Consider the following 144,179-nt stretch of genomic DNA (forward strand, 5'->3'; position numbering starts at 1 on the left):
ATGTAAAGACCCAAGGAAAAGCGCTAGCCACATCTGCGCTATACCTCAAAAGGACTAGTCACAATTGAAACTCCTTGTAGTTGTTAATAAAGCCCAGTTCAACCCAGTAAATACCCGATGTGGGACTCATCACACACTCACACACATCACACAATCAATCAAATTGAGGCATCACAATCTCCCCCACTTAAATCCCTAATGTCCTCGTTAGGACCCACTTTGTGGGATAGTGTCTTTGAGCCCACATAGGATTACTGGGCCGGCTCTGATACCATATGTAACGACTCAAGGAAAAGCGCTAGCCACATCTGCGCTACACCTCAAAAGGATTGGTCACAATTGAGGCTCCTTGTAGTTGTTAATAAAGCCCAGTTCAACCCAGTAAATACCCGATGTGGGACTCATCACACACCCACACATATCATACAATCAATCAAATCTGGGCATCACAGGAATCCTCCAGCCAGGGGAGAAAAATCCTCCACCCAAAGACCTGTCCATCTCTATGTTGCCCCAAGTCTTTATGGCTACAAAAACTTCAACTTTTTCAATAAAGCAACCCAAAGTCTAGTTTGGAATCCTCCAGCCAAGGGAGAAAAATCCTCCACCCAAAGACCTGTCCATCTCGATGTTGCCCCAAGTCTTTATGGCTACAGAAACTTCAACTTTTTCAATAAAGCAACCCAAATTAAAAGTATTTTTATCAATTTGGTATCAAACGGGATAAGTTACCACTTCAAATCATTTTATCACATGTTAAGAAGGAAGAAAGAAGGCTAAAGATAATGGTGTTGTTTTCCTTTTCAGCAAATACAAAGGGGTCAGTTGTATTACAAGATTTCTTCTATTCTGAACATGCATATTAAGCTTCTTATCAATCAGATTATTTACCACTCAATCAAATAAATTCATTTTTTTTCTCTATAATTTTAAAGTTCAAAAAATATTGAAATTTAAACAGATCAGAGAGTTATTATTTGTTTTAATATTTTGGAAGCATAATAAAATATAAAAAGATAATACAATCCCATGCGGTCAGGGAAAATAATTGAATAAAATTTTTTTTTTTAATAAATAAAAGGACTAAGTTTGGCTACAAATTTAGTGGTGGCTTAAGGCTATAAGTCCATTCAATATTTTTTTGTTAGATATAAATTTTGACGAATCTATCATTGGACTACATTTTCTTTTCATATCCTTCATACTTGCAAAATTTTTAGAAGATTAAAGATTAATAACTATGTCATCAATCATTTGTTTGAATTGCAAGTTTTTATAGTCTAAATTATACATAAAAAATAATCTTTACATACAATTCAACAATTTAATTTTCAAAATATATAGTTATATTCATTTTTTTAATAGAAGTTCTAGCCTTCGGAATGGTTTTGAATTTTAGCCAAATAAAAATAAAAATAAGTATTAAGTTCTACAATATTAAGAGTTAAGTGTAACTTAATCCCGTCATTTTTTTTAATGGTTGTATGTTTTCTATGCCAAAATTCCGCACACGTGATTGACTACTGCAAGCCAACTACTCTTGACTTCTTTGTCATCCTAACACTGGTTCAAGCCATTTTTAGTCTTTCTCGATGGCTAAGCAAAGAAAAATGACGGGACCACGAAGACCTGTCCATCTCAATGGTGCACCAAGTCTTTGTCTGTTTCTAACTATAATGGATTGGTCACGTTGCATTTGATATTGGTGGATTCACTGTGATATCGGAAAAATTGAAAGAAGTAGCTGGGCATGTGGCCAATAGGAGTAATTGTGGTACTATAGGCAGCACAATGGCCCTGTCTCAAGCCTATTTAAGCTTAGGACTTAATTAAATGAACTAAGCTATTCATAAACAGCTCAAACTTGGCTTGATAAAAAGTTCATTTATGAATGAGCCAAGTTTGAGCCTTAATTTTAGTAAATATTAACCAAGTAGCAAATATCAGCCATGCATTCACAACCAATGCGTATTTAAATAATCTTCATATTTATTATGTTAAATAGGCTAAAATAGATGTGAAAGCGGAAGCATAAAATGGTAATACAATAACATGCAAGGATTATATGGTTTAGCATGATGGGTTATGCCTACGGAGAAAACTCGCAAGGCTCTTGACCACTATTTTTTTTTTTTTTTGAGAAGTAAGATAACTCACACACACGGGGAGAGGGAGAGTAAGACTCACAAGAGCTCAATACTTATCCCATCAAAATGGCCTAACCTTTGAAGGAATTAGCAAGGCTTACAAGTCTTATTACGCACACACGGACCGATGTGGGACTTTACCCACTATTTACCTATCTCCAAAAACATGGCATCTACAAATATTAGTGGAGATTTTTAGGGGGCGCCAAGTTAAATAAAACATAATTCTTAAATAAAAAAATGTTTGACCCAAAAAAAAAGAAAGAAACTCATCTCATAAATTAACTTTTAACTAGTTGACTCAAAAAAAAAAAACTTTTAACTCAATAAAGTTGTATCCTACTTTCATTGCATAATTGATTTTGCACTAATCAATCTCTTTCTCTATGTATACAGTTAAACAATCACTTAAAAACTCATTTGATATGTCATAATCATGAGTTGTATATTGCTATAACCCAGTTTTGAGACATGCTTGACAAATTTTGTTGAATTTAATAGGCTACTATTCAATCGGTGGTTGTAAACCAACATTACATTCTAAGGAAACTATATCTATTTGCTTAGGTTCAAATCTTTGAGTCATTCTAGTGGTTCAACATCTATGACAAAGGATTGAGGCTTCCAAATTTTGAAGAGTTTTTATCTTAAAATATACATATGGTTTCCCTAGATATTAAATTTTATAAAATATCAAAGTCAAATCATTAAATAATTACTAGTAAGTTACCCATGAGATGCACTAATAATGCTGTAAAGTTTTATGTAAAATGGTTTTGGAAAATGTTATATATGTATTATAGCATAATTGTTATAGAACTTTTATTATTGGTAAAGAGTTCATCATAAAAAGTAACAATTATAAATTGCACACGTATATTCATTATAATTATTCAATAGAAGTAATGAGAAATAATAATAATAATAACTTTGGAGAAATATTATAGAATAAAATTTTATATAAAATGTATCTTTCTCTTCCTACTTAATTATAAAACAAAGTACACATCTCACAGTCAATGACATAATTTACAAAACTCACAAATCCATAAAGTCTGACTTTAATATCAAAATCGTAATTGTTGTTGTTACTCAATATAAAATGCAAGCTCTCCTACTTTGGTTGTAGCCAACTTATACGGGTTAGGATTAGATGAAACAACAATGTTAGAGCTAGACTGGTGTCGTTGAAAGATTGAAGGTAAATGATATCATCGGTGCAAAAAGAAAAATATCTATTAATGACAAGGAAGGAAAAATAAGTAACATTTTGGATTTTTCCCAAAAAGCAATGGACCTCCAATCTTTTAACTTTCATCAATAAATTTGAAACAGCGGTTGAAATACTGTTTATTATTTAATATAAAAAAAATTCTCTATCGATGACTACCTCAAACTACAAAATGACCAATTAGAGCAAAAAATTTCTATAAACACAGTGATAGATTTTAGATCAAGGTGTGATCTACTTAAAATTCTCCTTACAAACACAAAAAGAACAATTAGAAGATAAACTGAGAACAATTTTAAAGACTGAGAATTTTCAAAATTTTCTAACATATATATTTAACAGACTTTTTCTGTGCATTTCTAAAATCAACATCAAAATAAAGTAATGAATTAATATGTGTTCATGAGTATACTCTCCCTTTCATAAAGGGTAGGTCCTACTGATCCACCCCCACATGAGAGGGAAGACCAGAATACACAATAATTGTCCTAAACCTAAATACTGCACTGCATCATTGCTTAGATTAATCATCTTTACTGTCCTAGTAATCGTATGGAGATAAGGATGAATCAAAAAGGCGGATTCATGCCTTCAAAAGCCATGTGTAATGGAAGAGATATAGAGGGTCCACCAATTATGACCCTCTTTTGTCAAAGACAAACAAGTTGAATAAAAAATATTACACTTCATCAACCACAAATACTTTGTGAACTGTAGAAACCCTCACATGAAGGACAATAATCTCAAGAGGAGGTTTCAAGGAAGTATTGAGTAGGTATTGAGATTTACAGAAGGTGGCCTAGAAGGGCTCTATAGATCAAGAAGATATCAAGAAAGTATCGAGCCAGCTCTCGAGATACATGTTGAAAATACACTTTTCTGCTTTTCTTGAGCAGACTTTATGTCTTCAACTTAATCTTCAATTACAACTTTAAGACATATAATTTGGCATGATTTGACAATACAAAACACGCGAACCTTACAATTTGCAATTATATACTTCATGGATTTATTCATTAATTCAATGGGCAGATCTTGAGATAAATTATCATGTGCTTTTTTATATTGGTTTCATTCAAAAAAGTTTTGGGCTTTTGTTGCCCTTCTGGATATTTTTTCGAAATTCCGTTCCATTATATTCATCTAGTGATTTACACAGTTTCTTGTGCTCTTATAGTAAAGAGGTACAAAAAATATGTAAGTCAATTAGATGGCTGAATAAGGAAAAGATTGTTTCTATTTATAATGTCAGAAGTGCAAGAGGTTGAGATGCACCTCTACTTTAATTTAAAACAAACCTACAAAATCACTAGATCACCATATGCAGAAATGTTTTCATAAACCTATTCTAAATACATTGTTAATCAACATACTCAACCAAAACCGTTTACAAGTTTCTCAGCCAAAAAAAGAAAAAAACCGTTTACAAGTTCCTTACTCAAATTATTTCTCAAAGTTATTGTCAAACGAGCAGAAATAGTATAGTGAAACTCATAAATAATAGTAAAAAGTGCAATAGGACCAATGAATATGAGCAAAAATAAGCTAAATAGTAAAAAAAGCTGGCTTTTTAAGCCAATGCCAAACGCAACCAAAGTGTCCACTTGGCAACATCTTATTTAGCTAAAACTGAAAACTTTTTGCTAAAATTTTTGTAGATAAAGCTAAAAAATAACTGAAATAGTATAGTGAAATGCATGAATAGTATAAAAAACTACAATGAAACTCATGAATAATAGCAAAAATAAGTTATATAGTAAAAAAAACTGGTTTTTTAAGCCAATGCCTCACGCACTTGAAATAACTTAAATTTATGAAGTACAAAACTGTTGACAAACCTTGAATATTCTAAAATTTATTTACTTACTTTGTGTTTAGTTTATTTGAGAAATCCTTTACACCACAACATGGGGTTTCAATCTAACCGATTATACCATTTAAATATATATATATTTATACATATATGTCTTCCACCTAAGCCATCTCAAATGGAGAATGTAACTGTTTAGAACGCCAGTGTTTGCTCGAATGTGAAATGTAATTAAAGATAACCTTCTAATCTCTTTCTTGTGTTGACTTGAGACAAGGAATAAGCTTTTTTCTTTTCTTTTCTTTTTTTTTTTCCTTTTTTTTTAATGAACAAATTGGTCTTGCATTGCAACGGGGTGAACTATTTGGTTAGAACAAAGAAGATTAATGAAGGCATATTTGGGCTAAAGATCTCAAGACACACTAGATATATTTTTAAAAAAAATTCAACAAAAAAACATAATAATTATTAGGCAAAAATGCACTTTTAATCCCTATATTTTGAGTTGATTCCGATTTTGGTATCTATATTTTAAACACACCTACCTTAGACCCTAAAAATCGAAAATCATTTCTATTTTGATCTCTGCCGTGATCTTAGTAACAAAAATATCTTACATTGTAAATGGAGTGCTTTGTTGGAATTTTATATGCAAATGTAGACATTAAAATAATATTTAAAAAAATTTGTTGGCATTTAAAGAATGCCGAGTTAGTATTTAAATTAGTAAAAAAAGCTAGATTAGAAAATTAAAAAATAAACCTTAAATCTAATTAAATTAAAAAATTGTTGCTTTTCATTATCTTTTTCGTAAGAATCTTTCCCCAAGTCATTCTTTTCCCCCATAACATAAACTTCATGTTCTTCCCCAGCAAACAAACCAAATTCCCACAACCCATAAACCTAGAAACTTTCCTGGGAAAAAAAAACACAAAAATCTCAGAAAATTCAGCTAAAATAAAAATCATAAATCTCAAAACCTCCGCAAATTCATCAAATCCTAACAAAATCATCAAATCCGAAAGGGACAAAACACCAAATCAATCCAAACATACGACCAACCCAAACAAAAAATCTCAAAGAGAAGATGAATAGGATAAAGTATAGTTTGGAGTAAATGATAAAGTGATCGTTCAAGTATTACGGATGAGATGAACCTAGTAAAGTAAAGGCTTGGAAGAGCTTACCAACACAGAAAGGGAAACAAAAGCAAGGCAAAGTCAAAGAGATGGGTGAGCAATGGAAAAAAACTCCACATGTTTTATTATATAAATTTTCATGCTTGCTGTTGTGGGCCAATGGCAGTAAGAAAGCTGGTGTTGCAGTTATACGTTGTGATTGAAAGGAAAAACTTATTAAAGCTTGTGTCAAGCGAATCACTCCACGCTCCCCCTGCTACTACAGAAGCTTTTGCTATAAGCTTAGAAGTACTGCAACAGCAACTAGCTCAAGAAATGCAAACAAAGAAGATAGCAGTAAGGGAAGGAGACTACAGAGAATGTGTCAATGGCCTAGTGAAAGAAGCTGAAAATCAGCCTTTGGAGATCATCATAATGCTAGAAGATATCAAGTCCTTAAGTAGTGCTTTTGATAGTTGTAGTTTTAAATGGATTAGGAAAAATGCTAATGATATGGCTTGCACTTGATGTAAATGGGATATGATAAACAACTTTTCAAGTTGTATAATGGAGATTACATAATAATACAACCAAATTAGATATTGAAAAATCCCTCAAAATAGATTTGATTATAATTGTAACGACTTTGGAACGATTATTAATGGAAGCAAGATTTGCTAGACTCTTATTGCTTTGTATGGGGAGCATGTTTTGTCTTTAGGCAATCAAATTTTTGGCCCTAAATGTGGTGGGCTGTGTTTTGTTCTTCCGGATGCTCTGGACCCTAGACCTTTTGCAATCTCATTTACTCAGGAAAAAAAAAAAGAGGCAGAAGAAGAAGATTAGTAGTGTTAGCATATGGCTTGACTATATCTATTTGAATAAACATTATTAATTTTGAAAGTGTTTATGTAACAAAAATGTGCAAAATATTTATTAAAGACAGGGAAGGAAAAATAAGTAAATAACATTCTGAATCTTTCCAAAAAGCAATGGACCACCAAATTTAACTTTCATCAATAAATTTGAAACAGTTGTCGAAATACTATTTATTATATAATATAAAAATATTTGACAAATTTTTGAGTGCAAAATATCTGATTATGGAAATATAAAAATGTTAATGAGAATATAATTAAGAAGTTAAGACGTCATCTCATTTTCTTTATTTTATATCCTTTAAGAAATAAATAAAAATTTTTACAGTTTATAAGATATTTTGTGAGAAGCCAAACGATTTGATTGCCTCATTAAAACGAATGTTCTAACTGTGTGATGCTTGCTTTAGGCCATACATAGATCTCATCAACTTGCACACTTTTGATTCTTGACCATGAGATATGAAACCTTCTGGTTGGTCCATAAAAATTTCTTCTCAAATGTGTCCATTCAAGAAAGCTATTTTAACATCCATTTGTCATATCTCATAATCATAATGTGCAGTAATTGACAAAAGAATCCTTTATTAAAACTAAAAGCGAAAAAAAAAAAAAAAAAAAAAAAAAAAAACTTTGCTCTCTTAACTAAAGCATTTGCTATAGTATTGCCTTGCCTATATGAATATATATATATATATATATATATAACTCTAACAAAAGTTAACAAAAAACAAAGTGCCTTTGATTAAATGGTCAAAAGCATAATGAAGCTAATTACCCCGATTAAGAACTTTGATAACAACTTCATAATAACCTTCGAAGATAGAGCTACCAATACCCACTTTTTGGACAAACATGGCTGGTTTTCTTGGTGCCAATAGCTTAAGGGTAGCTATAGAGGGAGAGTTAGGAATTCGCTTTGACAAAGAAGCCAAAACATCACCTTGAGAATTCCAAATAACATCCCCAATTCCTGCTTCCCCCAAATCCTCAAAGACAGCACCATGAAAATGATATCTTTTAAGTCACAGATTGACAAAGCGAAGATAACCCTAATCAAAGATAGGTAACATGTAATTACGACCCTAATCAAGGCATTAATTATGATTGAGTTTTTTATTATAATCGATCAACTTTTTTTATAGAGCTGCCTAACATTTAGATTTTTTTTTTTTTTAAGTATTTATTTATTTGCTTTTATAACTCCAAAATTGAAACCCATTAGATTCCTCCTTAGTTGATGAAATAAACTTGTAACAAAAGCATTTTTTTTTATAAATAATTATGAACTTCATGAAAATGAGCAGAAGGAATTCGAGCAAGATGTTGAAGCAGCCATTGGTGAATTCATTGAAGAGCTAAAGTCTGTAGTCAACTATATGAATAGGGATAGTATTTTAGAAGATTTGGTATATTTCGAAAAGACTTTAGAGGAACTCTGTTATCTAATGAGAAAGGAGTATTCCGAAATGTAGTCAAGGACTACATGGTCTCTCGAAACTTTGCTGTTGTTGCAGAGATTTTATTTGACAAATATAGGGATATCAGTGCTAGCTCTACTTTAAATCCAGGGACAAAGACACGTTTCCTTAACATATTTTGTGGAGTCGCACACAACATGTGCAACACAAAGGTTAAGGGACCCAAAATGGGCATTTGCCCCTTTTGCCAAAATTTTCCAGCAAAATGCTCCATCTCTGAAACTATTTAGGGAAATGCCCATGTTTTGAAACTCGATTTTCTAAAAATCAAGTTTCAATTTAAAGCTCGATTTTTGGACAATCGAGTTATAGCGAATTGAAACTTAAAAATAAAAAAATAAAAAATTTTTTTTTTTTGGAACTTGAGTTCCATGAACTCGAGTTCCAGAATATATATATATATATATATATATATATTTTAGTCTCATTTCCCTTTAACTCGATTGTCCAAAAATTGAGTTTTACATTTGAAACTCGATTTTCTAAAAATCGAGTTTCAAAACGGGGACATATTCCTAAATAGTTTCAGACAGAGGGCATTTTGCTGGAAAGTTTGAGAGAAATGGGTATTTTGCCATTTTGGCCAAGGTTAAGGACATCACTTGGAATTTACTATTCAATTGGTGGAAGAACTTGAAGCTTGTGCAGCATGCCGAGTTCAATATTCAATTTGCCAAATAATCATTTGCATGAACTTGCACAACAACACTTTCGTCTTGAGTACATGAATTGCGAAGTGACAAGACCCTTTTCAACTCTCAGAAGGAGATCAAGGATCAAACGACAAAATTGGACGAACTCAAAGATAAACAAAAGCAATATATAAAAATTAAAAGAAGAAAATCAATATTGGATGGGTTTTCTGTGATATCAAAGGATTTTGCGTAGCGTTTGCAGGTTCTAAGAGACAAACTTAGTATTGTCAATTGTGATACTTTTCTCAAGGTAAATTTGTTGGATTAACTACCATTTACTAGACAAATAATCATATGGTTCTTGATATTTGCTTCTTTTATTAAAAACTAAGCCTAAAGGTTTGTTGGAGAATAAAAATTGAGAGAATGAATGAATTATTGTGTATTGATTTTGATTAATTAAATTGTACAAAGCCACTCTGTTTTGTAACTAACAGGCTAACAGCCAATAGTCGTTGATGGTTACTGTGCTAACAGATGTTTAACTGATAACTAACTTTACTTACCTTCCTAACCAATCAAGTAATAACACGTGGCCATTAACATAACAAACGGAGCACAAGAAATTTCAACTGTGACTATACACGACTTGTAGCTTTATAATCAATTGTTACGAACAACAACCAACACAGAATAGTTGACATGTCGTAGTCAATGAAACACAGTTATACGACCTGTCGTTTTTCTTCTGATCTTCTTGCTTTCATTTTGCTGTGATGTTGTGTGGTAGGCTAAGGCAATGTTTGGATAGCATTGCGTTTTGGCTGAGGTGCGTTTCTGCGTTTTTTTTTTTTTTTTTCACGCGTTTTTCCCACAAGCGGCTACTGTTCATGCAACAGTAGCCGCAACTTTTGACTGGTCTTTCATGAACAGCACATCTGTGCACTGTTCATGGACCCACAAATTTCATTTTTTATCAATTTTTTCATTAAAAATGGGTCTCACGGTACTATTCACACATTTAAAAATTATTTTGCTACAATGTTTTCAGTTTTAGTTTTCAGTTTCAGCAAAATAAGTTCTATCCAAACAGACCCTAAAGTTTGTGTCAAGCGAATTACTCCACGCTCCCCCTGCTACTACAGAAGCTTTTGCTATAAGCTTGCAAGTACTGCAACAGCAACTAGCTCAAGAAATACAAACAAAGAAGATAGTAGTGGAAGGAGACTCCAAAGTATGTATCAATGGCTTTGTGAAAGAAGCTGAAAATCAGCCTTTGGAGATCATCATAATGCTAGAAGATATCAAGTCCTTAAGTAGTGCTTTTTATAGTTGTAGTTTTAAATGTATTAGGAAAAATGCTAATGATATGGCTTGCACTTGATGTAAATGGGACATGATAAACAATTTTTCAAGTTGTATAATGGAGATTACAGGGTAATACAACCAAATTAGATATAGAAAAACCCCTCAAAATAGATTTGATTATAATTGTAACGACTTTGGAACGATTAGTAATGGAAGCAAGATTTGCAAGACTCTTATTGCTTTGTATGGGGAGCATGTTTTGTCCTTAGGCAATCGAATTTTTGGCCCAAAATATGGTGGGTTGTGTTTTGTTCTTCCGGATGGTCTGGACCCCTAGACCTTTTGATTTCTCATTTACTCAGGAAAAAAAAAAAAAAAAAAAACAAAAACAAAAGAGCAAAAGAAGAAGATTAGTAGTGTTAGAATATGGCTTGACTATATCTATTTGAATAAACATTATTAATTTTGAAAGTGTTTATGTAACAAACATGTGCAAAATATCTATTAAAGACAGGGGAGGGAAAATAAGTAAATAACATTCTAGATCTTTTCAAAAGCAATGGACCACCAATCTTTTAACTTTGATCAATAAATTTGAAACAGTTGTTGGAATATTGTTTATTATATATATATATATATATATAATATAAAAATATGTGACAAAATTTTATGTGCAAAAAAATTAATAAAAATATGTGACAAGTTTTTAAGAAATCATCTCATTTTCTTTATTTTATATCCTTTAAAAAATTAATTAAAAAATTTACGGTTTACAAGATATTGTTTATATACACAGACAAAAATAAAAGTAAAAATTGTGCAAAGTGACTTTTTTCCCTTCTTTGTCTTGGTTGGTTCCTTCCCAGTGCCCAAGCACCTATATAATACTCACTCGTTTTAGCTATTAAGAAGATGGATTTTATTATTAGATGCCTTAGAGATATTTGTTAGTAAATCATTTTAGAAAATTTTTTATGATGACAAAAAAACAATTAATTTTTAGTTAATTTTTTCAATTTCCCATAAAAGTGGTATCAAAATTTTTCTAAAATAAATCATTAACAAATGTCCTAAGAATACTTGTTAACTAAACCCAAATTTTTTTTAAAAAAATGAACCAAAATTTGTTTCAGTTTTCTAAATTTACTTTTGTTCAATTAAATCTTCTAAGTTTCAAGTTCATTCAATTAAGGTTTTTTGTACTAAATTTTGAGTGTCCAATTTTTTTTCCAAATTTTTAAAATTAAAAAATAATTAATTAATTATTAGAAATTATTTTCAAAATATATTTTAAAAAAAAAAATTCAAGAAAATTGATAGAATAAACTTAAACCTTGGAGTCCTTAATAATTGAAGAAAAGTGAAGTTAAAGAGTACTTTTTATTGCTGAATAAAGTTAAAGGGTACTTTAAATAGGTTGTGGTAAACCTTCAATTTTTTTCATTTTAAAATGTGGTGGTTTATTGACTTCATTCCAGTCCCTTCATTTCTTATCTTTCTTTTAAATCCTAACCTTTAGCAAGATTCCTTCAATCCTGTCTTTAAAAGCCGTGTGTAATGGGTAATGGGGGAAAGTGAACGGTAGAACCTCACTTCAGCCATAAGCATCGAAAAAGAGAAAAAACTAAAAACAGAAAGAGAGATGGAGGATGAGATCCAACACTTTAGCCATAAGCATCATTTACGACTAAAGAATAAGAAGCCCTATGGATTTAATGCACATTGCGCTGCATGTTCGGGTTATCTCTCTGGCGTCGTCTATTCTTGCAAAGATTGTCGGTATTATCTTCATACAGAATGTGCCAAGTTGGAGGGTGAGATCGAACACTCGCACCATCCATTTCAATCTCTAAAGCTGCACGTTATTGTAGATGATGGGCATTTCTATTGCAATGTGTGTCATAAGTATCGTGAGGGCTTCAGCTACCGTTGCACCGACTGTAATTTCAAAATGGATCTTTTATGTTCACTCGAATCAGAGATTCGGTTACCAATTCACGACCACAAGCTAAAGCTACAGGTTGGTGATACTGACACTGAACCATCCTTTTTTTGCGATTTCTGTCATACTGGATGTTACAGTCATCGAGGACGGAGCTTACATTGTGAAGAGGATTGTAATTTCAAGATCGATCTTGACTGTGCTCGAATGCTTATGAACTCTAAGTCCGAGCCCATTCAACATGTCAGCCACGAGCATTGGTTGATATATGATGACTGTATAAAAGCTAGGGATAGAAAGTACTGTGCAGCGTGCCGAAAAGTGTGCGACGGTGCTACCTATTGTTGCAAGCCATGTTATTTCTTCCTTCACGAATCATGTGCCGAGTATCCGACAGAAATCAAACTTTCCTTGCATTCAGATCATCCTCTTATGCTAAGCAGTACTAGGAAAGAGAGGGAACGCTGCGATTTCTGCAACCTTATATGCCAAGCCTTAACCTTCCGCTGTGATTCGTGCAATTTCAAGATTGATTATTTATGCGCCCGTATGCTCGTTGATCATTTCAGCCACCCCTGTTCCAACCTTATATGCCGACACAACAGCATTCTAACCGGTGGTACTGGTAACGCTAACTGCTATGCGTGCCGGGAACAACTCTCATCCTCTAGTCAATCCTACGAATGCTCTGATTGTGCTTTCTATCTCCATGAATCATGCAGTCGAGATCTCATCGAACATTATAGACACTACAAGCATAAAAAAAATCACTTTCACAACCATCCATTGGAAATCGTTTACTATGATAGAAATGTCACTGGCGTTGTTTGTTGTAGTTTATGCCGTAAATGTTGCTTTGGGCCTACCTACATTTGCTTCCTGTGCAACTTCTTCCTGCATGAGTCCTGTCTAGAGCTCCTGGGAACAAATACAATCAGTCAAAATTCCTTCCATAAGCATCCACTGATAATCGTTGACAATAAGGTTAATGATTCTACTAGCTCTTTCTTTATGAATAATGATTTTCCTAGTTGCTCTGCTTGCGGTGAACCTTGCTTTGAAAAATCCTTTGCTTGTTTGAAATGCAAGTTCTTAATCCACGAATTATGTCTTCAACTGCCCCATGAGATTCAGCATTTCTTCCATCCATGCCCTCTATCTCTACAACAGGAGACTACTAACTTTACATGCAGAGCCTGTGAAAAAAGTCGCTCCCAGTTTGCATACTGTTGTAATAGATGCCACTTTTTCCTTGATGTTGAATGTGCCCTAATGTTCACTAGAAATTTTGAAGGCAAAAACTACATTCTAAGTTACTACCACCATCACCCCTTGATCCTCTGTAAGAAGGAAAGTAATGATCATGTAGTTTCCTGCGATGGATGCAATCAAGTCATCTCTAGTGAAATATACGGTTGCATCCAATGTAATTTCTATCTCCACAGATCATGTGCTGCAGTCCAACAACAGATTGAACATCCTTTTCATCCAAAGCACACTCTCAATTTGTTTTTTGATGAAAAGTTGTTGTGCACAGCCTCAATTTTAAAATCCTTGGATAAGGGGAAAGTGAAATATTTGAGGCACAAGCATTTCTCAATCCACGATGACAAGGAGAATGAAGTATGTGAGAAACACGTTTGCAGTCCATCATATGAATGCATTAGATGCAAATTCTTCATCCATCAAGATTGTATTGAACCTGTAGAAGAAGGGCAACATCCTTTTCAACCGCATGATAATGATAGTCTAATTGGCGTATCAAGAAAAACTCTTCCTAGAAAAAAATTTAGATGTGATGCTTGTTCTTGCAAGAGTTGCTTTGGCTTTTCCTATCGTTGTGAAGAATGCAACTTTAAGTTGGATGCTAATTGCGCTTCATTAAAGCCTACAACGAAGTATGAAGGTCACAAGCATCTTCTTTCTTTCTTCGAGAAAGTGTATGATGACCCTCAGTGTGAAGTTTGCAAAACTAGCCATTCCGATGTCTCGTATTTGCGATGTGTAGAGTGTGACTTCAATGTCCATCTCTTGTGTGTTCCACTGCCGAGTACCATTAAGCATAAATGTCATATCGATCCCCTTTACCTTAGAGATTATTTTGTGGAAGATTATTCAGGTGAGTACTATTGTGATGCTTGTGAAAACAGTAGAGACCCACGGGAAAGTGTTTATCACTGTGCAGAATGCAGCAACTATGTGGCACATATGAATTGTGTGATTGATGAGGTATGACAAATTCACTATCTTATATGAATTCATTTTTCCTTCAATAAGTTTCATTTTTTTTATTAATATTTTTTTATTAACTTGGATATAAAATGCAAATAACGTACAGATTCATACCATTCATTGGTTAGTGTATAAATTACCTTTGGGTGCGACTTCTGATGTTTTGATAATGAATGATGAAAGTATAATATTGTTTACCAATCTAATAATTTTTAGAAAATTCATTTGAGAAGATTGATTTTGAAAGAGTGTGTGTTTTGAAATTAAGGTCTACCTTTGAGGTATGCAAAATAAGTCCATTAAAGATTTGGGCAAGGCCAAGGATGAATAAAGCAAAATAAAAAAAATAAAAAAAAAATCAATTTTTTAAATAGTAGATATGAACATAAGACCTACTTTAACATACCCTTCTTGTTTCATCCCTCACCAATTAACTCAAAATTATTAAGTATTTATGGAAACAATTAATGATTTCGTTAAAGAATAATAAATAATTGCTAGTGATGTTTTAGTGTAGTGGGCATAGTTTTGAGTATAGTATGATCCACAATACATATCGTGCGATAAGTATTGTATTGAATGAAAAAAGTACCATATCATAGGTACATATTGATCATCTTCATGAATCGTATGACACGTAAATGTGTATTATATGAATTATATCATATTGTATTAATCATACATATCGGATGATACATAGACATGTGAGTTTAAACTAGGTTTTTGTTAAAATTTGTGCTTTGACTTAAGTCCATCAAGGACTGAGGTTTCAATTTTGAACTTTGACAGACCTTACATTCCTTGATATACATCTTGAGCTTGATTTTCATCCTTTTACAATAGAAATCCTGCTTGGTTTTGTGCAAGGACTTAAGGTAACTAATATGACAAGCAAAATTAGTTTTGAATGATGAATTAGGACAAAGGTACACTCTGCCTTGTAGAGTAGGAGAACATTTTGCAACGTAATCCCTTTCAAGTTATTGCCAAGTTGCTACTAAACATGGAAGAAGGGAAAATGGGCTTGCCAAGAGCCTTATAGCTTAATTGGCACATCTTAGTATTTCCAATGAAGACGTCCAGTGTTCAAATCACACCACTCCCACTGTACCTATTGAATTTATCAAATAAAATGGGCTTTGAGCCTCTGGCTGGCTCAAATGGACCCTGCATCAAGCAATTCCATATCTATCTTTTCTATTTCAGTTTATTGATAGTAATTGTACCTATAAGGCTTTTCACAGATGGGTTGAGTGCCATTCTTCAAGGTGATTTACTGCTTATGTCCCCTAGACAGTGGCAGCCCCAAAGGAGTGTCAAAGACTTGGCAATTTCATCCAACAGCCTGTTAATATCTTCTAACTGTTGTTTCTGACCTACTTGCACCCATCACAATAATCTGCAACACAATTGCCTTCCTTGTTCAAAACTTAAAGAACTTATCTCCATCATGTTGAGGGGAATTGCGGAGATTTCAGACCTTGTAATAGAACCTGGTTTCCTATATGTAGGAACTTCATGGTCAATTGCTCAAAGTCCCATTGGATAATGCCAAGAGTGCTAAGTCATTGTTTGCCTCACACTACCGCACATCCTTCTAATGGAGGCAAATTCAATTCAACCATGAATAAATGGCCTTGCATTATGACTTAAACATCAGCACAAGATCCCTTTATCATGATCACAACCATGTTAGCCAACTTAACTTCAAGCCCTTTCTTGGATGTTACCGACAGCCTCAATGCTTCCAAGATTGATGACTCTAGGAAGTTATGAGTGCTACCAATGTCAATGAGGATAATAGCCCACTGGCCTTTAATCTTTTCCAACATTCTCTTGGTACTTGAAGATGGGTTTCCAATTAATGCATATAATTTGATTTCAATTGCATTCACTGTTACCTCTTGCTCTGCAGTAGTAACTGCAGTCTCTAAAAGTTATGCATCAATAATTTCCTCAAGGTGAAACCCTTGCAAATGTTTTGAGTGAGTTTGTAGCCCTTCCATTACTCATTTCTAGGCTGCCACTTCTCATCACAATGATAACAGAGCCCTTTCTTCCTTCTTTCATCCATTTGAGCTGGAGTGATCGTGCGGACGAAAAGTTTAGGCTTAAGTTGGTCCAACCTTGTACAGCCTTAAATTATCCCGAGATGGAAGGCCTACTTGAATCTTGAGAATTTTTGAAAGTTTTCCTACCAGTTAAGACGTAAGAGGTACTCCTCTTGAATTTTTGCTAATCCAAAGCAGCATTAAGATTCAGTGGGTTTAGCATTCTCACAAGAAGTCTAATCTCATCCTTTAATCCAATGAGAAAACAACTTGTGCAATTCTGACAGCCCCTTAATCCTATTTGATAGTGCTTCAAATTGCCCTTAAAAGATGCAGTAGAGCTAGTTTGCCTCAGCCTTGTAAGGGCTTCCATTAGATCATCAAAGGCTGTACTTACAAATCTTATTTGCAATGCCCTAACAAAAGCCTCCCAAGTCCCAACCGGTGAATAGGCCTTCTTATTTAGCATCTTGAAACCACGCAAGAGCCTCCCTATCCATATGGTAAGACTGTTGTGACTGTTTCCTTATAGTGGATTTCTAACATGATTGGATCCCCAAAATGGTTTTTAAAATTGAAAAGGTTCTTCATTGGTTGTCAATTTCTTTACTAAAATCTTTGTGCTGATAGTTTACTACTTTAGATTCGGTATTTGATATTTGTGATGAATATAAATTGTATAAAATATTTACTTATGAGTGGAAAATCTAGTTAAATTCTGCAATAATTTCATTGCATTAATTGCTTGGGGCCTAAATCAGAATTTTTCAAGGGGTACTAAAGCTTTTAGAACATATAGATCCCAAAATAAGATTTTTCACAACAGATACTTAGGCAACTGTGCCCTAGGCTTGTCCATGTTTGACACAGGCACCATGGGCTTTTTGGTGCGTTCTTGCGTAGTATGTAGATAACTCAATAGCCATAAGAAGAAATTGGAAAGAATGGTTAAAACAACTAAAACATAGATGATTAGTATGACAAGATAACCGATCACTTGAGTCTAGTCCCCAACGAGCATAGTTCTATTACTTATTTCATCGTCTTGCTTTACCTTAATATGTTGCAGTCTCTGTACACCAATTCACTGACTTGGCTTAATTTTACCAGGTGTTACTTTCACTAAGAGGGAAGCGTGGAGATGTGGAGTTGAGAATAGTGGATAGACACAAAATTGATGAGAAGATATCAAAAAGAGGCTTGACCTTAAAAGAAATATTTAACTCTTCTAATGAAGATGAGAAAAGGGAATTCGAAGATGCAGAAGCTGCTATTGTAGATTTGGTTGGAGCGATAATGTCTAAAGCTGACTCTGGGAATAGGGATAGTCTTCTTGAAGATTCGGTAAATTCAGATGAGAAATTCATACTGATTTTAAAGAATCTTAAGTGTCCTATGACAGCGGAGGGTATTTTAAGTTTGGAATTTTTGGAATTTGAGTTGGAACTTGCAAAGTTCAGGAACTACATGGTCTCTCAGAACTGTGCCCATATTCTAGAGTCGTTATTTGTCAAATACAGGGATTTCTGTGCAAGCTCCACTTCAGATGAGACATTCATACCCACTTTAGAGAATCATGGTCATCGTAGTCGAGAGGAGAAATTTTCGAGAAGGAGATTTTTGAAATTGGAGTCAGAACTTGTAAAAGTCAGGGACTACATGGTCTCTCAGAACTGTGCCCATATTCTAGAGCCACTATTTGTCAAATACAGGGATATCTGTGCAATCGCCACTTCAGATGGGAGATTCATACCCATTTTAAAGAATATTAATCATCCTATGAGAGAGGATATTTTGAATATGACATTTTTGGAATTGGAGTCAGAAGTTGTAGAAGTCAGGGACTACAAGGTCTCTCGGAACTGTGCCCGTATTCTGGAGTCCTTATTTGACAAATACGGGGATATTAGTGCAAGCTCCACTTCAAATCCAAGGACAAAGATGCGTGTCCTTAACATTGTTGGTGGGGTTACACAAAACATGTGCAACACCATGGTTAAGGACATCACTCCTTATTTACATTTCAATTGGTGGAAGAACTTTCAACTTGCGCAGCATGTTGGGTTCAATGTTCAGTTTGCCTTTGACCATTTGTATAGACTTGCGCAAGCACAGTTTCGTATGGATTGTGAATTTGAAGCTAACCAGGACCTTCGTTTTTCTCAAAAGGAGATTGAGGACCTACCAACTAAATTGGAGATCCTCAAAAATAAACAAAAACAGCTTATACGATCTATAAAAAGAAAATCAATATTAGAGAAGGAACGCTTGACTCAAGACATGGAATCAAGGTTGATGCCTGCAGGGATGGGTTTGCTGTGATAGAAAAGTTGGATGAGGAAAAAGCAAATCAGTTTTCGTAAGAACACGTACAGCGCGTTCAGGAACACGCGCCTAGAGGAGCAGCTGCGCGAGATGGGTGTGGAGGAGGTGATCGTCACGGGTGTCATGACTAACCTCTGCTGCGAGACGACGGCGCGTGAGGCTTTCATCAGGGGGTTTAGGGTCTTCTCCTCCACCGACGCGCTTGCCACGTCGGATTTGGAGCTGCACGAGGCCACGCTCAAGAACTTGGCATATGGCTTCGCTTACTTTGTTGATTGCAAAAGGCTTCGAGAGGGGCTCTTTGGGAATCAATGAAAGAAGATTGAGGTACATCAACGAGTGCATATGTAGTGTTTGTGAAAATGTCTGAATAAGTTTTTATTTTCTAATTTATGTATTTTTGTTCTTTGTTAGATAGCCCTTGTATAGTTGCGAAAAGATGAAAGAAAATAATTGAAGGCTTCGATCTTGATTAGTTCAATAGTGGCTGGGATTAATTATGTTTTCCTAGAAAGGTATGAATTAGATCCATGATATCAAGCAAGAGTGAGGGACTAAAAAACAAAAGTTTTCTCCTTGTTTTGGAAAACTTGAGGGTCCATTTGATAAGAGAGTTTGATTTCCAATAACGTTTGATAAGAGATTTCCATAATGTTATTGTTTTGTGGAAATAAGCCTAGGTAAAAAAGTGTGAAAATATAATTAATATTGTTTAAATACTGAAACATATTGTTTAAACAATAATAACAAACACCCTAGTACTTTAAAATTTTATAACATAAAAATGGCACGCAACTTGTGCTACAATAGAGCCAGAGCAATCACCTTCATAAACACAAAATTGATAGTTGGAACTTTCTGATGTACAATCTTACCTTTTTCTGTTTAAGGAATCATTAAGGCCCCTAATATTCAATATAATGGAATTCATATGGAATCTGTACCAACATTCTCTCCCTCTTCTAGAGTTTTACCTCTCCTTGTACTAGAAGTGTCTCCTTGTGTTCGCTTTTCTTATTTTCCTTTTGATTATAACCCCTTGCTCCATTGCAGCTTCAATGGACTGTTGTGTTACTTGTGTAGTACATTGTCCATCAGTGTGTTCATGATCCTCTAACTTAGGAATGATCGATGAAGGCTCACCAAGTTCCCAAATGCCCACTGCAATATCACAGTCACCATCTACGTATATCATCTAGTTATGCTCAATAAACTGCAATAGTTTAATCAAAGAATATGAACATGATTCCACCCCTTCAATAGGAAAAGGTATAATATAAATTGGATACATACATCCACCCTCTCATAACACGTACCTTTTATAAAAAAAAAAAAAAAAGGTTAAAACAAATAAACATTGAAGGTTTTTTTTATTTTTTTGGATAATCAATAAACATTGAACGTTAGTATGACAACATAATTGATCTTTCAGTGTAGTCACCAAAAATTAAGCCAGAAAAATTAAAAATAGCAAATCTTATCACCAAAGAACATAATTATAATTTTTATTTATCCTCTTCCTTTAGCTGTTGTCTTGACTTTGCAGTTTGCAGGCCTATATTGTTCATTACCTTGGTTTTAATTTCCGGTTGTTTAGCAGGTGTTACTTTCACTTAGCGGAAGGCGTGGAAAGGTGGAATTGAGAAGAGTGAATAGAAAGGAGGTTGAAAAGCGATTAAAAAAAATACGCTTCACTTCAGAATACATATTAGCTTTTTTAATGAAGATGAGAAAAAGGAATTTGTGAGGTTTGAAGCAGTAGTAGGTGATTTGATTGGAAAGATAATGTCTAGAGCTGAGTTTAGGAATATGGAAGATATTCTAGAAAATTCATATTCAGACGAGATATTCATATTGCTCTTGAAGTATGTTAAGGTTTGTGAGAAAGATTTGCAAATGACGGTTAAGCAATATACAAATACTGCATCTGTCAAGGACTACATTTACGAGTTGCAGAATGCCAAGCTTGATGTAAGAGATTCAGGAATGACTTTTTGGGATTTGGAGTCTGAAGATGTAAAGGTGGGGGACTACATGGTCTCTCGAAACTTTGAACTAATTCTAAAGAGCTTATTTCAAAAATTCGGGGATTTTAGCGCTGACTCCACTTTAAATCCAAGGACAAAGACGCGTTTCATCAACATCTTTGGTGGAGTTGCAGAGAGGTCACTACGGAATTACTTTTCAATTGGTGGAAGAACTTTAAGCTTGTGCAGCACACTGGATTCAATATTCAGTTTGCCTTGGATAAGTTGTATAAACTTGCACAATCGTGGTTTTGTCTTCATCGTGAATTTCTAACTAATGAGACCCTTCTCAGTTATCATGTCCAGATTCGTGATCTAACAACTAAGTTTGAGGAACTCAAAGTCAAACAGAAGCAATGTGTAGCATCTACAAAAAGAGAATCACTACCGGAGGCGGAGATGGAGCGCTGGATTGCTGACATTGAGCTGATTTCGAAAACACCAAGGACATGTTTTCTGTGATATCAAAGCTGGATGAGTGGAGTGTGATAGTGTTACTGAGTTCATTTATGTAGTCTCCGGGCTTCTTCCTGGGAATTTATTTAGGCCTTTGCTCATGGTCCTTTCTTTTGATCTTGTGACGTTGTTCTTGCTTTTCTTTCCCCGAGCTAAATTGTTATGAGAACTATTTGCAGTTAAATACTTCATGTATTTATTCATCAATGGGTAGAATTTGAGACAAATTATCATATGGTTCTTGTTAATTTTTTCCTTCAAAAAATTTATGGGCTTTCGCTGTCCTTTGGGATCTTTTTCTCAAAATTCCTTTCTTCTATTTGATCTAGTGAAGTACACGGCTTCTATTTTATTAGAAGCTTCCCTTATCACAGCAACATACATGTTATATTTATATAGTGCCACTGCCAAGGACAATGACACGTTTCCATAACATATTCTGTGGAGTTGCACACAACATGTGCAATGCAGAGGTCATTCCAAATTTACTTTTCAATTGGTGGAAGAACTTTAAGATTTTGCAGCATGGCGGGTTCGATCTTCAGTTTGCTTTTGATCATTTGTATGGACTCGCACCATCGTGCATTCGTCTTTAGCATGAATTTAGAAAAGATAAAACCCTTTACAATTATCAGCTCAAGATTCATAATCTAATGACTGACTCGGAGGAACACGTACAAAATTAAACCCAAGCATGTGGCATCTACATAAAAATAAAAATAATAATAAAATAAACCTCAGAGGGAATGCTTTTTTTTTTCTTTTTTTTCTTTTTGTATAGGACCAGAAGGAATGCTTGTTTGTTGACATTGAGCTGATTTCAAACACACCAAGGACATTTTTTCTGTGCTATCGAAGTTGGATGCGTTGAGTGTGATAGTGTTAGCGAGTTTGTTTATGTAGTCTCCAGCTTTCTTCTTGAGAGTCTGACTTTGTTTGTGCCTTCGTGGTCCTTTTGATCTGATGTTGTTGATCTTGCTTCTCTTACTTTGTTATGAGAACTATATGCGGTTAACTAAAAAGACCTATTATTTCAAGCAAATATATGAATGTCAAGGAAATCTATTTTGCAAATCTATGACCCACATGACACCAAAACTATCACTGATCATCGATCTAGGATAATATAAGAGAGACATAGTCAGTGAGAGTGAGCAATTTTCAGAGGAATGAAAAATGAGGAAAAAAGAAACAGAGGGGAAGAGAGAGGTTATGAAAGGTTGAATACAGAGGGAGAGAAAAAAGAGAGAATAAAATAGTCATTTGCATTGTTGCAAAATTGTTATGCACAATTATGCACCCACTATGTGGGTGGTTTTTGGGCAAAAATATGTAAATTTGACATCTTTTTTTATTATGTACTCACTGATGTGAATACTCCTATGATTCTGTACTTTTTTTTTTTAAAAAAGAACTTTATAAATAATGATAATAATAAATTTTTTTTTTTTTTTTTTTTTTATCTTCCTTTTAGTACAAATAAAAGAATCAAGAAATGAAAAATACCAAAATATACAAGCTAAATAATAAATAATTTTTATCTTAAAAAAAAAAAAAAATCTATCTAGCTTTAGTGCTAACAAAATAAAAACCAGTATTTAAAATTTTGTTAAGAAAGTCATAATCATGATATGTGTGGTGTGGGACGATATTTGTTCAGCTCAAATAATTAAAATTAAAAAAAATAAAAGAGTTCTATAAAGACAATTATATCTTATTATGGAACATTATTTTCACTAAAAACATATTATACATATTTTATTTAAAAATAAACTTTGTTAAATTTAATATGTATTTTTATAGATAGAGAATATTTACTTAATTTTTTTTAATGAAGTTTATGCAATATAGATTAAAGAAGACATCAATAAAACTTGAAAAATTATGTTACCGTTATATATGTGTGTGTATTTATTTATTTTATGGATTGTGTTTGTTGTCTAAAATTTTAGTGGGATATATGACTCTTTTATTGAGAAGTACAGTGTTCTTGAATCTTGAGTTTAAGCATAAACAAACTACACAATTTTAAAAATTTCCTTTTCATATTTTGATTTTTTTTTAAATTTGTTAATGATAGTATTAAGGCACGTAAGAGCATCCACACCAGCTCGTGTAAATTTATCATCTATTTTACACGAAAAAAGCTACATTTTCTATTTTACACATCTATTTTTACAAAATACTCACATCAATTCATCTATTATACACTATTTTATATAAATAATATTTTTATATTCTTTTTTTAATATTATTTTACCTACCCGTTTCTTTTTCCAATACCTCCTTTTCTTTCTTCTTTCTTTCTTTTTCCTTATCTCTGCCGTTTTCTCTTTCTTTTCTTCCTCTTCTTTCTTGTTCTTTCTCTCACAGTCAAAACCCAGAAGTACCAGAGCAAGAACTCCATCAACACCACAGCCATCACAAGCACCATAACGCCTCTCCAATCCACCGATCTCTATCTCTATTCCCATTTCTGAATCAACTCTCCTTCTCGGTCTAATCCACACCATCTCGGTCACAAGCACCGATCCACAGCTCCGATCAGGTAAGCATCGATCTCCACAGCTCCGATCCACAAGCACCGATCTCCTTAGCTCCGATCCACAAGCACCGATCAGTTAGTGTATCTCCCTAGCTTCGATCAGGCTCTGATCAGGCAAGACCCATACCCACGAGCTCCGATCAAGCGAGACCCACGAGCTCTGATCAAGCAAGACCTACGAGCTCTGATCGTTCCAGTCAAGCACCGATCGTTCCGATAAGCACCAATCTCTCTTTGTTGTTTGTCCGTTTGGGTTTGTTTGTGTGTGGGTGTGTTTGGGTATCTCTATGTTTTTTTTTTTTTTTTTTAGTAAGTGTATCTCTGTATTGATTTTTCTATGTAGATGTGTTTGGGTTAATTTTCAGTTGATTTTGGGTTAATTTTCTGTTGATTTTGGGTTAATTTTGGTTAATTTTCAGTAGATGTGTTTGGGTTAATTTTCAATTGATTCTGACGCGCTGGGTTGTTATAATGGTTGGGGAAGAGAAGTAGTTTGATAGAGGAAAGAGAAAATAAAATAAAAAAATCGTTTACACGTGAACAGTAACCGTGTATATATGCACGGTTACTGTTCATTTTGCAAGATATCATGTATATTTAGACATTTTTACAAGAACTGATGTGGAAGGATTTTGGGATAAAATGTGTAAAGTGGAGCACTTTTTGTATTTTAGATGAGTATCCACGAGCTAGTGTGGATGCTCTAACGGTTCTATAATGAAATTAACTTCTTTTCTTTCTTTTAGAAACAGTATTTGCATTGGATTAATCAACTTGCTGGTAAATCAGTAATTACAAGATTATCAATGTCAAAAGGAACAAACTCCATCCAAACTAAAAGTGAAAATGAAAACTTTGCTCTTTTAACTAAGGCATGTGCTATAGCATTGCCTTGCCTATATGAATGAAAACATATATATATATATATATATATTGTAAAGTTGTGGTTTGCAACTAGCCTTTGTTGGCTTTAATTCTGTACCAAATTTGATTCTAATTTCTTCAATCATTTCCCTGTATTTATGTGAGTTTATTTATAAGGGATGAGTGTGAGAGATTGGTGAAGAATCAAGCTTCAAAGATGGATCAGTGCAATTCGCGACTAGCTCGCGAGAAGGGTAACCCACGAAAGGCCACGTGTGAAGCACATGACTGGAAGCTGAAGAGTCACGCAAGGCTGTCAAGTTTGCGAGTACTTCGCGAGAAAGGCCATCTCATGAGGTACTTGTGAAACATTCTGTTTGGCAAAAATATAAAGTGCTTTATCAAATTCTTTACCCACACTATAAATACCCTCATTACCCACGAAATGTAAGGAGTGTTTTTCAGAGAGAAAACCCTAGTAAAAACACTTGAGAGTTAAAGATTGTTATACCCACAATCATCTACACATTTTCTCTTGGTTTTCTTTTACTCCTGCCTCTCCATCTCTGCATCCTTGAGAGGTTCTTAGTCCAAATATTTACCATACCCAATCTGAGTGTTGAGTCAAGTTTTGGTGCTGTTGAGAAGCATTGGAAAGAGCCATTAAATGGTGGATGCAATCGGGCGATATTACAGGATCCGGAAAGCTAGTGAAGACAAGACTCCGAGAAGTCCGTTGGTAGCAAGAGTTTGGAAGGCTCAAGTACATTGAGTAGACTAGGCTTGGAAGGTCTTTTGTTATTCATGAATTCCAACTTATTCACTAGTAGATTGATTTCAACTTGAAGGGTCGCAAAGAGATTTTTCACCGAGTTCTTTGGTTTCCTCTTCGATAACACGTCTTGGTTTTATCTTGTATTTGCATCTCTCTTCCCTTACTCTTTCATGCTAAATGTATTGTATCGAATGAAAAAAGTACCATATTGTAGGTACATATTGATCATGTTCATGAATCATATGACACATAAATGTGTATCATATGAATTATATGTTATCGTATTAATCATACATATCGGATGATACATAGACATGTGAGTTTAAACTAGATTTTTGTTAAAATTTGTGCTTTGACTTAAGTCAATCAAGGGTTGAGGTTTCAATTTTGAACTTTGACAAACCTTACATTCCTTGATATACATCTTGAGCTTGATTTTCATCCTTTTACAATAGAAATCTTGCTTGGCTTTGTGCAAGGACTTAAGGTAACTAAAATGACGAGCCAAAATTGGTTTTGAAAGATGAATTAGGACCAAGGTACACAGTAAGAGAACATTTTGTAGCGTATTCCCTTTCAAGTTATTGCCAAGTTATTGCTGAACGTAGAAGAAGGGAAAATGGGCTTGCCAAGGGCCTCATAGCTCAATTGGCACATCTTAGTATTTTCAATGAAGACGCCCAGGGTTCAAATCACACCGCTCCCATTGTACTTATCGAATTTATCAAAGAAAATGGGCTTTGAGCCTTTGACTGGCCCTAATGGACCCTGCATCTAGCAATTCCTTATCTATCTTTTCTATTTCAGTTTGTTGATAGTAACTGTACCTATAAGGCTTTTCACAAATGGGTTGAGTGCCATTCTTCAAGGTGATTTAATGCTTATGTCCCCTCGATAGTGGCAACCCCAAAGGAGTGTCAAAGACTTGGCAATATCATCCAACAGCCTGTTAATCTCTTCCAACTATTGTTTCTAACCCACTTGTACCCATCACAGTAATCTGCAACACAATTGCCTTCCTTGTTAAAGACTTAAGGAACTTATCTCCATCATGCTGAGGGGAATTGGGGAATTTCAGACCTTGTGATAGAACTTGGTTTCCTAGCACTACCGCACATCCTTTTAATGGAGGCAAATTCAATTCAACCATGTGTTGTGAAATTTTAAAATACTCGCAAGTGTACGAACCGTACCGAAGTATAGTTGGACAAGAACGAGGTCGAACCCACAGGGACTTGTATAAATGTAGGAAAATTAATTAAACCTTAACCAAATTAATCCTAATCTAGTTTACATAAAAATTGGTTGGTTGCAATAAAATAAACTAAGCAAATAATAAAATTAAGCAAATAGTTAAAATAAGCAAAAGATATAAAGCAATAAAAAGATGTAAACAATTAAGAGAAAGGAATTAAGGTTTTGGAATCCGCCTTGTAAATCATATCAGCATATATTTATGATCATTAATTTTTCCCAACTCACTATATAATAATCTAGAAATCAATCTTGCTATCATGGAAAATATCATCACTAAAACTTATGTTTAAAAATCTAAAGCATGTTCTTCTTCGCTTCTTAAGTATAAAACAAAATCATCAATTGTATCCGTAGCCAAACAAATCACAAGATATATCCAATTCTAAAAATCAAATCATAAATTGTATCCATTGACAGACAAATCACAAGAGATATCTAATTTTATAATCAAGAATTAATAAACCAAGCATTCAATTAATTAAGACAAATCCTAAATCATGAGAAAAACATGATTGAACTCATATCTAGAATCTCATCTTAGTCAATTGATATAAATCAAGAACAATTTAAATCATTAAAGAATAATTATTGTGGGAAAAATCAAATCACATAAATATTACTGATAATCGTTAACAAGGTTTCATCCTCAACCTTAATTATAAATTTAGCTACTCATAGTAATTGAAAGAAAACATAAAAATAAAATACTAACCATTAAACTAAACAAATAAAATAGAGAAAGAAATAGTCACAGTGCTAGAGAAAAGCCATAGACAAAAAGAACACGTTCTGCTCCTACGCACCAATCCTAGCCGCAGCCTCTATATGTTCAGTCCCCTCAGCCCTAGCACTAGCTTCCCTGAATTTTGCCCTAAAGAGTCTTTAAGTAGGTTAAGGAATCCTATTACAAGTTGAATTCCCGTTTGGAGAAAATTCCAGATTTTTAGACTTCACTTAACCGACTATTTTGGCCCATTTAACGTCAGAATTTGGACTTTTGGTAAACTACAAAGTTGTAGCCCTTTAAGTTATCGTTCCAGCCCAACTTGAATCATCTCGATTGGACATCTGAGCCGAAAGTTATGCCAAAAATACTAACTGATGTGCAGTCTGGAATCCTAATCCGAATTGGACTTGGATTTGGCGCAAATTTTCTTTGATTCCTTACTCCAATTGAACTTAAATTTAATTGGGTTGGTCTTTTCTTGAATTCATGCTTGGCTGGATGTAAGTTGGCTTGATTCAATTGGCCTAACCCCACTTTGCATGTAAAGCCCTTGTTACCTACAACACAAACATATTATATAATCAGTCACAAAATAACATAAAAGTAAGGCTAAATATGTAGATATGTGAGTACTTTATTGTATATATTTCATGCACATCACCATGTATAAATGGCCTTGCATTATGACTTAAACATCAGCACAAGCTCCCTTTGTCATGATCACAACCATATTAGCCAACTTAACTTCAGACCCTTTCTTGGATGTTACTGACAGCCTCAATGCTTCCAAGATTGATAGGCCTCATCAAGGGGCCGGGCCGGGCCAGGCTTGTCCGACCCGTTTTTACTTGGCTCATGGGTCTAATGGGCTGGGCTTAACAGACTGTTGACTAGTCAATGGGCTGGATCGGGCCGGGCTGGATGGAAAAACCCTAACCCATGGCCCTACCCATGGGTAATGCCCATTGGCTTTAGTGGGCAGGGCTAGTGAGGTAGGTTTAATGAGCTACCCATGGACATTTTTAACAGGTCTTCAATGGGGTTATAAAAATTTAACCAAAAAAATTATAATTATATATTATTACAAACTATCAAATTGAACAATTAAATCTACTAAAAAGATTCTGTTAAAAAAAAATACTAAGACATACCTCTTAAAAAGGTACTAAAATAAGATTAATTAACTTTTATTGATAAGAATAAATAAGTATATTGAATTAAATATCAACTCTTAAAGGAAATATTTGAAGAATAAAATATCAATTCTTAAAGGAAATATATGAAGAATCAAATATCAACTCATTGAGGAAAGAATTTCTTCCAACCAACGGTAAGGTTTTTTTTTTTTTTTTTTTTTTTTTAAAAGGAATTTCTTCTATAATTGTAACTTGTAAGGAAAGAATTGGAATTTATCAAAAGAAAGAATGACTTTCTTTCCAGAGGCATAGAGATATGGCAATAGTCATCTTAGTAACTTTGTTTTAAAAATCGAAGCTACTAGACTAATACCAATATATATATTTATTATGCATATTGTATCACAATCATTCCAAGTATTTAGTGGTTAGGTGTGTGGTTTTAAAGTTTTTATAATGTCTAAAGTTCAATCCCTCACCCACTCAACCCCCAAATTATTTTGTTATAAATTTTGGGCAATGAGTCAGGCTAACGGGTCGAGCTACTGGGCTGGGCTAACGGGCCGGCCCACCGGGCGCCCATGGGTAAAGAAACCAACCCATAGCCTGTCCCATTGGGCTATTGGGCTGCCCACAAGCTTCAATATTACCAGGCTGGGTTGCCCATTAGCCTGGTGGGCTAGCGGGCTACTAGGCCAGCCCATGGGTCATGGGCTATTTGATGACCCTTAAAGATTGATAACTCTAGGAAGTTATGAGTGCTACCAATGTCAATGAGGATAATAGCCCACTCGCCTTTAATCTTTTCTAACATTCTCTTGGTAATTGAAGATGGGTTTCCAATTAATGCGTATAATTTGATTTCAATTGCATCCACTGTTACCTCTTGCTCTGCAGTAGTAACTGCGATCTCTATTAGTTATGCATCAATAATTTCCTCAAGGTGAAACCCTTGCAAATGTTTTGAGTGAGTTTGTAGCCCTTCCATTACTTATGTCCAGGCTGCCACTTCTCATCACAATGATAACAGAGCCCTTTCTTCCTTCTTTCATCCATTTGAGCTGGAGGGATCATGCGAACAAGAAGTTTAGGCTTAAGTTGGTCCAATCTTGTACAACCTTAAATGATCCCAAGATGGAAGGCCTACTTGAATCTTGAGAATTTTTGAAAGTTTTCCAACCAGTTAAGACTTAAGAGGTACTCTTGAATTTTTGCTAATCCAAAGCAGCATTAAGATTCAGTGGGTTTAGCATTCTCACAAGAAGTCTAATCTCATCCTTTAATCCAACGGGAAAACAACTTGTGCTTTTCTGACAGCCCCTTAATCCTATTTGATAGTGCTTCAAATTGCCCATTAAAAGCTGGTCTGCCTAAGCCTTGTAAGGGCTTCCATTGGATCATCATAGGCTGTACTTCCAAAGCTTATTTGCAATGCCCTAACAAAGGCCTCCTAAGTCCCAACTGGTGAATAGGCCTTATTCTTTAGCATCCTGAAACCATGCAAGAGCCTCCCTATCCATATGGTAAGACTGTTGTGACTGTTTCCTTATAGTGGATTTCTAAAATGATTGGATACCCAAAATAGTTTTTAAAATTGAAGAGGTTCTTCATTGGTTTTCCATTTCTTTACTAAAATCTTTGTGCTGATTGTATACTACTTTAGATTCAGTATTTGACATTTGTGATGAATATAATAATATTTACTTATGAGTGGAAAATCTAGTTAAATTGTGCAATAAATTCATTAATTTCATTGCATTAATTGCTTGGGGCCTAAATCAGAGTTTTTCAAGGGGAATTAGAGCTTTTAGAACATATAGATCTCAAAATAAGATTTTTCACAACAGACACTCAGGCAACCATGCCCTAGGCCTGTCCAGTTTGACACAGGCACCATGGCCTTTTTGGTGTGTTCTTGCTTAGGATGTAGATAACTCAATAGCCATAAGAAGAAATTGGAAAGAATGGTTAAAACAAATAAAACATAGATGATTAGTATAACAAGATAACCGGTCACTTGAGTCTAGTCCCCAACAAGCACAGTTCTATTACTTATTTCATCGTCTTGCTTTACCTTAATATGTTGGCTTTGTACACCAATTCATTGACATGGCTTAATTTTACCAGGTGTTACTTTTGCCAAGCGGGAAGCGTGGAGATGTGGAGTTGAGAATTGTGGATAGGGACAATGTTGTTGAGAAGATATCAGAAAAAGGCTTGACCTTGAAAGAAAAAATTAACTCTTTTAATGAAGATGAGAAAAGGGAATTCGAAGATGCAGAAGCTGCTATTGAAAATTTGATTGGAGAGATAATGTCTAAAGCTGACTCTAGGAATAGGGATAGTATTCTTGAAGATTTGGTAAATTCAGATGAGGCATTCATACTGATGTCTAAAGCTGACTCTGGGAATAGGGATAGTATTCTTCAAGATTTGTTAAATTCAGATGAGACATTCATACTAATTTTAAAGAATCATGAAGATTTAGTACATTCAGATGAGGATATTTTGAATATGACATTTTTGGAATTAGAATCAAAAGTTGAAGAAGTCAGGGACTGCATGGTCTCTCGGAACTGTGCCCCTATTCTAGAGTCCTTATTTGACAAATACAGGGATATTAGTGCATGCTCCACTTCAAATCCAAGGACAAAGTTGTGTGTCCTTAACATTGTTGGTGGGGTTGCACAAAGCATGTGCAACACCAAAGTAAAGGACATCACTGCTAATTTACTTTTCATTTGGTGGAAAAACTTTAAACTTGCGCAGCATGTTGGGTTCAACGTTTAGTTTGCCTTGACCATTTGTATAGACTTGCGCAAGCACATTTTCGTATGAAGCGTGAATTTGAAGCTGACCCGGACCTTTTAAATTCTCAAATCAAGATTGTGGACCTACCAACTGAATTGGAGGTACTCAAAGATAAACAAAAGCAGCTTATACGATCTAAAAATGGAAGATCAATAATAGAGAAGGATCGCTTGACTCAGGACATGGAATCAAGGTTGAAGACTGCAGGGATGGGTTTGCTATGATATCAAAGTTGGATGAGGATTTTGTAAAAGCATTAGCAGGTTTTTTTCTGGAATCTTCAGTTTTCTTTTTGAGATTTTATTTGCAGTTTTGTGGTCCTTCTTGTTGGTCTTGCTGGTCCTTGTTGATCTTGCTTTTCTTTCTTCAAGGTAAATTTGCATTGAGAAATATTTGCAATTATTAAATGTCTGATGTGTTTGTTCATGAATAGCTAGATCTTGAGACTATAGTATCATATAGTTCTTAAAAATTGCTTCCTGCCAAATGATTATGGGATTTTGTTGTCCTTTTGGATCCCTATTCGAAATTCCTTCTCCATTATTTTCATATACTGTAGTACATAATTTCTTGTGCTCTTAGGACGAGTTGTACAAAAAATTTAAAATCTATCAGAGCACTTAAATCAAAAGAAATATCTATTAGTATATGAGGTTGTGAGACACAACCACAATGGTTAGAAGTTGCTTGCTCTGATTCATTAAATTCTCCTAGTTATCATTCATAAAAAAAAAAAAAAAAAATGAAATAACATAATTATATGGAGTATATTACTGTCCACAAGCTTTGAAATTTGAAAATTTATTCACTCACTTTGTCTATATTCTATATGCCAAATCCTTTACACGACATTACTCTACCTACCAGTGTTATCTACTCATAACTCATAAGAGCAATCCTATTATTGGTTGTAACCAATCTGCCTAATTGCTTTAAGAATATTCACTGATCATCAATGAATAAAAAACTTCTAAATTTTGTTGCTATGAGTCTTGTAGCTCGAGCTAAACGGCTATTTCTTGTTGTTTCTAATGGAAACCTCTAAGGTTCAAATACCTACTCCCCTAGCTAGTGTAACTTTCCCGACCCCGAACCCCCACCTCCCTCTTTTTGTACTTTTTTCCTGGGGAAAATGGGCTTTTGCCCTTATTTTTAAAAAAAAATTCTAGCACAATGTCCCTGTTTTGAAACTATTAAGCACTGTGTCCCTGTTTTCAATGCTCAATCACCAAGAGAATTTGGGATAACATCGTGGGCCTTTGCTTAGTGTCAGATGCCAAGACTTACAGGAAGGAATTAGTAAACTGGGATACTACTCAACTAAAAGGAAGGGTGTTTAGAACCATGCAATGTAAGTTAGCTTGGTGGGCGTCTACCAGTTGTGGGAACAGAGAAATGTTTTTTACATGAGGGGAAGATCTATATTGAAGAACAACTCATAGGAATTATTAAGAAAAATGTTAAAGGAAGAATGAAGAGCAATAAGTTCAATGTTTGGAATATGGTACCAGCGTGTCTTATGTAGTTAACTTGGAAAGAATGCAATGTCCGAACATTTGAGGACACTAAAAGAACTGTGGACCTGTTGAAGTCTTTACTAAGTATGACTTTGTTTGAGTGGTCTCATATTTGGGGTTTTATGCATTGTACTTCTTTGCTTGATTTCATTAATTCTATTAGTTTTTCCCTTTTGATCTATTTGTATCCATTTTTTTACAGTGATTTTACTATTGTAAACTCATTGTACTTTTCTTATCAATAAAGGTTTTATTACCTATCCAAAAAAAAAGTTCAACTGTAATTCAGTGTTAAACAGAGTGCCTTTCTGCAGATGGGAGATCAATTATGCCCTGCCCCCCATTCCTTGCCTTGAAGTTATTTTGGTTGAGTTAGAATTAACTAATTCTACATCTTTATATTAGTTGCGGTCTTGTTTGCCTAATATGGCTTATGTTAGGTGAGTATAGCCTACTGTGGTTTTGTGCTTAGAAAAACATTGTTCTGTTGCTGTGTCACAGCTTTGGCTCTGCAGTATAGGTTATCTGCTGAATCTATAATATGCTGCTCTTGTATCATTTGTTTACTTCACTCTTAATGCTTGAAAAAAAAAAAAAAATTCTATAGAATTATTTTCCTTGGTATACCTGCTTCTTGCTAAAACTAGTTTTTCAACTCCCTTGCATTAGTCACCAACTCCCTCCCTTCCAAGGATTTCATATTCTATCTCCCATGACCCTTAACAAATTGAATATCGACTGAGTTGTACATGCTAGGCAACAATTAATTCTATAGCCCTGTGGCAGATACTTCAGAAAGAACCCTACCAACTGACAACAGATTTTATCTCCCATATGAATTAGTAGGTAAGTACCATGGTCAAACAAGGAAAACTAAAAGAAGTTGAAGGCACTGACTATATATAAGCAACTAGTACTAGATAGCATCCATCAAAATAATCAAAAACGCCTTCAAAGCCAAATAATGTTTTATGATCAACATAAAATATAAGTTCCCAAGAAGATTATACGGAAATTTCATGTCCAAATTATCATACACAAAATGATTTTTTTAAGCCAATCAATAGAAAGAATATGATCAGTGAAAAGGAATAGAAACAACTTATGCCAATGATAACGCATGCTTGATTAATTGAGAACTCAGTTTTACTTATCAAGTTATCAGGGCCCATGAGGATGAGGGAGGGTTCCTCACCTGAAAACCCAGATCCCAATTAAGAAATAGGAAGTAACAAAAGTAAATTCAAGTGTCACCCCATCTAGACAGTTTAACATTGTTGCACACAATGAAGTCATTCCTATTTCCTATATCTTGAACATAATCTTCCCAAGGCCAAAGCCAACGAATAACAAGCAATTACTTTATTTTTCTTAGTTCTATTTAATTCAAAGTCATGTCATCAATTATATTACGAATGATTGAGTCTATAGTGTTTAAACCAATTTTTTAAATAAAAAAATAAAATTCCACCAATTTGATTTCTGCCTAATAACCTTTACATTACATATGAATGAATGCCATCTAATATCATAATTTTTGATTGATCCACATCAAACCAGCTAATGTCAACAAAATGGCTCTTAAATAAAATTTAACACAATAATTTATTGATAACAGTCAAAACCAATGTTTAGGACCACAATTTTATAAAAGATGGCAGCACAATTGAACCATACCTCATTGATTCACCTCCTCTTGGACCTCACAACCGTCTTCCTCGCTTGTTTCCTCGTTTGTTTCCCAAAACTCAGTTTAGAGAGCAACTTGTAACGATCCCTTAAGCCCATCAAATGGAAAATTCTTGCCTGTGTTTGTAGAAGGATCATACAAGACCAGCTGCCCTTCTTTGCTCTCCATTAACATCTTTCCATACCCCTAAAATCCCAATGGCCTTTCCAAATCCAAAAAGGGTCCAATTCTAATAAGCTTAGTCCACGACTCCCTAACACCAAATTCAAACAAAACCCATATATCAAAACACAACATCTCCACCTCCTTCCCACAAGGATAAACCAGCATAGCAATAGACCCGTTCAACGCTGTGAGAGTCGTCTTCCAACTGGAGTAATCCCCAATAACAGTAGCGTCCGGAAATGAAGTAGACTTGAATACCTCACTGGCAAAGTCGAAGCGAACAATCTTCTCATCCTCATTATTATCTAATGGAAGCGGCGTCGCGCACCAGAAAAAGTTTCCATCCAAGTACATTGTGGCCCTCGACTGTGTATGAATCCCATAAGGCACGCGCGCAACCTGAGGATCCAGCTGCCTCCACGAACCACTGCTCACGCTATACACTTCCGCTTCTTGACTTATATGAAGCAAATTACTCGCGGACCTTGAAGTCATTGGATACGGAGTCGAATCCGAACCCAACACTGTAGAAATGGACATTGACCATTTCGCGAGGGGTTATAGGAGCGAGAGGCTCGAGCACTGATGACGTGGTGGGGTCCCAGAGGTAGATGGTGCTTGCGAAACAGAGACAGAGGAGACCATCGGAGGAGGAACCGACGATGTCGAGGTTGAGACCGTGGTTTGGTTGTAGGAGGTTAAGGATGACTTCGGATGAGTATTCTGGATTGAGGTTGTCGTAGGATAGGAACGAGAATGTGTGCTTCGAGGTGTCGATTTTGTCTGTGGCTTTGACGAGGAAGAAGAGAGGGTTATTGGGGTCTTCGGATTTAGAGATGAGAGTGGAGTGGTTGATGAGGTTTCGAGAGATCAAATCTGGGGTTCCGATGAGAGAGCGCCAGGTTTTGGAGACGCACTTGAATCGAATTAGGGATTTTGGAGGAAGGCGTGAGAGTACGTTTATCACCACTTCCTCAGGGAGATAGGCTGTCATTGTTTTGTGACTCTCTTATTGCTCGTAAGCTGTTTGTGGAGGTACTGTGCATAACATCATCCATCAGCCATTCAAAATAGTAAGTTAGGAACGTTTTTAAAGAATTAAGAAAACTAACGTCTCGAGTTTTAGAAACTCGAGATCCATATTATAACTTCAGTCCAAAAGACTTATAATGCCACATAGATCTCGAGTCTTTAAAACTCGATTTCCATGCAAAAAAATTTCACTTATAGTGGCGTTTTTAAGCCTTACAGTGACGTTTTAAATCCCTATAGCGGCGTTTTTCTGCAAAAAAAATTTTATAAGTACAGGTTTAGGGGGTCCTATAGTGGCGTTTTTAAGACATATATTGACGTTTTAAAAACCTATAGTGGCGTTTTTTCTCAATTAATGGAAATCGAGTTTTTAAAACTCGATTTTCAACCTGATTTTTTTCCCAATTTAACTTAATCCACTTACAAATCGAGACTTAAAAACTCGAGTTTTATCTTGGAACTCGAGTTTTAGATACTCGAGATGCTAGTTTTCAAAATTGTTTTGAAATGTGGCAATTAACTAAATTTTTTAATATTTATTGTTATTTAGAAAAAAAAAATCATGTTTGTGGAATGGCAAAGGATAAATAAGTTTGCAGATGGAGAGCAAATCAAGTGATTCTGAGCTTATCTGACCGACTTAAATTTCCAAAAATAAAAAAGATTAATAAGAAAAGCTGTAAGTTTGAAACAGCTTATTTACGGTCCGTTTTTATTTTATTAAAATTGAAATTTTTTTATTGAAAGTACTTTAATTTGTAGATAAAGGTAAAAATTAGCTGAAATAGTATAGTAAGACCCTTGAATAGTATCAAAAAGTGCAGTGAGGTTTATAAATAGTAACAAAAATAAGCTGAATAGTAAAATAAGTTGACTCTTTAATTTTTGCCAAGCACACACTATGTAAAAGGTAAAAGGACCTATGAATAGTATCAAAAACTTTTTAAAAGTGAAAACTTTTTGCTGAAAGTATTGTAAATAAAGCAAAAAGGTAAATGAAATAGTACAATAAAACTCATGAATAGTATCAAAAAATGCAGTAGAACCATGAATATTAGCAAAAATAAGCTAAATAGAAGAAAAAAAAATTGGCATTTTAAGCCAATGCCAAATGCACACTTAGTTTATTTACTTTTACTATAATTGTCTAATTGGTCTTTATTAAGAGCCACTATCGATTGATCCGAGTTAGGCATGTGCCTAACTAGTAATGGAATATCATCAGATCTAGTGAGATCTTACTGAATTTTGCTTGGGTCATTGATTGGATCGAGTTGCTCAAGTTTTGGAGGAGAGAACATACACTCAACCCTATAAAATCAGGTTTTGAAAGTGGAGACCTGCAGCTGACTGCAACAACTATTGGATCATATCAAGTATAGTTCAAGTTCAATTAGATCCTTCAGGTGGGTTGGGTTAGCCAATCTCTTGGACACTCCCTCACTTGCTAAAATGAGCCAATTTTTACCTCATCCAAATTTATAAGCAAATGACATTATTTAAACATTTTTTAAGAAAATGATTTTCTAATTTTTTTTTTTTTTTAAAAAGACTCATTTTATAGATCTTGTTGTGTAATGAGTACTATTTTGGATTATTATTGTGGCGGGCCAAAATTGGACAAGTAAGATTTCAACCTCGCTCAATTAATTTATAGAGATGGGATCCCAATCAACCTTGTTTCCCCTTTTTAACAACTCTATGAAGTGATATTGGAATGTATGTTTAACATATATAAGTCAGGCAAAGTAAAACAACTTATGTCTGGGATTAATACAACAATGCTCCTCGATTTAGGCCAAGGTGTAGGTTAACACTTGTTCTTGAACTACAATGTTTTCACTCTCTCTCTTTTTTGCTTTTTTTCTTGATCCCCTTTCTTGTAGGGATCCCATTCCTTTATATAGTCATCCAGATTGCATCCTTGCCTTCCACTTGGATGACCAAGGTTTTTTCTTCAGATACTTGTCCCATCAAGGCCTCACTAGAAAGTTTCTCTATTAGGTTGTGAACTGTAATGACACTATTCAGGGGTCATTCCACCATTAATGTGGCCAGCTAAGTGAGTGTAGAGTATTGAATGCGGAGACGATGGATACTTTATCTCTACCCTTCCTTCACCTACTCAATGATAAACCTTCCTTCCTTTCCTCAGTCATGTGTCAAGTGGTCTTCATGGCTAGACCTCAGCCCTTCTAGGAATGTACCCATATCCTCGAGTTCCTCGGGCATGTCAATCTTCTTGGGTTTTGTGATTCCGTTATCATGTTTGACCTCTTCCCATTTATTCTTGTCCTCGGTTTGCATGCTCTTGTACTTGGTTTCCCGTCCTCCCACAGTTATATATATAAACATATTAATAAAAACCTATTTAAATGACTTCATTTAGATTTGGGCAAATAGACCAAATTGACTTAATTTGATAAAATGAGGGACTCAATTATTAAAAACTAAATTTTAAGGACAAATTTAATCAATAGACTAGATTGAATTTTAATCAATAACATATGTGAATTTTATTTCTTCATATTTAATTATTTGAAGAGAACTTAAAAAAGAAAGAATCTTGATTGATCTAAGGAGGCAAAAGAAAACAATAAATAATAAATTTATTGATGTATCAAAATTCTCTCTTTTAGAACAGATTATATTTAATAAGAATATTTTGTAAAAAAATAACTTTATCAAAAAAATAATTTTATTTTTCTAACTTTTCACATAACCAAAAATAATATTTTTTATTTATTACCTTTTCTTAATTAGTTTTTTATTATTTTAATTAGAAATTAAAATAATTTTTTGTTTTTCATTTTTACTTACTTTATTCAACTTTTATTTTAGAACATAGATGAAAATATGCTATTTGTTTTGGGGGGGGGGGTGGTCCGAGGACAACCACCCCTACTGGTCCATGCTTGAGGAACCTATGAGCCAAGCAGGCAGATCTCGAAAAGAAAAACCTAGTACAACTTGAAAGAAGGGTTCGAATGAGGGTCTTTAAACAATTCTAGGAAGGCAACCGCCTCAAATGTGACCGTCCATAAATTAGCAAGAGGAGCCCCACCATTGGCTTGGAGGCATGAGCCGAGGGATGCAACCGTGGCCAATATGGAAGAAGAGAGAGTGAGAAAACTTGTTAAGAAAGCAACCATTACCTCCGCATTGAATGCATTGCACCAACCATGTTAGCTACATTAATGGTTGAATGACACCTTAATAGTGCCATAACAACTTGTAGCTCACTTAGCACTTTCTCCAAAGGTAGGATGAGACAAGTATCTGAGGCTAATCAACCACTCTCTAGGTGAAGGGTCAAGATTAAAGGGTAGCTACTATAAGAGGGGGAGAGATTTCAGTGAACAAGGATCAGAATTTAAAGAATTGAAAGAGAAATAACTGGAACTTGTAACCTTGAAGTGTAACAAGCTCCTTCGATTGAATGAGGAGAAATTAATACAATCTTTTTACTTCCATCTTTCTTGTTAGTTTTATTTTCTTTCTATCTGAATCTTTTTCTCTGACTTAAACCCTTTGGATTAGGAGCCTATATGGTGGTCTGCTATATCCATCTCTTCAAATTAATTGTAGTGGGCTTGTCCCCAAAGCCCAATTTTTTCCATTTGGGCATTTGCTTTTGTTTTTGCCCCACACACTATTAATTCTAAAGTAATTTTATTGAGGTTCTATTTCGAAAAGGCAAAAATCATATTTTCGTCCCTACATTTTCAGGCGATTCCCACTTTGGTCCCTAGATTTTATTTTTACCGCTTTTAGTCCCTATCTTGAAAAATGCTTCCCGTTTTAGTCACTGCCGTTACATTAGAGATGGAAAATACACACGTGGCAAACGGCAAAATTAAAAAATATTAAAAATATTTTATTTTATGTTATTTTAAAATAAAATAAAATTTTAATTATCATTTAATTATTTAAATAATAATTGTTCTTCATGTTCTTCCCCCAAGAACATGGTTGCCTAGAAAAAGAAATTCAAGATTTTATTCTCTTTTCTTGCATTTTCTTAACATCCAAACAAGCAAAAACATATACAAAACCATGATCAAACTTAGATACTTTAACACAATCAACTAACAAAACCCAAAACACTTAATCAAAAAAATAATAATAATAATAATAAAACAAACAAAACCTAAAACACGGTCAGATCAAAAACAAAATACCAAAACTCAAAGCCAATCCTCAGCAATAAAATACACCAAAACACAATCATGAGCTAGTCAGATCAAACCACAGTGACCATCTGGGTTTAGAGAGAGAAAAGATCAGATCTCAGTCAAGGTGGGTTTTGGTCGTGGATCTTCAACCATGGGGTTTCGGCTATGGGTCTTCAGCCATGGATTTAGAGAAGATGAACATAAAATTTAAAACCCAGAAAATTTGAATTCAAACCCAAATTGGCCGAAACATAAAACTCAAAACCATATTTCAAACCCCCACACCACCAAAGCATCAAACACAAAAATCAAATCCATATTTTCGGCCCCCAAATACTAAATCCAACCCCAGATTTTCAGCCCCCAAACACAAAACTCAAAACCCAAATTTTCTTATTTTCAGAGAAACCAAATACAAACCTCAAATCCAAATCTTATAGCCAAAACCAAACCACTTGCAACCTCATATTTGAAGCTATCAAATCCAAACGGAATTGTACGGCACCGAGATCCCAGGCCCATACAGGCCCATACCGGCCTTGGGCACAGGCCCAGCAAAAAGGTCCAGTTACCCCGCGCCCTTCTTGAAACTTCTGTAATGTACAAACAAGTTTTAGGTATTGAATTCCAAGAGATGATCGGTTAAACATTCCCGAGCAAGTATATGAGCCGTGCCCGGGAAAATCGTGATATGCACGTGCAACTGAGTTGCCGAATATAATCGGTCAAGATGGAACCAAGTTCCAAGACCATAAATACTGCACCGCCCTCTCACCTAAACATCCACTTTAACCAGATAATATTGGACCTTCAGTAGCACTAACGGTGACTGTAATCATAATCTCCCCACTAACCTTGGCTATAAATAGAAGAAAGTTGAGAGAAGAAGGGGTTCAGAAAAATTGAGAGAAAACAGTCAAGCGAGAGAGTATCAACTGAGTGTTGTTTTGAGTCTTTCTGCCGAGAATGACCCATAGTAGGAAATCCTTAAGCCCACTACAAATAAATTGTGAGCCCAAGTGATTTAAGGCCCAGAAGTCTTATACCTGGTTCTTACAATTGGCGCCCACCGTGGGGCTCTCCTACGAAGCTGTGGTTCGACTGAGACTCAAACGAGGGGAATGTCTGAGGAGCGTTCAGGAGAGCGTGCACCGAGCGGCTCCATAGGATCTTCTCGGGGGTCAACGTGGAGGGAGAAAAGGCAGAAACGGCGGGAAGATAGGGAGCACCCAAGAGGGGAGGAAAGGTCCTGATTGGGAGAAGGGTCGGCCCAGACACACCGGACGGTTTCAGGCGTCTCGGCGCATCGGCAGTATGATGATAGAGACCGAGAGCTGGAGCGGTTGCGCAGACTGGTAATGGATTTAGAGCTGGAAGCAAGGGGTCGGTGACATGAAAGAAATTGCAACCCCCAGCAAAGGAGAAATCAGGGCGAGGGCTCCAGCCGATCTGGTACGCAACGATCCTGAGATCGATCACGTTCCCAAGAGTCATACCGGCAACCACGGGAACCACGTCATTGGCGGAACCGCTCACGGTAGCATGGTTACGATGACCAAGGATCAGAATCGTCGGAGGAACGACTGCACCACAATGCCGCCATGGACGCCATGAGCCGAGCCTCGCGGATGGCGGCCCGGTCTCCATTCTCCGATGAAATTGAACGGGCCCCAATGCCGAGCAGATTCACGCGACCGCCATTCAATTCGTATGAGGGGAGGACGGACCCCGTGGAGCATGTTAGCCATTACATCCACATGATGTCTTTGCATGCACACAATGATGCATTGATGTGTAAGGTATTCCCCTCTAGTCTCGGCTCTACTGCACTGAGATGGTTCAATGGGTTACAGATAGGTTCTATACACAGCTTCGCCTAGCTAATTCAAGAGTTCGGCAGTAGGTTCGTGACCTGCAGCCGAATGCAACAGCCAGTTGACGCACTGCTTTCCATGAAAATGAGGGTCGGGGAAACCCTTCGGAGTTATGCCAGCCGATACTGGAAACTCTACAACGAGATTGGTGGAGGAAACGAGAAAATTGCAGCAAGCACCTTCAGGATAGGGCTCCCCGAAGATTCTGAATTACAAGAGTTGCTGACGAGAAGACCCCCCGAGGATATGAGGCAACTGATGAGACGCATAGAGGAGTACAAACGCTTGGAGGATGACCGGCTGTAGAGTAGGGGGAAAGCTCCTTTAGTGGGGAGATCTCGGCAAAGCATTTTGCCGACGAAACCAAAAAGAGACTTCAGAATGCAGGAACCAGAGGTGCAAATCGAAGGGGTCAATGTGACGTTTAAAGAGCCCGTACACAAAATCTTGGAACGGATCAAGAACGAGCCATTCTTCATGTGGCCAAACAAAATGGAGGGCGACTCATCTCGGAGGAACCAAAAACTATACTGCACCTATCATAGAGACAAGGGACACACCACCGAGCAGTGTCGGGTATTAAAAGATCATCTCGGACAGCTAGTGAATGCAGGGTACCTGAAAGAGTTTGTAGCAGATTCCATTGACCGAGAAGCCGGGCAGGGCGCCCAACAGAAAAGGAACCCCCTTCCACCACCCCTGGGGGTAATCGAAGTCATCCATGCCGCACCAAGAAGAATAGCAGCAGCAAAAAGGGTATTGACAGTGGCTTACACGAGGGAAGAATCATTCAAGAAGAAAAAGAAAGTTGGACGGCTAGCCATCTCGTTCGGAGAAGACGATTTGGAAGGAATGGTCTAACCTCACGACGATGCTTTGGTGGTGACAGCCCGGATAGACGGATTCCTGGTGAAAAGGGTAATGATTGATCAAGGGAGCGGGGCTGACGTCATGTACCCGGACCTCTTTGAAGGGCTCGGGTTAAAGACACAGGATTTGGCGAAGTATGACACGCCGTTGGTCTCGTTTGACGAGAGAGTTGTAATCCCTGAGGGGCAAATCTCTCTCCCAGTGGACATGGAAGGCAAGGGAGTTATAGTTACATTCATAGTAGTTTGATCATTCGCATTGTACACCGCAATCCTGGGGTGGCCGTGGATTCACGCCATGGAGGCTGTTCCGTCCACCCTCCACGTGAAAGTAAAATTTCCTACTGAGTATGGAGTTACCGAGGTAAGGGGGAACCAACAAGTGGCGAGGTAGTGCCTTGTTGCCGAGGTTAGATGGGAAAAGGAAAAGCTCGGTCAAGCCGAGCATGTCGAGAAAGAGATTTCATAGCAATTACAGAAACCCCAGGGGGAAACTGGGGTGGACGTTGCCGAGGAGGTGTTAAAGGTAAGAATTCTTCCAGATGCTGACAGATATTTCCAGATAGGTACAAGCATGAATGACCGAGAAAGGGTAGAGATGTTGTTGTTCCTTTTGCAGAACGTAGATGTTTTCGCATGGAACCCGTATGAAGTGCCCGGTGTAGATCCCGAGTTCATTGTCCACAAACTCAACGTGGACCCATTATTCCCCCCGAAGAAGCAGAAACCGAGAAGAGCGTCAAAAGAACACGTCGATGCAGTAAACTTGGAGGTCCAGCGGTTGAAGGGGGCCGGAGTCATAAAGGAGATATTCTTCCTGAAATGGTTGGCAAACATTGTCGTAGTGAAGAAGAAGAACGGCAAATGGAGAGTTTGTGTGAACTTCATAGACTTGAACAAGGCATGTCCCAAGGACCCATTCCCAATGCCCAAGATTGATCAGCTAGTAGATGTAACATATGGGCACCCGAGGATGAGCTTCCTAGATGCCTTCCAAGGCTACCACCAGATTGCCTTGGCGCCCGAGGACTGAGAAAAGACAGCATTTATTTCCCCGAATGCAAACTATCACTACGAGGTCATGCCGTTTGGATTGAAGAACGCCGGAACCACGTATCAACGAATGATGACGAGAATGTTCCGAGAAAAAATTGGATGCACGGTTGAAGTTTATATTGACGACATGGTGGTAAAAAGCAGAATTGAGTCATAGCACACCGAAGACCTCCGGGGAGTATTCGAGATACTACGGCGGCACAAATTACGCCTGAATGCCGAGAAGTGCACTTTCAGAGTGGGGGCTGGTAAGTTCCTGGGATATCTAATCTCTACACGGGGAATAGAAGCTAACCCCGACCAAATAGAGGCCGTGAACCGCCTCAAGCCACCAAGCAATCCTAAAGAGGTGCAAGTGCTCACTGGAATGTTGGCCACCCTGAACCGATTTATCTCCAAGTTTGCCGATCGCTGCCGAACGTTTTATCAACTTCTGAAAAAGTGGAAGGGGTTTCGATGGGACGAGAGATGTGATGAGGCTTTTCGAGAGCTAAAGGAATACTTGGCAAAGGCGCCAAGGTTGACGGCCCCGGAGCCCGGGGAGGATTTGTTTATGTACCTCGCAGTCACCGAACATGCTGTAAGTGCTGTGTTGCTAAGGGACCAGGGAGTACAAATGCCAGTGTATTACGTAAACAAAACCTTAGTAGATGCCGAGACAAGGTACCTGCCCCTTGAGAAGTTAGTTTTACCCTGGTGCACGCCACGAGGAAGTTGCCACATTACTTCCAGGCACACACGGTGTTCGTCCTCACCGAGTATCCATTGCAGTCACTGTTAAAGAGATCTGACTTCACAGGTCGGATTGCCAAATGGGAGACTCGGTTGGGATCGTTTGACATAAGATACTGACCTAGAAGCTCAGTGAAGGGACAGGTTCTCGTTGATTTCATCGCAGAATTCACACCCAAGAACGAAGGCAAGGTAATCTGTAGTGCAGAAATTCGCCCGTGGAGGGTATTTGTGGACGGCGCATCAAATGCTATGGGGGCCGGGGCTGGTATTGTCGTAATCACCCCTGAAGGTATATGATTGGAACACTCCTTCAGATTGGGATTCAAAGCCTCAAACAATGAAGCCGGTATGAGGCCCTAATGGCCGGGTTGAGGGCCGTATTGCATCTGGGCGCAAAAGATGTAGAGATTTACTCGGACTCTCGGCTGGTTGTTTATCAGATCACTGAGGACTTCAAGGCTCGGGACCCTCGAATGAAAGCTTATCTAAGTACAGCAAAGCAGATCATCGGTTAGTTTGGAACGGTAAAGATATCCCAGGTAGCCCGGTCACAAAACAAGCACGCTGACTCCCTTGCCACATTAGCCTCATCGGCCACCGAGGACACGCCGCGGCTTGTCACGATAGAACTTATAAGGGAGCCAAGCATCTATGTGAAGAGTGTTCCCGACCAAGCCAGAGTGGAGGTTACGCAGGTAGCAGTGGCTGGTCCATGTTGGATGAACCCGATCATAGACTTCCTTGCCGAAGATAAAGTTCCAGAGGATGAGGCCGAGGCCAACAAGATTCACCGGACGGCTCCCTGGTACTGGCTGTCTTCGGACCGAAAATTGTACCGAAGGTCTTTTGCAGGCCCTTACCTCTTGTGCCTACATCCCGAAAAAGTCAAAGAGCTTCTGACCGAGCTGCACGAGGGAGTGTGTGGCGGACATGCTGGGGGACGGTCTTTAGCACACAGAGCAATGACCCAGGGGTTTTGGTGGCCACAGATGCAGAAGGATGCCACTGAATACGTTTGGAGCTATGAACAGTGTCAAAAGCATGCCCCAATGATCCATCAGCCTACAGGATGTCTAAATCCTGTCAGCAGCCCGTGGCCGTTTGCACAGTGGGGGCTTGACATCCTCGGGCCATTCCCCCGAGCAACGGGGAATCGCTGTTTTGTGTTGGTGGCTGTAGATTACTTCACAAAGTGGGCTGAAGCTGAAGTCTTGGCTAATATCCAGGATACTGACGTGAAAAAATTTGTATGGAAAAACATAGTTACAAGGTTTGGGGTGCCAAATTCGCTAGTAACAGACAATGGGCTACAATTCGACAACAACGCTTTTCGGACCTTCTGCAGCGAGCTCGGCATTAGGAACAAGTATTCAACCCCGGCTTACCCACAAAGCAACGGCCAAGCTGAAGCAGTAAACAAGACTATTTTGAACGGGCTCAAGAGAAGGTTGGATGGGGCGAAAGGAAGATGGGCAGAAGAGCTACCCAGTGTATTGTGGGCTTACCGCACGACCCCCAGGAGATCCACGGGGGAAACCCCGTTTTCTCTGACATACGGAGCAGAGGCAGTGATACCAACCGAGGTGAGCTTATGCAGTGCACGGGTCGCCGGGTTTGACCCCATCCAGAACGCCGACCTGATGATGGAGCATTTGGATTGGTTAGAAGAATGCAGGGAGGCCGCGACCATACGGCTCACCGAGTATTAGCAGAAGCTGGCCCAAAGATACAACCGAAATGTAAAGGGGAGGGAATTCAGTGCCGGGGAACTAGTGTTAAGGAAGGTTGTGGGGAACATGCGAGACATGGCTGCAGGGAAGCTTGCTCAAACCTGGGAGGGGCCATACAGAGTCACAGCCATCGCGGGTGCAGGGGCCTACTACTTGGAAGATCTTGACGAGAGGCCGCTCCCCTGACCATGGAACGCCAACAACTTGAAGAAATTCTACGCATGATCATCCGTGTAAGCCAGAACTTGTATTTCATTGAAATTAAGAGCATGATGAACTTTTTTGTATATGCTATTTTTGACTCCGTAACCGCACACCAAGAGAATTGCAAATAAATGCCCTAAGGACGAAAATCTGATTCTCGGTTAAACTAAAATCACCGAACAGGTTTAAATCTTATAATTAAATGCTCTAAGGACGAAAACCTGATTCTCGATCAAGCTAAAATCACCAAACGGGTTTAAACCTTATAACTAAATGCTCTAAGGACAAAAACCTGATTCTCGGTCAAGCTAAAATCACCAAACGGGTTTAAACCTTATAACTAAATACTCTAAGGACGAAAACATGATTCTCGGTTAAACTAAAATCACCAAGCGTGATGAAAACCTAACCCTTTACAAATGCTAAGTCCATTAGTGCTCTCGGATTCCTCAAAACACCGCACAACAGGTTTTGGGGGTATCATTCCATTAAGCGGCCGGAGCGCTGGCATGATTCACGCAAAACATATAAATAGATATAAATTCATTCAACAAATTGAAACGGAAAAAGAAAACGGTCTACCAATTAAACAAATAAAGGCAATTGTTCGGTCACCACATCCCGATGACGTAGGCAAATAAAACCAACAAATTAGAAATAAGATAATAAATAAAAGTAAAATCAGCTGGGAGGTTGGGTCGGCGGGGTCATTTCCTGCTGGACGGTCAGGGGGAAAGGCGGGTCTTCACTGAGAAGCTCCTGCACAGTCGGGATGCTGGTGGCTTCCATTTCCTCGGGCTCGGCGTGAGCGTCAATTTGTTCAACCAGCTCCCTCATACTGGTCGTCTCCTCCTCGTCAATAGCAACCGGGGCTTCCTGGGCGACAGGTACAGGGCTCGGAAATGGAATTTGGCCGGGGTCTCTCAGATGCGAATCTTCGGGAGCTCCCATTGCTTGGAGAGTGGCAAACCACCCGGCCTCAAAACCCATATTCCGAGCCCGAGCCACCACCGGCTTTGCAGAATTTTAGGCATCAGCGAAACCTACGTCGTACCACTTTTGCTCTGCAGCCGCCAAGGCTGCCCTGAGGTCGGCTATCTCCTCGGCGTTGGCAGTGTTGAGGCTGATGGCTTCAGCTAACTTGACCTCCGTCTCATTCTGTTTTTCCAGGAGGTCCGCACACCTTTTTTCGGCCAATGCCCGGTTCTTCTCCGCGGCAGCAGCCTTTTTCTCGACCAACTCAGCAGCTTTCAGCTTTTCCTTCGTCGTTTTAGCTGCCGACTCCCGCGCTCCCTTTTCGCGCTCGACCTCCTTGGCGAGATCCCGTGTCCGGTTGGCTACTATATGAGCCAGTTGGGTAGCCTAGCAAGCACAAAAATTAATAAAGAAGCAGAAATGAATGTATGGAAAGAAAACGAATAAACTAAGTAATTACCGCAATGGCGTGCCACTCTAACCGGTGCCCCACAGACTCCTCGGATCCCTCCTCAAAGGCATGCACGTCCTCAGGAAGAAGAAGACCTTCAGCCAAAGTTTGGGCAATACGGCCGCCCTCGCCCTTCTCCCACATCCGAACACAGGCGGTTGAGGGCAGTGGCTTGCCGTCCAACAGGAACTTTGGCTTCCACGCTGGAGCCACCTAAGAGGAGGACGCCACCCCCGTGCCAGTTTCTGTTGACGGCTCACGGATAACAATTCCTCCTGTTGGTCGGGGAGGAGTCTGGATAGCGGCATCTCCCGAGCCCGTGGAAGGTTGATCGGTAACTTTCTGTTTCTTATGGGCCCATCCGGCCTGCGAAGGGGGTGAAGGTTGAGGCACTTGACCCCGACCCTGAGAAGGTGGGGGCTGATTGGGTTACCGGGCACCGGGCACGAACCGGTCTATGGTCATGACCTTCCTTGATACCATCCTTCCACTAGGTTGGATAGCTTCAGCTAGCAAGGCAGCCGCTTCTATCACTTGTTGTTGAGGCTCGGCGGCTGGATTCTTGGGATTAGGCTGCTCTTGGACTTGGTCTTCTTGATATATGGCTTCGTGGGCTATCTCTCTGAGGCGCCGAGATACCCGTTCCACGGACTCGTCTCGCAAAGGAGCTAGCTCGTCTGAGCAAGTGAACTGCAGACCAAATTCCCTTGCCTCCCCTGTTGTAAGTTTCGGCGGCAAAAAGTTTACATACCGGACGTCTATATATGATAGCAGGGGGCTGTCAACTAATAGTGCCTGCTTGAAAGGCTGCCAGGTAGAATAAACCGGCTCCACTCCGAGGATCAAGTGCGAGGCCCGGAGTTGTCCGTCCCAATGCACGTATATCTCGGAACGAAGGATGAAGTTTAAATCCTTGGCGTGGACGGCTCTGAGGTCCTGAACAAACACTTTGCCGTCTGCAAAAGAGCAAGTGACGCGTTAGTCTCTAACAATAAAAATTTACTTCAATAAGAAGAAAAGAAGAAGTGGAGGAAAGCAATTATATCAAGGGGATGGTACGAACCCACTTCACGCCGTGAAAGGGGGCAAGGGATGTCCCCGGTAAACCAGTTGCCGCGCACCTTAACGAACTCCTCGACGGAGTTCCTGTTCGAATCAGGTAAGCATGATATCAGCCGTACTCGAGTATCTCTTGTCTTTAGGTAATAGTTGGCGGTTTTGTTCCCACAAAAGCTATACATTTGGTTAATGTCATGGTGGTCTAACTGTAAGTTAAAGGTGTGGTTCAACTTACTGACACAGCTAACTACCCGGTAAAAGTTGGGGGGAAGCTGGTCAGGACACAGCCCGTAGTAAGTGAGTGTGTTTATCAAGAGGGGATCCACGGGGAACCTGACCCCGCCTTCTAAAATTGACATCAAAGGAAAGAAGGCTGTACCCCGCCCTCGGTGGAGTTCAATATCACTCTCATGGCAGTAAGCCACATCCACGTCATCGGGAACATTAAATTTACTCCTAAAGGTGGCCAAAGCAGCTGAGGATTCTAGAAGGTAAGAGTAACCCATCTATAACACCTAAAACTACAAAAGGGAACTTAAAGAAATAAAGCTGAAGGAACAGGAAGGGGAAGAAAAACTTACTTTGGGTTCTAAGGAGGAAAAGAACACTGGGCAAGCAAGTAAGCGCACAGAAATGTGGTCGGCAGAGAGTAAGCACAAAAAATCAGAGGCGAAGGGAAAATGAAATGATGTTCAGAGGGAGACTATTTATAGAGCCAAAAAGAAATGGGGGAAGAAGAAACGTTTAATCAAGCAATAAATGGGCACGATTTACGAGCGGCCCAACGAATGCCAAACGTAACCGATTCGTGCGCCGCTTCGGTTCACGAACCGTCAGGCAATAATGGCGACTACGCCTGGCGCCGCGAAACGGCGCGTCTTTTGAGATGAATATTAATGAGAAGTCACAGTCATGAGTCCCAGGCTATAAGATTCCCGAGGTCAAAAGGCTCAGACAGCTCCTTGATTCTTCTCGGCAACCGAGTATGAATCAAGGGGGGGCTATTGTACGGCACCGAGATCCCAGGCCCATACAGGCCCTGGGCCCAGGCCCATACCGGCCTTGGGCACAGGCCCAGCAAAAAGGTCCAGTTACCCCGCGCCCTTCTTGAAACTTCCGTAATGTACAAACAAGTTTTGGGTATTGAATTCCAAAAGGTGATCGGTTAAACGTTCCCGAGCAAGTATATGAGCCGTGCCCGGGAAAATCGTGATATGCACGGGAAACTGAGTTGCCGAACATAATCGGTCAAGATGGAACCAAGTTCCAAGACCATAAATGCTGCACCACCCTCTCACCTAAACATCCACTTTAACCAGATAATATTGGACCTTCAGTAGCACTAACGGTGACTGTAATCATAATCTCCCCACTAACCTTGGCTATAAATAGAAGAAAGTTGGGAGAAGAAGAGGTTCAGAAAAATTGAGAGAAAACAGTCAAGCGAGAGAGTATCAACTGAATGTTGCTTTGAGTCTCTCTGCCGAGAACGACCCATAGTAGGAAATCCTCAAGCCCACTACAAATAAATTGTGAGCCCAAGTGATTTAAGGCCCAGAAGTCTTATACCTGGTTCTTACAGGAATCAACCTCAAATTCGCTGCTTTCTTCTTTCTCGTGTTTGCCTGGGTGTGGATTTGAGAGGACAAGGGATAGAGGAAAAGAGAGACAAAGAGGATGGGATTGTGTGGGTTTTAATGAAAAGGAGAGGATAAAGGGCTGGAAAGGAAAATGTTGTTCTTGTATTTAAATCTGGGTTTTTTTTTTTTTTTTTTTTGGAGAAATATTTGGGTTGGTATTTTTGTTGTTCTTGTTCAAGATACAGTTAGATCTTGATTCATGTGGTTTTTAATTATGTTTTTAATTTTTTTTATCTAGTTAAAATTGATAAATTAGTTTTTAAAATTTAGATGCTGATGTGGCATTTTTTAATGCCAAATAACATTTTTTATTATTATTTTAATGGTTACGTCAGTTTTTAGTGTGCCAATAGTACACTTTGTTTGCCACGTAGACTATTTTCCATCGGTGAGATGATGGTAAGGACTAAAATGGAACGGTTTTTGATTTTGGGGACTAAAAGCGGTAAAAATAAAATCTAGGGACCAAAGTAAGAATCGTCTGAAAATGTAAGGATGAAAATATGATTTCTGCCTTTCGAAAATTAGTTTTAGTTGCAAAATATTGTAGTCATACCAAATGCATGTATTCATCTTTAGCCTTACACAACTTGAGTATCACATGAATTTGTTGAATTTTGCCATGTATGAAGAATTGTAAAGACAAAGCTACGGAAGAACTAATTTGGATGTACAATTTTTTGAGAACTAAAATGTAACTTTTCAAATTTCGGGAACTAATATAACACATTACCTAACATTTAAACCTTACATTTTTCACCTAGAGTATAAAACAACACATAGTATTTTGCTCACACAATTTTCACGTTCTAAATTGTATGTATAGAATTTGGTAATTTATTTTTTAGATAAGTAATGAAAAGTGATTTGTTTAGGTTACTTGATTAATGCATCTTTGCAATAAAGATGTAGTTTTTCACTGTTTAAATTTGACTTGTATATAATAATAAAATATGAAAGAATGATTTTCATTGGTTCAAAATGAGTTCAAAGTGAGCATGAAAGTTTTTTCGAACTAAAAAATAATTGTTAGTACATTTTAAATTAAATATGTTGAAACTCAAAATAACTGAAGATGAATAAAGAGATGAGTTATAATTTGTTAAAGAAAGAGTTACTTGTATGTAAGTTAGATTGAATAAATTAAGAGAAGTTTTCTAAATTAATAAATAACATGTAGGTTATGTGAAGGGTTGGAAGACTATACATGTGGCTATGCTATGGACTAATTTCATATCAATAGTGAATGGAGAGAAATAGTTAAAAGCAAAGTGTATTGTGTGAGAGAGTGAATTCAATAATATTCCTAAATACTTGAGAGATTTCAGACCAAAGAAAGGTGTTCTTCTGGTGGAGTTTTGGACTTGAACACTTTGTGCAGAAGCTGTTCTAATCATACAACATTTGTTGGGCTATTGTATCCTAAGGGAGACAAGTCAAAGAAAGTCTGCACCGGTTACAAAGATTAGCCAACCAAAAGCTTGAATCTCCTTAAAGAGAGCAATTGCTGCGCCTCAGTCCAAATAGTGTTGTGTTCATCTCTTCAAATTAATAATATTCAGCGTATTATTCAATTTCTCTTTGTGTTGTTTCCATTATTATTGTGTTTGTACCAACAATAATTAATTTAGATTGCAATCGAAGAAGATTAATGAAAACCAATTAAAATTTTAATTCTCATTGGTTCAGTTGAAAGACTTTTGTGATCGTGTATGTATTGGAAGATCATAAAAGATAAATGTAAAATTTCTAAATATAAAAATTAATTACTTATTTTTAAAATAAAATGTAAATTGATAATTTAGAAAACTAAAGTCAACATCAAACTCTTGATCTATGGTACAGGAATTCATATCAAATTATTGACACGGGTTCTTTACTTCTTCAATAAATTATTGCTAGTACCTCCTATCTTCAAAATCACATAATTCCATCAATTCTATCACCGGAACCATCATCAACTTCAAACCATAACGGTTTTCTCTCCATAAAAGTGGTAAATGATGTAGCAACATTTGGAGATGCTCTACCAAATTCTTGCAACCTTACAAACCTTTTATTCTCTGGGTTCTGACAAGCAATAGTCATTTTTTCCAATACCTTTCCGTTCTCAAGCAAATACTTAAACCAATTGTTAAGAAGCTATTATCCTACAAACAAAACTATTGATCTCCACTTTCTTGAGATGGTGAGTTAAACATGAGACATTATGTTCCAACGTCTCCTGCAAAGATTCACACTCTTGATTGGTGTATCTTAGATATCGATTTCTCGTTCTCTACATGTGAGTCAAAATGATAAAAGTTAGTTTATTTTAGTTTATTTCACAATGATGAATATAAAGTACTTGAATCAATTACAAGAAAATCAATTACACACACACAAACATATATATATATATATATAACAGTATTTTAAAGTAAAAAAAATCTGATAATAATATCATTATTGATAATTCAACTAAATTTAAATAATTAGAAAATAATCAAAAGATCAAGCCAAATGGCAATTACAAATAAGAAGCAAGGAACAGTGAGCTTTTATACCTCAAGAATTTTTCTTTATTAATAAACTGCAATGATGCTTTTTTTTTTTTTTTTTTTGGTTATTTTTATAATGTAGGGAACCTTTCTAAAGAATAAAAATTTGGAATCTCTCTCTCTCTCTCTCTCTCTCTCTCTCATATTTTATAAAAAAATCTTTAAATAATGAGTTTGTGATGTACTTTTGCAGTAAAACCTTATTTTCTCTTCAGTGTGTGTGTGTTAGAATATTGTAAAAATCTTTAAATAATTAAAAATTTGAATATTGTATTCTTTTTATTTTCCTTTTAATAGAAATAAAAATGCAAAATATTTTTAAAAAATATAAGTCAAATAATAAATAACTTCATACAATGTTTATTTAAAAAGAACCTTTGACATATTTAATATATATTTTTCTAAATAGTGAATTTTTATAAAACTCATTCCTTATCAGACTCAGAGGAAGAGAAATGCTGAGACTAGTGAGGAGGAAAAACATAAAAAGTGAGAATTGGATATACAAATATTTTAGTGTGAAAAAAAAAAAATTGTGAAACAAACAAAGCCAAAGCCAAACGAAAAAAGTGGGATGTTTTTTCCCCGAAATTTTTTATACCATACTGAAGTCTATTTCAGTTTGGCCTAAAGAACAAAATATTTAAGTATTAGTCAATGTCGGTGCACCAATTTTGAGTTACCATTGTATATGTGTGTGTGTTATGATATCTAAAATTTTACTGGATTCTTTTTACGAAAATTTTGGCTTTTTTGTTGCTCCCTTTTCATCCAAATCTGTTAGGAAATGACATTATTTAAACATTTTTAAAGGAAAAATTATCTAACTTTTTTATATATATAAAAATGCATCATTTAATAGATCTTTTTATGTAATGAGTATTATTTAGGATGATTTTATATAGAATGCTAATGCTCTTACAAAAGTTTAGTTATAAAATTTGTTGTAACCTAAGGTTACAATCTTACTCAATATCTTTTTATTAGAGGTGAATTTTGACAAATTCATAATTGGATTACATTTTCTTCTTATTTCTTCCGTGCTTGCAAAATTTCTAGAAAATTAAAGATCAATAACTATGTCATCAATAAATTGTTTAAATTGTAAGTTTTTGTAGTTTAAAATTGTGCATAAAATATAAACTTATAAAATATGTAATTTAATGATTAGATTTTCAAAATATGTAATAATATTTATTTTATTGAGTAAGGTTGTAACCTTAAGCTACAACTAATTTTGTAGCTAAACTTTGTCCAATTCTAAAATTATTATTTTCATTCATTTCTACTTCGATCCATTTTATTCACTCATTCCAAATGTAAGCATAAGGGAATACAGAGGAATGAGCATTTCCTCCTACCCATTCTATTTCCTCCCACTTAAACTCCCAAATAAGAGAATGAACTTTTCATTTTCTCCATTAAAACTCCCAAACAAGGAAAAAGAAGAATATTCTAAAATTATTCTTTTTATTTTTTTCCATTTTATTCCATCCTCTCGTATCAAACGAGGGCTTAGGGTTTCTTTCTTTCGCACAAAAACATTACTATACAATAACAAGCCACCAATACAAACATTAAACCGCATTATTATCTCTGCTTCTCTCTCCTCGGTGATGGTTGTTTTTCCACTCTCCCTTTTTTCTGTTTTCTAGCTTTAAATTTATAATTATTCATTTTTAATTCCTTGTAGTATTGAATAAAGTGAAGTTCTTTAATATTTTCTATCTAATTGGATTCGGTACATCACACGGGTTAGTCACTAATCAATACTATAAAACCGAAGCGACTTTTTGTTGACCTCACGAGAACTTGCCACATAAACTTTAAAGCCCCAGCATTTTCCATGTCAAGTCATTTTATTTTATTTTTTTAAATGTGTTTGATTTTTTGCCAAAGTTAAATCACAAAAGTTTTTTCTCAATGCCTCTCAACTTTTATATCTCTAAAACCCCAATCCGCGATTTCTCAGGCAACAAACACCTCTTTTAAGGGAGAAGTAGAATAGGGTCTACCTCTCTCCTCACGAAAAACCAAGAAAATTTTTTGCTAAGTTAAAGAAAACCATGCCCTAACTTAACTAGATTGCAGAACTAATTTTACAAGCACAAATCAGCAAGCAGCTTATCGGGCCCTGCATCATTTTCACAAGCAACAGAAGGAGTATGTATTCAAGAAGCAAGGCAATTGAGATGCAGGCTTCTCTCTCCTATTGAGCTTACCTAACTAAATGGAAAATAGTAGTTTCAATTAATCCTGCTCTTCAGTGACTAACTTAAACCTTTTATCAAAGTCTATTTAAGGTCATAATATGCTCATAAATATCGAATGACGCTGTTGGATTTGGCTACACAAATACTTTTTCCACTAATTCCACTCTGAACTCCAAACTTGTTCATTATGTTCTTAATTGTTTCTCATATCTACTGTCATTTTCGTTCTACCTTTTCTTGAAATGCTTACTCATCCATGCACGCATGTTTGTTATATTCATTTTATGAGTAGAATATTCTTAATTAGTGACAAAACTGCAAATATAATTTAGAAACTAAAAAGAAGCAACATCCAAATCTAGTATGCCCCAAATTAAGAGTAAAAAATTCTCTCAGATCTAAAAAAAAAATCAACTCAAGCTAGTAAATATGGATTTTATTTCTCATTAGTTTCATTTTGGAACTTCAACAACAGACTCCTGATCTGTGGTGCAGGACTTCATTTCAAATTCTTGACCTCTGTTCTTTACCTTTTCAATAAATTATTACTAGTTGGCAGGACCTTCTATCTTCAAAATCATTAAGTTTCATCCATACTATCATCGGAATCATCATCGGAACCATCATCGGAATAATCATCGGAATCATCATCGGAACCATCATCGGAATCATCATCGGAACCATCATCTTCAACTTCAAACCATAATGGTTTTCTCTCCATAAAAGAGGGAAATGATATAGAAACATTTGGGGATGCTCCTAGCTTCCTTGCGAACCTTTTGTTCCCTAGTACGTAATCCCGGCAAGAAATAGTTATTTTTTCCAATACCTTTCCGTTCTTGAGCAAATACTTAACCAATTTAGAAGCTATTTTCTTCCAAACAAAACTATTGATCTCCACCTTCTTGAGATGGTGGGTTAAACATGTGACTTTATGTTCCGACATCTCCTTTGAAGATTCACACTTAAGCCCCTGTAGTAGTGTTGTATCCTTTAGTTTGGTATCCCGTAGTTTCCATTTGGTATTTTGTAGTTTCCGTTTCATATCATGTGTTTGATTGGTGTCTTCTAGTTTCCGATTTTTCATTTGCTAAATGTGAAACAAAAACAATAAAAGTTAGTTTATGTAGTTTTTAAAGAAAAAACTTTTTGCAATAATGACCAAAACGAAAAAAAGTCAAGCATATATGCATATATATATATATATATATATGTTTGTAATTGATTGAAGTGCTTTATATATATAACAGTAAAAATTTTTAAGTAATAAATCTGATAATAACATCGTTATTTAACTAAATTTCAAATGATCAGAAAAGAGTCAAAAGATCAGGCTAAATGGTAATTAAAAATAAGAAAGCAAGTAACAACGAGCTTTTATACCCCAAGCATTTTTCTTTAATAAATTGCTAAGGTGCTGGTTTCATTTTATTTTAAAAAAATTTATAATGTAGAAACCTTTCTAAACAAGAAAATTTTGGACTCGTCTCTAACAGTAAAATATTTAATTTAATTTTTTGTATTTTTAAAAAAATCTTTAAATAATGAGTTTGTGGTGTAGCCTTGTTTTAGAACTTCATTTTTTCTCTATTGCGTATGTGTTTTTCAATATTACCATAACCCCCAATAAATTCTTAGTAACATTATTGTTCTTTCTATTATAACTAAAGTTATTGTCTTGAAAATGATACAAAGAACAAAATGTGCTTAGGAATGACATGTAGAAAAAATGTTTTTACATTTAAGAAAAGAATATTTAAATAAAATTTATATCAATATCACCAGAACCACCAACAAATTCATAGAAACCTCAATCTTCTTTCTATTATAACAAAACTTCTGTGCTTGAAAATAACAAATACTTCTTAAGAGACATGCGTCTTTTTAGAGAAGATTTTGGTGACAAGTCCTAAAGTAAAAAACATATACACTGATTTTGATTACAGGTCCTAAAGTGTAAGATATATATTGTAATTTTAAAGTTTAAAAAAAAAAAAATTATAATAACGTCCCAGTTCAACTAAATTCAAATGATTAGAAAAGAATCAACAGATCATGCCAGATGGCACTTAAAGATAAGAAGCAAGTAACAATGAGCTTTTATGCTCTGAGAATTTTTCTTTAAAAAATTGCTATGATGTTAGTTTTTATTTTATTTTATAATGATGGGAAACTTTCTAAAGAATAAAAATTTGGAATTGCTATATATATATATATATATATATATACTATCATTTTAGAAAAGAATCTTTAAATAATGAGTTTATAGTGTACCTTTGCATTAAAATCTCATTTTCTCTTCATTGTGTGTTTGTTTTTCAATATCACCATAACCCCAATAAATTCATAGTGACATTATTCTTCTTTCTATTATGACAAAAGCTTTTGTTTTTAAAATGACACAAAGAACAAAATATGCTTAAAAATGACAAGTAGAAAAAATATTTCTACATTTAAGAAAAGAATATTTAAATAACCTTTATATTATTTCAATATCACCAGAACCCTAATAAATAGTTAAATACTCTTAGGATATAACTTCAATCTTCTTTATATTATAGCAAATTTTTGTGATTGAAAATAACATCAACAACATTTTTAAATTTTTTTTTTTTTTTTTTTTATAAATAATAACATGTACTTCTAAGTTCTAAATAATTTTGATGACATTTCTCCATCCTAAACAATGATAACAGGTCCTAATGTAAAAAATATATGCACTGATTACTTAAATATAGATCCTTTCATAGCTAAAGTGTAAGATATTGTCATTTACCTCCTCAAAATCAATACGAAGTGCTTCTAAGATTGGTGAGTACTTGAGCAAGTGGACTAGCCCTTTGATATTGCGCCGACGCAGTCCTATGCTCAGAGTCAAGGACTTCAATCTAAGGAATGCAGGAGGAAAGCATCTTTCTTTATAAGTCAGATGAGACAGGTGCTGAAAATTGATCAAAGAGATAAAGATTTATGAGTTTGTATCAATTACGATGATATCAACAATGCTCTGCTACAGTCAAGTTTCCAAGAAGAAGACATCATTTTGTGGTCATATTTTTTTCAAGACAAACGACAAAAACTAATAAGAATACTGAATAAAAGAAATGTAGCTACCTAGAACACCCATTTTGCAAATATATAAATATTTATGCAACTACCTAAACTTGCATGTCTGGAGCAAATGATTGGAAGAAGATTACACATTACAAATTGTAAACCATTACGGTTATTATTTTTTTAGACCATATATTTATGCTAGTTTTAACATCAAGAGAAATTAGCAAACATCTCATAGCTCATTTTGTGTTATAATTTTTTTAAAATTACTTGTGTCGTTGTATCGTATTCTTAGTCATATCCACGTCCATGTTCTCACGTTCGTGTCTGTGCTTTCTATCTAATATCTTTTACTCCGTACAATCTAAGCTTGAAAACCAATATTCAAAAGCTTTTCAAAATTTTTAAAGAGAAGAACATAGTACACTCCCTATGACATCAAATGAAAAAATTTGCAAGACATATAATTTTTCAATAGGTAGAGTGAAAGTGGGAATCGACATAGGGCGCTGTAAGGCCATTCTTTAAAAGCAAAAGGTGAAGCCCTCTGTTGGTTTTCCCTCCAAAAAGTGGGTTGGGACGGGCTTTGAAGATGGGTGTACAAGAGCTTATTTACAATTGATCACATGATCGCATGCAACCCTCCTAGTCTCTTGGGGCGAAGTCTGCTGCTTAACATGACCAATATAGGTGACGGTAGGTGTGATTAATCACTAATCTAATCTCAAAAACAAAATTCCACATCCTGACATTCCAATATGTGACTCACTGCCAAAACTTTCTTGTTTTTATGCTAGCAGGGGTGTTTTGGGTGGGTAAGAAAAGTTTTGCGGATGATGACAAAGTTATTGATGACAGATGGAGTATAGAGAGTAACTTGTACTAATATAAAACAAATTAAAATGCAGCAGTGATTTTTATATACCTGCGCGAAGTGGCTGGACAAATATAGAACTTCAGCGTTATACAATGCACAGACAAGAGACAATAAAAAACAACCGTCCTCTTCATTGTTAACCCTCTCGGTGAAGTGATGAATTAAAGCTTTGTTCAGTGATGATAAATTCTGGAAAGAGTATCCCTTCAAAGTAGGACCAAGATAAGATAAGCACCTGAGATTTGGTGCAGAAATCTTGAGCTCGCCACGAAATGGATATTTGCTGGTGTTCATAAACTTCAGATTCTTAAGATTAACAGCTTCTATGTCAATAACTTTGAGGTTAAGCATGTTGCAGTTTTTCAACAAGAAGTTTTCAAGGTGTGGACAGCATAAAACGAGCTTTTCACGATAAGTTACACCTTGATAGAATTGTGATTTTTCAATATGTAGAGTTTTCAGCATCGTGAAACTCATTGAATCAATACAACTTAACTGCGAGTAGTCAAACAATCTCAAGTTTATTTCAGGTAACGACCTACAATCAGCAAAACAACTCAGCAATTGAAAGTTATTGTCATATTGATATTGAAAAGTAGCGATATCAAGATCAAGCACAACGACCCCACGATTCTTGACCACCAAGAGAAGTGTTTTAAGCACATGTACAGGAATTCCATCTTCACGATATCCTTCACATGATAGACGGAAACGTTTAATATCGGACACATCCCGGAAAAGTAGTACCAACCATAAGAAGTCAGAGAAACTATCTGCTGAATCAAATGAGGATTGTTCGAAATTTAAGTAAGGCATTGAAGCCCAAACGCGTCTCCATCTTCTTGACAATTCGCTTAGTCGTATAACTTCCCTGGTTTCAAGGAAGGAGAGGATGTAGTGAAGAATATCTTTCGGCAAGTTGCTGAGTCTGTCTCTGTTAACCAAATGGGTGGTTTTTGAAGTCCTGGGTGTCTTGCGAGTGGACTTCATGGATGTGTAACAGAGATATCAATCATGGGTTTGAGGGAAGCAATCCAATACCACAACCACTACTCTTTCAGTCAATTTGTGAAACATGTGGAAGAAAACCATACCGCAGCGTGATGGCCTAAAGCGACACAAAAGTGCAACTTGGGGAGTGATTGTTGCAGTGAAACTATGCACAAACTGTATACCGCACGAATTACCCTAAAAATTTAGGTTTGTACTTTGTAGCTGTGATGGACGGTTGAGAGTTTTTGATCGTTGATCTTTCTTTATGGCTTAGAGCTTTATGAGGCCCTGAGTTAGGGCTAGGTGTAGCAAACAGGTTAGAGAAGTAGAGTTCGTATTCAATTCGGCCTGGTTCAGTTCAAATCCAATTTGGGTCAAAAACAAGTCAGCCCTAAATTTTATCCAATTTTTAGTAGCTTGGATCACCTCTGACTTGTATTTTTTTCATATATCCAAAGAGCTCTATAAATGTGGGTTTTAGTTAACTCAACTCAACTAATAAAATCTCTTATGTGCAACATAAAGGTTAAGTGTGGGTCATATATGAGTTTTTATGTATTTAGGTTGGGTATTTGTACTAATATATATATGATTGTTTATTTTTAGGTTTAAAATTGATTTGGTTTTTTTTTTTTTTTTTTTTTTAAATGTTTGAGGCGGAAATATTATTGGTTTATATTGTGTAATCTGTGTGATAGAATTTTAGTAGTATCTGTGTGATAGAATTTTAGTAGTATCCGTGTGATAGAGTTTTAGTAGTTAGAAAATTGAATGATAGAGTTTTAGTAGTATCCGTGCCTGCAGAAATTCAATTGAATGATGTAATCCGTGTCTGTAGAAATTCAATTTGCTAAGGTATTTTAGCAGTTATCAAATGAATTATAAAGTTTAAAATTCAATACTATACTCAGAACATGATACTTCTCCCTTTTTCTTGGTCTCCTCATTTAAGTGAATCTCTCCATCATTGAAATCGATTTAAAATTCCTTCTATTAGCTTTGATTGTACTCTTGACTATATCATAAAAGACTTTTTTTATATAATCTTTTTATGGTAATTATCGTCTTTTTTGTTGTAGTTGAATCAAAATAAGATTATGCTAGATCTGCATAATTAGTAGTTGTTGCATCTTCATCATTATCACAAGTTTAAGATAGAGATTACCATCATCAATAGCTACAACGTCTTCTTCATTGCCAAACTTGATCATCTTGATAAACCTTTTATTTATCTGATTGTACCACATGTATTTATTTACTTATGAATTCTATTTGATCGTAAGATTTTTATGTCTTTTGATATAAATTAACTAGCTAGTATGCTAGCCAAACCATTTGCTTCTTCAATTTTTTTAATCTATTACTTTGCCTCCAATACTATCGTAATTGGTTGTCTCTTTAATAGCATGTTCTGCCTCCATCACTATATATATATATATTGTTTTGTAGGATCCAAGCAAAAAAGAGTTTAAGATGCTTGCTGTGTTATTCTCTCAAATTTTTTACAGTATGAACAATTTGCAATATTGAAGTAATTACCAAATATTTTATATCAATAGTTATTTGTTAATAGGTGTTTGACAACTTTCAAATATGAAAAGTTTTAGGTTAAATGGGTAACAACTTTAATTTTGTTAATTTTTTCTATCTAAATAACTAATAGTGATTTATCATGTTAAATTGGTAGTTTATTTGTATATTAATCAACTACAATGTTGTAATGTTATTTATTTTTTCTTTTTAATTTGTCAAGGACTCTGTAAGGCTAAGGGAAGCTTGAAGATAAAATAAGTTTTAGCCTCACATATTATACTTACTAGCATTTAACCCGCGCAATGTGCGGGATAATTTTACATAGTATAAGACAATCAACTTAAAAGTTATTTACAAAAACACCACATAAATAATACTTTTGTGTGTGTGTGTGTGTGTGTGTATGTCCAAAAAAACACAATTGAATGATGATTCTTTCTTGGACCAATCCAATTATGATTCTGAAATCATAACATGATTGAGTACTGACTGAATAAATAGCAATACTACTACATGCTTTTTTGGTAGGGATTTTCAGTTGAGAATAATTACACATAATGCCTTGGACAATGTTTCCTAATAATTACAATCAATAGATATTAAATGAAACTGGTGCAATCAATCATAGTAAATATAAATTGTATCAATCTTCTCTACAATAAGCTAGGAATGCAACTATATCTATACATCAGATATATTTGCCCACGCAACTTGGATAGACTTGGATCCAGAATTACATCTTTTTCTCTAATTTGTTTCTCTCTTCAATTTCGAAACTGTTAAAAATTCACAAAGCATCGGTTGTTACTATAACCTTAAATCACAGACAAAATGTAAAACTTAAAGCAATGGAAACAAAATATTTTTCTCAAGTAGATTTCTTGCATCATATTCAGAGTTCAAAATAACATTTATATTTAACGAATGCATTATAGTATACAGTTTATAAAGAAATCAGTAAGTGTGTTTTGTTGCTAGTTTAAATAATACAAAACGCATAATACAACAATACATATAAGTAATAGAAATAAAGAAATGCACTTATCCAAAAATAATAATTAATTATAATAACTACATATTAAAATCTATCAAATATTTTATTCCTTGCTTAATGACTTCATGCTTCATTTCTAAATCTTGTAGGCCCAAAGTTGTAAACAACCATGCCTTTGAACATTGCATTTAATCTCGTAATTTCTTCATCAGCTAAACATATCAAAAATATCATCAGCCAATATCAAAAATATTCGTAAACCTAGAAAAGCTTACATAGTGCAAGTTCAATCTTGACCAAGGAAAATCCAATAAATAAGAAAAACAAATTAAAAGTGAACATGATATAATAAAAATTCTAAGATAGCTTTGTTATATTTATACACACAAAAGTAAATGTAATATTTTAGCTTGGTTATATTTATACATATAAATCATAAAGGAAAAAAAAGTAACAATAATTAATTTAAAATACCTGCAATCGCCTTTGTAACATACATTGGTTACACCTCACCCACATAAGTCAATTGTCTTTAATACACGTGTGCACCAACATGTAATTGTTGAAACAATCAGCCACCATAAACCTAAGTATGTCTCTCATCTTCACATTTGCTTAAACCTTTTCTATCATCCATATTTAACTAAAGAAAAAAATCCCATTAAATGTCAATTCATAAAATTTTAAAATACATATAATAAGAAGGACAAAGTTTAACTACAAACTCACTTGTAGCCAATGTCAAATTTCTTACTAATTAGATGTTCTTTACTATTCAATATGAAGTGAGATTTTTTGCAAGAAAATCTGTAAAATAAGAAAAAATGACCCTTAAACAGCTAAATCAAGTTGTTGCATAATACTACAATTTTACAAAGTACTATGAAATCATAGGCCAGTACTTTGGTGACACTTAGTGTGAAATTATTCAAGTTTTCAAAGTGCTACATAAAATCACAATGTCAGTCAAAATTATTCAATACCTTTAGATAGAATTTAGTACCAATTCAGACTTGATAATTCAGCATTTATAAATTAGAAAGCAAAGATAATCAACATTAAATTTGGAGTATTTCATGTAAAAACTGTTCATATCCTAACACTAATTAATCAAAAGAATATCTATATTAGAATTAATTTCATTGAACTAAAATAGACATGCCTTTTCACAATTACTTGGAGCCAAACAAATTAACCTTTAATGCAATATAATCGCAATCATGTTGAAATAGTCTTTGAAGGCAAGAGTTATGAAATAAAACCTGACCGTAATTAAATCAATGAGTTTAGAAAACAATATATATCTTACCCTTTTCTCTTTAACAGTTGCATTACACATTTTCTTTCTATTTCTTTGCTTCAAATTCAAGTCCCCAAAAAGAAAGTTATTGGAACCCAATCCACCACTCTTATTGATCTGCATAACAAAAAAAGTAAATCACAAGCACCTTATGTTGTTAGTACTTCCTAAGTCCAAAATCTTTTTTTTTTTTTTTTTCAAATAGGTAGAGATGACAGCAAATCAAGTGTTTTTCTAAACTACAACTCACATTTCGAGATAGACTTTCAAAACTACATTAGAGAGTCTCAGTTGACTGGAAACTATCTACATCAATAGTTTTTTTCTTTTTTGCTAAGATAGTTCAATAGAATTAGAATTTACCATTTAATTAAAATTTATTCTAGATTTTCCACCTCATCAATTTCATAATGTCTTCCTTTATTTTAACTCAATAAGAAACTTTGGAAGTGTACTATCTTACATATATTTAATTATGGTAGTGAGTACTTTATAAGAGCACAATGTTTATCAAATTTGTTTTTTTAACATGTATGAATGTTTCATAATGTATATGCTTCTTCTTCAATGAATAGTTCCTTTTATTCCTTTTACTCTCATACAATCATTTGAAACAAAGCTCACATGTTAAAAACATATCATGACTATGCCAATGCAAATGAGGGACTTTAGTAGTAAGATTTTTAGAAAAATGCAGTAAAATCAAGAAGTTTCTAAATATCAGGTCAGAAGCAAGGTTTCTGCAAGTGACAGAAACTGATCCAACATACTTAATAGATATAATTCTGAACTTCATCATAGCTGGAAAAGGAAATAACAATTTCTAAAAGTTAAAATGACTAAAGCTCCTTGCAACTGGTATACCTTCTGTCTAGTTCTATCTAGCATGTGATCTTTCTACACTTGTTTAGAAAATTCATATTGTTCTTTACTTCAAATGATCATTAAGGGATGCAAATGTAGATAAAATCATTGTTTGCTTAAGCTTTGAGACCAACTTAAGTAGATAGCCATTTGTCTAAACCTACATTAGAATGTTAACAATTCAATAGCCAAAATAACAAAGGCTTAGAAAGAGTACTTGACTATTGAGGATCACACCAAACCAACTTTAAATCTCTGAAAGTAGAATCCCAGGCTGGTTATGATTTTTCCTTTTTTTTTTGCACACTGAATTTGCACTTCACTTTTGGTCATTAGGGGAAAAAAGTAGCAATGTTGCAGTACTTATAATTTTCATGTGACACTAACAGACTTTGTGAAAAATTAGGATGCTGAGAAAGCATTGGTTTCATAAGTAATCTAGCTTCTTTTATATAAAGACATGCCTCCCACATAATGCAAAGACCAAATAACATGCAGAGAAAAGGCACAACTGACATTGTATTAGCAAATAAGATTTAGCTAACCAACTCCAAAACTCAACCACCACAAAACAGGTTCCAAAAAAAATAACAAATTGCTATATAACATCATAGATACAGTTGATCTACTTACAAAAAAGGATTCTTTCACACACAGAAATAGTCATTGATTAAAATGCATTAGGGAAATGAACAAACAAAATGTGAAATTACTGAAGGATCAAACCTCGTCCAATCAACAAAAACTAAATCAAGAACAAAAAAAAGAGTCAAGTAGGTATCTAACTGGAAAATAGTGTTAATGAAAAATATTGATTTTACTCCAAACAAAAATTGTATTCTTTGTAATAGGTGCAGATTTTTAAACCCGTCAAAAATTGATCTGACAGAAAATATTAATAGGTTGTAGATTCTTACATGTTTTCTCAAGGTTGTTCAGCACCCTTTTGTCTTGTCATCTCACTCTAGTATGCTCCTGAGTCAGATTGAATACTTCCTTAACTTTTCTAGTTGTCATAACTATAATACCATTCATTTTCATGTTTGAAAGCCTAATAGAGAGAACCCTCAAAGATCACAACATAGCAGTAGTCTTCCTCTGCACTTTCCAACTCTAACAGCCCCTGAAAATATTGCAATCTCTTTGATTCCTACATTGAAATAATACACCAATCCAACTGCCTTTCTCAGACTTTGAAGCTTCAACTAAGACCAAGATTTACCAAAAATAGAAAAAAGAATTCCTTCGTGTCAATGCTGCTGTTGTCCCTGTTTCCCAGCAACTCTCCTTCCAAAATGAACTACATCAAGAATTCCAAATGCACTAAATCAAACTACATAAATATAGCATTCTCATAGACACCACCTCAAAGACAATAGGTCAGCATAAAAAGTTTCCTTCTCAAAGACAATATGGTCAGTAATAAAAGTTTCATTCTCCTTCCATAGGCATCTAATGATCCTCTATTTCTAATTTATAACCCAACTTACGTCAAAATAATTCTGCCGCCTCCACAATAAGTCAATAACACACCAAGGGAAAGGTACACTCCAATAAGAAATTGAACTATTAATTAAATTTCTTACTTGGTTACTGTGCTTGGTTGTGCCCCTTTTTAGTGCTTTATTGTTAAATCTCTTATGACGGAATAAGAAGAAAAAGAAGTAATTGAACTATTAGACACATTGAACTACAATGAAAAATGCAATATTTTTCATATCAATGTACAACAGTGTTAGATAATTGGTATGACAATAAACTAATTATTGAGTATAGTCAGTCAACCAATTACTTAAATTTGAAAACAATTTACAGAAAAGCAAAAGTACTAAGACAGTATAGAGAAAGCTAATGCTTGATCTATGATAAAAATAAGTGGCAAAGTGCAGATAAAAGAGCAAAACACTGCAATATGCAGCATGCATGTAACAAAAAGTTGCGGTAGTCACATCAAACCAAAATATTAAAGCAAAAGTTTAAGAGAATGGCAAAGAGATGATGTTTTTCAGAGATTATATTATATACCCATCTGATAAAAAGAGGAAAATAAAATAAATCATAGGAAATACCTTGAGCATAGCCAGGAAGGATGAATGGTACGATCTAATTTTGGATCTGAAACAAAAAGATATAATGCTTGAAGCAGATTGGCATTAGTGGTGGAAGAAAGGCGTTTTAATGTTCAATACCTTCTTATTCTTTGTGTTCTAGGGTTTTATTTTTTCAAATCAGAGCAATTGCAAACGAAAACTTTAAATATATACTGCAAAAACCTTGACAACAATGGTTGAAAAGAAACATGGGAAGCAAAAATATAAAGAGGGGAAAATATTTCAACAAAAAATTAATAAAAGCATAAATGAAATGACAGAGCTTTATTTTTTGGCAACATATAAATCTATGTTCTTCAACATTAAATTAATTCATGAAGATCTCCAGAGATTTCTATTTAGAGCGAAAACATATACTCAAAACGAATTTATCCTAAATATCCAAAAGAAAACCAAATCTAACACAGATAACTAATATTAAAAACCATTCTAACCCAAATTCCTTACTCAAAACTGAATGTAAACCAAAACTTGAATGCAGTCCAATACAATCCAACCCAATCCAAATACCCAGACCTAAATCATATTTAAACCCAAATTTAAAGAACCAAAAAACAGAGACTAACCGGTGGAGGATACGGGATCTGATGGTGGCAGAGGCTGACTGTCTTCTTAGATTTTCTCTTTCCACTCTCTATGCCTGACCGAATCTCTTTGTCGTTCTCTTTCTCCCTGTCTCTCTGTTTAATAATTCAACATTACATATCTCTCTCTCCCTAAACCCTTTTATTGGGTTTTTTTTTTTTTTTTTTTGGTTCACTTGTACGGGTGTCATGATCGGGATTTAAAACAGTGTATTGATTGGGCTTTTGGTTGGGTTTAGCTGTAAACATGGCAGAAATCAATATATAATCTCAATGGTATCGTAAAGATTAGAAACAGAAGCACCCAAACTGAAATCAATATTTTTAATGATTTTTGTAATCTAAAAAACAGAACAAAAACAAATATCTAAAATTGAGATAACAAAGATTTTGATAGAGAACCCAAAAACCTGAAACAAAAACGAATAAAATGTAAACATATCAACAAAAAAACTCAATCAATAGTAACGTTTCATACCCAAATGCCGAAATCTAAAAAATGGGGAAAAAATTGTACCAGTTCTGATTCCGACGATCTAGGTGGCAGATATATGGCCTAACAGTGTTGATGGTCCATAGCTTTTTCTTGCTTGCGGTTCCGGTGCCCCAAGTCTGGCGAGGGAACGGACAATGGTCGGCCTTAAATATTTCTTCTCTCTCTTGGCGCCTACGAACTCTGCTTGGTTCCTCTATCTTCGTATCCCTTAATCAAAACCAAATCTGACCCAAAATACCAATCTAAATCATAATTAACACTCAATTGATTCTCCAAATAAAAACCAAAAACCCTAAATTTTTAAATTTAAAACAGAACTTTAGCGGTAACGATTCAGATAGTCGGGTAGTGAGTGGAGGCTTACGGTGATGGCAGAAGATCTGGGTGGCGCCCTTCTCTCTATCTCTGTCTCTCTATTTCTATCTCTCTTTTCTTTCGATCTCTCTCTCCCCTTTCTCCGTGTAGCAATCTTTCTTTTCTTTTCTTTCTTTCTTTTTTTTTAGCGGTTAGTTTCCATTTTAAACCCAGAGGACTCCAAACAGTGTTTTAACATGGTGAAACATTATCATTTATTGCTTAAACGGTGTTGGAACGTTACCAAACAATATAATATATCGCTTTTTTAAGTTATACGTGTCTGAATTTATCCTATTTGTCACCACCTCCTTAATTGTAGAAATCAACTTTCTCTCAGCTTCTGCTATTATATATATATAGATATTGTGAGTTTCAGTTGCTACAAGTAATATTGTAGTAACTTAGATATGAAACTCTAAACATAACACAAACAGCTAACGATAACAACATTAACTAATATTTGCCATTTAATTTAAATGGTATTTTGCATAATTGCATTGCATTCATTATATTTCATTTTCGGTAATTTTCCAGTGCATCGCACTGGTTAATGACTAGTGTTGTTTAAACATTGAAAACTGTTGTTTAAACAACGGTAACAAACGGGCCCGTGTGCAGTTCTCAAAATTAGGTTTGCTAGTAAATCTTGCTAGAACTCCTACGGCATATGCAATATTGGATCTGGTACAATAAGTAGCATATATAAGACTATCAATAATACTAGCATATTGCACAATAGTACAATCAGTGACAAGTGTATACACTTGTCACTTTTATTTGTTTCAAAACCGTTAGAAAGTAAACATTGATCAAATTTCTCAAGCCATTGTCTAGGTGCTTATTTTAATCTATATAAAGATTTTAATTATTTACATACCTTGTGTTCATTACCAAGCATGTAAAACCATCTGGTTGGTCCATGTAGATTTCTTTTTCTAAATCTCCATGTAAAAATGCCGTCTTTACATTCATTCGATGTATCAATAAATTATGAATAGCAGTTATAGCAATCAAAAATCTAATAGATGCAACTTTAGTAACAACAAGTAGAGATGATATAACAACATATAGAGATGCTTTAGGATATGCCAATACTTTTTCAATACTCTTCATCTTTTTCTTCATATTCTTAATAAATGATATCCATCATCTCCAATACCTTCCCACTATAAAGCAAAAACTTGACCAATTCTAGCTCAACCACTCAGCCAATGAAGTTCCTTATCTCAACCGTCTTCAAATGATTAAATAAACAAGTAGCATTCTTTTTATGTGGTTGCTTGGAAACATTTGAAATTAAACTCTGACACAAAATAGAAATAGAAACCACTGGAAATTAGAAGACTCATTTTAAGATTGTTTTCAGGCACACAAACTAAATGTTTGAAATCATGATTATAAGATGTGGATTTTACCCAATTTAGAAACAACAGCAAGATCTTCCTCCATTGGTTCAAAATCAATAATGAAAGCCTCTAGATTTGGTGAATGCTTCAGTAAGTAGATTATCCCTTTCATATGGCTTTCATTGAATCTCACACATAACTTCAGGCACTTTAGACTACATAATTTATTGTGGAACATTCCTGTTTCATAAAACATAGCATGTAAATACTGAAAAAGACAAATACAAACAAAGTCCTTTCTTAGTGCTTCAAGCTCACCCAAACACATTACAAATATATTAATTTCAACTATATGGTAAATTTCTTTGGATGGTTGAAATGTGAGATATTCTTATATGACTCCTAGCTTAAGAGCAATTGAACATAATTAAACAAAACACAATGAAAAAAGAAGAAGATAAAAGCAAGATATGCTTATATGTCTCACAAATCAAGAACCTAGAATATTATTACCATGGCCAACAAATGAGAATTTTATTGCTAATTACAAAATATGGTACTTAGACAATTCCAAGTACCCGAAATTTACCATAAATCAACATAAACCAAAAAATCAGAATATATAACCAAACGATTCTTTATCAAAGCTTGCTAAACAAGTCAACAAAAACTGAAAGCTGAATCTTTTTTATTTTTTTATTTTTTGGGTTAGTAATAAGTTTTATTGATATTAAAATGGGACAACCTAGTACACAGGGAGTGTACAGGGGTCAACTAATCAAGTACAAAATTACAAGAATCAAGAAAATCAAGGAAAGAATAGAATGATTGGTTTTGCAAAGCAACCAACCATTCTAATAAAATTCTAAAGAAGAATAACTTGAGGTCTAGTATGGATCTTTCGTTATCTTCAAAACATATACTATTTCTCTCTTTCCAAAAACACCACATTAAACAATGGGGGACACTTAACCATATATGATCATTTCAATGATGACCAAGCTTGCCTTGCCAGCAAGCTAGGATTGAGCATAATTATCCAGAATTTGGGTCATACTTTTATGGATGCTGTGATAAGTTCATTGTAGAAGATACATTTGTGTCTACTATATACTTAGTGGTCAGCATGGAAAATGGACCCTTTGTACTAAGGTTTCAAACTTGGCATCAGTAATAACTAAGTTTTATTTATCAAGAAAACATGCGTCTACTATATAAACAAAAAATAGAGGACTTCCTTCAGTTATGGACTTCCAATCCTCCTTGAGAACAACCATAGTAAAGATATTTACCCAAGAAATTAATTTTCTCGCACGCAAACTAAATGTTTGGAATCAGTTATTATAAGATATAGAGTGTTACCCTTTCAGAAACAACAGCAAGAGCTTCCACCATTGAATTTTGAGTTATCATTGGTGAGTTGTATACTTAAGAAAGCAGTCACCTCTCAGCAAGTACGTATCTACTTAAGAAAGCAGTCACATAGTCTGATAGTCTACAAGCATTAGTATCACGCCATTTGGGTTGAAGTAAAAAATAAAGGGAATTGATCATTCTAACAGGCAAAGAAAATTTCAAAATCCGGGCTTTTCTTGAACCGTAGAACTCCCAATGGTGTGACCCATTTCTTATGAAAATGTGCTCTAGCCCAGAATGCTTTAGTTGTTTCTCAACCCAGGTTGGTTCGTAATCTTTTTCTGATCACAATATCTTTCTCTTCTCGCAATATACCCAAAAAGAAAAAAAGAATGTATATATATATATATATATATTTTCTTGACAGGTGAATTTTTACCCACTTGAGTACTCAATGCTACAAAATATATATATATATATATATATATTGAATATTTACAGTATATCATGAATTATATAGCTGTAGTCATTGTGTCTTTCTCCCAGCAATCACGGCACTTTTGTTAACATTGTACCTATAATGAAAAAAATATATATAATTCAAATTCATTGGTCAATTCTAGCATATGATATCGTAGATTCTCTGCATCCAAACTTGTCCATACTTTGCTCCCCCTATGCTCATTAGCTCTTTAGAGTTTTTAGGCAGATAGTGCAATGGAAAGGAAAAGAATTCTTTCCGTTGCATTGAAACCACCCTTCCTATGGAGAAGGAAGGTACCATGTAATTGACATATGCATATTCCCTCTTATATCATGTGGATTCCATCAGAGCGTACATATTGTCAGAGGGATTATGCAAATATCCAATGTACAAAATAATCATTGCTTCATGTGGCAGACCACAAAAAAGCCAACGGTTTTCTCTATACTATTATCTTGCTCATGCTTAAGCAAAACAAAAAACATAAAGAAACAGGGAGAAATAAAAAGAATCCCAACAAACAAACAATGAAATTTCAAGGGGATGGGAAGGATGCTTAAGATTAGTATAAACTATACAAGGATAGGAAATACTTTCAATAGTGCTCCTCCAATCTTAGCTAGGCAACAGAAAATCATTCAGACAAACAGGTACAACTAATACCATATACTGAAAGCAGCTCTAATTAGCACTCTAGGTGTAACTCTTTATTATATTACCAAAGAATGAAGCCTGAATCAAAATATAATATCACCATGATGATGTCCAGTAACACTCCTTGCACACCTGTTGAACCAACAATGCAGGGTGAGAAAAGACAAGGAAAAAAAAAAACACACTAGTCTGGTGATAGCAAGTTTTTCTTCCAACAGAACATTAATGCTTTCCTGTGAACAAAAGCTTGGAAAAAACGCTATGATGCTTGTTTCAGGGAAAATGGAATATCCTTGGGGTTTTCATTTCTACTTCAAAGAGATGTAGCAGTAGAGATGTAGAGTAATAGCGTATTAACATTCTAAACCACAAACTATTCTGGACAAGCATACTTAGTGGAAACTAAAGATAACAAGACAATCATGTATATATGTACACAAATGAGATACTTAAGACCAAAATATATACATGTAAAAGGAGTGCATATATTTTCAGATGTCTTTAACATTTCTATCACTTGATCAAGGCGTTGTCATTTGTGAACTCCTCCACAGAAGTTGTTGATTTAATTCCTTTCTTTCCCTTTATTTATTTATTTTATTTTTTTTGTAAGTAGCTTTATTAAGAAAAGGATAAATCTTATTTACAAAGGATATGCACAAAAAGGTTTATGTAAGAATGAAAACCTAAAATCCTAAGGATCTACTGGACCCGGATACCTGCCAGATCAGATCATCTTGTAAGCATCCAGAGCAAGCTTCCTTTGATTGAGTTGAAACAGGAAGGCAGAGCCTTATGGTTTACCTCCTCTCATAATTGTGCTGACACTTGAAAGGAGATTGAAGAATATTTTGTTAACCACTTTAAAGAGTTGTTTCAAACTTCAAATCCCTAATTCCCTAGTGATTTGGATAGTCTTATTTCTCCTTGTATTTCCCAAGTTGAAAAAGAGGAGATTGCTAGAATCCCCACTGGAGATGAGAATAGGAGTGCTGTTTTTGAGATGAATCCATTAAAAGCCCCTGGGCAAGATGGGCCAGGCCTATTCTTTAGGCATTACTGGGGTTTCATGGGCAGCCAACTAGTGGAAGCAGTCCAAAGTTTTTTTAGAGAAGGATGGATGCTTAAGGAGTTATATCAAACGTACATTACTCTGATCCCCAAGGTGCAGGGAGCTTGTAACTTTACTCAATTCAGACCAATAAGCCTGTGTAATTTCAGCTACAAAGTAATCACAAAGATTTTGGTGGCTAGATTAGGACCTCTACTGCATAAGCTGATTGATCTGGCTCAAGTTGCTTTTATCCCTAACAGAAATATTACGGAGAATGTAGTGTGGGCAAAGGAAGTTGTGCACTGTTTTAAGCACACAAATTAGAAGCAGCGGTACCTGGGAATCAAGTTAAACTTCCAAAAAGCATATGATAAAATGGAGTGGGCTTTCCTTGCAGCAGCGTTGAGTAATTTTGGATTTAGTCAGCAAGTAATAAAATTGATTCATTAGTCTATATCAACTGTTGATTTTTCTCTACTGTTAAATGGGGGCATTGGAGATAGTCTCTCCATCCAGAGGTCTAAGACAAAGTGATCCGCTATCTCCATATCTGTTTATAATGGGAAGTGAAGTTCTTGCAAGGTTGATTAATAGAGAAGTCAATAACAGGAAAATCAATGGGGTTAAAGTTTCATACTCAGCTCCAGAAATTTCAAAGTTGTTTTATGCAGATGATGTAACTCTTTTCAGCAAGACAAAAAATAGGGTAGATTAATGCCTTAATGAATTGTACTAATACTTATTGTGCGTGTTCAGGACAAAGCATTAATTTGGAGAAGTTAGGAGTTTTTGCTTCAAAAGGGGTGCACCAAAAATTCCTCCGTCAGGTTAAGTACCTTTGGGGGTTGAGGAAGCTCTCTCAGGGACCTAAATATCTTGGAGTACCTTTGTTTTTGTCAAGTAACAGGAAAAAAGATTTTTTCTACTTAAAGGAAAAAGGAGAGTCTAGTATTGGGCGTTGGAAAAAAAGGGCCTATCTTAGTCAGGAAGGGCAATTCTTATTTCCTCGGTAGCTCAAGCAACCCAACATACTCTATAATGGTCTTCCAAATCCACAAAGGGATTTGTGACGAGATGGAGGCCCTGATAAGAAAATTCTGGAGGAATCCGAAGACTGAATCAAAGAACTTCTTTGCACCAAAAGCTTGGGCATCATTATGTTGCTCTAAGAAAGACGGGGGGCTGGGATTTAGATCTCTCTTAGAGTTTAATCTAGCCCTGCTTGCAAAGTTTGTTTGGTGGATTTTGACAAATAAGGATTGTTTGTGTGTCCAAGTTTTAAGGGCAATATAAAGTTGGGAGAAATTGGCTTTGGAAAAATTCATCAAAAGGCGGCTCATGGACTTGGAAAAGCACTGAAGCAGCAAAAATATTATTGCTGGGAAGTGCTTGTAAGGTAGTGCTGAATGGTGAAAATACTTTAGTTTGGGAGGATCCGTGGATTACAGACCTTCAAGAGTATAAACCAAGACCGACATCTCAAAAGAGTACTCAGGTATGTATGTTGCTTTCACATCTAATGAATCAATCTAAATCAGATTGGGAGGTTGATTTATTGAAAAATCTGTTTTATGGAGACTCTGTCAAGGCTTTTCTAATATTCTAAATATTCCCATCAGACCATGCAATCAAGAAGACAAGTGACTGCGGACCAAAAATGTGAATGGCTCTTTCTCGGTAAGATCTGCGTATTGGGAAAGTATTAATCTAGAGGCATCAAGTAGGCCACCTCCAGTGTTTGGAAGGATATGGAAATCAAAGATTCTTGAAAGACTTAAAATGATGCTTTGGAGAGTAGCTTTGGACATTCTTCCCACAAAAGAAAAACTGAGCAGGTTTGCAACAGAACCAGATTTATCTTCTTTGTGTGGTCACCCTCCTGAATCCTCACTACATATTTTTGTTGAATGTCACATATCTAGAGCCCTATGGTTTGGTAGCCCTTGGGGTTTTAGAATTGATAGAAATCAGGTAAATTCAACAACGCAAATTATGGAAATTTTTCTTGACCCTCCTGAGGAATGGGTTTCAGATGACCAAGAGAGAGTGAGATTTTTATTATATGGTGCCTTGGTTGTAGATTTTGTATGGAGATGCAGAAACAAATCCCTCCGTGAGGATAGAGTCTTAGATTACTATAACCTTTGTACAGGTTTGAAGAAAATATATCTTGAGCATTGGCATGGCAGGTGATTCAGTGGTCTGGCAGGTATAGTCACCCTAGAGGCACTGTATCATGGTCCTCTCCAATTCGAGGATGGTTTAAAGTAAATGTTGACGCAGCAGTGGGAATAATTGTTCTTTCATCGCTGCTGTGGCAGGAGATTGTAGAGGGAGGTTGGTTTTTGCCCACCCAAAAAAGGTTAAAGCCACTCTCCCTCTCCAAGCAGAAGCTGAAGCTTTTAATTGGGCAACTCATCTGGTAGGAAGTTATAATTTTCCAAGAGCTGTGACTGAAGGGGACTCAAAAAATTGCGTGAATGCTTTGAAGAATCCAGAAAAGTTAAGTTGCTGGAGACTTGAAGCTATTATGGCTGATTCTGCTTTTAAGGCATCTCAAGCTCCAACCATTTTGTTTAAATGGGTACCAAGGGAAGCAAATAAAGCAGCCCATGCTCTTGCCAAGTAGTCCTTAAAGTCTTCTAGTGCAGGGTGTCCTGATGTTTTGTTTGTCCCTGATGTTGTTGTAAATATTATCAGGAAGGAACAGCTCCTCGATTGAGGGATTGCTTCCTTTTTGGTTTTGCTTGTCCTGCTGTTTGTGGTTTTAATAAAATTTTTATTTCTATCAGAAAAGGAAAAAGAAAAAAGAGAGAGCTAAAGGTTGAATGGTGGAATCTGTTGTGGTCTAGACTAGCTATCCCAGGGCACTCCTTTGTTGGTCGGATGGCTATCCTGAACAAGCTCCCAACAAAAGACAGAATGCTTCAATGGGGGCTTGCTGTGGGCAGCATGTGTGTTTTTTGCAGGTATAGTATTGAAGATAGAGACCACCTCTTTTTTCAATGCTCAATCACCAAGAGAATTTGGGATAACATCATGGGCCTTTGCTTAGTGTCAGATGCCAAGACTTACGGGAAGGAATTAGTAAACTGGGGTACTACTCAACTAAAAGGAAGGGTATTTAGAACCCAGCAATGTAAGTTAGCTTGGTGGGCTACTGTCTACCAGTTGTGTGAACAAAGAAATGTTTTTTACATGCAGGGAAGATCTATAGAAGAACAGCTCATTGGAATTATTAAAAAGAACGTTAAAGGAAGAATGAGAGTAATAAGTTCAACTGCAATTCAGTGTTCAATCAGAGTGCCTTTCCGCAAATGGGAGATCAATTATGCCCTGCCCCCCATTCCCTGCCTTGAAGTTGATTTCGGTTGAGTTAGAATTAACTGATACTAAGTCTGTATATTAGTTGCGGTCTTGTTTGCCTAATATGGCTTATGTTAGGTGAGTATAGCCCACTGTGGTTTTGTGCTTAGATAAACATTGTTCTGTTGCTGTGTCGCAGCTTTGGCTATGCAGTATAGGTTATCTGCTGAATCAATAATATGCTGCTTTTGTATCATTTGTTATTGAGGTGTACAATCAAAGTCTTACTGATTCATCAAAACAAAACAAAACCAAGAAGATCTACAACTTTGAAAAGGAAGTAGTGATGTGATACTGCCAACAGAAAATATCCACCCATAAAAGGATCCTAGAAATAAAGAATTGGCAAAGCATAGAAATCTCAACACAGTTGGGTGTACAATTATTACACTCCAAACAGTTTATTTGATAGGAGAGTTGCATTCCACTTTGTTTACTTCACTCTTAATGCTTGAAAAATAAAATTAATTCTATAGAATTATTTTCCTTGGTATAACTGCTTCTTGATAAAACCAGGTTTTTCAACTCCCTTGCATTAGTCACCAACTCCCTCCCTTCCAAGGATTTCATATTATAAACCCATGACCCTTAACAAATTGAATATCACCTGAGTGGTACATGCTAGGAAGCAATTAAATCTATAGCCCTGTGGCAGATACTTCAGAAAGAACCCTACCAACTGACTACAGATTTTATCTCCCATATGAATTAATAGGTAAGTACCATGGTCAAAAAAGGAAAACTAAAAGAAGTTGAAGGCACTAACTATATATAAGCCACTAGTACTAGATAGCGTCCATCAAAATAATCAAAAACGCCTTCAAAGCCAAATAATGTTTTATGATCAACATAAAATATAAGTTCCCAAGAAGATTATACGGAAATTTCATGTCCAAATTGTCATACACAAAAATGATTTTTTTAAGCCAATCAATAGAAAGAATATGATTAGTGAAAATGAATAGAAACAACTTGTGCCAATGATAACGCACGTTTGATTAATTGAGAACTCAATTTTACTTATCAAGTTATCAGGGCCCATGAGGATGAGGGAGGATTCCTCACCTGAAAACCCAGAGCCCAATTAAGAAATAGGAAGTAACAAAAGTAAATTCAAGTGTCACCCTATCTAGACAGTTTAACATTGTTGCACACAATGAAGTCATTCCTATTTCCTATATCTTGAACATAATCTTCCCAAGGCCAAAGCCAACAAATAACAAGCAATTACTTTATTTTCTTAGTTTTATTTAATTCAACTTCATGTCATCATTTATATTATGAATGATTGAGTCTATAGTGTTTAAACCAATTTTTTAAATAAAAAAATAAAATTCCACCAATTTGATTTCTGCCAAATAACCTTTACATTACATATGAATGAATGCCATCTAATATAATAATTTTTTATTGATCCACATCAAACCAGTTAATGTCAACAAAATGGCTCTTGAATAAAATTTAACACAATAATGTATTGATAACACTCAAAACCAATGTTTAGGACCACAATTTTATAAAAAAAGGCAGCACAATTGAAACATACCTCATTGATTCACCTCCTCTTGGTCTTCACCATCGTCCTCGTTTGTTTCCCAAAACTCAGTGTAGAGAGTAACTTGTAACGATCCCTTAAGCCCATCAAATGGAAAAATCTTGCCTGTGTTTGTAGAAGGATCATACAAGACCAGCTGCCCTTCTTTGCTCTCCATAAACATCTTTCCATACCCCCAAAATCCCAATGGCCTTTCCAAATCCAAAGAGGGTCCAATTCCAATAAGCTTAGTCCACGACTCCCTGACACCAAATTCAAACAAAACCCATATATCAAAACACCAAGTATCTCCACCTCTTTCCCAAAAGGATAAACCAGCATAGCAATAGAGTCGTCTTCCAACTGGAGTAATGCCCAATAACACTAGCGTCCGGAAATGAAGTAGACTTGAATACCTCCCTAGCAAAGTCGAAGCGAACAATCTTCTCATCCTCATTATTATCTAAGGGAAGCGGCGTCGCGCACCAGAAAAAGTTCCCATCCAAGTACATTGTGACCCTCGACTGTGTATGAATCCCATAAGGCACGCGAGCAACCTGAGGATCCAGCTGCCTCCACGAACCACTGCTGACGCTATACACTTCCGCTTCTTGACTTATATGAAGCAAATTGGTCGCGGACCTGAAATGAACATTGAGAAGCCTCACGACCTTGAAGTCATTGGATGTGGAATCGAATCCGAACCCAACACTGTGGAAATCAACATTGACCATTTCGCGAGGGGTTATAGGAGGGAGAGGCTCGAGCACTGATGACGTGGTGGGGTCCCAGAGGTAGATGGTGCTTGCGAAGCAGAGACAGAGGAGACCATCGAACGAGAATGTGTGCTTCGAGGTGTCGATTTTGTCTGTGGCTTTGACGAGGAAGAAGAGAGGGTTATTGGGGTCTTCGGATTTAGAGATGAGAGTGGAGTGGTTGATGAGGTTTCGAGTGATCAAATCTGGAGTTCCGATGAGAGAGAGCCAGGTTTTGGAGACGCACTTGAATCGGATTAGGGATTTTGGAGGTAGGCGTGAGAGTATGTTTATCACCACTTCCTCAGGGAGATAGGCTGTCATTGTTTTGTGACTCTGTTATTGCTCGTAAGCTGTTTGTGGAATGGCAAAGAATAAATAAGTTTGCAGATGGAGAGCAAATCAAGTGATTCTGAGCTTATCTGACCGGCTTAAAATTCCAAAATAAAAAATAAAATAAAAAAAATAAAAAGATAAATAAGAAAAACGGGAAGTTTGGAAACAACATATTTAACTAGTTTGATATTTGCTTATTTTATTAAAATTGAAATTTTTTTACTGAAAACACTTTAATTTGTAAATAAAGATAAAAATTAGTTGAAATAGTATAGAACCCATGAGTAATACCAAAAAGTGTAGTGAGGTCCATGAATAATAATAAAAATAAGTTTAATAGTAAAATAAGCTATTTTTTTAATTTTTGCCAAACACACACTATGTAAAAGGTAAAAGGACTAATGAATAGTATCAAAAACTTTTTAAAAGTGAAAACTTTTTACTTAAAGTACTATAAATAAAGTAAAAAGGTAAATAAAATAATATAGTAGAACTCATGAATAGTATAAAAAAGTGCAGTGGGACCATGAATATTAGCAAAAATAAGCTATATAGAAGAAAAAAAAAAAACTAGCATTTTAAGCCAATGCCAAATGCACACTTAGTTTCTTTACTTTTACTATAATTGTCTAATTGGTCTTTATTAAGAGTCACTATCAGTCGGTCCGAGTTAGGCTTGTGCCCAACTAGTAATGGAATATCATCGGATTTAGTAAGATCTTACTGAATTTTGCTTGGGTCGTTGATCAAATCGAGTTGCTCAAGTTTTGGAGGAGAGAACATACACTCAACCCTATAAAATCAAGTTTGAAAAATTTAAAGATGCTTATCTTGTCTTGTTATTTGTGAAATTAATAGGACATCATGTTAACAAACAATGAATTTGAAAACCTTACAAACTTAGGGAAGTTTTGATTGTTTAAGGTTTTTGTGAAACTACTTGGATATAAACTATGTATTTGAAAGTATTGTAACCTGTGAGCTTCATGTTGTTTTAACTCTATGCCATGTGTAATTTTCCGATGATCACCCAATTTGGTTTCTGTAATCTTTGTGAAAATGAAATCAAATCTAGGTCAGTACCCTTTCACTTTGAATGATGCATTCTTGCCTGCTACCCATGGCGAGAAGAGGTTCCTTGATTGTGTGAGGATGAGGCTGTTGCCCATCAGGCCAAAAGACCACATGCAAAAGAGGTCCTATTTGACATGTTCTCCCTACTACCCATGAGAGGAGAGACAAAACCTTGAGGGTATGAGTAAGACTACTGCCCATGGAGTCGAGAGACTACATACCAGAGAGGATAATATCATGCCAATTGTGCATGGATGGATCTCTTGACTGGTCTATATGATAGTTTGGTATATTTATGATCATTTGCCTTATGTTAGATTTTATGGCTTCAAAAATTATATTGTCAGTGCTCACAGATTATAGTATATAGTTTCAAGGTATTTACTTTGAAAAACTTTGTATTTCATTATTCAATCATTCTTGTCATATTATTATTATTCAAAATAAAACTTGCATTTCCCCCACCCCATTAATTATGCTACTTACTAAACTCTGTCTCATCCCATTATTTTACAAAATTTTTAGAGTAGGCAATAATTGTTTTGAGACAGCTTTTTGGTAGCTAGTAGTAGTTAGACTAACTACTGATGAAGGCCGAACTTTTGTGATGGAAATATTTAGATGATGTATATCCTAAAATAGGCTTGACTTATTCTTTTGTATATTATAGTGGTTATGACTTTATTTCCACTAATGGGACAAGTTAAATGATAGAGAGATGCTACGTCTACAACATTTCTACAACATTTTTACAACAAATCACAAGTGGTTAGTTGTTATTGGTTCAAATTTCAAACTAACGCTAAGATTACTTTTTTGCCCCAACAATAACAACTAGTAACAACTTGCCACTTAGGATTTGTTGTAAAAATGTTGTAGACGTATCATTTCTCTAAATGATATGTTATTGTATTTATTTAAATCTCCATCCTTTTATGGCCAATGGTCATTATAATTATTGTATAGAGCTCTGACTTACTTTGAGAGTATCATTGATGAAATTTTTATTATAATTCTTGATATTGGTACTTTGATAATGAATTTTAGATTGAATTGTCAAAAAGGAAAAATCTATAGGTACTTTTGAAATGTTTTTCTCAGGCTTTGGACCCTTTTGGGTTTGGGGCGTGACACATGTTCTCATGTTCTTGTCCATGCTTTCTATCTTTGAATAAAAACAATCAACATATCACATATATCAATCAATCACGGCACTATTTTTTTTTTTTCCCTCCACTTCTCCAAATAAAAACAATCAACATATCAAATATATAACAATCACGACATATAAGAAATAAATCTCGGCACACATACTGATATGAATAGCAGTTCAAAATCCATGATTAATTTTGGTTGGCTCTGATACCACTAATAGATTTAGGAAATCAATATGAAATAAAATTTTATATATTCATTCAAAGATCATTGTACTACACAACCATGGATTCTAAATAGAACAAAATTGCGTACCTCTCTTAGCAACCCAAGCGTGTTGCCTCCCAAGGTATTCATCTCTCTCTCTCTCTCTCTCTCTCTCTCTCTATTTCTTCCTTAGTTTTCAGAAGACTGCAATATCACTCAATAGTTTTGATGGCCAACTCTTGATATGATATTTTTTAAAATCTTATTTTTATTTAAGACTTCTAAAATCCAAGAGAGAGAGATTGGATATGGGATCCTTAGGGATCCTAATCTTCAACTGTAGGATCAATCAATAACTTTTTTGAATGTTATTGACTTATCTTGAAACTCTTTCAAAATTGTTCCTTAATTTTCTCAACCATATCAAGAAAATATTTGAACTTTTACAGATAACGACCCCACTCCACCTATGTAGATATTATCCGCTTTGGGGCCTTATACCCCTCACGGTTTTGTTCTCCCCCAAAGAACACAACAGTGGGGAAAAATGCCTCTACACATTAAAGGGAGGTTATTCCTTATAAACACATTCTCATCTGCTTTCGTAGGCAATGTGGGATTCCATGGAATGCAAGACCTCCCATTTTTGGGTCACTACAATCCACCTCCCTTACGAGCACATGCGTCCTCACATATAGGGCCCACACTTCCGGTTAAGGTATGGGTCTGATACCATTTGTAACGACCCACCCTACCTGTATAGATATTGTCCGCTTTGGGGCCTCATACCCCTCGTGGTTTTATTCTCCCCCAAAGAACACAGTAGTGGGAAAAAAGGCCTCTACACATTAAAGGGAGTTCATTCCTTATAAACACATTACCATGTGCTTCTCTAGGCGATGTGGAATATGACCCCGCCCCAATTGTGTAGACATTGTTCGCTTTGGGGCCCAAATCAATTTAATCCATTTAATTGTAAGCCTCCTTTGTAATTTACATATAATAATTAAATAGGTATCAAAGTTATGGGTTGTTACAGATGGTATTAGAGCCATGCCTTAGCCAGAAGTGTGGGCCCCACACGCAAGGACGCGTGTGCCTGAAAAGAGGGTGGATTTTAGTGACCCAAAAAGGGGGGGGAGGGGTTTTGCATTCCATGGAATCTCACATCACTTAGGAAAGCACATGAGAATATGTTTATAAGGAATAATTTTCTTTCAATATGTAGAAGCTTTTTCCCCCACTATTGTGTTCTTTGGAGGAGAACAAAACCGTGAGGGGTATGAGGCCCCAAAGCGGACAATATCTACACAATTGGAGCGGGGTCATTACAATTACATATGAGGTCCCATTATGTACAATTTTATATCCATGTCCTTCCACAACACTATATTCCCACAAGTCACTAGGACTAGATTAATATCATTGTCATGTCCCTAGCTTATGTAACTGTTAATTTCTCGATTTTATAATTTCTATTGGACTCCAAAATATCTTTGAAAAAACTCTTTAAATATATATATATATATATATATATATGAAAAAACATTTTTGAAAATGTCACCAGTCGGTTTTGTTTTGAGTCGAACTTTAATATGAAAATCAACTGAATATACTATCTTCTTTAGAGACAGGTGGATTCATTATTGAGCATTTGTATATTTTACTCATTACACACATAATGCAACGTGTCTGTATATAGCCTTTAAAAAAGAGCATCACCAGTTGACATTATTAAAGCTATGTGCATAATAAATAATTATACATAAACCTCTTATGTTTGAGGACAATAGGAAAATTGTGATGAACAACCTTTTAACTAATAGTGATCACTCCATAAGGTGTTCTTAATCGGATTCAATTCAGTGTATGTACTTGTTATACTACACCCACTTGTCTGCTTAAAGTCACTACCTCAATGATAGAGTAAATCATCCTATCATAAAGTAGCGCAACAAGTGTAGGCTTCAGTGGTGATATTCAATTAATATCCACAGCCTAAAATAATTTAATAATCTATGAAAAATCATTACTCCCTGTATTTTATTCCTTAACCATTAACATGATTTTTCAACAAATGTGACATCACATGCCACATTTAAACAATGAAATATACCCATAATAATTATGTATGTAAAAATATAATTTATTATCAAATAAAAATGCATAGTATTGTTTTTGAGGGCACATAATTCTAACAATCTCCCACTTGCACTCAAAACCAATCATACATGTATTTAATACCTATTGCTTCTAGATGTTTCTCAAACACTTTTTGAGTCAATGCCTTTGTGAGTGGATCTACAACATTATTGGCAAAGGCAATCTTTGTTATAGTTACATCACCTCTATGTATGATGTCATGTATCAAGTGATATTTATGTGCAATATGTTTTGCCCTTTGATGAGCCCTTGGTTCTACTGCATTTGCAACAGCCCCACTATTGTCACAATAGATAGTAATGGGTAACTCAATAGAAGGAACAACTTTAAGTTCTTGAATAAACTTGCGAATCCACACAGCTTTCTTTGCAACTTCACTTATAGCTATATACTTTGCTACTGTAGTAAAGTCTACAATAGTATCTTGCTTGCAACTTCTCCAACTTATTACTCCCTTGCCAAGAGTAAACACAAATCCAAAAATTGATTTTTTTATCATCAATATCATATTGAAAATCTAAATTTGTATACCTTTGGACAATCAAATCCTTACCACCAAACACCAAGAAATAATGTTTGATCATATTTAAAAATTCGAGAATATGTTTTATTGTTGTCCAATGCTCAGAACTTGGATTGGATTAATATCTACTCATAATGCTCACTGCATAGCAAATGTCTGGCCTAGTGTAAAGCATTGCGTACATGAGACTTCTTACAGCTGAAGCATAAGGACAATTTCTCATTTTCTCTCTCTCTCTCTCTTCTTGTGTTTTAGGACACATTTGTTTAGAGAGATGAACTCCATGTCTAAAAGGTGAAAACCCTTTCTTGGAATCTTGCATGCTAAACCTAGCCAATATCTTGTAATATAATTGACTTGTGAAAGTCCCAATTACCTTTTCTTTCATCCTCTAAACAATTTGATTCTGAGTATAAAAGACGCTTTACCAAGATCTTTCATTGCAAAGTGACTAGATAACCATATTTTTACAGATGACATTGCTCATACATCAGTGCCAATGAGTAGTATGTCATCTACATAAAGAACTAAAAATGTAACAATGCTCCTACTAACCTTTTTGTAAACACAAGGTTCATCCATATTTTGTGAGAAGCCAAATGATTTAATTGCCTCATCAAAACGAATGTTCCAACTGCATGATGCTTGCTTTAGGCCATATATAAATCTCATCAACTTGCACACTTTTGATTCTTGACCATGAGATATGAAACCTTCTGGGCTAGTCCATAAAAATTTCTTCTCGAATGTGTCCATTCAAGAAAGCTATTTTAACATCCATTTGCCAATATCTTGTAATATATTGACCTGTGAAAGTCCCAATTACCTTTTCTTTCGGCCTCTAAACAATTTGATTTCGAGTATATAGGACACTTCACCAAGATCTTTCATTGCAAAGTTACTAGATAACCATATTTTTATAGATGACATTGCTCCTACATCATTGCCAATGAGTAGTATGTCATCTACATAAGAACTAAAAATGTAACAGTGCTCCCCCTAACCTTTTTGTAAACACAAGGTTCATCCAAACTTTGTGAGAAGCCAAACGATTTGATTGCCTCATCAAAATAGATGTTCCAACCATGTGATGCTTGCTTTAGGCTATACATAGATCTCATCAACGTGCACAATTTTGATTCTTGACCATGAGATATGAAACCTTCTAGTTGGTCCATAAAAATTTCTTCTCGAATGTGTCCATTCAAGAAAGTTGTTTTAACATCCATTAATCATAATGTACAGCAATTGACAAAAGAATCCTTTATTAAAAACTAAAAGTGGAAAAGAAAACTTTACTCTCTTAACTTAAGCATTTGCTATAGCATTGCCTTTCCTATATGAAAAAAAAAAGAAAAAAAAAAGAGTGCCTTTGATTAAATGATTAAAAGCATAATGAAGTTAATTAACTCGATCAAGAACTTTGATAACAACTTCATAATCACCTTCGAAGATAGAGCTAACAATACCCACTTCTTGGACAAACATGGCTGGTTTTCTTGGTGCCAATAGCTCAAGGGTAGCTATAGAGGGAGAGTTAGGAATATGCTTCAACAAAGAAGCCAAAACATTACCTCAAGAATTCCGAATAACATCCCCAGTTCCTGCTTCCCCGGAATCATCAAAGACAACCATGAAAAAAAAAATCTTTTAAGTCACGGATGGACAGCGTGAAGATAACCATAATCAAAGATAGGTAACATGTAACTATGCCTTTTTTTTAGGTCCTATTAGTAAGTACCTCAAGGCATTAGTTATGACTGAGTTTTTTATTATAATCGATCAACTTTTTGAGAGAGCTGCATAACATTTAGATTTTTTAAAAAAAGTATTTATTTATTTGCTTTTTTAACTCCAAAATTGAAACCCATTAGATTCCTCCTTAACTAATGAGATACACTTGTAACAAAGCATTTTTTTTTTTTTTTTAATTATGAACTTCATGAAAATGAGCAGAAGGAAGTCGAGCAGGATGTTGAAGCAGCAATTGGTGAATTTATTGAAGAGCTAAAGACTGGAGTCAACTATATGAATAGGGATAGTATTCTAGAAGATTTGGTATATTCCGAAAAGACTTCAAAGGAACTCTATTATCTTATGTTGGTGCAAACACAATAATAATGGAAATAACACACAAAGAGAAACTGAATAGTACTTCTGAATATTATTAATTCAATGAGAAAAATTACACAACACTATTTGGACTGAGGCGCGGCACTCGCTCTCTTTAAGGAGATTCAAGCCCTTGGTTGGCTAATCTTTGTAACCGGTGCAGACCTTCTCTGACTTGTCTCCCCCAGGATATAACAGCCCAACAAATGTTGTATGGCTAGAACAACTTCTGCACAAAGTGTTCAAGCCCAAAGCTCCACCAGAAGAACACCTTTCTTTGGCCCAAAATCTCTCAAGTATTTAGGAATATTATTGAATTCACTCTCTCACACAATACACTTTGCTTTTTACTATTTTCTTCATTCACTCTTAATATGAAATTAGTCCATAGCATAGCCGTATATATAATCTTCCAACCCTTCACATAACCTACATGTTATTTATTAATTTAGAAAACTTCTCTTAATTTATTTAATCTAACTTACATACAAGTAGCTCTTTCTTTAACAACTTTTATTATAACCTATCACTTTATTCACCTTCAGTTATTTTGAGTTTTAACATTTCTTTAACAACTTTAATTTAAAATGTACTAACATCTTATGAGAAAGGAGTATTCCGAAATGTCGTTTTGGGAATTGAAGTCAGAAGTAGTTGTAAAGGTCAAGGACTACATGGTCTCTGGAAACTTTGCCGTTGTTGCAGAGATTTTTATTTGACAAATACAGGGATATCAGTGCCAGCTCTACTTTAAATCCAGGCATAAAGACACGTTTCCTTAACATATTTTGTGGGGTCTCACACAACATGTGCAAGTGTGCAGCACAAAGGTTTAGGACATCACTTGGAATTTACTTTTCAATTGGTGGAAGAACTTGAAGCTTGTGCAGCATGCCGAGTTCAATATTCAATTTGCCAAATGATCATTTGCATGAACTTGCACAGCAACACTTACGTGTTGAGTATGAATTGCGAAGTGACAAGACCCCTTTCGACTCTTAGAAGGAGATCGAGGATCAAACGACAAAATTGGACGAACTCAAAGATAAACAACAGCAATATATACATATTAAAAGAAGAAAATCAATATTGGTCAGGTTTTCTGTGATATCAAAGGATTTTGCGCAGCATTTGCAGGTTCTAAGAGACCAACTTAGTATTGTGATTCTTTTCTCAAGGTAAATTTGTTGTATTAACTACCATTTACAAGACAAATAATCATATGGTTCTTGAATGAATTATTGTATTGATTTTGATTAAATAAATTGTGCAAAGGCACTCTGTTTTGTAACTAACGGGCTAACAGCTCGTACTCGTTGATCAAGGATAAACCCATGTGGGGGGTCCAAGGGCCCGGGCCCCCTGGGTCCAAATTTCTTTTTTAGTTATTATATGTTTAATTTTTGTAGCTGGACCCTTCCAAAACCTTAGGTCCCTCTTCTCTTCAATAAACCTAACTAGCCTCATCCAAATACAAACTATACAATCCAAAAACTTAACAAAAACAATAAAAATGTTCACAATGATAATTGTATTTTAACAAATATATATATATATATATATATTACAACTAAAGAACCAAAAAATCATGTGTTATTGGAAAAGATAAAACTATTTTTTTTTTTTTTTTGCAACTACAGCAAATTAGTATAAATACCAGTTGACAGTTGTTAAAAATAAAATATAATATTTTACTAAAATTATATCTCTACCTTCAATTAAAAAACTCAAATTCTTTTTCTTCATTTATTATTTTAATGAGTTGTTTATATTATTTTAGATAAAGTGATAAAAAAAAAAAATAGAACATTTGATATTGAATGTATCATAAAGTGAAGTGTTAAAATAGATAAAATAGCTTTTTGATGTGCTAAAAGCTAAAATTTTTAGCACCATTACTATAAATGCTCTAATTTTAACAAATAAAAAAAATCCTACCCAGCCTAATATTAAAAAAAATTTTATTTTGTTTTTCTTTTTGTCTTTGTCGGTAAATGATTGCATCTTAATGTATTTAGAAATAACAATTTTGAGTATTTATAATTTTTTAATACTATATGGATGCCTATTTGGAGGGTTTTTTTTTTTTTTTTATTCCTTTCCTTTATACTCTAGCCCCAAGCTAGCTTAAAATGGGTCTGTTGCTGCGCTGATGGTTACTGTGCTAACAGAATTTTAACTAATAACTAACTTTACTTACCTTCCTAACCAATAAAATAATAACACGTGGCCATTAACGTATCAAACAGGGCACAAGAAGTTACAACTGTGACTATACACGACTTGTAGCTTTATAATCGATTGTTATGAACAACAACCAACACAGCATAGTTGACATGTTGTAGTCAATGAAACACAGTTACACGACTTGTCGTTTTTCTTCTGATCTTCGTGCTTTCATTTTGCCGTGATGTTGTGTGGTTGGCTAAAATTCCCTTTTTCTAATTCATGAGCGAATGACAAAAACTAGTTTTTAAGAGTGGTCAGCATAGCAGCATGTGTGCTGCTTGTTTTTGTTTGGATCCTTTGTTGTGCAACACATAGTATGGATGCGTTTGGATAGCTTATTTTTTGCTAACATATTTTACTATTCAGTTTATTTTTACTACTATTTATAAGTCTCACTGCACTTTCTAGTATTATTCATGAGTCTCACTGTACTATTTCAGCTAACTTTTACCTTTATTTACATATTTTTAGCAAGAAGTTTTCAGTTTCAGCAAAATAAGTGGATCCCAAACAGACCCTATATATGGTTTTTCTCATATAAAATAGCCCATTCATTAAAAATAAACACAAATTCACCTACAAAAATTGTTTCCTTCCAAATGTTTAAGGCTTTGATTGTCCTTTTGGATCTCTTCTCGCAATTCCTTGCTATTTTATTCTATTCATTTAGCTAGGAACATAGCCAGGTACTGGCCCAAAGGAGGGCCAGAGCCTAAGGTTTAAAAAAATAATAAAATGTGCATATACTATATAATTATAAGAAGCACTACGTCCACAACATTTTCATAATAAATCATAGGTGATTAGTTGTTATTGGTTCAAATTTGAACCTACCATTGAGATTACTTTTTTGCCCAACAATAACAACCAGTAACAACCTACCACTTAGAATTTATTGTGAAAATATTATGAAAATGTTGTGGATATATTTCTCTAAAATTAAACTTAGCCCCTTCAAACATAATTTTCTGCCCCTTAAACCATAAAATTGAAATAGCCCAACTAACAACAAAAGGTAACTCAAAGAAGAACAAAAATGGCCCAAAGAAGAACAAAACTAGCCCAAATGACAACAATAAATCTAACAAGAAGCCCATTTTTTCAACCTTTCAAAAACAAAACAAAAATCTGGTAAGGATTGGTGAAATTTTAATTGTTTAGCGTATTTCATGAATTTTTGTTTTCATACTTCAGACCCCCCCCCCCACCCTCCATGACTTCGTCCTTGCATCTATTGAATTAGAGAGTGTCTTGGACTATTATCACAAGTTTTGCAAAAAATTCAAAATGAATCATATCATTAAATTAAATCTACCAAATCAACGAAATTCCAAAACATATCATTCTCTTTTCTCTTTCTCTTATCTATATGCCAAGTCCTTTACGCCACAACATTGAATTTCAATCTACCCACCAATTTTAAATACACATATGAGCAACCCTATTCTTAGTTCTCATCTATTGCTTAATTACCTAAAGAAGATCCACGCGTCATCAGTGAGAGATAAAATTCATAATTCTCTTCCTAAATTCTCATAAGTAGCATATATGGGAGAAAATGGGCAAATACCCTTTTTTGGGAAATTAAACATTCATTTGCCCTCTTTCTCAAACTAAATAGGGAAATGCCCCTCTTTTGTAACTCGACAATAGAGAAATCGAGTTTTAATGAATAACTCGATATTTGTATGATCGAGTTAGTCTGACCCTTCAGATTTTTCCCAATAAAAAAATGTTTGTGTAGACGTTCATAACTCGGGAAACTGGAAATCGAGTTTTTTTCAGCGGTTTGAATCAATAGGACCCTAACGTCTCACAACGCTATTCAGTCACTCGCTCTCCCTGTACACTCTCTTTCCCTCGCTCTCTGCCATCACTCTCTCTCTACACTTTGTCTCTCTCGCTCTATGATCAGGCTTCCCCACTCTTCCTCGAGTCTCCATCAGTCGTCGTTGGTTCCCGCCGCCGCTGATTACAGGTACAGTCCTCTCCCTCTGAAATATTTTCTGATGTTGGTTAATGTTAGGTTGCGTTTTGTGTGGGATTTTGATTATTTTGTTAAAACTTAAGAAGTAGTAAATTTACTAATGAAGATGAGAATTTTGTTGTCTTTTATATGCTGCAATGATGATTTTCTCATTAATGAGTTTAAATGTGCTTGGGGTTTTGATGAGGGATTTTGGCAAATCGAGTGGTGGTGTTTCAGTGATGTCTCTGGGTTTAGTACAGCAACAAAGAGATTAAGTTCTTTGATATCCCTTAAAAGTTTTAGTACTCATTGTTTTTGGTATATCTAGGTTGTTATAAATTTCATTATTTCTTGGGATTGACACTACTTTTGTTGTGCATATCAGTCCAATGTAGAAAATTTTAAGTAACTGTACTGAAAAAACAAATTAATTCCCTGGTACCCTCAGCTTATATGTGCAACTGTATGACTAGAGAAGCTAATATAGCAAGCATAGAAGTTCTTTTGCTTGCAATACAGCTCCTATTTGTTTTAAATTGACCATATGGAGGGGGAGAGGAATAATTGAACATTCAATGGTCCTGCACCCTTTGGTGAATTTGAGATTCTTGTTTGATCCATAAAATATTATAATATTGTTTACTCTAATTCTTTATTTAAAGAATTTGGAGAGTGAGTGTCTGCTTATTAAGGTTTCTCTAAATCAAGGTGGTACTCTTCTATAGGAGCACAAATATGTGAACTGTTTTTTACCCCCTTTTATTTTGACTTGGCTAGTTACTATGGATTAAGAAATTTAAAATCTTTGTGTAAATGAAAATGGGTGCTTCTATTGTGGATATTTCAGGCCCCATTTGTGCAGTTGTAACTCATTCCAACACTCGACATGTTTCCCTGGTTTCTTTTTCTATTGTCATCCATTTGCACTCATCATAAGTTTTTAGAACTTAAGATTTGCATAGATGAATTTGTCATTCGCTCTATAGCCTCATATGATATTTTGCATTAGTCAATGGTGAGCAAATAGAAATGATTGGCATGCTTTATACATGGTTTTTTTTTATCTAAATATGGAAGTTTAGGTATGTGCTTCCTTATTTGCACTCTTCTATTTTTGGGTCATGCTTTGGGATACAAGGGTTTTTATGAATTTTTTTACCCGTAAATGAATCTGTTTAATATGTTTACGTAAGGTATGTCTACATGGGATGGTGTTTGATGAGGACGTAAGGAATGATCTTTCTTTATCAATTGATTTATTTATTTTCTTCATAATGTGTCAGGTTGTGTGTTTTTTCTTTAGCCAGACTGCAACTTCGTTTTTGTTAATTGAAGTCTAGCTATTTGTTTTCTATATCATCATTGATATCATTTTCTGTCAGGATGGAGACCACTGGAGTTTTATACTTTTATAATTTTATTATGTCTTGCTATTTGTTAGTTAGAAGTTTTGAATCTTGATGTGTCTACAGAAGGTGAAATTGTGATTCACAATCTTGATTTGTGATGACGTGTCTACACTCTATAGGGAGGGGAAATGTTGATTTTCTGATGCAACAGAGGGTGTAGAATTCTTGAATCTTTATATATGAGGACATAAGGCAATAATCTGTTTTTATTAATTGAAATCATTATTCTTTCCCCAACATGCGAGTGCCTCGGCTAAGGAAAAAAAAATGATTGTCTTTAGTTTGTCAGCTTGCAACTTGTTTTATGGTAAACACTGATTTTTCATTAGGTCTTGCTATTTATTGTTAGTGAAAAGACTTGAACTCATGGTTTGTCTACATGAGGGAAAATTGTGATTTACTTTTGCAGCAAGGTTATGGTGTAGAAGTGTTGAATCTTTATTACTGTTAAGGGGCAATATGAAAGCCCTTGAAATATTCTTTTGATTTCACATTTTTTACCGCTGAATGTTTGAATGTTATCTTCTCACTTGTTCAATTTATTTTATGGATTTTGTTTCTTGGCAGTTTTTTTAAGGCATATATGTTTGATCCGTTTTTCTTGATCACTTTGGTCCTCTTTATTAGGTGCACAAATATTTTAGGTGGTGCACAAAAGTAATAAGGAAAAAGTTAACAACGAAAAAGTGAACAGAGCAAAGAAAAGGGTGTTGTTCTCACATTCATTGAGAAGTCCATTTTTTAAATTAATGGTGGGGTTCATAATAAATTTGAGAGGAGGGGGTTTCATTTCTTTGTATTTTGGGAGCACTTAAATTTTTAGATTTTGGGGTTCATAATAAAGCTTAGATTTTGGATACATTTTTAGGGACTTTGTAGAGGAGAAGAAAAAAGTATTTAGTTTTTATGACGGTTGATTATAGTTCTCATAAAAGTGGTGTTATAACTTATATTTTCATAAATAGTTAATTAATAATTATCCCAAGCTTTAAGAAGTGATTTAAATAGTTTTGAAATAATTTTTTTATGGCAAGTTCTTATTTATTTAAGAAGTGATGTTGAAAATCTTGTGCTCAAAATATAATGTCTTACTGAATCTATGCTTTTATTTTATATTAATTGTGGTTTACTTGTTAGAAAATTGCTAACGATGTATTTGCTGCCATGTCAGATGTGCAGGCACTAGATAGAGTGCGGCCTGGACCCGATGTGGATACCCAGTTGGCCCAGCAGCCGAATCATCGGTCAAGTCCGCTTTGGAGGTGCACCACTGACGAGGTATGTAGTAGTATTATTAATACATGTTTGTTTTATAATTACCTCGTGTTTAATCTCCTAACACAATACTCGTCCGTGTGCAGGAGGTGCCTGGCATGATAAAGGTTCGACGCCGTAAATGTGTATTGCCACAGGGTGGGCTAGATCCACATATCATGCAACACATAGATGCAGCAGGGTTGACTGGTTTATTCAAGGTTCCTGATATGGAGGTCGACCACGCCTTGATCACGGCGTTGGTTGAGCGGTGGCATCCGGAGACGCAGACGTTCCACTTACCCCATGGAGAAATGGGTATCACCTTGCAAGATATGGAGGTGATGCTGGGGCTTCCGGTGGATGGGTTGCCTGTCACTGGGAAGACAGACTACCAATGGAGTCAGCTGTGCGAACAGTTGTTGGGCCATAAACCTCCACCCTCAATACCAAAGTCAAACAAGTCTACCCTTGCTGGGGCGAGGATAAAATACACCTGGCTTGATGCACAGTTTGCCGATCCCTTAGCTGCGGACGCTGGTGACGAAGTCGTGCAGCAACATGCCCGCTACCACCTACTTGTACGGATAGGGGCCCTCTTGTTCATGGACAAGTCTGCAAACCGGGTCTCATTGGTGCCTCTGCAGTTGCTCAACCTAGTCAGCAATGCGAGACGGTATAGTTGCGGTAGTGCAGCATTGGCCTGGCTGTATAGGCAATTTTGTGGTGCATCGAAGAAGGATGCAATGCAGATTGGAGGAGCACTCTTGTTGGTGCAGCTATGGGCCTATTCAAGGCTCCCACAATTATGCCCTGTTGTGAGGCCGCCTCTACTGCCAGTGCACTCAGGGCCCCTTGCCATTAGGTACGTTCATTGAGTTCTCGTTATTTGTCTCTTTCATATAATTAAAAATATGCCAAACTAACAAACAAAAGAAACTTATCAATGCTTAGTATATGGATGTGAAATATAAAAGCAAAGTTTGTTAAATGTAAGGTTAAATGTAAGGTTTAGTAATGAGCATTTGTCGACACCCCATGTTTGGTAGGTGGAGCGGGCCAAAATGCACCGCAGAGCATGCCACACACGTCCTTGCTGCGTACCGAGCATCACTGGCTACACTACGGGCCGAGCAGGTATTCGGTTAATTTAGTTTGAATTCTTATGACCACGTTTCCCTCAATTCTTATGACTACAGGCCGAGCACGTTTCCCTCAAATGCACCGCACATGCTTTTATTTTCGTTTCCCTCAATTGCATGACCACGTTTTTATTTTTATTTTAGTTTGAATTCTTGGATTGTTGTAGGAATGAGTTGATTTCATAATACCATCCCATCATTTTGTTTGATACTTGGATTTCCATCCCATCATTTAACTCAATTGGAATGTCCATCGTGAAGTACTTCACATTAGAACTTCCATATGTAGCACCTGCATGAATACGACCAAACATAAAGTAAAAAATTCTTGAATGTTAAATCAAAGGGTTTTTTCCAAATTGGGTTGGATTGAAGGGTTTTTTCCAATGCAACCCAACTCACATGACTCAGGTTAAGTTGGGTTAAATCAATGGGTTATATATAAATTTAGTCATATATATATTAAGTAGAATTTGGCTATATCCTTCATTATGTACGGAAACGTTTGTGATTTACACCGAAAAAAGAAAAAACACAGAATAAATTGTCCCTTTTCCAAGATGTTTGAAGCATGTGCAACATGCGCAAAAGATTGAGCATGAAGTCTTGGTTTAGTGCAAGACAGTGAGTTCAAACTTGTGTTGCAACCAAAAAACAAAAACTCCACCAATTGTTACAAATGTCATTAATCTGATGCAATGAATAGAAGACGCACATATTGGATTATGTAATTGGTTATAATTCAATGAGAAATGAATTTACCTAAGAGTATACCAAAGATAATCAGATTTGTCTTTGGTTGTATTTGTGTGCTCAAGTAATTCATTTGATTTTAATGATGCATCTTCGAAACCCACGATGACATCTTTAAATTCTTTCCAGCTACTAACTGAATCAAAAGTTTGTGTTCATTTACTGATTATGTCATTATACACCGTTTCAACCTATTTAACACGAGAAAATAGAACTTTTAGCCTGCTATGAAAAGAAACTAAAAAATTTCAAAACAATATTTCTTAAGACTTTATATAAGGCGAATGATTGTAAACGCAGAAGATATCAATTAAATTCTAAACAACAAATTTCCTACTACAAACTTGACAAATATGGGTCTTTTCAGAACAAGGGAATCAAGGCATATTAGAATACAAATGATATTTTCAAAACGCAAACAATATATGCTACAAATTTGATTAAACAAATAAAATTTAAGCTTGTACGGTTTGTAATTAAGCTTGTACAGTTTGTAATTAATTAATAAAATGTTATGAGCCTAAAACCATAGTTATTGCTCTGCCTAATAAGTAGACAATTTAGTATTTCTTCTTCTAACATAGGGGTATCTAGGATTACAAACATTGTTATTGTGATGCAAAAAACATTGTTACATTGTAAGTTATAAATTACCTTTGCTGAATTGAAGGTTATATTTTTACAGTCTAGTAGAATACTGTTTGACTTCGATTTACGTATTCAAGTGGTATATTTTGAATATGCACAGCCTCGATTGTCTTCTTGGAAAACAATGGCCTAAGTTTAAAGAAACAAATAATTGTTAATCAGTGATATATGAGAAAACATAAAGACGCTTGACACATTACCTCTTGTTGTTGACCTAAATGAAAAGTTAGTTCGTGCTCCTTGCACCAAAGTTGGAGAGCACAATTTAATTGCAGCATGCAACTCCTTAAGTTGTCCCCACTTTAGCTGCCTTAATAGTCCTAAAATTATTAAAAGCTATGGATTATTAACGAGTACTTTATTCATATAATTTTAGAAGCGTGCAAAATATGCTGCTCACCATATTCTTCAAGAGGAATGTAATTTTAGACATTGACATGATTAGTTTGAGATAACTAAAAGGCTTACGTAATTTCCAACACTAAAATTTATAAGAAATATATATTTACATAGAAATATAATAACAGTATTTGATGAGGATTATACCATGTAATAATTTACATAGCTTCCATTTCTTGCAATATAAAGTGCTACTTGAAATGCAATGTCTTTAGTAGACCTTATAATAGTCATTTTGTTCTTACTTTAGTTCAATTTAATAGTCAATTCACATTGTTAATGACTAATGCAATTAATGTAGCACAATATTTCTATTACGATAAAAAGATTTTGCGAAATCATCAACTTGGATTCATCTTACAGCCATAAGGATGCTCTAGTACCCTCCTCTAAGTTTGGTTCAGATTGAAAACCCTAGTATTTGATGGTGTCAGTTAGCTTTGAACCCTGTCCAGCATATGAACATGGGGCTGAAAATGGTGGACATGAACAACCTAGATCTTTTAATATTTTTTGCAGGTCAATTTTGTTGTTCTTTTACTTTCTGCCCAATAATCCCTGAAGATTTTGTGTACGACTAGAAGCAAGAAATTCCATGCTTTGCATATTACATATCACAAACATAATGTTAAATTAGTATGATGTCTCACTATCACAAACATAATCCACTTATGCAGATTGTATGGGAGCCGTACACGCATACGCTGGGCTCCCTACCTGCGTATTGCACTGCCGGGCAGCATATTTGGAGGGCCGAGGTGCCGTTGATATTCTTTTGGATAGTGGAGTGGCATCATCCTGAGCGAGTCCTCCGTCAGTTTGGGATGAAGCAACCAGTTCCAAGTGTCGTGGATACGTCGACTACCCTTCACAAGATATCCCTTCAGGGTAAATGGGAGAAGAACTGGGAGGTAGAACATGATCCCTTTATTCGGCAATGGGCCAACCGAGTGAATGTAGTTCGCGGGTCCGATCTCCTAGACGGTGATGATACGTACCTCGTTGAGTACATGATGTGGTACAATCGCCACACAAGGCGGTACATAACACCAGAGTCTGCGTATTGGGAACTCATGGTGAGGCAACAATTCCTATTTTATGGATGAAACCATTGTTCGATTAAATATCCTCAGCAGCTTTATCATGCATGCAAAAGTCCACAATAATTATCGTTGTTACATCTCTATAAGTTTCTCTGTCATTTTGTTTTAAAGTCAAAAAATACTGCATGAGTCTGTCATTATGTTTTAAAGTCAAAATACTGCATGATTTAAGTTGTTCATAACAAACTGAATTTGTCTTGATCCAATTTGTTTGCGTGAGGAATGGTTAATGGGCAATGACTAATGATGACCACACCTTTGTTCATATAATTACATTCAACTTTTAAAAAGGGTGGGTTGGGTTGGGTTTTATTGTATTTTATTTTATTTTTTGTTTAATTTTTTTTTGTTTTTGGTTGGCTTGTACTTTCAAATGGACGGTGCAACTCTGTGTAGTAGTGATAAATTCACATTTCATGATAGTTTAGATAGCCTTTCCTCCAGGACTGATTAATGTATTACATATTCCTTGATAGATATTACCTCTAGGATTGGGAAGTCCCTTACTAAACTGTTGGTAGAATGCAATTCCCAACAGCTTAAAGGTCATTTAAAATCTTGCAAGTATGCAGCAAGGAGATGTGCATTTATACTAGATTCAAGTATGATATATGTTCTAAGTTTTTGGTACTTCCCTTAATTGAAACTTGAAGCTCGCGTTTGATATTTTCAATTCATTTGATTTGGGCGTGTACGTTAGGAAATAATAACTTCAAAATATGTGTCCTGATTGCAATGTGATATTAATGGAGTTGTAAATCTGGTGAAGCCTAGATACAGAAGTGAAATTCTGATATTTTCACTTATGCTAAGATTGAACTTATGTACAACCAACTATACGTGTTTTTTAGAAGTATTATCTCAATGTTTAGATTGCATAGCGATAAACATAACAGGAAACTGAAAATTCCTGAGTGTTGGGTTGGAACTATAAATTTTTGCACAGGGGGGGCCAACCCCTATTTTTATACACTGTCTTTTTAAAGATGCTTCATAATTATAAGTAATATAAGGATTTCATTAGCTATGTTTGCTACTTTTTTCTTTTGATTTTGGAACAGATTTATCCAAGTTTTGCATCATACTTGCGTTCTTGCTTTTATGACGCCCTTGTTTTGTAGGTTCGGACGATGATTAGGTCTATACAGAGGTGCGATGAAGGTTCTGACATGCACACTGACCTTACATTTACACTAGAGCTTGTGGAGGAGCTAGGCCGACTTAAATTGGCGAATGCGCTTGCAGAAGCAGTTGACATTGGTACACAGGCCCCAGTTCGTGGCGGGCAACGTGGTGGGTCTCGTGGGGGTGGACATCGTGGAGGTGGTCAAGCTGGTCGCAGCCGTACGACCGAGTCGGCTCCCATCTACGAGGAAGGGAATGAGTCGGGTGCAGAAGAGGCATGGCTTGGCACTGATTGGGTACTGTCTGATGACGACGGCAGGACACCGCGATGCACGCCTGGCGATGGTGCTGGGCCATCCCATAGCGTCGATCATCAGGGCACTGTTCCAGCCCACACTACATCCCATGGTGCTAGCACGGACTATGAGGGCCCTCCTCGTATGTCGCCCCCAGTTTTCAGTGGATCTGCCCATGATGGTGGATGCATATTTGTCCCCACACCAGGCATGCCCACCCCACCTCTAGTGCATGTGGACCCCACCATGTTAGCTCCATCTCAAACCCCCCACGGAGAGGCTGTACAGATTGAGCAAATACCGGCTGAGGACATTGAGCCGGTGGAGGCTTTGTGGAGATCGCGACGCCCGCGTGCGCATGCTCCCGATTGCAGGACTGGTGATGGTATGTACTTTGTCTACACTTCCCATTTTCTTGAGCTACTTCTACTGTGCATTTGATTGATTATGTTAATTTAATTATGCTATTGTGTCTGATGAAACAGGTAAGATTATACCTGTCAGGGCATATGGGCGGAAACGAAAAGATCATTAAATGCCTTAGTGTATGCTTATACTTCCTGCCTATAGGTGACTGCATAGTTACGTTTCACTTTTCTTCTAAAGTAGTATTTTTTTTTTAGACCTAACTGCAATGGTGGACACGAAAAGGCCATTGAGCCGGATTGTCCCTATGTGCTTATTCTTCATGTGTATAGGTGACTGGAATAAGCATGCAAAATGTTCTACTAATTGGGGAGAATCTTGGTGGCTGTGCATCTATTTCTGGATCATTGCTTGGGGAGAATACTGGTTGTCAATGTGTTTGTTGTCAAGAAATTGATATTTTGGAGAAAACCCATAAGGCGTATTGTATTTATTGATGTATTAGGAAGTTTTTCTGCACTTGGAGTTTTGATTGCAAATTGACAAATGTCTGGATTGGTATTCATTTGAAGCCAAAATTTCTTGTGTTTTTGTATGTTGTTAGCTACAGTAAGTGGGTTGTAAGAGAGTAATTTGTTTTTTTTATTTTTTTTATTTTTATGAGAAACAAATGTGTGGTATTGTTGATAAGCAAGAAGAAGTAATTTGATACTTTCCGTAAAAGAGTTTCATGACGAAGTTTATGCGGATCAATGGCAGAACCAACTCCTTTGTAGCAAATCATTTATCCGAGTCTCTACAATGCTTGGCTAGGTATGTGTCTCTCTCCTAATTTTCTGATTCGCCTTCCCTAAAATTCCTAGATTGGTACATCCTCCTTCCCATTTTCTTATTTTTAATCTCCTTTAAATCCCCTCCTCTCTAGAATGATTAGATCTGTGTACATTTGATTACAAGTTCGTTAGTAGGAACTTTGGAGAATAGAATTTATATATTTTTTTTCTGAGTTCTAGAGCAGCTCACAATATAACTTACCTAAAGCTGAAAACGGCAAAAATCTTAGTTATGTGTGCATGTTTTGTTCCTTTCGCTTCTTGGGGTTTGTAATTGTTATTTATCATTGTATATATTAGCTTTTCATTTTGGTAGCAATTTGGGAACCCAATGAGAAACAAAAAATTGATTATTGATTTTTTCATCAATTAGCCTTCTTATTTTATGATTTTCAGTATATATATATATTTATATGTTGTGTGTGTCATTGGCCAATGAATCAAATCTTGTCCATCATTTGCTTTAATGAAATGATGGAGGCATTCATTGCTTGAACTGGGGATGAAACAGCCTAATGATTATCTTGAGGGCATGGTATCCGTTAAAAAATTTAAAAAGTGATTGAGTGTGTTTTCTATTCTGGTTGGAAAAGTAATAGGATTTAAAGCTGCTCACTCTTAGTGTTGTACGATGGTTACTCACACCATCAGAGCACACTCCTATAATTATTGCATTTGCACGATAGGCTTGTTTTGTTGAATTTTGTTTGTAGTCTCGAGAGATACTTATATGATGATATGTGTTTGATTTTACATTTATGTAATTCAAGAAAGTGGTTTAGTTGGCCTCAAGATTGGTGGTTTGATTTGCACGGTGGAAAATCTGATATGCAAGGTTGAAAACAGAACCACCGTCCGGCATTCATTACCAATCTGACTGGTTTTGTATTTATCTTCACATGATTGAGAGTTGAGTTATTTGCTTCAAAGTTGGCTTTATAATATGCATATGGGTGTTAGAGGACGCTAGAATTGAAAAAAATTTCCAAGGCTTTGCTTACCCTTCCAAGTAGTTGCAAGTCTATGTTTATCCTCTATTTGGTTGAATGCCTTGCTAATCAATTTGCTCAAAATTTTATGAATTTTGGCTAACCATTTTAGCGAACACGTTCTCTGAAGATAACAAGGCAGAGTATAAATTATAGATCTTGATAATAATGTCAGCCATTTCTCTTATATGTTATTCTTCAATAATTCATCAATATTTTATAGGTTGTTTTATCTGTTGAATACATGGTTGTTCATGCTTCTAATTGTATAGTTTATGCTTAGGAATTTTCATTTTTCCTTGGAGGGAAATGCAGTTAAGACCATTGAGCTGACATATCAGCTGGCACGTGACTTGTAGGAGAAGAATGAGGACTTGTCTGCTCTAGAAAATGGTATGCAGAGTAGCAAAAATATTTCGTAGAGAATGAATTGCTGAATTATTGCTTCGTTGCTAGCATTTATCTGGTTTTTCATTAGACAATTTGTTATTGCTATAGGACTTTCTGCCCCTGCTTGCATATGAAGGGCTGAATAAATTCCTAGCGGTTCATCTGCTTAGCAAATAGTTGTTGAAACTTTGAATTGGCCTTTTCTATAAGTAGAGTGCAAACACATTGGTCTTTTCTATAAGTAACATACTAAATTTGTGCATGTTCTCGCAAATGCTATAAGAGAATAAATACCTAATGATCTCAACTTGTGAAGGTGGGAGATTTTGTCTCACCCCATTGAGTCACAAACTTGTTTTAGGTTGTTAGACGTTCTTACTTTCATTATAAACTTGAGACATTTTCTTATCTATAAGGCTAATTTATTGTGTTGGGGCTTCTAGGTTCGAGGGTCTTTGAGTTTTTACAAGGGCATTACACCAAACTTTCCTGAACAATGTTCTCGTTCGAAGGGAACCGGCCTCCATCAAATTGGCCATCCGTGGGTAAAGTTGAAATACATGGTTGGCAGTGGCAAGACCACTCTCATAGAGATGAACCTGTTTTGTCCAGTGGAGCTAGCTAGAGGGAAGATATAGTAATGTATCTATTGAAACCTGTAGTATTCCATGTAATGTTCACTTTTTACGTAACTTTGAAATTTTAAGTGTTCATTTTTTGTTTCTAATTCAGAATAATATTACAAGGTACATCATAATTTTAGGGTTTTATTTACTGTGTTTGGGATTCAAGAACCTTTATATAGCTGTGTTATTTGTTTTTTTAGTTGGTTGGTGTCAATTTTTATTCATGGTCATTTTGTTCTGGACTTTCTATATTGTGGCTATTAAAATTTTCAGAATTGACTTGAAGAATTTAGATAATTTTCTAATGTTGGACGATTTATCATGTATGAATAATTCCAATCCTATCTTTTTTAAACTTTGAATTTTCTTTGATTGGTATAGATTGCAGTGAATCCTCCAACGAGGAGGATTTCCAAATCGTTCATGTAGAGGTTATGCAATTCATTGTTGTTTTTGACGTCATGTACATTCGTTAATCGTGGCTCATTGTGTATAGGCTGATCTAGTATTTTGTAACTACACAATAATGGACTGCAGTGAATCAAATAGACGGGGTACGACCAAAGCTGACTGAATAGGATCAAATAGAGTAAATAGAATGTAGTACACTGATTTTCCTAGAAACCACAGTGGACCGAATAAGACCAAAGTAGATATAATGGACCGAATAAGACCAAAGTAGTCCAAAAACAAAAATAATAAGGTTATTTTTCCATATATACATATCTGCCAGTGAAACAATTGGAAAACGATGACACTTCTACTTAAAGCACACACCAAAGTAGTTACTTGCAAGTATACATATCTTACTAAATACCACAACAAGAAGTCGTACTTTTGCATTCATGCATCCGTACGTTGTCTCGTGGGTGCATCAACTTCATCATCCCCCACAACATGAGCCACCACTTCATTCAACATGTTTGCACTCAACGTTGCGATCGTCCTTGTGTGGTCACGCTCCTCAATGGCAACTTCCAACTGATACCTTAACAAAGTGTTCCTAATGTCTCCACTGCCATAGTTGGTTCCTTCGCTTTGAGAAGTGCTAGGTGGAGTTGAGGTTGATATGTTTGGAGTTTCCCATGATGTAGACGCACCACCATGCACGCCCATACCATTACCATGCAAATACTCCATGTATGCAGCTTCGGCTTCCCTTCGATCTTTATATGATTTGTGATTGGCATTTGGGAATTTATGAACTTGTCTACTCGCATCTAGCCAACTGTCGTATATGCCTGGAACACGACTGTTAAACACAACATAGGTTCGTCCCATCCTGCTCTACAAACACGCAATGGTGGGAATTCTTTGCACCAGAATGTGGTTGCACCTTCTAACGTGTGAAGTGCACTTTTGTAGAGGAAATGGAGCTAAAACTCGATTCTATAGAAATCGAGTTATAGCAACATCTGCCCCTACATAAAATGCGGAGTTACATGTAACTCGACTTCTTAGTAACCGAGTTTCTGAAATGCCATCATTTCAATATGTCTTGTCAACAGTAACTCGATTTATGTGGTGTCGAGTTTTATATAAAATCGATTTCCTCAATATCGAGTCATGTTGTCCCCCTCCCCACATTTCAGAATCCATGCATATGTCTGGCTTTATCTGTGTTGAAAACCTTCACTGTCTGGTCTCTGAAAAAGAAAGCCTATGAGGTGAACAAAGTTTGCTAACTTTTCTGCCATTTTCCTTGTCATTATTGCATCCTCACCAGGCGTGTTGTTGCTGTGGTCCCCTTCTTCTTTGTTCTGGCACATCTTCCCTGACAGGTATATATTCACTTACGTAACTACTTATAATTGGATTGACTTACATAACTACTTATAATTGGGATTGCTTTCTACAACCGTCTTATTCTGACATTATGTGTGTGTATATATATACATAAATGTATGTATGTATAGATATTTGTATATATAGACAAACGTACTTACCCATATCATAAGATGTATATGTGGCATGAACAAATATATGTATATATATATACACACATACACACACACACACACACACACACACACACACACACACACACATATATATATATGTATGTATGTATGTATATGCAAATATATGTAAATATAAACAAAGCTACCTACACATATACGATCACATGTATATATATATATATACACACACATGTATAGGTATGTTTACATATAATGTATGTGCTTAGGGAACCAATTTTTTGAAACATTTTGTTAGGAATTGCAAAAACTGTTAATGCATTGAAAATCCTGAAAAAAATTGTCCAAAAAACGATTAATTATTGTGTGCTCTTATGACATACATTAGCAAAATCTTATATGTGTGTGTGTGTGTGTGATAGTGACATTGTATACATATTGTTCCTATATATGTATAGATATAGTAATGTATATAATAATTATTTTTGAGAATTGTTTTGGGAAATATGTATATAATCATTCTAAATAAACATATATATAAACAAACATTGTACGGTGAATTCATATGATGACATATGCATTCATTCATACATATTAACAATGATGTGTAATGTATACTGTGGTTTAAATTGTATGGCTCTTTCAGTTCTGAAAGGCTTTACTGTGTGGGTTCTGAAAAAGAAAGCCTGCGAGGTGAACAAGTTTTGCTGACCATGTTTGCATTTTCCTACTCCCTATTGCATCCTTACCAAGCGATATTACAAACACCCTGATTCTTTGTTGTGACACGTCTCCCCTAAAAGGCCAATGTTTGTGTCCAAACGAATCAAGTGTATACACCTATAATTAGGATAGCATCATAGTGCATCTGTAAAAGATTAATTACTGTTGCATTAACATAACCCCCTATCTTCTGCATGATAACCACAATTAATTATCTTTATCCAGGTCTGGCATGGGTCGTCACTGCTTCTATGTTTACTATGATGGGGAATAGTATTTCCATGACTTGCATGGGCTGTCCTATAGAGGCGAGTCAGTGAAGCAGAAGTTCATTGAGTTGAAATGGGGAACACACTTGAGAAAAATGCACCGGAAGATAATGGAAGCTCTACGGTTGGACAATGAGTCACATAAGATATCCATCGTGTACCGTGCCCCCTAGATACTTGTGAGTACTCAGGTTGTCTACAACTCAAATCCGTTGGGTTGCGATGCTGACGTGGACATGATGTGGGCAGTGATTAAGCGGACCCCCCAGTTCATAGCGTCCGACTTGTATGTAACTGTTGAGGCTGTTGGGTTCCATGGTAGTGCAAGTTCACAGCATGCCAGTGGGGTGGAAGAGCCGCATTCATTGTCAGTTGACGTGTATCCTCCCTTTGCCTATGCCACGCCTTTCCCCTACAATAATCAACCATGTAGTGCGGTTGATCATTTGGACAACACCGAAGTGTTGGGCGCCACCAATACACATGATGTGGGAGGGTCTAGTCACACATATGAACATGTCCAAGCTGATATGGACGGGGGAATTGATATTGATGCCAGCCGAGATGTGTACGAGGAGTTCATTGATATTGATGGACCAGTGGACGACGCGGAGGTCTTAGATGTACCACTGATCGAAAATAACGAGGAGGATTGCCTTACAACAGTTCCTATCCCAGAATGGTTCACATCAAACACATGGGACAATATTAATGACCCATCACCTGCATTGGGTACAGGACATCTTACAAGTTGGCATAAAGGTGACCACCCAGTAAGGGGGATGCTATTCAAGAATAAAGCTTCTGTTCAATATGTGTTGACCCTCTACTCTGTGGAGCATAATAAGCAATACAAGGTCATCAAGTCTGACACCAATAGGCCGGTAGTGCGGTGCATACATGAGGCATGTTTGTGGTCAATTCGGGCCAATTGCAGTAAGAAGCACGGGATGTGGGTTATCAGTACATGTAAGGGTCCCCATAGTTGCTCATCCTTCCAGCTAGCAACTGATGGGCGGATGATGGATTCAAAGTTCATCTCCGTTGCACTTGAGAAGTATGTACGGGAGGACCTAACCCGAAAGGTAAGGGACTTGCGTAGTATGTTGCATGTAAGGCATGGGCATGATGTAACTATGTACAAGGTTTGGGAAGCCAAACAGAAGGCAGTTGCACGTATTTACGGGGATTTTGACGAGTCGTACGCAGAATTGCCACGATTTCTAGCTGCATTGTCTGATGCAGATCCGGATACTGTGACCACATTAAAGTGTGACCCCCATGTCCCGAGGACTTGTATATTCAACTCCGCGTTTTGGGCTTTCGGTCCGTGTATTAGAGGGTTCAGGCATTGCAGGCCGGTGATAAGCATAGATGCAACGCACCTCTATGGCAAGTACAAAGGAAAGCTGTTGATAGCAATGGCAACAGATGGTAACAACGAGGTTTATCCACTCGCATTTGCCGTTGTCGAAAGCGAGAGCACGGAGACATGGGGATGGTTCTTGGCATGCCTGTTGACCTATGTTACAGACCGGACCAATTTGTGTATAATATACGACAGGCATCGTGGGATACAATCATGCTTTGATGACACCACTAGGGGCTACTTGCAACCGCCCTTAACCCATCACCGGTATTGCCTCCGCCATTTAGTAAGCAATGTTAACACTAACTTCAATAGTGTGCCGTTGAAGAACTTGGTATGGAACGCAACAACTGCGAATCAAGTTAGGAAGTTTGAGAACACCATGGATTGCATCAAGAATGTCAACCCGACTGCGTACGACTATCTTAAGGAGGTAAATCAAGAAAAGTGGACACTTGTGCATGACCATGGGCACCGATATGGGGCAATGACAACCAACCTGTCAGAGTGCTTCAATGGGGTACTTAAGGGCGCACGTAGCTTGCCCATAACTGCAATGGTGAAGTTTACATTTTACAAGGTGAACTCATACTTTGACGAACGTCGAAACAAAACCCTAGAGAAGTTGGAAGAGGGGCAAGTGTGGTGCAAATATGCCTATGACAAGTTCGAGGAAAATCAAGAGAAGGCGAAGCTCCATATTGTTAGAAGGATAAGTGCGCAACAACGGTTATATACAGTGGAGACACAGTCTTCACTGTTGAACACTGGCGGTGGAGATCACACCCATAAGGTTTCCCTCATAGACATGACATGCACGTGCGGCAAATGGGAAGCAAACAAGATCCCCTGTTCCCACTTGATAGCAGTTTGTGCCAAACACAACCATGATGCCACTGAGTATATGGATCATTTCTACCGCGTTGAAGAACGGTATCACAGCTATGAGCCAATATTCCAACCACTGAAAGATAGGTTAGAATGGCCGGAGCCAGCAAAAAGGAGAACCGTGATGCCAAACCAGCAGTTGATTCGTGAGAAAGGTCGGCCAAAGTCCACGAGAATCCGCAATGAGATAGATGACGAGGATAGGGAGTTGCCAACCTCATTGTGGATTGAGAATGGACCAAAGTTGAAGTGTGGGTTGTGTCGCCAAGAGGGTCATAACCGTCGTACATGTCCAACTCGAAATGTGGCTTGAACAAGCCATGGTGCTATGTAGCAGGTAACAATTACAAATCATAGTAACAAGGGGGTATCACAAGTTATTCTTCTTTACATGTTTAGATATTACATTATATGAGTTATAATTAAGATGTGGGCAGTAATTTGTAAATTGAAACCATGATAGTAATACCATTGTATCAAATTTAGCTCCACTTTGGGCAATCTTGTGATTACTTCTTCAAGTAGTTGCAGTTAGTCTTAACTCCTACATATTACCATTCCAAGTCTTTTGTCCCAGTTTTGGTGTTCTTTCAATCTTATTGTTTGTGGTGTACATATTCTAGTATTCATGGGGTCTCTATTTCCCTAACTGTATATGTTTTGCTGCAGATTTGTAATTGTCGCCAAGCTGTAACTGTAGATGCTCCTCATTTAAGCAGGCAAGCCTGAAGGCTCTTCTGTATTTGTCAATTCAATTTATTAATTACTGTGGGTTGTATACTAATTTCTGTGTTGGCTACTCCTCAGAAAGGAGGCAACTTCTAAAGAGAACAAAAAGAAGGTGTCACTCAAATGCGCAGACTCCATGTTTGCCTAAAACCATTGTTGGCGGATGCTGTCCAAGTTTCAAGTTACAATTGTGAAGAATGTTTAAAATGCAGAAATTGAACTTTTTATTTTTGTACATCAACTGATTTAAATGCATAGAGGCTCTTTACTTACAAATAAGCTTGTATATATGGATGATTTTTTTATTCGCGTAATGGAAATGGGGGAATGTTACTGATGGATGTGGTTGGTCTGCATTTGTATAGATGACTTGTTGTTCACAGCATGGTTGTCAGCAGGTCCACTTTTACTATGAATAAGCACGCCAATACTAAATGGGTGTGAACAGTGCAAGTCGCAAGCAAAATTCCAAGTAGAAAGATTATACTAAATAAAACTCGATTTTCCAGTTAACGAGTTACGTTGCAGTCCATTCTCAATCCTCTTCGACTGTATCCAGTCCAAGTATTTGGGTAACTCGATTTCTGTAGATCCGAGTTACGTTGAACATAACTCGATTTATATAGTACCGAGTTACGTTGGAGAGCACTCTGCACAGTTAGATTCCTCTTGGACTGTATCTGGACCAGTCCAAATATCTGGGCTGGGTGTTTGAGCCCAGACAACATAACTCGATTTCTGTAGTACCGAGTTACATAACTCCATTGTGCACACTTAGATTCCTCTTGGACTGCCTCTGGACCACTCCAAATATCTGGGCTGGGTTGGGAAGCCCAGTCAACGTAACTCGATTTAATTATTACCGAGTTATGTTGAGAAGAACTCGATATCTCTATCTTCGAGATACGTTGAAGACCATTGTCCACACTTAGATTCCTCTTGGACTGCCTCTGGACCAGTCCAATTATCTAGGCTGGGTCGGGAAGCCCAGTCAACGTAACTCGATTTACGTATTACCAAGTTCCGTTGAGAAGAACTCGATTTCTCTAGCTTCGAGATACGTTGAAGACCATTGTCCACACTTAGATTCCTCTTGGACTACCTCTGGACCAGTCCAATTATCTGGGCTGGGTTGGGAAGCCCAGTCAATGTAACTCGATTTACGTATTACCGAGTTAAGTTCATAGGAACTCGATTTTTGTAGCTTCGAGATACGTTGAAGACCATGGTCCACACTTAGATTCCTCTTGGACTGCGTCCGGACCAGTCCAAATATCTTAACTCGATTTCTGTATAAGCGAGTTGTTGTCATGTAACTCGATTATCGTAGTATCGAGTAATTCTACTGTAACCTGATGTTCAGGATATCGAGTTACGTCCAAACCAGCACACACAACATGGATTCCTCTGAGATACACTGCGCACAGCATGGACTCCTTTTAGTCGCAGTACACAGAACTCGATTTCATAATAATCGGGTTATGTGTATGACCAGGCCACTATTTAGTGCTCAAACGTACGAAGCAGCAACTGTTCAACTTCTCAGCAAAAGTTTGGAGAACCAGAACAATGGCTTCTCAATGGCGGAGAGACAACGACAATGGTCCTGCTGATCGGTCCCCACACTTTTTCAAGATTATTCTGCCGAATGCTGTTCAGGAAGGAAAGCTTGTAAGTATGCTTAAATTTATAAACTAGATTCCTCTGAGAATCATATGCTAATACACTTCGTACACTTCATCTTCTTTATTTGTGATTCTTGAAAAAATGTACATTTGTTACATGTAGTCAGAAAAACTTTCATTTTGCAATACGTAGGTTACACTTTAAGAAGAACACAGTCACATAACAGAGTACTTTTGCATCGAACACTTTTATATGAACAAAAAATGAAACAGAGATAAGCGCATGGTAGAGATTGAGGAAAAATAAATACAGAGCAAGAGCAGATGGCATTTTTTTGAAAATGTGATAGGGCTTATAGGGTCACCACAGATGTATAACCCAATTTAAACTGTGAAACTGTGTCCTGGGATCAAACTAGGATACAGAAATCGTTCACTCTTTTTATCATTTGTTTTTTAGAGTTCACAAACTTATGAAGTGGCTAAGTGGCAAAAATTTGTACGTCTAAATCGAAATCCTGCCCATAAACAAAAGTGGGTCATCTTCAATGTTTCCCCAACACCCCAAAACCAAATCACAAACACATTACAGAAGCACTCAAAATACAACATTTTCCCAAAATTTTTTACATTTCAACAACAATAGAGAAATGTTGGATGTTGAAAGCTGTTGATGGTTATTTTGGTTATAAGATTAGGTTGTATAAAAAGCATAAAAATTAATAAGATTTGTTACTGTCAAATATCGAGCCCTTAATATGACAGATTGAGGTTATAGCTATTAAATATAACGTCAATGTTGCATGGGCTGTTATTTTATTTTGTTTGATTTTCTTTTCTTTTTTGTGTGGGGGTGGGGGGCTGTAACTAAGGAGTATTCTGCCATGTGAATTGAACAATATTCTCTAGCATTGTGTATAATGATTTTGTCTGCTTTTTTGAGCTTTTGGTCATCCAACAAATAGTAATACCATTGAACACTTATGAAAGTAATATGACCTAACAATCACTAAATCCATTTTTCCTGCAATGGTAGCTGCACAACTCCATAGAGCTTGATTGATTGCATGTGTTTATTTCCCTAGCCTGCATTTATGTTATGGAGATTCTTTTTACAGCGGATTCCAGATAAGTTCGTGCAGAAATTTGGAGTGGATCTGTTAGATATGGCCTTTCTCACTATTCCAAATGGTAGAAAATGGAAAGTCAAGTTGACACAACATGCTGGGGGGGTTTGGTTTCAAAATGGTTGGTCCGAATTTGCAAGCTCTCATGGTGTAGCCGTGGGGCACTTGCTGGTTTTCAAATATGAAGGAAATTCACACTTTGATGTACTCATATTTGATGCCACTACAACAGAAATAGACTATACTTTAGACGACGAACTCCAAGTTCATAGGATCGAAGATGATGAGAGTGATGACAGCTCTGTTGAAATCATCAAACACTTTTATAGGGGAGAGGGTTCAGGTTTGAATGTTACACTTTTGTGAGCAACTGGTTGATTTGTTTAGCATGTTTACTATTAATTTTATGTGCATGACTTCATATTTTCAACTCATTTCAGGATCAGCCCATCCTAAGAAAGACGGTGGTGTAGCTGAAAATCTTGCTATAGCCAATGCTTTTAAATCAGAAAATCCCCTTTTCACTATTATCATTCGTCCATCCTACGTTAATGGCAAGGATCGTGCGGTAAGCTTTTAGCTTCACTAAAATGGAATATTTTTGTAATTTAGAAATGCAACTCCCATTAACTATCATTTTTCATAGATCAATTAGAAAGATTGTCACACTAGATACTTGTTGCTGGACATTTTGTTGGTAATGATTTTTGCTTATTTGTGTTTTTAGGTGAAAAGATGTAGATCAATTAGATACTTGTTGCTGGAATATATTTGTTAAATATCTGTTATTGTTCCTTGTACAGAGTTTACCCCAAGACATTATCAACTACTTACCGAGAGAAGGGTTTACCAAGGACTACACCAAAGCAAGTATACTCCCTGTCAAGCTCCAGATTGTGGACTGATTATGGCCCATGAAGCTATACATTTATGAACGAAGTGGGGGTTCATCATGTGTCGTATCAGCTGGTTAGTCTGCATTTGTGAGGGAAAATAGTTTGCGAGTAGGAGATGTTTGCGTATTTGAGCTGATTATGAGGGACGGTGTTGTGTTAAACGTCCACATTTTCAAATGCCAAGACTAAGTGGTTAGGGTGGATGCAAAGTGATGATAATATTATGTGATGTTTAGAGTGTGTTTACTTTGCAACTTTACTATTCATCCCTATTTTATTCATCCCAGTTTGCAACTTTATTGATTGGGTACTTTTGTGATGTTTAGAGTTTCACTCTTGGAAAATTTTTAATTACTATGATGAGCTTTCATATGTATTTTAAAATGAATGTGATGCTGTATTTTTTTCTCAAACTTTGTTTGGATTTTGGCCTTTTTGCGTGTCATTCAATTATATTACATTCAATGGCGACTCTTGGATTTTATTTTAGGGGGGTCAACATTGTTATTGCTATAGGATTTTGTTGTTTTTAGATGACATTGTTGTATGTTTTGTATATATTGTAACACTTTAATACAATAACACCAAATCTAAAATTTTTAGTCATTATCTTTGATGTTTGCAAATTTAGATGTTTAAAAAATAAGTGAGAAGTTAATCCATCAATTGTGTCAATCAATATAATGTGGCAAATTGAAAAGCTTGATAGCTAAATTTTCAAAATTTGACTTGGTTGCAATTTTTCAAATGTTATAGATGAAATTGGAACTTCTTGTAAACTGCAAGGACTAAAATAGGTACTGTTTTATTCAATGAACTTGATGAATCGTTGCTCAAAGAAAAATATCATTGTTTCCTGAAAAATCTTTGTATCTTACAAATGAATAACACAAAATACTGGTGAAATATGTACCAATACGCTATTTGCAGCCAAATTTTCCACAGCTCCTTTGCCAGCTAAAAAACCACGACCAAGAGGACTGTATGGAACTATTCCAATGCCAAGCTCCCAACATGTACAAAAACATTAAAATTCGAGAGAGCATACTCATGCTTCTGGATAAGATAATTAAATTATATTGAAATCAAATCTACACAAAATGGATAATATTTTTTATTTTTTTTTTTGTTGCAGTAGTCCTTCAAAAGAATAGTAGTGTTGCAAACGCAAGAATGAATATAAGGGGAAAAAAAAAAGGAGAGAGATTTAGGATACATGGAAGCATTGAAGAGGCCAACCATTGCTGTCATGTGGTTGAAAGGGCAAGAGAATGACTTACAGTTTCTTCTATGGGTACTTTTGTGTCTACCCGATGCTGATAATATAGATCAATGTATTGCACATCAAGACACTTCAAGCTAGCCTCACAGCATGAGCGAACATACTTAGGGCTACCGTTCACTTGCATGTGAGGAAATCCTACTTTTTCAATGCCAAATTTGGTGGCTATCTGAATTTTCTCTCTTGGCAACTGCTTCAAGGCCTGAAAAATATTAACTTCTCTTAGTTAATATAACAGAGTTTTTACATGGTCCAGATTGGTAATCAGTTCACTAACAGCAGAACTTATAGAAAATAGTATGACAAAGACATTTCCATATCAGTGACCATCTTTCGATTTACTACCAGATAGGAAAAAGGCCATTTGACTTTGGAGCTAGTAAAATTAAAATTGGTCTCATTTACCTTTCCAAGAAGAATTTCATTAGTATGGGGTCCATAAACGTCTGATGTATCAAAGAAAGTGATTCCCTTACTGAAAGCATACTTTATTATTGCTATTCCATCCTTCTCAGGGAGTGGGGAATTGTACATTCCACTCAGGGTCATACATCCAAATCCTAACTTTGAGACCTGGGGAAAAAAGAGAGTCAAAGATTACAGAGAAATGAACAAAAAATTATAGAGAAAACCAATCTGGAAACCTATAGAACTTGTGCATCTTGAACAGTGAGAAAGATCAACTGCAAGATTTTAAATAAAGATTTGAAGGATCTATATTTTTAGTAAAATCTATTACTAAACTTTCATGGTTATAGGTTATTTATGAAGGTCCAACCTTATGTTGAGAGTCTTGAAGGAAGAAAGAAACAGGACTATATAAGGTCTGAAGTCTCCAGCCTTTCTATCAATTTTAATTTCTTTGAAGCCTCCCACATGACAACTTATGAAGCACACAAGATTTGAAGGACTTTACTACATACATTATTAATTTCCAAAAACAGAAAAGATTAAGGAGTAGGGTTTTGTTGATTCCAGAATCTCGTCGTAGTCTCTATTATATAGTATAGATGAAGTGATTACCCAACATATAAATATAAAAATGACATTTAAACTCAAAATGAACTCTTTCTCCTCCAAAATCCATCAAATTGGTGTATATGCATCGGATTCAAATATATGGAAAAAATTTCTTATAATACTAGGCAAGAGAATTGTAATTACTCTTCAACAGACAACATCTGTCAGACTCCTGTCATAACTGCTGCCATTAACTGCTTATGAAACAAATATTTGCTACAAGTTTTTTTTTTTTTTTGGGGGGGGGGGGGGTTTCCATATGTCTAAACCAATGTTGCACTTTCAGTTTGGACCAATATTATGTTTCCAGCTACTTAAGATTCCTAGTTCCAACAGAATAATGGATTCTAAAGCGATAGAATTTTACACACAAAAAAAAAAAAATACTTCTAAATTTATTGCACATGCGTTCATTTTATTTTATTTGACATAATTAAGATTAGGTTGAGATTAAAAGTTCCCCATTAAAGTAGAACACTGTATGAAATGGTAGAATAATACTATAACAGCTGGGAAAATAACTCAAGTTCTACAAAATTGAGTAACTCTGCAAATAACTCGCTTTATGATGTATCCATTTATGTGCAAGCCATTACACACAGAAATTGCATTCTTGAGATATTCTACTGCGAATAACTCGATTTTACCAGAGTCGGGTTTTGTGCGAGGTAGCCCTATACAGTTGGATTCCTCTTGGACTACATCTGGACTAGTCCAAATCTATGGGCTGGGTGGGTCCATGTGTACAACATAACTCGATTTCCGAAATATCGAGGAATTTGAATTCTTGTGATTGTCCACTGCACAGAACTCGATTCAAGTAGAATCGAGTATTGTGGCAGGCCTACCTTTAAACTTCGATTCGTCTTGGACTGCATCTGGACCAGTCCAAATATCTGGGCTGGGTGTGGAGGGCTCAGAAATATAACTCGAGTTAGGTATAATCGAGTTATTTGAAATTAACTCGTTGTCTACAGTATCGAGTTATGAGAAAGCCGTTCCACCATTAACTGGATTCTTGTTATTTGTGCTACACATAACTCGATTTACGGACAATCGGTTTATGTGCAAGCCCTTGTGCTGAAAATTTGGATTGCATGTAACTCGAGTTCTTGAAAATCGAGTTATATGGACATTACAATCTATTACCCATTTTTATTAACTCTTCCCCAGTTCTGCAGAACTTGCAGCTGTCCGAAATTACATCTTCGATTGCTCTCACTTCATCCGGCTAGAACCCACAATTTCCCGCGCAAATTCTTCGAGGATTTTACATAGTAAGACTCTTTTAACGGTTGCTGTCTTTGAAATTACACATTGTTGGTGCATTATTCTCAAATTTTGCATTTTGATGCTTCACACTTCTATGTCTATGTCTATGAAGATTGTGATGAAATTGGGTGTTTGGCTAGTCAAATGCATTGTTGTTAGTAAGGTTGCCTATGTCATAGGTTGTCTTCCTTCCACAAAATGAACTTGCCAGTGGCTCCATATGTGTGTGGTATAGATATATGCTGGTTGTATGTCTGAACTGTACATTGTGCAATTTATTTTCTGTTTTTTGTAGAAGCTAGTGAAACTTATTACATGTAGCTACGAATTTCGAAAATATGTCAGTTCCTAAATCCACTTGTATGTTTCCTATATAATATTATTACTGTTATATACTCTAGGTCTCTAACTTCAAATTATTGACTCGGACCAAAATGCATTACAATTATTGCACCAACTAAACAACCCGTGAATAAGAATTTTGTTTTTTCATTGTGTTGTTGTAAACTGCTCTAGACAGTATATTGTGTGCATGATTTTCTACACATGGTATCTGGTTACTCTCCAATTTTTGTTCTCTGCTTCAAACTTCATTTTGGTTCTGTTTTTGTGTGAGCTGATCGTGTTTGCACTACTGACCATCGATTAGTTATGGGTCCGAAGAGGACTAAGAGGGGAAAATGCAAAGCTGCATCCGAACCTGAAGTGGTGTTTGATCAATTAAGGTTCCTCACGCCCGAAAATGAGCAAACCTTTGAAACCTTGATTAAGCGTAGGCGTATCTAGGGAGAAAGGCAAATCAATTTACAGGAACTGCATCCTTTTGTTCGTGAGAATCTATAGTCTAGGCATTGGCTGTCCCTATGTACAAACATACAACCCCCTCCAGCTGACTTGATTAGAGAATTCTATTCGAATCTATCGGTGCATGAGGATCTTGGTGGTCACAAGGTGGCATCGTCCATACGTGGTGTACCGTTTACAATAACTAGGGAGCACGTATCTAAAGCTCTTGATGTACCTATAATTTGTACACCTACTTATCCAAACTCTATGTCTCCTCGTATTGATGATGTTATGGATGTTCTTTGTGGACGATCAAACAATCGGGATTTTGACCGAAGTATTAGCTCAAGTGAGTTGACTGAGCTTAATTATATCTTCTTTAGGATAGTTTGTCACAACATTTTCCCTATCTCTCATATCCATACAATCCCTGTAGACAGGTGTATCTTGCTTTACGCCCTCGTCACCAATAGTTCCATTTGTTTTCCTTCCCATTTCATCGAAACCATTGTCAAGGTGCGTAGGAGCAAGTATAAGAGGCATGCTTTGTTTTTCCCAGTTCTCATCCATAGGGTCCTCAAATATTTAGGATTAAAGAACTTTCCTTCCCACGAGTTGGTTCACATCCAAGCCCCCATAGGAGCCAAATTTCTGAAATAGCGAACTGCCCAAAAGAAGGTTGTCGACCTTAGTGTTGGTCCATCCAACAGACCACGAGTACGGTCTACTACTGGAGATGTTCAAGATAAGGACATGCATGGGGATCCCACATCTGTTGTTGCCGAGGATGGTGATGATGAGATAGATGTTGACACTATTGATGCAGCGCATATATGCCCTCTTCCTCCCTCTCTTCATGCTATGATGGAGACCATTATGACGACTCAGGCAGCCTATGGGCAGCTTCTACATGGTCTTCTTGTCGAGGTTGGAGCTATGCGAGCGGACTTAGCTCACTATAGACGTCCTGTTCCACCTTCTACACCATCTGACTCTTGATGATTGCCATTGGGTATTGTACCCAAGGGGGGGACGATTTTCAGTTCGTGGTTGCTATAACATATTTGGAGAATTGTATGACAGTTCTATATTTTGTTATTTTAGTGGCAATTTGAAGAACATGGTATCCGTTGAAAGTAATTTGATATATTAATATGATGGTTAGTTTCATGCCCATCATTACTATCATTAGTATTATTGAAATGGATGTAATGGTCTAAGAATTTTTTATGTTATTATGTGATTCTATATAATATCAAGTAGATCCAAGTCTGTGTGTAAATAACATTTATTTCATAATTCTGTACGACGCTCACGTGTTTTTAGATTATAGTAATTATTAATACAAATGGAAGGTTTTGTGAAAGCACAATTCGTTTACAGGTTTTGATATTAACGATGAACCACCTAGGAGATTTTCCTTGGAACAATGGCTGAAGCTATATCTTGACTTCAGGCAACTATTTTTATTGGAGGTTTTGCTGAGCTTACATGTATTTTCCACTAATTGGATATTTTTGTTGATCTTAAATCAGCAATTATATTATTCTGAATTTGATCCTCGCCTGGACTATTCCTCATGCATCATATTTTCATTACAAAATTTATTGATGAAACCTTGCAGTGCAGACTCATCGAAAAAGATAAAAGCGACACTTGGCATGACCTCATTCACTCTAGCATTAGGTCTAACGGATTTTTGTTAATCAAATATGAGGAATCCAAACAGGGGAAGCCCCTTACATAATATATTAGATAACAATGAGCTGAAGATAATAAACATCGTGAAGTTTAAGTATGTTGTGAAGGACCAAACACGATTAAACAGATATAACAGTGAGCTCGAGCCACTAACATCAAAGTTCTGAGAGTAAAGTGGTGCTTTCAACCTGTAAATGTGTATGGGACGTGATTGTTTGAGAGCTCAATTTCAGTGTTCAAGATGGTTTTACCATGTGCAATCTCTTCTAACCAACAGTCACGGATTATGAGAAGAGTGTTTTGACTACCATCCTTGAAAATGACCAACAATAATGAACACCCTGATGTTTAATGTTTTTACGAATGACCAAACACAATTAAACAGATATAACAGTGACCTCAAGCCACTAACATCAAAGTTCTAAGAGCAAAGTAGTGCTTTCAACCTGTAAATTATTATGGCACGCGTTTGTTTAAGAGCTTAGTTTCAGGGTTGAACATGGTTTTACCTATGTGCAATCTCTTCTAACCAACAGTCACGAATTATGGGAAGAGCGTTTTGACTAGCATCCTTGAAAATGACCAACGATAATAAACACCCTGATGTTTAAGATTTTGTAAAGGACCAAGCACAATTAAACAGATATAACCAGGAGCTCAAGCCACCACCAACATCTAAGGTATAACAGATGTGGTATTCAGTCCAAATTGGGCCTCGCTTCAAACCGACAAGTCTTTGACCACGATGTTTGATCGAATAGTCGAGTAAGTAGGTATTCCCTCAAATGCATTCTCACATTAATTGGCTACGATTACAAGAGAAATTTCAGTGTTTCAGCCTGTGGCGCTCCGTAATTTGTAAGAGTGATGGTTCTGAGACCAAAGTGATGCTTTTAACCTGTAAATGTTTAATGACCAAAGATAATGAACACCGTCATATTTACACACCATGATGTTTACAGACATTCAAAATGACCAAATCACAGAAAACACTGTGATCTTCATAATTTGTTTTGTGAAAGACCAAGCATAATTAATAAATTAATATTGCGAACTTGCTGGTGAAAGACAAAACACAATTAATATAGCGAAGTTTGAAGGTGACCAAGTTCCAACTCTAAACACACGTCACCAGCCTGCTTCTGTAGCACCAACTGTAGTCATATCAAACTCCTTCAATCGCAGCACATGCGCCAACAGACACTGCTGCTTAGCCAAGTCATGTTCGGTGCTCTACACGATGTGGATACCCAGCTTGACACTGTTTCACACCCACGCTCACGTGAATACAGAATTGTGAAATTGGATGCACAGATGTCTCATTTACATCTACTGTTGCAACTACTGCCCACCTTTGATGTGACATTAGGAACATTTAAAATCCTGTTCATATAGCGTTTTTCCTGAAGGGTTTGACATGACAAGCCCTAATAAGTGAAATTGTAATGCCTGGACCGTGAAATGAGGTTATAAATGCACCAGTGATATAATGTTAACTTTCTACCCCGCTAACTTCGTAGATTGATTAAGCTATGAGTCGCAATACCTCAACATCAAATCGTACAATGCGAAACAAGTTTGGACCTACTTCAACAAATGCATCATCATAAGTTCCAACAGATCAACAACTACATACATACACAGACCACTATGGAGGAAAATGGGTTGGAAAGAAGAGAGATTTCGTTAATATGCCAATATACACGTATGAGAGTCTTGGAAGCGTCGGACACATCATGGTCGGCAAACCTACAAAACTAAGTACAGATACCACCGCAATAGAGTTCACTATAGCAGAACCACCATGGTCAACCCTATACGAGAAGAGGTGTGAGTTAGAGGTGTATTGTCGATGGCACGGGTTACGAGTTCCTAAGGCACGCTCTGTCGAGTTACCTAGAGATGAACCTGCCAACATACTTGCTCGTCTTGAACAAGAGAACAATCAAATGCAAAGGCGACTAGACCATTTTCACGCAATCCAAAAAGCTAGGAAGCATCTAAAGGGGAAGGCGCAAGAGCGAGCCATGAAGTCTATTAATGAAATTACTGCGTTAGATGATGAAACAGATATTTCAGACTTCTCAGATTCAAGCAATGATGATTTCCAAAAATTTCTACCTACGAACATTAGACGTTGTTGTTAATGTCTACACATTATGTGCAATACATAATGTTATTGTTAATGTGTGACAAATGATGATTATGTATGTTCAACTTTTGCAACTCTAAACATTAACTGTTTATTACTTTTGGCTAAGTTTATGTGAAATCACTTTCTCATTTTTTTCATACGTGTTCTTTGTTGCTACATTCAAGTAATGTGCTTTGGTTGGACAATGTCCTTTGCTTTGTAATGTAGGGAAAACCTTAGGAAGTGAAATGCCTCCAAATTATATTTATTGCACATTACTTGTAGGAAAATTTAATAGATTCAATATATACAGACTGATCCAAACCACATAGACCAACCGCGCATATGATTCAATAATACGAATAATTCTTTTATATGAGTTGTTTGAGTCACGATATAATATGCACGTATCTGTGTATCTTAGTTGTAATAGTGTCCTACTTTATATAGATACATTATATAAAGACTCGTCCAAACCAGACTAACCACTCACTCACTGAAAATCCATATGGCTCACCCAACACACTCTCACAACGATATTTGGTTTCCTTAAAAATAGGGTAAAGGCCTAAAAGCCTGATTAGCCTTTAAAATGTTTCATTCAAGTTATTGGTTTGTTGTAGCATTGCTTGAAAGCTCCCTAATATTGCAATTGTGATGATCGTAAGCCATTGATGTAAAACTTGGAAGCATAGTTTTCTTCATGTAATTTTACATTAATGTTGAGAAAATGTAACTACATTTTCTACCTGCAAAGACTTCCTGAAAAGTTTGTAGGGAAACAGGGGGATAAAACTCTCTACTGTTGCTACACTCACTTCTCGTAATACTAGCATTTGGCAAGTGAGGTTGGAAAAGGCTAACACAGCTCGGCACTATTCGGCGAAGTCATGTTCGCAGTTCTGCATGTGCTGCTCCACAACTCGACACTATTGAACCCTGTCCAGTCATATCATCCATGCTCACGTGAATAAACAGATATGCAACATTTTGCAATGCACTATTTTCAAGGATGCAGAGGACCCCTCAAAAGTGTAAGCAAATTTTTAGGGGTAAGCTGTCCATCATTGCTACACTTGATTGATGTAGTTCTGCATGTGATACTCAACATCTCGAAACTATTGAACCCTGACCACACGTACCCATCCCCACTCATGTGAATACACATATGTGCAACCCTTTGCAATGCACCGTTTTCGAAGAGGCAGAGCATCCCTGAATTGGTTATGCATCAATTTTGGGTGTGAGCTGTCCACCATTGCTACACAGATGTTGTTCGTAGTGCTACATGTGCTGCTTAACAGCTTCGCACTGTTCAACCCTGTCCAGTCAATACACAGATATGCCTTCTTTTGCAATGCACCGTTTTCAAGGATGCAGAGCATGACTGAAAAGTTTATGATACATTGAACACAGCTCAGTACTGTCTCGTCAAGTCATGTCAGATGAAGCACAGGAATTCTGAATAGTTTTGAACAAGACATACCAAACTGGTCAAAGAAAAGTCTTAAAACCACATCCATCAGAAATAAACCATAGTAGTGATCAAAGTCCCTAATTAAATATAAGCATAAACATCACTAGTTTAAATTTTAAACAGGTTATCCTTGTCCAAACTCTGATGGTCAACCAAGTGAAATATTGAGACACTAATCACAACAGGAGTCCTTTCGATCACCTCAAAGACACAGACATCTCCTTTTTCTAGATTATTGTCTTTCGAAAATGCAACCCAGCCTTCCCCGAATCTCATTGCTTAATATGTTTTGATGGAGGGTAATAGCACAAGACATTGATGTGTGACAAATTGCTTCCCAATAATATACTTGCTTCCCATATATGTTTCCAAGCCATATTTAAGAGAACATCATAATCATATTATGTATAAAGGCTCACCATATTATGTGGCCACGAGATACCCATGAAAGAAGGATTTTTAGGCTTGAACTTTTTGGCTGCTTGGATTGCTCTCTCTCTCTTCCTCTGGACATAATTGGTAATTTTTTAAGAACAAACTTTTCTCTGACTTCATGTTTTATGGGTCTGTACATTGAGGAAGAAATGTTTGTATCATCTTCATCTAAGTTTTTGATATTTTTACCTGATGATCTTCCAATTTACAATTCTTCCTAGGTGGATATTGAATCTCAATGGCAGTCTTATCAAATATAACAATATGGAAGCTTGAATTTCCTTCATATCTGAAGACTAAAAAATAACCATAACAGATAGAATGGTATTCAGCGAAATCCTGCCAACCATTACAAAACCAAATGTTGTTATCAGCTTTCTTCAATCACACTTGCCAAATTCCACCATAGGGAGCAATGACTGTAGCTACGGTGGATAGCTCAGTATTGTTGAACCCTGACCAGAAGTACCCATCCACACTCACGTCAATACACATAGCAGCGCAGAAAATTTTGTGCATCAATTTTGGGTGTTATTGGTCCTATTGCTACATTGATGTTCGTAGTGCTGCTCAACAGCTTTGCACTGTTGAACCCTGTCCAGTCATATCACCTACACGCACGTCAATACACAGCTATGCATCCTTTTGCAATGCAGCATTTTTAAAGGATGTACCTATAGCATCCCTGAGAAGTTTATGATACATTTAACACAACTCAACATTGTCTCGTCAAGTCATGTCAGATGAAGCACATCAATGTTGAATAGTCTTCATGTGAATAAATACGCAACCTCTTTTGCAGTACACATCACCAGCCCGCTACTGCAACACAAGCTATAGCCATATGAAACAGCTACCTCAACGAATCACTTGCACCAACAGATGCCACTGAACAATATACTGTCAAGTCATATCATCTTTATTCACGTGAATACTTATAGTCACATCCACCTGAATACTTGCCCTTGCAAAACCCCTATATAAAGTCTCATTTACATCTACCCTTGCAAAACATCTACACATATCGAAGTCCCATTTACATACATCTACCCTTACAAAACTTCTACACATACCGATCTAAAGTCACATTTTCCAATGTCAATGCGTAATTGGATGCTACCTCGTTTTCCAAATAACTATAGAACGCAAAGAGATTCTGACGAGAAGGAATACTATGCCGGATTGCAACAAGAGTGGGACTTTCGCGTGAACGAGTCCAACGCTCTGCACAATGATCTCCTGCAACTCGGAGCGCCTCTTGTCGAGCGTAGCTCACTCACACTGCCACAACAAAACATGCACCAATATGAGCATGTAGTGACGAAAATAAAAAAAGAGAACAATCTTATGATAGTTCGTAGGTCCAGGTATCATATGCTACAATTGGTGGAGGAGCAAGCCGCTACAACGAACAGGCAACTCACTCCGGCAGAACGTAACAATGTCCTCAACTACGAGGACTACCTATCAGAATGAATGCCACTGTGGTGTGTGTGTGTGTGTTATGTCTATGGTTAAGTTAATAATGTTAGTGTAAGTTATTTTATGTTTTTTGTGTTATGTCGTACGTGCTTATTGAAAAACATCATGTGTGAGAATATTTGACTTTTATGACTTATGTGAGAATAATCTACATTACGAATAACGTGCATGTTTCTCATAATCAATAATAAGGTTTACATAGTACAAATGCAACCATACATATAACACATAGTTAAGCAAAATAGTTCTCCAACAAAATCTAATTACACCACGACACGACACGATTACTCTTCATCTGACATCTCCACGTCTGACTGATAAATGGGATCAGCAAGAAGTGATTGCATGAACTGTGCATGCTCGTACCACCCTTCCTGCACTGACTCTCGAATCTCGACTTGGGTTCGATATCGATTAAGAAGTATCTTCATTCGATTATTTTCTTCTCTTATGCGGTTCAATGCTTTACGAAGTTCGTCGATGCTGTCTCTGAGCATCTGTAATGCGAGTCGCCGAGGCACTGGCAACTTAAAACCAACCAACTCATCATAAAACATTTGTTGTTCACGAAATAACCAAGCCCACTCCTGTCTCATGGTATTGTGAACGTAAGCACTATTTCGCAAATTCAGATTGATTGGATAGCTAAACTCATCTTCCAATACCCAACAACGACCCATAGCAGTGAACACATCATGAGGCCTATAGAGTTGTGGGTTGCCAGAACCAGACATTGACACTGAATACAATAACACCAAATGATCAAGTTAACAGTGTGTATCAACAGTTGCTAAATAATGTAATCCTGCATAGAATGGTACACAGCAAAGACATTCATAAAATTGTGTACTATTGCATGCTAAAAATGAAATACTAACACTAACACCAACATTTGACCATAAACAATAGACATTGTTGGTAATGTCTACACATTGTCTTCAACACTAAATGTTGTTGTAAATGTCTGACCAATGATGATTATGTGCAATACAAAATGTTGCTATAGTAAAGAAATTATTTCATTCTCTTGTGACCAACGTTTACTACAACAAATAACCAAAATCACACCAATGTACTTACTTCACATTCATTCAACCTAAAAAATCAAAATTTAGTACAATATCAAATGAAAATAACATTGCCCTAAAATTGTGATGTGAATTTTTTACCTGAGGTGATACAAATTTCAATTGAGTTTGAAAGCCGCTGTTGATCTGTGGAGGAGTTCCAACTCAGTTCAGCAGAAAGTGTCCTCAGTTCAGCAGAGAGCAAGGCACACTGAGTGGGAGAAGGTGTGCAGAAATTATAAGAGAATAACTCGACTTTACGGATATCAAGTATACTTTATAACTCGATATTACAGAAATCGAGTTACATTGAAACACTCCACCTGACACAAAGACAGTACGAAATCAGGGGTTATAACAGCATAACTAACTCGATTTTTAAGTAATTGAATTATGTAGAGATTCAAAAAAAAAAAAAAAAATGCCAGCAGTGCGGGAAAAACCTGTACATAACTCGATCATAGGAGTATCGAGTATTTCATATAACTCGATTTTAGTATTCTCGAGTTACAAAAGAGGGGCATTTCCCTATTTAGTTTCAGAATGAGGGCACAAGGATGTTTAATTTCTGAAAAAAGGGCATTTGCCCATTTTGGCCCGGTAACGCGTATGGTTTTATGATTAATAATTTGTTTTCCTAAATAATATAAGTGTTGCAATTTTTATGCCAATTTGGGGATAATGCTAAAAGTGCATTGCTTTCACACGTTGCAACTTAAAAAATAAAGAATGGGGAAAGAAGAAAATATATCGTTTTCATGATGGGTCTAAGTGCAAAGAATGAGATTTTGATTAGCTCATAACAAAATGTCAAAATGTATTATATAATTGAACCGGAAAAAATCGCTAATTGGTGATCAAGGAAGACTGAAGATAACATAAACGATGGTATAGAATAATATCCAACATTCTCAATTGAGAACACAATCCTAGCATAGACAAAAGGGTAATGAAGAGTGGTAGAACTAGAACCCTAGCATCAAGGTCAGAGAATTAATATAATTTATTTATTTATTTTCACTAGTTTATCTATAATAACCAGTAACATTTTGTTGGTAATATACACGAATTCGTAAATATTTGAGATACAAAGATAGGTAAAAAAAAAAAAACATACACAAGGCAATCAAACGATACAAAAAATTGTAAGGCATTTAGATGCATCTTGTTGTTTGCCGACGACTTTCCTTACATATCAGATAAGGCTGCCATCAAACCAATTGTGTTCTTATCCTTTACTACATTATGTATAATCGATCTAGATATTGTTAATCGAATAACCCCCAGTCTGTCAAGAAGTACTAGTTTTCGATCATTATCATCCATGCCTTCTGGTTGCCCACCCAAAAAAGATTCATGTAACTTCTTCCCATATAGGTAACCCTTGGACTGCATCCTCTAGAATCCAAAGTCTGTGTCATAGAATTGTATCTTTTCCTGTTTCCTCAACCATTGCTCTCACTCAAACCCCAACCCTAAATCTGTGAGAGGCAAAAATAGATAGAAAAATAATACACAGACAATGCAATCACACACTAGAAAAAATTACGTGGTTCAATAATTTGCCCACATCTACGAAGTTACAGTGATTTACTAATTACAGGGAAAAATACAAGATGCAGCAGTATAGCTTTTCTTTTTAAAACAACACAACCAACCTTAATTTGAAACAATTGTATTTACATCCTACACAAAGGATTTCCAATGGGCTAAAAAATCATGTCTCGCTTTTATATCGGATCAAGTCATAATCCAAATCAAACACAAACTAGACTCCACATAACACATCATATATTAGTCCAGAAATTCTCCATAGGTTGTGGTTTGAGTAGCATGCATCACCACTCAAATGAACCGGCTAGCTCAAACCGGAGAAGGCAGATACGTGGTGTAGGCAAGGTATTCATTTTTTTGAAGGAATCTATGTTCAATACAAGTTTCCTCATTTAGTTGATTTTAGATAATGATTTTTCAAAAAGTTACCCTGTTTTTTGGGACATGTGCTAATTATACTTCAGTCACTCTTTATGATAGCGCTACTGTAGTAAGTTCTCTCAGACATATATTCTGGTTTGTAATCTTTTCATAAGACCTTATAGGGAAATATTATATTGTTGAGAGAATTTTGTGAATCTTTCCAGCCTAACTGGTAAGACAACTGAATGTGGTGCCCGGACAAGCGTGAATTCTAAACTTGTGCTTTCGAGCATGGAGTCTTTGCGGCACTTGAAGAACGTTTCGGCCGAAAGGAATAAACTTTGCTCCATAAAAGCTGGCAAGAGGACACCTGATCTCTCTAGCATTAAAACTTCAAGGTATTATTCCCACATAGGTATAAGTCTTCTTTAATGGCTGCCTTACTAGTCTTTAAATGATGTATGTCTTCAATGTAGGATTACAGAGGCAAACAAAGTTCTATCAAGTTCTATAAGTCGGAGAGAAATTAACTCCTTGGAAAAGTCAGAGAAAAAAATGAAGGTACAGGGAAATGTAGCATTGAAGACTGAGCATTGTGTTGACAGTACTGAGAAACAAATGTCTCAGAGCCCATCCTTGAAAAGGAAAACATTTGAGGTTTTATATTATTAAGCCACTCCTTGTTATTCATAAAGATCTCTTGAAAATGATATCACAACAATAATGTAACTCATATGAAGCTTCAGTAAGCTATAAGAAAATTATCATGACTTCCGTTCACCAATATTGATAGGAAGCTATTTTGCAGGCATCAAATGCAGATTCAGTGTACCTAAAGCCTCTAAAACGCCTCTCTGCATCACCTAGTGAAAGCAGGTATGATTGTTCTATTGACAATAATATGTTCTAAACTTACTGGAATAACATTTGCTTTATCAAAAATCACCTGCAGTAATTCAAAATTACCTTTGGAAAGTGTCCTTGAAGAACAGGTAGATATCTATAGAGTTCGTTGGTTTATTTACCAACCCTAACTGCTGAACTTTATATGAAAACATATAGATGGTTGAAGCCTTATTAGGTGAACATAAGTTGCTTCACTTTCCTTTACATGTGCTCCAGGTTTGCATTCATGGGATTCAGGCAGAGAGTAGTGCCAAGCATGTCTTTACTGACCACCGGACCTCTGGACTTGAACGTGCTCGAGAGGTGAACATGATGGACTTGGAAATTCCTTTAGCTATGGAGAATGATGGAAATGTTGAGAAGGCTGAGGCATATACGAAGGATCTTGATGATGTGAGTAAACTAGGATTTATTTGTTAGATATTAAGTGATTCATATAGGCTTCACAGAATAGTTGCTCTTCAAACCATGAACTTGACAGTCTCTCAAACCTGTATGTGACTTTGAAACTGTGAACCTGAAACTTGAAAAGGACTTGCAGTTGTTAAATTGTAGAGGTACACATCTTCATTTAGTGAAATGCTGACTTTGAGATTCCCAATGACCAAAAAATTCTTTCCAATTCAAACCAACATAGCACTAATGACCCTCCCTGGGTCAAAGTTTGGACTTTGTCTTTACAAGGAGGATGTAATCAGCCCAAAACTTGCAACTGATGCAGGAGACTTAAATAAATATTTAATTTAATTTTTCTAGTCGTATGTAGTTTGTTTTTAGGTCCTAGTATTTAATTAGGTTTATTTTTATTTTTAATTTGTCCCTATGTTTTCTATCTTGCAGATTTGCAACATGCTGAGAAAGAAGCACGAGGAAGCCAAAGAAAAATTAGTTCGAGCTATTGTCAACAATAACAATTTGCTGATGCTTAACCATCCCATCTATGACGAGAAGATATCCCTACTTTCTCTGATGTTAAGTTCTTTTTTTCTTTGTTCTGTTTTTATTGTGTTGGAAATTCCTTCATAATTGAGAACATCCGTAAGATTCAGAGATTCGCTTCCCAACTGATGTCCAAGGAGCTTCAAGCATGATCAGTGGCCGGCAGCAACAGTTTTCATATTAAGGTATGTGTAAGGCATTTTTTGGCTGACTTAGCCTAATTTTCTTATCCACCGGATTGCACATTTTTATTTTTGTATAGCTAAATTAAAGTAGACGAGTCTGTATTCTTGTGTTAATTTCAGGGAAAGGCTAGATGCTCTCTTTCATCATGGCTAAGTGGTGACGGCACGGTTGGACACTCACGTGTGATGCTTCATAGGTTGAATTGGATTTATCATTTGAACTGCCTACTTGCAAATATTCTCAAGCTGATTTCTTGTCAGCTCATGCATGAGCAATACCATTTTTGATAAATAAATAAGGCTAATTGTTAGTAAACACATTGTTGCACACACTGTACACAAATTATTTCTTGAACTGAAATTGTGTTTTGAAGTCAAGATTTGAGTTTTAAAATTTTTGAATTGAAATCGTGACTTCAAGACATGCTTTCAGTTCAAAAACTGAATTGTGTGTATTTTTTTTTGTGTAATAGAGCAATGTGTAATAAATACTTCCCAATAGATAATAACCATGATGTGAATGCTTACAAGGTACCTATTCTTTGTCTCTCTCTCTCTTGTTTTTTGGTGGGTTTGTCACATGTTTTGCCTTGTGCTTGGGGCCAATTTGATCCAAGTTCAATTCTCCCTGAAATATAAAAATTTAAAATTTAACAAAAATGGCATGGAAGTGAACAGAAGCGAGTTGAGGTCCAGTTGGCTTGTAATTACTTGATAGCAATTTCAAGCAACCGCATAATTTGTTTTCTCATGTACAAGACTGCAAGTTCATAAATGTTAAATCTCACAGAGTGCAATTTATTACAACATTCATACAAGTTGATAGCGGTCACGTTCTGAAAACAATTTGTATGCAAAAATGAAGCATGTCATACAATATATATATATATATCATTTGAAACTTTAAGAGTGTTTTTGGTTTCATTGAAATCACCCTATTTTTTAGTTTTCATTTCTTGTTTTCTGTGGGTCCCACCACCACAATGTTTTTTTGGTTTCAATTTTTGTTCCTAGTTTCTTCGGAACTCTTCACCCAAAAGAGTGAGAATGAGATTATGAGAACAAAAAATGAGAATAACATTTTGGAGTTTTCAAAAATTTGAGAACCGACTTAAGTAACATTTTCATAATAAAATGGACATAATGGGAACCCACACAACACATGCCTTTAATTGAGCACAATGACTCTTTTCTTCCTTTTTACTTCAATCTCTCTCTCTCTCATGCTAGATCGCTAGCTTGCTATGTTGGTGGTCGCACTAGATGATGGGTTTTTTTTAGTTGTGTGGTTGTTGTTGTTGTTGGTGGTGGTGGGGGGTTCTGGGTTAGCTATTGGTGGTGATGCGTTATTAGTTGTTGCTGAATTTGCTACGTTGTCCTTGTAGATTATGCCAAAGTGATGAAGAAGCTCAATTTTTGTGGTCAAAACATTGGGCTTCCACAGTAGGTGATGCCAATTTCCTGGACTTTAAAGAGGGAAAAATTCACCTCCGACTTTTTGCCTTTTCGTGCTCTCCTCCTATTGCATGCATTTCAATCCCGTAATCAAGTAGGTTGTAGAGTAGGGGTGGAGTTGTTTTTCGGTTGGTGTGTGTGTGGTTTTATATTCCTGCTATGATAGATGATATTGGTGTGGCGGTGAATTTTTAATTGGAAGATAATAGGGGAAAAAACACGCGAGACCAAAAATTGATGCCAAGCAAATGTGAGTGGCTTTTTGAGTTGTGAAAATGAGTTACGAGAACTAAGTTTTGAAAATGAAAATTGACAACAAAACGTTGAGGAACCAAACAAAGCCCAACTTGTTAAGAAAGATGGGTCATCAATGATGATTAAACACACTCCAACATTTTTTTTTTTTTTTTTTTGTGAAACAATTTAGAATTGGCACACAATTTTAGGGGCTTTCTCGAGGGTGTGAGAAAGAGCAAGGAACCTATGCTGATTTTTTTCTTCCTTAAATTATTTTCTCTTGAGTGAATCTTTTAATAAGCTACAATTTTGGGGCCTTTTTAAATGGAGGCTTTGGGCTATAGCAAGTGACTTAACCCTATTTTCGGTTATAGGTGGATCCGTCAAGGTGGTGTTAGAATTCTACAATTGTGTCAGTTTCCTCTGTGTTCCCATGCGTTTCTAAAATACTAATTTTCACATGTTTTTGTTAGCACAAATTCTTGGTTGATTTACAGACAACGATCTTGGAGACTTGTGAATTCTAAGGGCGAACTCAAACTAATGTTGGAAACCCTTACTTGATTTATTCCATTACAGTCAGTAGTGTGCTCTTTGGTTCTTATCACCATTAGTATTAATTTTGTTCCACCAAATTTCATGGCATTCATTTCACTTTTGGTGGCAACTATGAAACAAAAAAGTTCACCTTAAAAAACCTAAGGGGAAACGCATAGATTAAGAACTTTGTGATAAATGTAGGAGGGCATTGGGCACTGCTGGTTCGCCAATCTTGTAACCAACATTAGATTTTGAAGATCGTAGAAGTCAATAAGCACCGGAGTTGAACTTAAATAGACTAAAGGGAAGCATATTTAAGAGAATTTTCATTGGCTTAAAATATTCTAGGAATATATTGCTGAATTTTTAGGATCTGTTTGGATACCGCTTATTTTGTTAAAAACTGAAAACTTATTGCTGAAAACACTGTAACAAAATAATTTTTAAAACACAAAACACTGTAGCAATGAGTGATTACTGCATTTTTCATGGGTTTGGTGGTCCATAAACAGTGCCGTGAGACCCCCGAAAAAACGTAAAACATAACTTAATTGCTGGGCAAATGCATGCTTAATATAATGGAATCACATTAGTAGGAATGGAGTCAGGACTTGAAGTTATGAGGGATGGCTCTGACCGTTGGCTTTGCTGCTTCTTAGCTACTGAGGTTTTCATTTTATTTTATTTTATTTTTTGAGTTTTTGATGCGTGTGTCTTCTGCTAGGTAAAGACAATTATTTTGTTTAAAACTTTTTAAAGGGCTAGTTGCTTGTTTTGAGTAAAATTAATTAATTAGACTTAAATATTTTTACCTTTACTATTAATAATTTTTGTTATTCCACTAATTTTTTTGGGCATGATAATTTTGTTTTAGATTTTAAATCTATAAATTTTTTTTAAAGGCCTTTAAATGAGGAAAATGTTAGAATTACAAACTTTTTTACGAATTGCTAATATGGTGATTGGTTATTGACAAGTAAAAAAGTGATGTAAGTAGTAGGTTCAAATACGAACCAATAAAAATTTGTACATAACAGTTTGTAACAATGTTATAGATAAGTTTATGCCTGTAACATTATTCTAAAAAGAAACGATGATATTGATAAAGGAGAAAAATGTAATTTTATTGAACAAAATTGCTAAAATTCGTGTGTGTTTATACACACTATATTTTTTAATAAAAAATTTTGGGAAGGGGGGGGGGGGGGGGGGGGGGTGCGGTAGGCAATATATGCCTCCGTCCTGCACATTAGTGCTGCATCCTAACTGGTCACTAGGTCACTATTTGTATTTTATGTGACTGGTGCATATATAGTGGTCTTAGTTTCGTACAAAATCGAGTTTAGTCAATTGTGTATTGGAAGTTCCATTTTTTCCACTTGAATTAATTAATATAATAATGGTATCAGTATATACATATATAACACCGTGCAGGTTGAGTATCTACAGCTACAAGCTAGCCTAGCAATTTCGAAACCTAGAGATTAAAAATGGTAAAAATGGATAGGTTGAGATTTTGCATGTGCCTTACACTGCTATTTCTTTTGTTTTTGAGGTCCGAAACTCGCTCTCTTAATCCAAACATAGATGGAAGCAATCAATCCAGGTCAATCCCAGCATTGGTCAAAGGTGCTAATAAGGAACTCCTTAACTGTGATATCAAAAATGAAGATCCTACCGCAGATCGGCAGATTCCAGGAGGTCCTGATGCAAAACATCATTATGAACATCAAAAGTAAAGTACGTCAATGAGAGCTGGAGGCACTCATCGGTATCTCACTTCTTATGTAATAAAATGGGTAACTTTTACATTTTCTCATGACTCTAAACTGTGAGGTCAGTCCTAATATCTTTTCTAAATTTAAATTTGAGCATTCAACTCTCAAATTTAAGTTTAGGAGGGATATTGAAAATGGTCTTATAAATGAGAATGAAAAAAAAAAATGTAATTTATCCTTATTAAAAATGAATAAATTTCTATGTTCATGCGTGCATGTACTATGACTAAGAAGTTTGGCTACGTTTTCCTCGTGGAGGAGAGAATTGTTCCATGTATAATGATATATGATGAATATGGCTTTTTAATTTGATGAATGTAGTACCAACGGTTTAGTGATTAATAATTTGTTTTCCTAAATCGTATAAGTGTTGCAATTTTTATGCTTGTTTGGGGATAATTCTACTGAAAGGAGCGTACTAAATGTGCATTTTCCCAAGTTACAAAGTAAAGAAAGGGGAAAAAGAGAATATCGTTTTCACGATGTGGTCTAAGTGCAAAGAAGAGATATATATATTGATTAGCTCATAACAAAATGTGTTATATAATATAGCCGCAAAAAATAGCTAAGCGGTGCTTAAGGAAGACTGAGTATTACCTAAACAATGGTATAGGATAATATCTAACTTTCTCAATTGTGAATACTTGAGGAGATTTATAAATATATAAGAACTACAAGTTAATGGGTAATGATTGAGAGTAGTACGGCTCCAGGAATTTAAAAAAAAAAAATTAAATTATACAAAATTTAATAAAAAGATAACTTGATTATATTGATATCAAAAGGAAAAAAAAAAAAAAAATCAAAATATATGAAATTTTGCAATTCTTTTTACTAACACAATTAAAAAGCAAAAATGACTTGATGAGAGATAAAGTAAGAACTACAAATGTTGAGATGAGAGTAAGAAAGTGAGTAATGATGATAGATAAGAGGGAATATATATATATATATATATATATATATATATGTATAGAGAGAGAGAGAGATCATCAGATAATACATGTTATGATTGTGAGCCAAGTTGTTAGGAAGAGCAGAGTTACAACTATTGCAAATTTGAGGAGAGCAAAGTTATTGGTGCTGTTGAGAAGAATTCATGGCCACTTTATCTCTTTTGATACCATTTCTTTTTAGGAAAAATGAAATTATAAAATATTTTATGTAATGGGTTGAACGGGTTATGAATCCAAAGGAGTATGGGTTTTTAACCTTTTTTTTTTAAATGAGATTTTTATTGAATATACATACATACATATATATATATATATATATATATATATATATATGTTCATTTGTTATTGTTTGAGCCGGTGGTGGCTCCATGGTTTTATTTTTCTTTAGAGGGGTCATCAAATTTGTGTTGAAGGAGTTAATAAGGACCTTTTTGAAAATAATATTTTCTTATTTCATCTTGATCATTAGGATGATAGGATGAGATATTTTCTCATAACCCATGATTCGAAAGAAAATCAATTTCTTTAAGAAGATGAATCATTGGGAGGAGAAGAATCTTAATACATGTGATTTCCTTATTAGAAATTTATCCATAATAATAGTGTGGTGGGCCTTTTTGTACTCTGGGCTGGGCTGTTCTTGTTGTACTGCGGCCCAATAGTTTTGGGTTTGGAGAGTTGGGACTGGCTCAACTAAAACCCACCTTAAGCTAGCTTATGCACAAACTAGGACTCCTTTACTTAGATCTTTGACCACGTGCCCATGGCAGAGGATGCTGTCATAGAAAAGTTATGGTAGGCGGGACATAATATAACATGATAAAAAAGAAAAGAAAAAAAAAGAGGCATTCTAACTAAAGTGTTTGCTGTCAATCAAAGATAACATTTAAACAACCTTGCAACATGAAGACATGATAATATGAGTATGGCAGAACTTGGCTTCTTAATAGATTTGAGTCTAAGAAGGGAACCAATCTCCAATGTGGGCAATCTCATAGGGAAATCTTCCATAGAAATTGCCTACTTTGAAAGAATGGTCCAAAGTGACTTAATCTCAAATTCTTTAACTTGCTAGGGAGTAGGCTATTGAGAGGGAGAGAAGGTGTAGCCTATTGGTGCATGCCTTATCACACCTCTTTGTTTTCTCACTTCACTTCGTACTCTTTTCTCTTTTCTCTCTCTCTCTCTCTCTCTCTCTCTCTCTCTCTCTCTCTCTCTCTCTCTCTCTCTTTTTTGGCTTGTCCTCTTTGTTTTTCTTTTGCTTTCTATTTCTCTCTTCTTTCTATGTTTCTTGCTATTTTTCCCTTGTTCTTCGTTGTTGTCTACTGTGCATGGCTAAGGCCTTTTTATACTGCTTGTTGTGATGAGACTTACCATTTTACCCCTTAACTACTTTTGGCTTGTTGTGGTTGTCCTTCCCTGGCCACCCACTGGTCTACTGGTTGCTTAGCCACCACCACTACCCTTTGTTGGCTGCGCCACATTCCATTCCTAGACAAATAGAGTTTTGTTTTATTTTCTTACTTTCCGTAGCACTCCCATCCAGATAAGGGTTCAGTATTTTCTTTTACTAACTCCTATGGCATGCACCTAGTGATTCCAACTCAGCTTCTCCTCTTTTGGGTGGTATGTCATCCCAGCAGGACATTTCTCCTCAAAGAGCTTGAGCTGGAGCTGGAATCCTAGAATAGACTTCCTCCTTCACCCCACCGCTAAACCATGCATTCTCTTACCTTTGACCCATGGCCCATCGCCCCTGTATTGGCTGGGTACAAGTGGGTGGTGCCTGAGCCTTGTGCGTGCTCTACTTTCATGTGAGTCCACGGCTTGTCTGTTGTTCACGCGTTTGCCATTACCTGCGGGTTTGTCTGGTCTTGCTGTGCGTTCTTCTGCTTATTTTTAACTCTTTGTGGCGAGGATGAGTCATTGGTTCTTCATTCTTTACATCTCGTTTCTTCTCTGAGTTGGGTACTACTTGGGTATGGGCCTTTTCTTCCTTAATTCAGCCCTTGTCTCCTTTTACTTATGGTTTGTGGGTCGACTGGTATTCCTGCCATGTCACTCCATTGTTTTTGCCATGTTATCACTTAACTTATGCTTGTTGGGCCTCCTTTGGGCCTGCCAAGTACTTTTCCTTTACTCAGTTCAAGTTGCACAGTATTTTTGCTGGGTTAATTCTCATACAGTCTTGGGCTTCTTTAGCCCATTTTATTCTTTTGGGTATCCTTGGTCTGCTTCATTCCTTTGGGCATCCTTGGCCCATTCCTTTCTTACATTCCCATGAGTTTTTGCTAAATCTTTCGAGCTTCCCCGACTCAGTTACCATATCCTTTACTTTCGGGGTTTGTTGGCCTTTGCTCCAACCCCATTTACTAATTCATTTCTTTGGGTTCCTTTGGCCCATTTTTCCCTGCTTTCCATTACTTATGATTCCCATGAACTTACTACTTCCTTGATCTCTAGTCTCCCTTGGGCCTGTTTGCTTTCTTTGGGATTTTTTTTTTACTATTTTATTGGCATGCAGACCATTATTCCTGTCATTCGGGCTTATTGATTTTTTCTTACTTTGCTAATTCTTTTTCCTTCACCCCTTCTATATTGTTGGACTTCTTCTTGTTATTGGGCTTTTTTACCAAAGTAGGCATCAACAAATAGCAAGAAAATAAATGATAAATTATAAATTCATTGGACATATTATTTCTAATATAATGACAATATTAATTATTATTGTGAAGATTAAATATTGGGAATCATCTCTTGTCTCTTACTATAATAAAATTATTAATTATTGTTTCTAAAATTAATTATATATTATTGCTAAGTGAACTTTAATTTATCATTTATTTTGTCTTTATGCTTTTCAATTCTTTTATTGAACGATTCAACTCAACTTTGACTATTTATTAGTTTTTGTAATCAAGGACGGACCCAAGGGGGTTCAGGCCCCTTGGCCCAAAAATATTTTTTATTTATTATATTTTTCATTTTTGTAGTTGGACCCTTTCTTAACAAAAACAATCATTCTCGCTAGCCTAGCTCAACTAGTAACTATCCAACCTAAAAACTTAACAAAAATAATAAAAACATTCACAATGGTGATTGTATTTAAGCAAAACTAGCTTTTTTACCACCAAAAAACCATGTGTTATTGGAGAAGTTAAAACTAAATTTTTTGCAATTACAATAAAATGGTATAAATGCCAGTTGATTGTAGCAAGTATTTTATTAAGATTATCTCTATTTCTTCAATTATAAAACTCAAATTCTCTCTCTTCCTTTTTTATTTTAATGAGTTATTTATTATTAATTTTAAATGAAGTGTTGGGTGTATTGTAAACTGATGTGGAAAAATAGATAAAGTAACTTCAAAAAAAAAAAAAAAATCCTAGCCAGCCTAGTATTAAATAAAAAAAATATTTTGTATTTTTTTATTTGTTGGTAGATAATTGCATTTTAATGTATTAAGAAAAAATGAATTTATGTATTTATAATTTGTTAATACTATATGGATGCCTGTTTGAAGTTTTTTTATTTTTTTTTTTTTTTTTTTACTTATACTCCATTCCCCTCTAGCTTGAAATCCTGAGCCCCTCTTTGTTTGTAATTCATTAAAATAATTACACGACTAAAAATTCAATACAACATAACAATCAATAAAAAAAAAAAATTGTCTTTACTCCCACTGTCCAACGCCCTACTTCCACTAGCTACCTCACTCTTTTCATGTTTACAATTTATTAGTTGGTATTAGGGCCTTGAATTACCTTGGTCTGATGGCTAAACGGTGTGATAGTAACCACCATAATGACAATGACGAAGTTGAAGACGTAGTCCTCACTAAGGTTGAATTTCATGAAGAGAGTCGGCAAGATATGCGTGAAATCCGGCAATTGATTGCTACTCTTCTTTCTAGGAAAACATTTAACAATAACACTGATCAATATATTCAAAGACACACTCCTAAATATAATAAAATTCCATTCTTTGATGGAGTGATGTGTAAGTTAGATTTTATTCACTGGCGTCTTGATTTCCAAAAGTACTTTAATCTTTGGAGGACAAATAAATGGTGGGAAGACAAAAATTGATAGAAAGCGTTGAGGCAAGCATCCAATCCACTCTTGGGAAAAAATGAAAAATGTGTTAATTGATTTATAGTTTCCTCATAGCTATTATAGATCAGTATATTCATATGAAAAGCTGTTAGGTTCTAAGGAATTAAGAACTAATGTATTAGAACTTCATTTTGTAATGTTGGCAAACCATGATCAAAACGTTTTTAGTCTTGTTTAGACTTGTTCAATGTATGTGTTTTTATGTAAAGTTAGAATTGAGTTATTGCAGGATTTACTGTGTAAATCTGCTTGGCTCGATCGATCGAGAATTAGACTCGATCGATCAAAAGTCGTGCAGATTTTTTTTTTGCAAAATTTTCAACTCAGCCCAAGCTCATTTGACATGTAGGGTTTTATGTTTTGTCTTAAGTAAAAAAGGGAAAACCCTAGCCACGTTTTAGGGTTGCTCTTTATGCTGTGTGTGTGAATCTTCTGTGAGATCTAGAGGTGTTTGCCTTCACATACACTTCGGGATTCCAATCTCAAGATTGATGTCAAGAGTTTGGTGATCAATTCAGTTGCTACTTCAAGAGCTTAAAGATATACAGGCGGGAGTGCTTGTACTTGCTGTGAATCCAAGAAAGAAGTAATCCGTGGACTTGGAGCTGTCACGTGGTTGTGGTAGTAAGTTTCCTGCTCGAGGTAGTAATAGGATGTTAGTGGTCTAAGTCACTCTTGTGTAAACTTCAATTCTTTCATAGTGGATTCGGTTTACCTTGAGGATAATTAGGTTAAATCCTCCTTGGTTTTTTACTGGTTTGGTTTTCCTAGGTTATCATATTGTTGTGTTCTTTTTTTCTGCATTTCACAATAATATGATATATTTGTGTTAACCTAGATCTGATAATTTGACTAAGTAATCACTTGGCTAATTAACTAGGTTAATCTGGTTGTGTTTTAAGGGGTCTAAAAACAAACAAGTAGTATTAGAGCAAGTAGCTCTTTTGTTGTAGATCTTTTGATCTAGGAGCTAGTCCTTGAACCCTATTGTCATGGATTCTTGGAGGATCTTATTGCTAATATGCCATCTTATCTACTTGTTGTTCTTGTCTCTTGTTGCTTTTGTTAAATCTTTCCTCGAGCATCTTGGTATAATTACCTGTGATGATAATTATGTGTGTTATATTGCTTTAACCGCCTTAAATGCATGTGATTCTTGTCTTTGGTATTTGGATAGTGGTTGTTCGAGGCATATGACAGGTAATAAAGTTTTGTTCAAGACACTCTTTGAAAGAAAGATTAGGATAGTCACGTTTGGAGATGGAAGCAAATCTGTGATCAGAGGCATCGGAATTGTGGACATTCCAGGGTTGCTGGTTTTTGAAGATGTCTGGTATGTAGATGGGTTGATCGCTAACTTACTCAGTATCAGTTAGATTTGTGATAATGGACTGAATATTCTCTTCACTAAGTATGAATGTGAGATACTTGATGAAGGATGTGATTGTATGTGTATTGGTGTGAGTACTGCTGACAACTATTATGGTATAACACCAAGTATAAGTAACAAGTGTTTTAGTGCAAAAATCAATCAAGTTGACTTATGGCATTAACGGTTGGGACATGCAAGTCACAAGCAATTAGAGAAGATTTCCAAGTGTGATGTAGTTATTGGTTTGCCCAAGTTTGATAAGATAAAAAAGTGCATATGTGGACCATGTCAGATGGGTAAACAAGTGAAGTCCAAGCATTCGTCTGTAACTGAAGTTCAAACTTCCAGACCTCTTGAGTTGTTGCACATTAATCTCATGGGTCCTGCCAGAGTTTAGAGTTAGGTGGAAAGAAGTATATTCTAGTTGTTGTAGATGATTTTAATAGATATATAGGTGTTGCGCTTTTGAGAGATAAAGCTGTGGCTCTTGAGAAGATGATACATTTATGCAAGAAATTGCAAGCTGAGAAAGGTACTGTGATAGCCAGAATCAGAAGTGATCATGGAAGAGAATTTGAATACACAAAGCTGGCTACCTTCTACAATGATCAAAGCACGCATCAAGAGTTCTCATCACCCAAGACACCACAATAAAATGGAATAGTGGAACGGAAGAATAGGGTTGTTCAAGAGATGGCACCGTGTCATGCTACACAATAAAAAGATGCTTAAATCCTTCTAGGGAGAAGTAGTTAACACTACTTGCCATACACTTAACCGAGTGTATTTCAAACCTGACTCTAAGCAAACTCCCTATGAACTCTGGAGAGGAAAGAAGTCTGTTGTCAAATATTTCCTGATATTTGGTAGTGACTGTTACATTCTACGTGATAGAGAGAACCTAGAAAAGTTTGATGCAAAGAGTGAGAAGGGATACTTTCTAAGATACTCCTCCACTAGTAGAGCATATAAAGTGTACAATCTAAGAACCAAAACAGTCATGGAATCTTCCAATGTTGTGATCTGATGAATTAAGTTTTGAAAGTCATTCAGAAAACAGTTCTCCAGTTCAAGAAATGATCATGGAAGTTGATGATTCACTTCCTGCTGATTATGTGGGGAAGCATAGTGAGGAAGAGCTAATGTTGTTGAATGATACAGTTTCAGTACCATCAAGTTCAGAATCATCTACACCGGTTCATGAAACTCAACAAGAACAAAGTGAGCTTAGTCCTCCATCAGAATAGAAAGGTACCTCCACATCTCTGGTCAAAGGTCCATCTTCTAGTGTTAAGTTGAATCACCTACTACAAATATATTGGGTAGTCTAAATGATAACATGAGATTGAGATCAAAAGCCTTGAATGTAATTACTCACTCATTATCTATCCCAATTTGAACCGAAAGGTGGATGAAGCACTTCAAGATGCTGATTGGTTTAATTCCATGCATGAAGAACTTCACCAATTTGTTCAGAATGATGTGTGGGAATTAGTTCCTCAACCAAAGGAAGTAAATGTGATTGGAACTAAGTGGATTTTTAAGAATAAGTCAAATGAACATGGTACAGTTATTAGAAATAAATCAAGACTTGTTGCTCAAGGGTACACATAAGTTGAAGGGATTGATTTTGATGAGACATTTGCATCGGTAGTAAGATTGGAATCCATTAGGATACTTTTGGCCATAACAATTCATCTTAATTTTAAGTTATATCAAATGGATGTCAAAAGTACTTTCTTGAATGGAATGTTACAAGAAGAGGTATATGTTGAACAACCAAAGGGTTTCGTTGATCCTCACAGATCGGATGATGTCTACAAGTTGAAGAGAGCCCTTTATGGTTTGAAACAAGCTCCCAGGGCTTGGTATGATAGATTGATTACATATCTCACAGAGCATGGATTCAAAAGGGATTTGCAGATATTACTCTTTTCATAAGAAAGAATAAGAATTATTTTGTTGTAGCTCAAATTTATGTTGATGATATTGTTTTTGGTGCTACTAATGATTCTATTGCCCAATCTTTTACAGATGAAATGAAGGCAATGTTTGAAATGAGTATGGTTAGTGAACTAACTTATTTCTTGGGATTGCAAGTGAAACAAACGGACTCTGGAATCTACATCAACCAAGCAAAGTATGCTAGAAATCTAGTCAAGAGATTCGGACTTGACAAGGCTGAACATACTAGAACACCAATGGCTGCAAATGCAAAATTAACCAATGATCCATCAGGTGAGTTTGTTGATGTTACATTATGTAGAAGCACGATTGGATTTCTTTTGTATTTGACTGCAAGTCGGCCTGATATTGCTTTTAGTGTTGGTGTTTGTCCTAGATTTCAATCTAATCCTAAAGTTTCACATTTGAACGCTATTAAAAGAATCATAAAATATGTTGGTGGAACTTATAATTATGGATTGTTTTATAGCAAAGAATCTAATCTGTCTCTTACTGGATTTTCTAATTCTGATTGGGCCGGCAATGCCGATGATAGAAAAAGCACCATTGGTAGGTGTTTTTATGTAGGAGCCAATCTTGTTGCTTGGATGAGTAAAAAACAAAATTCTGTGTCTTTGTCTACTGCAGAGGCAGAATTTATTGCTGTTGGAAGTTGTTGTTCACAGTTTCTTTGGATGAAAAAACTTTTGAGTGATTATGAGATATCACAAGACACCATGGTTGTTTATTGTGATAATTCTAGTACTATGTATATCTCTAAGAACCCTGTTCAACACTCTAAGACTAAGCACATAGAGATTAGATATCATTTTATTAGGGATCTTGTTGAAAAAAAGATTGTGTCTCTTGAGTATATTCCTACTGAACGTTAGAATGTTGACATTTTCACCAAACCGCTTGATAGAAGTAAGTTTGAAACACTTCGTCAAGTAATTGGTGTGTTCTGTGTCCCTGATCTCCTTTGGCTTTCATGGTCCTTGTACTTCATCACTCTACTCTTTGTGACCATTCTTCTTTGTTGCTTTTGTTTTCTTTGCTTTTCTAGGATTTGCATTGCATAACATTCATGCATTTCATTCTAGGTTGTTTTTGTTACTTCTTTTCAAAAAAAAAAAAACAAAAAAAAAAAAGGAAGGAAAAGGGAAGCAAAATGTGTTTTACATTATTTGTCTTGGATTTAAAATCTAGGCTGGCCAATTTATTTTTACATAACATGTGTATGTACCTTGTTTAGCTTTGATGAGCTTATTTATTGCACTTCACTAGTCTGAGCTTTGTAGTACATGTTGTGTGGGAAGATATTTATAATTTTTGATCACATGATTTTGATCTTGAAGTCACATGCCTTTGATTGTTGGACTTGAACTTATTGAGAAAGACATAAATAACCATCTCACCACTATTTACTAGCTAATTATGAACACTTTAGTGCATATCATAAGATTTTGTAGTCGAGAAAGTGTAGCACATGCACAAAAAGAACATAAAGTGTAGCTTTGGTTTAAATGCTAAAATTGGTGTGTACATTATTGGGTTTTAATAACTTCACAATCAAATAAAATTGGTGTGTACATTACCCTGGCTATTTTAATAAGTTTCTAATCAAATAAAATTGGTGTGTATATTATGAGGCAAATCAAGAAATTTACATGATTGCAAACTTTTATTCTAGGAGATGTGAGAGTTATATGATGTAACTCTTTAGGTGATAGTATTTTTCAATCTAATGTGATGAATTTTGTAGAAATTGTGATTGATTTCTATTTACATATCACTTCACATGTGTTTCAAGTTTTTGCTAGTTGCACACACTACACAAGTTACTCTTTACTAAACTTTGTACATGTTATTGTGTGTGATTTTGGTTTGGCCAACCAAGTTTGGAAATTCCTTGAATTTTATGCAAAACATGTTTGTTGTTTGAGAATTTAAGGATAATTGATTGAAAATCTTATTTTTGAGAAATCTAGATTCAAAACAAGTGTTTTTGAAGAGCATTTCATCTCATACTCATGCATTTTATTGATAAAATACTATGCTTTGAGGAGTTTCTGCATAAAATTACTCTGTTTTTCAAAAAAAATATTGTGTTTTCTAGATTTTTGATCGATTGAATCTGTTTCTTGACCGATTGAAAATGCGATTAAAATTTTGGTTTGAATATGACCGTTTTGATCGCTGCTCAATTGGTTCTGGATTAATCAAAGGGATTTTCGATCGATCGAATCTAATTTCGATCAATCAAAAATCACATAGAGAGTTTTTTAAAACCTTGAGTTTTCACATGTTCTGTCACTTTCAAACTTTTTCAAAAACTCTTTTCTCTCTCTCTTCGATTGGTCAAGGCTTCCAATCAATTTTTTGTCGTTTTCCTCTGATTCTTTTGCAAGGTTTTTGTCTTCATACATTGGTAAGACCCTTTTACCCTTCTTTTTCCATTTATTTTCATTTTTCCTACATTTAGGGATAATTTTGGACCTATGAAAAATTTGGGGTTTTTGTTGTTTTTGATACTTTCTTTCTAAATTGATCAATGGGTTTTTGTTATGGGATGATATTAACATGATCCTTGTGTTTTATTTTGATCAATTTGGTGAGAAAGTTCAAATAGTGTAAAAACACCCTTGAACGTTTAGACCCCCAATTTACAAATTAACCAATTCAAGTTTTATGTCAAACAACTAGTGTGCGGAAAATGAACAAAAGCTATAAAACAGAATTGGTAGACAATCTAAGCCAAATTAAAATCACAACCCACAGCAGATAATAAAAGGCATAGATAAAAGGGAAGGAAGATGCAAACACAAAGACAACATGCAATGTGTTATCGAATAGGAAACCGAAACCCTCGGCGTAAAACCTCTCCGCCGCCCTCCAAGCGGTGAACAATCCACTAGAAAATGTAGTTGGGATACATGGACAGCAATAGACCCTCCAAGCCTAATCTACCCAGTGCACCTAAGCCCTCCTAGCTTCTTGCTCCAACGAGGTTGCGCCAAACCTATTTCTTTTCTAACTTCCCGGATTCCACTACTTGACCATAGCATCAACCAATGTAAATTGATTCCTTCTTAACTGCTTCCCAAAATACCAAACAGCCCTCTCACAGTAATAGA

At 35.9% G+C, this 144,179-nt stretch overlaps 9 protein-coding genes and 1 long non-coding RNA gene across 27 annotated transcripts in view; 5 read left to right on the forward strand and 5 right to left on the reverse strand.

The window, feature by feature from the left end:
• Positions 1–12,153: 12,153 nt before the first annotated feature.
• LOC115992097 lies at positions 12,154–32,310 on the forward strand. Its single transcript, XM_031116150.1, has 3 exons — positions 12,154–14,779; positions 17,944–19,172; positions 31,998–32,310. The coding sequence occupies exons 1-2, from the start codon at positions 12,251–12,253 to the stop codon at positions 19,153–19,155; spliced, it is 3,741 nt and encodes a 1,246-aa protein (XP_030972010.1). The 5' UTR covers positions 12,154–12,250; the 3' UTR covers positions 19,156–19,172; positions 31,998–32,310.
• Positions 32,311–35,149: 2,839 nt separating this feature from the next.
• Positions 35,150–35,482, reverse strand: LOC115990534 (F-box/kelch-repeat protein At3g23880-like). Its single transcript, XM_031114357.1, has one exon. It carries the CDS (start codon positions 35,480–35,482, stop codon positions 35,150–35,152), a length of 333 nt encoding a protein of 110 aa, XP_030970217.1.
• Positions 35,483–35,600: 118 nt separating this feature from the next.
• On the reverse strand, positions 35,601–36,122 carry LOC115990535 (putative F-box protein At3g16210). Its single transcript, XM_031114358.1, has one exon. It carries the CDS (start codon positions 36,120–36,122, stop codon positions 35,601–35,603), a length of 522 nt encoding a protein of 173 aa, XP_030970218.1.
• Positions 36,123–59,102: 22,980 nt separating this feature from the next.
• Positions 59,103–60,605, reverse strand: LOC115990536 (F-box/LRR-repeat protein At4g14103-like). Its single transcript, XM_031114359.1, has 2 exons — positions 59,664–60,605; positions 59,103–59,168 (listed from the first exon to the last, which is right to left on the reverse strand). Exons 1-2 carry the CDS (start codon positions 60,603–60,605, stop codon positions 59,103–59,105), a joined length of 1,008 nt encoding a protein of 335 aa, XP_030970219.1.
• A 1,948-nt stretch (positions 60,606–62,553) lies between these two features.
• Positions 62,554–79,763, reverse strand: LOC115989737 (putative F-box protein At3g16210). 16 transcript variants are annotated; one of them, XR_004092063.1, is made up of 11 exons: positions 78,654–78,930; positions 72,753–72,819; positions 71,556–72,124; positions 70,263–70,433; positions 68,512–68,714; positions 67,977–68,233; positions 67,369–67,414; positions 66,217–66,599; positions 64,445–64,552; positions 63,610–63,778; positions 62,554–62,917 (listed from the first exon to the last, which is right to left on the reverse strand). XR_004092063.1 is itself a non-coding variant. In XM_031113573.1 (2 exons), the coding sequence occupies exon 1, from the start codon at positions 79,718–79,720 to the stop codon at positions 78,935–78,937; it is 786 nt and encodes a 261-aa protein (XP_030969433.1). In that variant the 5' UTR covers positions 79,721–79,763; the 3' UTR covers positions 72,138–72,819; positions 78,654–78,934. The 16 variants fall into 16 exon arrangements, 1 of the variants encoding a protein (XP_030969433.1); XR_004092069.1 differs by having other exon boundaries at positions 66,217–66,422; positions 66,522–66,599; positions 67,369–68,233; XR_004092072.1 differs by lacking the exon at positions 67,977–68,233.
• A 17,647-nt stretch (positions 79,764–97,410) lies between these two features.
• LOC115990537 lies at positions 97,411–99,734 on the forward strand. Its single transcript, XM_031114361.1, has 2 exons — positions 97,411–97,845; positions 98,994–99,734. Exons 1-2 carry the CDS (start codon positions 97,411–97,413, stop codon positions 99,732–99,734), a joined length of 1,176 nt encoding a protein of 391 aa, XP_030970221.1.
• A 5,910-nt stretch (positions 99,735–105,644) lies between these two features.
• LOC115990538 lies at positions 105,645–107,978 on the forward strand. Its single transcript, XM_031114362.1, has one exon. The coding sequence runs from the start codon at positions 105,645–105,647 to the stop codon at positions 107,976–107,978; it is 2,334 nt and encodes a 777-aa protein (XP_030970222.1).
• Positions 107,979–109,963: 1,985 nt separating this feature from the next.
• Positions 109,964–112,051, forward strand: LOC115990539 (B3 domain-containing protein At4g01580-like). The gene is made up of 4 exons (XM_031114363.1): positions 109,964–110,065; positions 111,138–111,489; positions 111,587–111,714; positions 111,950–112,051. The coding sequence occupies exons 1-4, from the start codon at positions 109,964–109,966 to the stop codon at positions 112,049–112,051; spliced, it is 684 nt and encodes a 227-aa protein (XP_030970223.1).
• A 1,430-nt stretch (positions 112,052–113,481) lies between these two features.
• LOC115989241 lies at positions 113,482–113,818 on the reverse strand. The gene is made up of 2 exons (XR_004091848.1): positions 113,730–113,818; positions 113,482–113,526 (listed from the first exon to the last, which is right to left on the reverse strand). It is a non-coding gene; the product is annotated as an uncharacterized LOC115989241 (long non-coding RNA).
• Positions 113,819–126,836: 13,018 nt separating this feature from the next.
• LOC115989040 (uncharacterized protein At4g18490) overlaps positions 126,837–144,179 on the forward strand; it is a 33,205-nt gene continuing 15,862 nt past the window's right edge. For 2 of the 3 annotated variants that reach the window (XM_031112697.1, XM_031112696.1), the window contains exons 1-5: positions 126,837–127,013; positions 127,092–127,272; positions 127,424–127,491; positions 127,568–127,607; positions 127,738–127,914. In XM_031112697.1, coding sequence (XP_030968557.1) covers positions 126,907–127,013; positions 127,092–127,272; positions 127,424–127,491; positions 127,568–127,607; positions 127,738–127,914 — 573 coding nt within the window. In that variant the 5' untranslated portion in view covers positions 126,837–126,906. Of the gene's footprint in view, positions 127,014–127,091; positions 127,273–127,423; positions 127,492–127,567; positions 127,608–127,737; positions 127,915–128,361; positions 128,473–128,555; positions 128,646–128,765; positions 129,169–144,179 lie in introns of those variants that run through there. The other variant, XM_031112698.1, reaches the window with a different exon arrangement.

Source organism: Quercus lobata, chromosome 5 (genome assembly GCF_001633185.2).
Source record: "Quercus lobata isolate SW786 chromosome 5, ValleyOak3.0 Primary Assembly, whole genome shotgun sequence".
Taxonomy (NCBI): Eukaryota; Viridiplantae; Streptophyta; class Magnoliopsida; order Fagales; family Fagaceae; genus Quercus; species Quercus lobata.

What these genes read in the sequence shown, in the direction of transcription:
- LOC115990539 (XM_031114363.1), top strand. Translation starts at nt 109,964, where the DNA reads ATGGCTTCTCAATGGCGGAGAGACAACGACAATGGTCCTGCTGATCGG. An exon ending in CTGTTCAGGAAGGAAAGCTT is followed by an intron (nt 110,066 to 111,137) that starts GTAAGTATGCTT and finishes TTCTTTTTACAG; the next exon opens with CGGATTCCAGATAAGTTCGT. An exon ending in TTATAGGGGAGAGGGTTCAG is followed by an intron (nt 111,490 to 111,586) that starts GTTTGAATGTTA and finishes AACTCATTTCAG; the next exon opens with GATCAGCCCATCCTAAGAAA.
- LOC115990534 (XM_031114357.1), bottom strand. Translation starts at nt 35,482, where the DNA reads ATGTACTTGGATGGAAACTTTTTCTGGTGCGCGACGCCGCTTCCATTA.
- LOC115990537 (XM_031114361.1), top strand. Translation starts at nt 97,411, where the DNA reads ATGTCTCACTATCACAAACATAATCCACTTATGCAGATTGTATGGGAG. An exon ending in CTGCGTATTGGGAACTCATG is followed by an intron (nt 97,846 to 98,993) that starts GTGAGGCAACAA and finishes CTTGTTTTGTAG; the next exon opens with GTTCGGACGATGATTAGGTC.
- LOC115992097 (XM_031116150.1), top strand. Translation starts at nt 12,251, where the DNA reads ATGGAGGATGAGATCCAACACTTTAGCCATAAGCATCATTTACGACTA. An exon ending in TGAATTGTGTGATTGATGAG is followed by an intron (nt 14,780 to 17,943) that starts GTATGACAAATT and finishes TAATTTTACCAG; the next exon opens with GTGTTACTTTCACTAAGAGG.
- LOC115990536 (XM_031114359.1), bottom strand. Translation starts at nt 60,605, where the DNA reads ATGAAGTCCACTCGCAAGACACCCAGGACTTCAAAAACCACCCATTTG. An exon ending in TGTCCAGCCACTTCGCGCAG is followed by an intron (nt 59,169 to 59,663) that starts GTATATAAAAAT and finishes TTGATGTCATAG; the next exon opens with GGAGTGTACTATGTTCTTCT.
- LOC115990538 (XM_031114362.1), top strand. Translation starts at nt 105,645, where the DNA reads ATGATGTGGGCAGTGATTAAGCGGACCCCCCAGTTCATAGCGTCCGAC.
- LOC115989737 (XM_031113573.1), bottom strand. Translation starts at nt 79,720, where the DNA reads ATGACAGCCTATCTCCCTGAGGAAGTGGTGATAAACATACTCTCACGC.
- LOC115990535 (XM_031114358.1), bottom strand. Translation starts at nt 36,122, where the DNA reads ATGACAGCCTATCTCCCTGAGGAAGTGGTGATAAACGTACTCTCACGC.